General features: G+C 42.3%; 1 protein-coding gene across 5 annotated transcripts; it reads right to left on the minus strand.

Moving 5' to 3' along the window:
• Positions 1-595: 595 nt before the first annotated feature.
• Positions 596-113,510, minus strand: Mb21d2 (Mab-21 domain containing 2). Of its 5 annotated transcripts, none has more exons than XM_070029842.1 (2): positions 113,482-113,510; positions 596-3,509 (listed from the first exon to the last, which is right to left on the minus strand). In XM_070029842.1, the coding sequence occupies exon 2, from the start codon at positions 3,505-3,507 to the stop codon at positions 2,245-2,247; it is 1,263 nt and encodes a 420-aa protein (XP_069885943.1). In that variant the 5' UTR covers positions 3,508-3,509; positions 113,482-113,510; the 3' UTR covers positions 596-2,244. The 5 variants fall into 5 exon arrangements, with proteins under 5 accessions (XP_069885943.1, XP_069885940.1, XP_069885944.1 ...); XM_070029839.1 differs by lacking the exon at positions 113,482-113,510 and adding an exon at positions 108,809-109,070; XM_070029843.1 differs by lacking the exon at positions 113,482-113,510 and adding an exon at positions 108,785-108,803.
• Positions 113,511-144,179: the final 30,669 nt, after the last annotated feature.

Below are 144,179 nucleotides of genomic sequence, written 5' to 3' on the forward strand. Positions count from 1 at the left end.
CCCCAGCTGGAGCAGTTGACATCATAAATCCTTCATTCGTGTTTATGGCCAGGGAAATGATGGTTTGTGTCGACTGGCTTTTTCAGTCAAGAGGGAAGTTGGAGCTGGGGATCTAGTGTGTACTGAAAAGACCAGACATTATCTGGAAGGTAAGCAAGCTCTTGCAGACAAACCAGGAAGAGAGGCACCAGTGATTCATGCCTGTAATCCTAACTATTCAGGAGGTTAAGATCTGAGGATCGTGGTCTGAAGCTACCAAGGAAGGAATCTGTGAGATTCCCAACTCCAGTAAACTATTGAGAGAAAGCCAGAAGTGGCACTGTGGCTCAAGTGGTAGGGCACTAGCCTTGAGCACACAGCAACTTAGGGACAGTGCCCAGGCCCTGGGTTCAAGCCCCAGGAGCAGCAGCAAAAAACAAAACAAACAAACAAACAAAATACCCCACAAAAACAGGAAGAGGAGAAAATGAATCTTGATGGTCACTACATGAGCATCTGTTTGGAAGACCCTGACTGTACTGAGTCAAAATTACTAATAGAACAGAATTTTCAGGCTATAAAGCAATAACCACCACCAAATTCCAAGGCCAGTATGTTTCTTTTTTTATTATTACTATTTTTGTGTTTAACTTAAGATAGTTGAACAATTCCATTCATAAGCATTACATTAATTCCCATGCAAAAACCCAAGACCATATATTCCTAATTCCAATTGGCCAAAATTAAACCTTCAGGTCTGGATGTTAACGATCCAAACCAATCAGCTGTTCCACTTTTCCAGTAGTAGACACCATGGCAGTCCTTTGGGAGATTAGCAAACCCCATTTACCCCCTCAAACACCACAGGGTGCCATGAATCCACAGCACACGGGGAACCAATGCCCCACAGCACCTAAAGCTGGCAAGTCATTTCATTCATGAAGATAGGAAATGTCCATTTCACACCCACAGATACTTCCTGGTTCCTGCTTGATGGTCAAAGCTGATTTTGAACATGGTATCTTCAGTTTGGGGCTAACTATTCTTCCTTGCCAGTTTTCTTCAAAAATCTCTCTTCATAAGAGAGCTTCTCTCTGGTACTCCAAGAGAAATAAATACAGAAACCTCTACTTTATCAAGTATTTTTCTTCCTCGGCTTTAGACAGAGTCAAAGAACAGGTATAAAACTTTAAAAATTTTTTCTCTCAGTAAGACAGGAACCAGGAACTCCAAAGGGGGCAAAAGAACACCCTACAATTAAAGGAGAACTGAACCGAATGCAAAGGGTCATTCTATGAACTGAGAGAAATGAGCTAAATGAAAACCATGGCTGTATGTCAACAGCAGATATTAACTTGTACTGAAAGATACATCGTAACTCAGACAATGGCAAAGTTTCATTAGTGCAAATAACAATTATCATGGTATATCCTTTAATGGGGTTTTTAAATAAGGCTTCAAATAATTACACACACTAAAACTGACATTTGGAAACCTTAATTCTGCTTAGAAAGCTATGAAATGTACCCTCCAAACCCTCCAAAGTTCGCTAACTCAAGGACAATTACATTCAAAGAAGGTTCTGCATTATTACGTCCAAAGTTTACATGACTTGGTGGGGAAAGCACTCTGGCAGAAGAAATAAATCCAGCCAACGTGCCAGATGGTTCCCAGGTTCAGATTCTCCAGTATCCAGTATCCACAGTGATAAAAACTCATTGGGGAAAAAAACAAAGACAAAAAAAAAAAAAAAAAAACCAAAGATAAGAGACTTCGTAAGTGTCAGAAAGAAGTTTGTTTCCCAAGATCCGCTTTAAAAAAAAAAAAATACATGCAAAGTAAGAAACAGAAAAAGCGAGAGGGTTTATGGGCGTGTTCATCTATGGCTCAAGTTCTCCTTAAAAAGTCGAACAAACAAACAACAACAACAACTCAACAAAGAAAAGGCCATGACCACAACTAAGAGAACAGAAGCAACGGAGCCAGAAGGCAGAACGTGAAATAGTAATATACTGTTTCAGAGGCTGCACCATCCTGAAGAACCAGGAAACTTATTTGTCCTTAACAAATCCAATCTGAGCTGGATATGTAACACACACACACACACACACACACACACACTCATACTCACACACACACACACACACAAAACAGGAGGACAGATCCACATGTGCACGCGACAGGAGACGAGAGTTTTTTTAGAACCAGGAGGACAAACAAACAAACAACAGAAAAGTAACAACAACAACCACAACAACAAAACACTCAGAAAAATTTATCATCGATTCTGAAATGAGGCCTTGTGACATCGTCGGGGTTAATAAAGACAGAGATGGATTTCCCCGGATTCTCAGTCACCAGCTGTTGAAGTTTTTTGGCCAGACGGTCATCGGGCTGGTTGGGGTCGCCCCCGTCGGACTGCGGGGAAGGGATGCTGGTGGTGCTGCCCCGCCGCTGCAGCTCCAGCGTCAGTCGGTTGGCCGCCTTGACATGCTCGATGGCAGTGCGCAGGTGCTCGGCCGGATCGGAGCGCACCGAGGACAGTTTGCGAGCGTGGAGCATGACCGTCTCCTCCGACAGGTGCTCCAGCATGTTGCACTGGGGAATGAAATAATTGGGGCACATCTTGTTGACCAGACAGTGCTGCAGATCATCAATGAGGCCCAGCAGAAAGTGGGCCGCGTAGTCTTCCTGAGCCAAGTAGTTGGCGGGAAGTCTGTCACAGGCCCAGAGCATCATGCTCCGCAGGTGGTAGGGGCTGATGGCCTTGGGCCGCGACAAGAGTTTAATGATGATGGCTTTGCAGGCCTGGTAGGCCTGCATGAGGCTGCTGGAGATGCATTTCTTCAACTGCACCTCGCTCCTGGCGAAGGATAGCCGCCACTCGTTGTCCTTTTTGCCCTTGTAAGAGCAGGCAGGCACCAGGTAAAACCCACTAATCACCTCTTCCTCCGTGATCTTCCCATCCCAAAAGTGGTTCTCCATGAGCCAGCTCTGTGCCACTGCCGGCCAGCCTTTGAAAGACACCACCGGGACGATGTCGTACAACATGCGGCTGCTCCCCACGCCCAGGATGATGGAGATGATGGTCCCGTTTTTCTCCACCTTTTCCACCTTTGGCATCCCCCGCTGGGGTTTCTTCTGGATCTCGGCTAGGACGATGCTGATCGAGTCACAGAACCAGTCGGCCACTTTGGTAGGAGAGAAGAAGTAGTTGGTGGCGCCGTTGATGTGGTCCACGATGGTGCAGCAGTCTTTCCATTTGCTGATGGTGCCCTCGTCGAACAGACGCAGGCTCAGCCAGGAGTGGCACAAGGCGGAGTGGCGCATGTCCAGCGTCACAGGTTGGTTACGGTCATGGAGTTTCAGGGCTGGCACCAGCAGGGTAAAGTCCATGTCGTAGTCAGTGCCCCGGGCATATACGTCCAGCTCATCTAAATCCAGGTCCACCACACCTTCCCGCACGCCTCCAGAGAGCAACAGGTACTCGTTAGCCACCGGGAGCTTCTGGTCCAGCTTCTGCACCATTCCTACAGATAAAAAAAGAAGACATGCCATTACAGGAGGCACGGATGCCGGTACCGTCGGCATTCTCCTAGAATGCTACTTTCTTTAGTATGGTCAGCAGCCACACTGCTGCACGAGTCCAGATGGTAAGTGCTACTTTCTTTCTTGCCCACGTGGAAATTATGATCCATTTATATGTATATAAATATAAATACATGTTAATATATAACATATATACACATTTATATATGTATCAGGTCTAGTGCTGCCACACCCACCCAGATGATGCATTCTGCCCTTTTTCCCATGCCCAAGTGGAAATTATGATACACACACACACACACACACACACACACACACACACACACACACACACACATCAGATATCATTCTGCCAACATGCCCAGGTGATAATATTGTGTTCTGTCTTGCAAGTGCTAGATTCTTCCCTTTCCCAAGTAGAAATTACAATCGATGATTTGGGGGGGGGGATATACACCCAGGGCTCCTCTTCTTCCAGTCATTGCCTAATGAACAGCTAAGACTCTAGGAAACGTCACATTTCAAGTCTTCCTTGCCCTCCCACCAAATCTTACTCACATGCCTCCCTCCCTGCAGGCTATTCTCCACCTTTCCCGGTTCACTGACACTGTCACTCAATGGCTCTTTGGTATCTAATCATCTCCCAGTACTAATCTTTGTAACTTTTTTTTAAAACCAGCATTCCCCTCTAAAGTTCTTAAGAATTACTACAAACTAAGATTCCATTATCCATGGCAATTATTTTACAGTCATGTATTTTGCTGTTCAGAGAACAAGATGTTTCAAAGTGGTTTGAATAGGATCTGTTACCCCAAACTCACATTTGGAGATCAATCCTCATCATGACCAATCAATAGGGTTTTATCATCTTGACCATGGTGTTTACAGTTGGGCCTTTGGGAATAAATCCCGGCTCAAGTCATCTGAGTGGAGCCCCACGATTGAATCCTGGAGGTTTTATAAGCAGGAGCAAGCAAACACAGGAGGTATACGTGTGTGATCCCTATCTGGCACCACAAGATTGCCCTGTACCACCGTGGCACTCTGCCAGCAAGCATCACCAGATGCAGCCCTCAACCACACACCTTCAGAAAGAGTCTCTTTTCTTATAACTTACTCAGTCTGTGGTACTGTGCTATTAGCAACAGAAACAAGATCACCATGTATATACTTTTTTTTTGGGGGGGGGGGTCCGGTCATGGGGCTTGAACTCTGGGCCTGGCCACTGTCCTTCAGCTCTTCAGCTCAAGGCTAGCGCTCTACCACTTGAGCCACAGCACCACTTCCAGCTTTTTTCTTTTTGCTTATGTGATGCTGAGGAATCGAACCCAGGGCCTCAGGCATGTAAGGCAAGTGCTCTACCACTGAGCCACCTTTCCAGCCCTCACCATGTATATACTCTTTACTACCATTATTGTTATAGAATAAGTTGCTCCCCTCAAACCTGTATGGTGAAATCCTCACTTCCGAGGGGATGCTGTTAGAAGGTAGTTGCATCATGACGGTGGAGCCTTACAAACAACCTTCACGTCCTCATGGAAGAGACCCCCAGGGATCGTCCTCACTTGCTCTACCATGGAGGACACAGGGAGAGAAGACAGGCATTGGGGAACCAGACCCTAACCAGATGCAAAATCAGCTGGTGCCTTGATCTTGAAATCCCTCCTCTTCAAAACTGTCAGAAATAAACTGCTCTTGTTTGTAAGTCATCTAGTCTGTGAAACCTTGTTACATAGCCAGAATGGACTATGATGATTATATTTCAAATGTTAATACTCAATTATAAAACTGTGTTTGTTTTTTTATTCTTTTTAAAATTTTGGTAGACATATATATATATATATATATATATTGTAAACAGGTGATGTACAGATGGGTTACAGTTATATACGTAAGAAAATGAATACAATTCTGGTCGAACATTGTTAGCCTCTCTCTCGTTTTCTCCTGCTATCCCTCCCTCTCCCTCCGACTCCCCCATCCCCACCCCAACCCCCACACACACGTTGTAAAGTTTATTTCCAATATAGTGTCCTGTGAGTATCACTGTTGCATTGGTTCACCCTTGGAACTTTGTCTTTACCATTCTATTTTTGCAAATTGCATGAAGCATGCAAAGTGTCATATTTAGTACAATTTCCTTCTGTATAGGTAGGCATAGGGCAAATGATCACTTCCTTTTTAAAACACCAAATGAGGTATTCACTTGGGCCACTTTTACACCAACTGTGTGTGTGTGACATGCTACATTGATTCTTCTGCAACAAAGGATTTGTCCCAACTGCTGAGGGTACAGCCCCTAAGCGCTGTCTGACTCCACCAGGCAGCCTCAGCCAAGGCCACAGCTTGTGCTGGAAGTGGGGCTTTGGGCTGCACATCCAGTGCCCCTGCTCCGAATACCATCAAGGATCTCCATTCAAGCCTAGAGCTCCTGGCAGAGAACTTGCACAGGAAACTCAGCTTCTGCTTCTATTTGAATCTGCTTTCCTCTTTTTTCCACAGGTGGAGAACAAAGATGCTTCTTAGTAAATATCACTGACTCTATCTTAGTTTCGCAGGGCAAAACAGATACAATACCTGAGCAATCACAGCTTTCACCATCAGCTAAACACAAGAGATTAATTTTCCTTTTTTTAATCACAGTTTCTAAAGGCCATTCTAAGCAATCCGGGTAGAAAATAATCGTAAACATCAAGGCACAGATCTATCTACTTCTCATATGTCACTGTGATGGCATATTAATCTCATCTTACAATTATAAGAAACACTGACACCAAGGCTACAGACACGAAAGGCTAAGCGTCACTTCTCAGATTTCAGGGGAGGTTGTAAACCTGGTTTCATTATTTCATGGACTCCCACATGTAGGTTCAATTACTTTCAAACAGTTCTACATGAACAATGAAATAACCCATGCTTCATTATTTCAAATATTCTGTCATTCCTGCATTTGTTCCACAAATACACATTAAAATGTGAATTGCCGTGCTGTGAGTAGTCAATAAAATTGGAAACAATTAGAGCACTATTGTTATCTGGGTATCACTTTTTGTCTTCTCTTGGGTAGAAATTAACTCAGAATTCTTTTTCTTTTTCTTTTGTCCTAGGTAAGAGCACACTGGCCCTAAACATACCAAGTAGGGCTTGTGTATATAATACAATGTATATAGTCCATACCTTAGCAATCAGAGGTAATTTTTCTACCCCCCCCCAAAAAAAAAAAATTCACTGAATTTTGCCTTGGATGGGCACAACTTTGGTGATGAAATTGTAAACTCCCTTCTGCCCTCTGCTGGACTAAAGAAGAAAAATATTAAAACTAACATTTTCCATTGATCTATACATTAACCACAATAGAATAATTAATTTATCATAACAGGCTATTTTATCATTGGCAGTAGAACAACACTGTCAATGATGAAATACATTCTGCTGCTTGTGCACCTAGCAACCATGTTAACCCTTTGTTCCAAAGAGCCAAAATGAAAACATAATGTTAGCACCAAGAGTTATATGTAAGTTTAGACACTTCCTATTTCCTTTAAGGTACGGGAAGAATTTCACATCAGGGAAAATATTACTGAGGTTCACTTTGTAAGTTCCTGGAAGCTAGAAACGACGTTTCTAAGACCACACTATGCCAGGAGCTTTTCCCTTCCAACGTCCACATTGCCATCGAACCACCTTGAGTCCACGATCTTAACAGTTTTACAGAGGATTTGGTACTATAACCTCGATCCTTCCCCAGCACTCTCCAAGCCCGAACATCCCCCTTGAAATTCTCCGAGGCTGCACTCAAGAGAAAATGAGGTGACCAGCTATTGCGGCAGATGGGTTGCCAGGCAACAAGGAGCCAGGGCCCGGGAGAGGAGAAGAAGACGACACAGGAGGGGAAATTTCTACTGTACGCTTGGGCTGTAGGGACCAGTTCCAACAAGTGTCATCTCTGCACCGATTCAAGGGAAAGATGATGTGCCTCTGGCCACCTAACCACCACCTTCTCCAAAGCCAGGAGTGGGAGGACGAAGAGACACACCCACTACCCAGCCTGTTAACACAGAAGCACTGAGGGGGTGTAGGAAGAACTTATGCCCCCCCTTACCCCCTGGGGTGCTCTGATTCCTTTCAGGAATGTGCTGCCATATGGTTTTGCTCCTTAAAAATTCGGAAGTGAAACTGTCAGGGTGGAATCCCCTACTTCTTGGTTTCGGTGTATTGTATAGCTTCTATCTAACCTGCGTGTTTCGGTTTTCATGGAGATGCTAGAACCTCACAGTCTACGCCATCCCTTTAGGCTTTCACTGGTTCTCTTTAGAGCATCAAATAGAAAAGAGAGCTGTGTCCTTGACTCCTTTATGTCCCAGTGGACATAAAGTCTCACATTGAAATCCTTTCCCTTCCCTTCTGGAGAACTCTCTGTCTCTCTGTCTCTGTCTGTCTCTGTCTCTGACTCTCTCTCTCTCTCTTTCCTTCCTTCCCCCCCCCTTTTTTTTTGAAAAATAGACTAGTGTTATGGGAACAGGTGTGTGTGTGTGTGTGTGTGTGTGTGTGCGCGCATGCGTGCAAATGTGTGTAAGAGACTTTGTCGATGCTGTGTCCCCCACCCCCCCATGCGGCCATGACAGGCCCCTGTGTGCCCACAGCTTCTCTCCCCCAGCGCTACAGACCCCCTGCTCCACTCCTCATCAAGAAATGCAGGGAGGGAGTGGCGCTGTGGCTCAATCGGTAGAGCATTTGCTTTGAGCTGAAGAGCACAGGGATAGCGCCCAGGCCCAGAGTTCATGCCCCATGATCGACAAAAAAAAAAAAAAAAAAAAAAAGAAAGAAAAAGAAAAAAAAAAAGAAATGTAGGGGGTTTGCACACATCTGACATCCCCGAGTATACATGTGGCTAGAAGTATGAAAGTGTAAGCCAGCGAGAATGTGACTTTCCACGGTCACTCAGTCACGTTAGTTTCCGACGGTGTCTTATAAAAGTAGATCTGAGCTCTCCAGAAGAGCTTACCAGCCCTGTCAGATCTGCAGGCTTCTCTACCAGCATGTTGACAGTGTGTTTGCTATTAATATGTTACATTGTTGATATGCCTCACTAGGCAAAGCACAGTTCAAAACACCTGGTGCACAGCAACTTGAGAGAGGTGAGCATTCCTACATACAGGGGTGGGCAGGGGGCACCGTTCTTCCTTGATTATGGGATCAGGACTTGACATGGGGTAAATGGTAAAGGCAGGGAAGCTGCACTTCTCAGTTCACTCCTGGGACCAACTTTCAGAGCAGAGCTGTGTTCAAATACCTTATTCAAGTATTAGTGTCTCAAGCCAAATTCAAAGACCAGAACATTTCTCTTTCACTCTCTGTTTGATAATAGCCCTCCATGCTGATAAAATGCACAGAAAGAGTTCAAATGACACATCTCACCCCCCCCCCAGCCAATGACTTTTAGCTCACACAATTTTCTTACCTGTCAGTATTCTCTGTCTGATGACTCATCCATCACCTAACCTCACACAACAGATGGATGTTGAATTAATAAATGGACAGAATGGCCTGGAATACATTCCACAGAGGATGAAATTGTCCACTGTCCATTTGGAATAACTATCCATCTCAGACTGTCATTTACACATTTAAGAAATTAAAGAACATTATCTCTGAGCAACAAACTGTATAACCCACTCAGAGGAGACTCAGGGCAGAAGTTAGGTGATTGTGAATTGTGTACCACAACTTCTCTGGGTAATTTCAGTTTTAAAATAGAAATTAAACTGTAAGTAAAATGTAAAAACTTAGCTCTAGAACAGTCTCCAAAGGACCAATTTTTAGTCAAAAACCTTATCAAGGAATGAAGGATAAAAGTAGTACCCAATTGTGGTGTGATCTAAGATTTGAATCTACTATCTGATTTTTAAAAAGAGAGAAAAAGGATTGTAAGTTTTTGTTTTTGTTTTTTTTTAAGGTCTGCATGTAGACACATCCATACAGATTCCTCCATTATGAAGTAATTCCTAGTTATGACCAGGAGAGGGCACCATATTCCACTTATTTACTATGTTTCTATCTGGGCTCCAAAGTCACCACCTCCTAGAATGGGAAAATGGAAGTCACTTCAGGGACTAGGACTTGGTAAGACATACTAAAACTACCACCTGGACCTATTTTTCTCTACATTGTCACCTAGTGATTTCACAATTTGCCTTTTAGTTTCCCCCAGAGGAAAGCCTCCGAATTTTGGAGGCAGAATTCCATCTAGGTTGAGTCAAGGCTGAGCGATGCTTTGTCTGGGCAGGCGATGAGATACGGAAGGAGGCCCACGGCGAACAGAAGGCCCTGTCACTGCACAGCGTTCCAGCTTGTGTTTGAGATTTGGAGAAAAAAAGAATCAAGTTGCAGATGTCAAGATAATGGAGAGCCCTAGAGACACCGAAGAAACAGTCTCTGTAGGCCAGGTCACAGCACTACTCTTAATTCAATCTGGTCTTATTGTGTCTGCAAATAAGTAGATCCATTAAATGATATTTTTTAAAGTCAGAAGCTGGTGGCTTATGCCTATCATCCTAGCTACTCAGAAGGCTGAGCTGTGAGGATTGTGGTTCAAAACCAGCCCGGGCAGGCAAGACCATGAGACTCTTATCTCCAGTGAACCATCAAAAAAAAACCTGGAAATGGAGATGTGACTCAAGTGGTAGAGTGCTTAAGAGCCTTAAGTGAAAAAGACTGCAGACAGCATCCTGAGTTCAAGCCCCAGGACCAGCACCAAAAAAACAAACAACAAAACTGGGCAAGATAGCTCAGACCTGAAATCTAAACTGCTATTCTGGAGACTTAGACTTGGAAAGTCAAGATTCCGGGCTAATTCCAGGGAACAAATTCTCAAGACCTCCAACATCAACCAGTAAGAAGAAGGACACCCTCCTCCCTCCCCCCTTACACACACACACACACACACACACACACACACACACACACACACACACACACACACACACACACACACACACACTCGTGAATCAAAAGCTGGGGATGGTGGGAAGTGTGTGCCTGTCATCCCATTTGGGAACAAAAGCAAGTGCTGCAGGCTGGCCTTGGCCTAATGGAATGCTATCTTCAAACTATGTCATTCACAAAAAAGGATGGAGGTATGGTCAAGGAGTAGAGTACCAGCATGACAAATGCCAAGGTCTTGAGTTCAAAACCTAGTGCCATAAAAAAATAAAACATAAATAAATTTTAGAAGCCTGGATGACTAATAACAAAGGAAGTCCATTTTTAACCTGGCTTCAAGACAAAAAAAAATCATCAGAACAAATATGGCTATGTAGTCTATTACATGATCTCATGGGGGTCCCAGACAATAGCCAGGATCCTTCCCCATGGCTTTCAACGGTGACTCTGCATCCAGTCGCCACAGAACAGAGGGTTTTGTCAGCTACCCAACTAGTGCAGGTCAACGCATGGAGAGAGTCGCCAGGCATTCTGGCCGCAACTAGTTGTCAGTTAGTCGGAAGGAAGGAATGAAGCCTGGGTCATTTGGTTTCACCAAGCTTTCCATCTGTTTCTTGCGACATGCACAGAAAGGGAAAGAAGGGGTTCAGATGGAAGGATTGCTCTATGGGGGCACCCCCAGATAGAGCACTTAGGGGCTTAGCTATGCCTGGACTGCCCAGGTTATTAATACTGTCTCCAATGCCCCTTACCTAGCCAAGGGAAAGCACACATCAGTGCTGGAAAATACTTTGTCTTTAAGTGTGAAGAATTCAATACTGAATAGCTATCAATTGACTCTCCCTGGTGACTGTTAAGGAGCTCTGTTATTAATAAGATATAATATTAATACTAAATTAATTGCATGGAAATAAACTCTATGTCCATATTGTCTTTACTTAAGTAATTGTGTCTATAATAATAATATCCTGATCTAGTTTCTTTTTTTTTGTTTTTGGTCCAGTTGTGGGGCCTGAACTCTGGGCCTGGGCGCTGTCCCTCAGCTCTTCAGCTCAAGGCTAGCACTCTACCACTTGAGCCACAGCGCCACTTCCGGCTTTTTTTTTCTTTTTGCTTATGTGGTGCTGAGGAATTGAACCCAGGGCCTCATGCATGCAAGGCAAGTGCTCTACCACTGAGCCACCTTCCCAGGCCCCAGATCTAGTTTCTAAACAAAGCTGTAGCTTCCTACATGTCTGCTTTGTAAAGTCGATGACTCCTTAACATCTTACAAGACTTCCCAGTGCATAAGGCTGGGATGCTCCATACAAGGAAGTTCGGGTTAGCCTATCACACCTCTGCCCACAAGATAAGGCAGAAGGGCCAAAGTTGTCAAGAACAACAGTAGTCTGGGAGGAGGGAGGGGAAGAAGCCCCCAAAGATTCAGTAAAAGCAGAATCTCATTCTGAGAGCTAACTGTCTACCTGAAAATACCCTTCAGGATTTCCTTCACCGCGCTGAGGCAAGCATTTAGGTATCTATTTATTTGTTTAATGCGTGTGTGTGTGTGTGTGTGTGTGTGTATGTGTGTTTGTGTGTGTGTGTGTGTATGCGCATGCGTGCACATAAACCCTGGGGCTTGAACTCAGGGCCTGAGCATTGTCACTTGGCTTTTTCACTCAAGGCTCATTGTCTACCACTTGAGCCACACATCCTCTTCAGGCTTTTGGGTGGTTAATTGGGGGTAAGCCTCACAGGTTTTCTTGCCAGAGCTGACTATGAACTACGATCCTCAGATCTCAGCCTCCTGAACAGCTAGGATTACAGGAGTACTGTGAGCCACCAGCTCGTCTTCCATTTTTAAGCATGCAAGCAAGTTTACTTGCATACTCTCCAAGCAATTCTATAACCTTGAAGAGTTAACACCCAACCCTCAAACCTGGAAAGACTCAATGTTGGTGGCACGTTCTGGAATCCTGACAGTAAATGGCCTTCAGGAAAGATGCAGAGCCTCTTATTCTTCAAAGCTGGGGGATTCCTTCCCATGCCTGAACATCCCAGGCAGGTGGGTATTTGTTCATTCTTCTTTGAGGGAAAAAAAAATGTAGGTTTTGCTAGGATTTTCCCCACCTGTGTTTGAATCCTCCTCCTTTCATCCTATCACAGACGTCTCCGTTTTATCCCCCATCCTACCTTCAGTGGAGACAAACTGTACCATCAGCCGAGAACCTTGAAAGACAACCAGCCACTTCCGTGGGAGCCCGTATGTGGGTCAGGGGGACTAGCTGTTGAGAAGGCTGGCCGCAGAGCAGTAAGCAAGTGGTGATGGCACAATTACAGCTCAGCTCTTGAAACCAAAGGTCACATTGTTTGAATGGTCTCAATGCAGGTGTACAATTTCCAAAGGTATCAATTGTCCTGGAGTTGAATTCAGGAACAACCGGATAAATACAGACATTCACAATCACATTGTGCTGCTTCCAAAAAATCCAGTTAGATTAGATTTCATAACACAATGGAAAAAGAAAGGGGCCTGCTTGAAAAGGGGAATTGAAGGACACACAGGCCCAAGCGGTGTGTGAGTGGGAAATATACCAATCTGATTTTAAAAACAATGACAAAAATGCCACAGACCCAGGTCTTGTTATGAGGGTAACTTTCTGAGGGAGGGAATATTTTCCCCCAGCCCCAAGTTAATTCAGTTTTGTTTCAGAAAATAATTTTTCAAACTATTGGTATGGTCCTTGTTATTAACGTATGTTAGTCATCGAGGAAGACATTTCACTGTAACATTTCTATTCATGTGCATAATGTTCTTTGATCACATTGTCTCTATTACTCTTTCTGAGGGAAAATTCTTTAATTTCAGGCTAAAGCGAAAGACTGATGGGGGGGGTGGATTCCAATTAAGCCATGTGTGGTTCTCAATATTGCCACTAGATGGCGCACCTTTCCTCCAATTGTTCTTTACAACTGAACCAGCCTTCACTCCTAAAGGGAAGAAAAACAGTGGAAGGATGAATAGAATGTAAATGTTTAAAATCCACATCTGATTTTACTGATAGGCTTTCAAAATGAGTCAGAATACAGTGTGCTTCTCGCTGATGAATCTCAAAAGCCCACATGCTGTTTGACATATTCTTATTGTATTTGTGCTTTGAAATTGGCAGGTACCGTGGGCTTCACAAATAAAGTCTCCTGACAACCTTGTCAGCTTTGTTCAGTCAGAAAACACTTTTAATGAAAAGTTACCACAAAATGCCTGCATTGAGGGAGGGAGAGATGGAGAAGGAAGGAGGGAGACCGATACTAATGTTATGGGCTGTTTTTATTTTCAGTGCTATCTTCCAACTCCCCGATGAATCTAACATCGGAACAAAACATGAAGAAACCCAGATTATCAAACAGACGCTGGCTGTGGTCCAACAGGCTTTTGTTTTGTTTGTACTGGGGATTTGAACTCAGAGCCTCTCACTTCCTAAGCTGGTATAAAACCACTAAGCCATGCTTCCAGTCCTGTTCCTTTGCTGATCATTTTTAGCACAGAGTCTCACTCCTCACCCAGATATGCACCAAGGCCATGATCCGCCTACTACAGACTTCCAGTCATTGCTTGGCTCACACAGGTGATTCCACACCACTGCGTCTTAACTTCCCTTTGGTGGAGTTGGAGTCTTGTAGATGTTACTGCCCAAGCTGGCCTAACACACTCCCAATCTCAGCTTCCCACAGAGGCTGGAATGACAGGTGCTTATCACTGGGCCTAGCTGTGTGTTGAGAAGACAGCTTGAAAACTCATCTGCCTGAGCTGGCCTCAAACAGCGATCCTCCTATTCACAGCCTCCCAAATTGCTAAGAGTATGGGTCTGAGCCATTGGCATCTGACCCCACTGGCTTTTCTGAAGAGCTACAGCTTTCTGGACTTCACCTTCAGAAGGTCAGCTTTGGGAGGAATCTGCATTTCTCATAGGTTTCTCAGGCGATACAGGGACTACTGGTCCGGCACTGTACTTTGAGCAACACTGGCCTAGCAGGACCACCCCAGAACTTACCAGTGGCAACACTTCTAGATGGACTCAACCTATCCGCATACCAGCTCTATTCCTATCATCAGGGCTTGAAATCCTCCAATGGTATCCCCAGCCCGGCCTCAAGGCCTCCATGTTCCAAGCCAACCTTAATTCAGTCCTCTCTGAAGTGTCTCCCTGAGCTCCAGCAGGAGTCGGTCCCCCCTCCTTCCCCGCAAATACACTGGCCCCCTAATGGACTCTGGGCTTTCTTTCCTTCCTCTGTTTTTGTCTGCCAAACCTGCTTTGTTTGAAATCCTGTCAATTCTAACCACCATGAAAGCTTTGGCTCCTAACCCTCCACCGCGGTACACATCGTGTGTTTTCTTTCTTTACAGCGTTCTGATTAACCTGATATTTTAGGAGGTGCACCGTGCAAGTGGGTTACAACTCTCTGAGTTCATTTTCACGGCTCACCCAGCATTATGAGTTTCCCCAGAGGACAGGGACAGAACCTTCATTACCAGCATCCATTTGTTCTTTGGATGTTGGCCACTGTGATGCAGAAACCGTCTGTCCTGTTACAGAATGTGTCGCTGTCACAAGCTTCTATAGGGCTGACAGATAGGAGGATTGAATCAGCATAATTAAAGTAGTGTGGGTTGCCTGTGTCGTGTTCCCAGAACGTTAATATTTTATGCAATTAAAGAGAACAGTAGGTAAACAAAACACACTCTACTACAGCAGATCACAGCAACCCAGGGTGATGCTGGGGTTCTGCTTGGCTCAGATTGACAAGTGGCCTGTCAGTGGAAATGTTTGCCTTTTCTATGACTTCACTACAGTTTGTACTTGTCACACTTCAACAATTTAATCTTTTTCCGACGTCCCATTTTCCTGTTACTGCCAGCCTCTTTCAAAAGGTAAAGTCTAAGCTGGGCATGATGGCTCAGGACTGTAAATACAGCTACTTGGAAGGTAGAGATCACAGTCCAAGGCCTGCCTGAGGAAAAAGCAAAAAAAAATGTGGCATATATATACATACATACACACAATGGAATTCTGTGCCTCCATCAGAAAGAATGACATTGCCCCACTTGTGAGGAAATGGAAAGACTTGGAAAAAATTATATAAAGTGAAGTAAGCCAGGCCCAAGGAAGCATAGGTCCCATGGTTTCCCTTATTTGCAATAACTAGTACTTGTGTAGGAGAAAAGGACAAAGCTATGTACATATGACCATATAAGATGATGTTAAGCAAAATGAACCCCAAGATAGGGACGCAAATATCTTTTTTCTTTCTTGCTATTGTTTCTAACGTATTTGTAATGTACCATGTGATATTTTTTTTTTTTTGTACTGTACGTTCCTCCCCCATGGTATAACCCCTGTTTTTACTGTGTTTGATGTCGGTGCCCTGCATCTTGTATATACACTTCTCTAATTCGGGGAGGGGAAGGAAAAAAACCAAAATGCTTAAATAAGGATACAGGTTGACCCATTGTAACAATGAGATGTACAAAACAAACTTTACAACCTGGGGACGGGTAGTGTGGAGGTGGGGAAGGAAGGGATGGTAGGGGGAAAACAAAGGAGGAGGCAACAATGCTCAATAGGAATTGTACTCATTACCTTGCTCATGTAACGGTAACCCCTCGGTACAACATTTTTACAAATAAAAAACATACCAAAAGAAGACCCTATATGAAATATAAGTAATACAGAGAGGTGCGGAGGTGTGGCTCAAGTGTTAGAGCGACTACCTAGCAAGTGTGAAGCTTGTGTTCAAACCCTAGTACAACAGCAGCTCTCTAGCTCGCTAGTTTAGTCCCAGTATTTCTTTTATTTCTTAGCATAAAACAAATCAAAAGCAAACAAACAAAACTCCTTGTCAGTACAAAGTCTCGGACTAAGGATGTAACATTCTCTTGTGGCTTGGGCCTACCACCTGAGCTATGCCTCCAGCCCAGATTTTTGCTGGTTTTTTGGGGATGAAGTCTTGTAGACTTGTCTACCCAGAATGACTGTAAACAACCATCATGTGGATCTCAGTTCCCTGGGTAGCTAGGATTACAGAAGTACGGGCTGGCTATGTGTCTTTGTTCATGTTCCAGTTCTAAATGCCTGGACTGGTATCCCTCCGAAGCAGGGGTGGAAGGCAGCCTGCTGTTCTTAAGTGATGTGCAGTCCCTCAAAGCAGCCCCCAGACATGTTGATTGTTGGGGCCAAGTGAGGGTGGGACTGAACTCTGCTAAAGTGTCTGACTCTGGCACATAAGCGACTTGGAGTGCTCCTGGAGAGCTGAGTATAGTTCAAAGGGGCCAGAGCCAGAGGCCCTGGGGCTCCTGAAGTGGGAGATGATATCCCACTCTGGGAGGTGGAGAGAAGTAGAGAAAGGATAGAGAAGTGGAAATCGTACATTTGGGGCATCTACTCTGACCTGCTGTACAGCATATTAGATGTGTTTAATATTAACATGCAAACATCTTTCTTTCTATTGTGAAAATACTGTACAGAGGGGTTACAATTACATGGGCAAGGTAATGAGTACATTTCTTATCAAGCATTGTTGCCTCCTCCTTTGTTTCCCTTTACCATCCCTTCCCATCTCCCCACCCCCACCCCAGCCAAAGTTGTAAAGTTCATTTTTGACATAACGACTTGTGCATCTCATTGTTGCAATGGGTCCACCTGTATCCCCATTTAAACAATTTGTTTTTTCCTTTCCCCTCCACAAATTATACCAACATCAAATACAGTGAAAGCAGGGTTATATACCTTGGAAGAGGGACATACAAAGCAACAAAGAAATTATCTTATAAATATGTTAAACAATCACATGAAAGAAAAGACATTTGAATCCTTATCTTGGGGTTCATTTCACCTAACATCAACTTATCTGACCTTTTCTGCTTGACGCAGACATATACTAGTTATTGCAAATAAGGGAAACCATGGGACTTATGTTTCTTTGGGTTTGGCTTACTTAATATAATTTTTTTCCAAGTCTTTCCATTTCCTAACAAATGGGGCAATATCATTCTTTCTGATGGAGGCATAGAATTCCATTGTGTACATATACCACATTTTCTTGATCCATTAATTTACTGAGGGGCATCTGGGTTGGTTCCATATCTTAGCTATGGTAAATAATGTTGCAATAAACAGTCGTGCTGGTAGCTTTAGCGTGGTCTTGTTTGTAAACATTTGGGTAAATGCCCAAAAGTGGGATTGCTGGGTCATAGGGGAGCTCTATGTGGAGTCTTTTGAGGAACCTCCACATTACTTTCCAAAGTGGTTGAACAAGTTTACACTCCCACCAACAATGCAGTAGGGTTCCCTTCTGTCCACATCCCCTCCAGCATCTGTTGTTATTAGAGTTCTTGATTACAGCCATTCTAACTGGGGTGAGGTGGTATCTCAATGTTGTTTTGATTTGCATTTCTTTTATGGCTAGGGAGGTTGAGCATTTCTTCATGTGTCTATTGGCCATCTTTCTTTCCTCTTCAGAGAAGTTTCTCTTCAGTCTTTAGCCCACTTATTTATTGGGCAGTTGTTTCTTTGAGGATTTGTTGTTGGGGGTTTAGGAACGCAAACATCTTTCCTGTTGATCCTTCATGCTCCCAGAGAGTAAAGAGGCTCCAAGGTAAGGGGGTTTGCCTCAGGTAATAAACACAGCCTTGGTTTCCAGTCTAAGCATCCCTGAGTTGGGTCACCCAGGGAGCCTAGTAATGAGGGGGCAGAAGGAGATGGAGAACAGCGAGTGAATTGAAGGGACGCGGAGCCAAAGAGCAGAATCTGCCCCTCTCGGCCACCCCCCCCCTTCCCATTTTAACCACTTTGTCTCTGCGTCACACATGGGGGCTTCCTTTTCATTTCCCATTTGAAGTAAGAGTCCCACCATTTGAAACACAGCATTAAACAAACAAAAAAGAAAAAAAAATCAAGTTTGGAAATCACTGCATCCTATCCAGCTGCCTAGTTTCCAATTCTGCCCAAGGCTGGCCTTCAGCAGAAGAAGAAATAAACCAGTGCTTACGAAAGGCCTACTTTATGCAGAACGCTGCTGGGGAGGAGGAGGGGGTCTCCAATTCCCAACTCTAATCATTCCAAAGCTCTGTGAAAACACTTTACTGTTTGCCAACTTTACCCCTGTGTGTTCAAATGCTTCTACCCATTTGCAGGCATTCCAAAGCAGGTCAGGTGATGGAGAGCCTCTCACGTTCAGATGTAGAAATGAGGGCGCTGACTCTTCAGCCCTGTGGCTGTCATCTGGGGCCAGCAGGACCCGGCCCTGTCCTTCAAGAAGCGTCTCTTCCTCCTCCACAGACCTTTGCTTTCTTGGATGCCAAATGAGCTGGTTGGACCCAATGGTCTTTCACATTCTCTCTTTCAGGAGTCCATAAATTCAAACATAACAACAACAACAACAACAAAAACCTGTTTATGTATATGTGATGCTAAATTTATAAAAATAAATTCTAGCTAAGCACCAGTGGCTCCACACCTGTAATCCTCACTCTTCAGAAGACTGAGCTCTGAGGATCATGGTTCAAAGCCAGCCTGGAAAGGAAAATCCCTGTGAGATTCTTATCTTAACCACCAAAAAAAAAAAAAAAAGGATGGAAATAGAGCTGTGGCTCAAGGGGTAGAGCTCTAGCCTTGAGCACAAAAGCTCAGAGACAATGTCTTGGCCCTGAGTTCAAGCCCCAGTACCAGAATAAATATGGAAGAAGGAAAGGAAGGAAGGAAGGAAAAGGGTGTTTTGTCTTTTTTTTTTTTTTTTAGCAAGCCAGACTTAGTATGTTGTGTATAAAGCTGTGCTTCACACTCTCACACAGAGAAACAACTGCAGACCTTCCGGGGGAGGGGCAGTTGTGGGGCTTGGACTTAGGGCCTGGGCACTGTCCCTGAGTTCTTTTGCTCGAGGCTAGGCTCTACCACTTCGAGTCACAATGCTACTTCCAGTTTTCTGGGCGTTTCTTGGAAATAAGTGTCACAGACTTTCCTGCCCTGGCTGGCTTTGAACCGTGATCCTCAGCTCTCAGCCTCCTGAGTAGCTAGGATTACAGGCGTGAGCCACCGGTGCCCAGCTATAGACCCTTCTGGCATATTATTTCTAAAATTCACGGAAACAGATTGTTTGAAAAACAACAAAAAAGACATTATGAATGTTGATATAACATAAGCAGACGGGGAGCAGAGCAGGTTCTTAATTTCCCCCAAGGAAACAACTCCTGACGAGACAGAAGGCCATCTGAGATCTTCTCAGGGCTTCAGCGTCAAGGGAAAGAGGCCCTGTGTCATGTGCGGAAGTTCCTTTCAAGTGGTTAGAAAGAAAATAACAGGCACTGGATTTACAGCCAGTCTCCGGGCCATGAATGATTTATCACCTTCCTCTTCTGGTATTGATTCCGGCCTCAGACCGACGACACAGGACTGTTGATGAAAGCATGCCCACCTCCGTGACCGCGCAGCTGGATGGACGCGTGAGGCCGGCAGCCTGACCCGGGATCCCGGCTCAGCCCACCCGCCACACAGCAGCTCTGCTGGCTTCCTCTGTGCATATCTGGGGGGGGGGGGGGGGCTACGTCTCAGCTTCACACCTCTTGGCCATCCCCACAAACCCACTTACACAGTAGGTTCTCACCCCACATCCTCCCAACAACAACACACATATACACACTGCCACTGTCGTGACATTGTCAATGTCACTGTCCAAAGGACCCTTTCTGAACTCTGTGTGTGTGTGTGTGTGTGTGTGTGTAGAGTCCTGGGGCTTGAAGTCACTGTTCAAAGTTAATATTCTACCACTAGAAACATAGCTCCACTTCTGTGTGTGTGTGTGTGTGTGTGTGTGTGTGTGTGTGTGTGTGTGTGTGCGCGTGTGTGTGTGTGTGTGTGTGTGTGTAGCAGTCCTGGGGCTTGAAGTCACTGTTCAAAGTTAATACTCTACCACTAGAAACATAGCTCCACTTCTGGTTGTGGGGGGTTTAAGTGGGCTTTCTTTTTGAGGGGGATGATTAACTGGAGATAAGAGTCTCACAGACTTTCCTACCCGGGCTGGCTTCGGTGTCTTAATCCTCAAATCTCAGCCTCCTGAGTAGACAGCATTACAGTCATGAGCCACCAGCACCCGGCTTGAACTCTTAGTGGTATCACCCATGTGTTAATAAGCAGCTACTTGGGGCCAAAAGGCTAATTCTTTACATTCTCAGAATCTTCAGGTCAGCTCCATGAGTGGAGACTCCTGAATTTACACACTCACTGGGGCTTGGGGCTGAGACTTGAAGCCAAGCATGTAATTGAGAACAGAGAGCAAACATCTCGGTGGCAGTAAGTTGTATTGACTTTGTGCCTCCTCCAGTCTTTCCTTGTCTTCACAATTCCACACCCGCCCTGCAAGATGTTTAGATCACCCAAGTGTTCGTGCCTCAAGAGGCCCTGAAATGGTCGGTGCTGGAAAACCCAAGAGCAAGCAACTATCTAGAAGGCCTGCAGACAGACCCTCAGGCTTGAATCTTGCTGTAGTTACCCTCCCATCTACCCTGAAATTCTCCCAACTAAGTTCACTTACATGGTGAAGGTAAAGAAAATGGAAACTGCCTTCTGGAAGTTAACATGCTAAGTACCATTGACGCCCCAAAATGTGTGCTGTTGGAGATGTGACATTCTCCAGCAGCAGCAAATCCCATCTGCCCTCGTGGGAGTTTGAATTGGAGGCTGACAAGAATGACAATGTACCCCCCCCAATGCTGAAATATTGGGGGTGCAGAAGTGCCAGACACAGACATAGAAGCAGCAAGACTCAGCAGGCACCAAGGGAAGGCTTGCCTATGTTCAGCTCTCTCTTCCTCTTCTTTTCTTTTCCCCTTGGACAATTTCTAACTCTGCCAAATCCAGACCAATTAGATAAGTAGTAGAGCTCAGTAGCAAAGTGAGTTCAAATGGTACTGTGAGCCTAGACACTGTCAGGAATGAGTTTGCATGGAAATATGTGATCTGAGTGTAAAAATCAAATTTACTCCCATGGTATTTCTGAGTGTGAGGCCACCAGGAGAAATGATTCACAGAAAGTTACACCACAGCGAATGATGGGTATTCACAAAGGGCTCATTAGCACTGGTCCAAAAGACAAAGACCGTGACTGGAAGGGAGTCGTTTCTTAGAAGAGGCCATGTTACCATGGAGAATCATTTATAATGTCCTGCTCTGAATTATTTGCTTGTCCTGAAAAATAAGATTCCACATCAAAGATAATATGTTCATCTCAGCCCTGCTTGGCACTCAAAAGTTTGCATGGGAACTTGTTAACGAACTCTAATCACCTCGTACCCATCTACAAGGTACCCTAACAGACAAAAAGAACAAAGAATAGACGTGGTCACATGCAATGTAACACCAGGTAAGTACAGTTAGGCGACTGTGAGAAGCCAAAGAGAAGAAGAGGACCAAAAGCCTGAAGGTACCTGGCTGGCACATTCCTGCTGAGCTGGTGGTTTTCCCTGTGGCTGCGGGTGGTCACTGTACGTTTCATGGCTTTAGCTTCTCAGGGTATGGAACTCAAACACTCTTTCCATCATCCACATTCATACATCTCACAGCCTGGTGGGTCCTCAGAACGGATGCTCTGCCCATTTCATGCCCCAGAGGCTCTCTAGGGATTATAGGCCACACATTAGATCATGGTCAACTCTGATACTCACATCAGTCCAGTGATGAGGCCGTAAGATGGGCTGTAACATACAGACCCAAATCGCTTGCCAGTCTGACTAAGACCCAGTTGGTCAGCATTGGCTGATTATACAGATTCTACTAAGCCAATAAGATAAAGTATGGTAGAAATAATATCTAACACATTTACAGGTCAGTAGAGTATCCCAAATAAAATTAAATCTACACTGTTTAAGTATGTCTGACTTTGAATAGAATACGCTGCGTACGGCTTTACTTCATGAGAGCTACCTGACTTCTCCCACATTTAAAGACAAGTTTGCCAGGCACTGGTGGCTTACACCTGTAATCCTAGGTACTCAAGACTGAAATCTGAGACTTGAGGTTCAAAGCAGGCAGGGAAGAAAAGTCCATGAGACTCTTATTGACAATTAACCACCCAAAAGCAGGATATAGAGCTGTGGTTCAAATGGTAGAACACCAGTCTTGAGCAAAAAGCTCATGGACTGCACCTAGGCCCTGAGTTCAATCTCCAGGGCAGAAAGTCATTTACCTACAAAGAAATTATGCCAGTGTGAGAAGCATGGTTGAGACCCTTTCTTTAATAAAACTAGGAAGTAGCTAACTGCTGCTACTTGCAGTTTAACAAAATGCATTTCTCCAAGTCCACTCTTCCTGCTAAGATTCATTAGGCAGGAAAAAAAAGCACCCCAAGACTGGCTTGGACTATAAGCCACATTCATATAAAATAGTCAGGCGTTACCATGCCATTATCATGCTACTCTGGTTTGAATCCAAAGAGAATTCATACTGTTTTTGAACGAAATCGACAGATACAATAAATGTGTCAATCGTGGAACTACAACTTGGCTCCTGTGCAAACAAAACCATATTCCCCCACTCACCACCCACAGCAGGCCATCCTTGGACCACCCAACCACCCAATGGCCTTTCAGGTAAAGACCAAAATCACCGCAGCTCCTGTCTCCTTGGCATGTGTCCAGCCAGAATCTGGACACAGAGAGAGCTCAGCGACCAAACGCACCAAGTCTTGTGCTGGTGACACATCTGAGAAGTCTGGATATAAAGAATAAAGCCATACTACTGAAGGACTTAAACTCCAATCACCTTTATTTAGTTATTTTGTTTATTTCTTTTTAGTGTCAGTCCTGAGATTTGATCTCAGGGCCTAGGCACTTTCCCTGAGCTTTTGTGCTCAAGGCTAGCAGTCTACCACTTGAGCTACAGCTCTACTTCTGACTTTTTTTGGGGGGGTGAGGGGGGATCGGGTAGCTATCTAGAGATACAAATCTCATGGATTTTCTTACCCTGGCTGATGGTGACATGGAAAAGCACAAGTAGGAGAACTGTAGTCCAGGCTGCCCAGAGCATACATCTAGGCCTTATCTCAAAAATAACCAGTACAAGCTGGGTGCCAGTGGCTCACGCCTATAATCCTAGCTACTCAGGAGGCTGAGATCTGAGGATCACGGTTCAAAGCCAGACTGAGCAGGAAAGTCCAAGAAACTTACCTCCAGTAAACCACCAGAAAACCAGAAGTGGCCCTGTAGAGTGCTAGCCTTGAGCTGAACTGCTGAGGGACAGCACTCAGGCCCAGAGTTCAAGCCCCATGACCAACCAAAAAATAAAAAATAAATACAAAAAATAAAAAATAAAAATGGGCTGGAGGTGTGGCTCAAGTGATAGAGCTCCTACCTAGCAAGCATGAGGTATTGAATTCAATCCCTAAAACTGTCCCCTCAAAATGTCACATTTTTCTTCTTACTGTGCCAATACTGGTGCTTAAACTCAAGGCCTGGGCTCTCCCTTAGCTTTTTTGCTCAAGGCTGATGCCCTACTATGTGAGCCACAACAGCTCTACTTGTTGTTTTTGATGGTTAATTGGAGATAAGAGGCTCACAAACTTTCCTATCCGGGCTGGCTTCAAATGGTGATCCTCAGAGTTCAGCCTTCTGAGTAGCTAAGATTGCAGGCATGTTCTGTGCTTAAGCTGTTCTGTGCTTGAGCTCCAAAATTTTGAGTTGGTCTTTGGAGGAAAAGGTACTTTAGGAAATAAAGAGAATTCTGTAGGCAAGTTGGCCATTAAACTGGTCCTTCCCTTCCCTTTCCTCCCTTCCTTCCTTCCTTCCTTCCTTCCCTCCCTTCATCCTCCCCCACTCCCTGCTAGCACCACTGCTTCAGATGAATCCAGAGCAAGCATTCTACACCACTGAGCTACACCTTAGCCCTGTCTGATTTATGAAAAAAGTAACTTCTCTGAGCATGTTATCCTACATATGAATGAAACATATAGAGAGCTTTTAAAAATTTTTCAACTTTAATGATTTGAGTAATACAGCTGATTTCATGAAGCTGTGTCTATTAACTTCAATGGTGACCCATAGCCCGATTTTAAAAGGGAAAAATACCAATTATATATATAATTATTTATAAACTTATATATATATGATTTTCTTTTAAAGTACTTAAATATTACATAATGTTAGCAGTTTGGGTGTCAACATTGTGCCTTCCATTCTCCAAAAATTCCTCCTCCTCCTCTCCATTGTATGTTGTCATGTAAAGAACATCCACGTGTAGAAGCTTCCTGTTAACCATTTTGTTAAACTGTCAGTTGCTCAAAGGGGTCATACCACGGAAACACACTGCTGCATACACATCTTTTAGTTGCTGTGATTATGTATATATGTATACTCCCTGTAGGTGTTTTCTTGTATTTATATTTTAGTCCTAATTTCCACATATGGGAAAAAAAAAAAAAAACATGCACCCTTTGTGTTTCTGAGCCTGACTTGCCTTCACTCAATATGATTTTTTCCAGGTCCATCCATTTCCTATGACATAATATTATTCTTCCTCGTGCCATCCAAACACTTGTCCTTTCCAATCTTTTCTTTCCTATTTTAGGAATCTCTTTAAAGTAGGACATGCTGTTAACAACAGTCTTTGATGGGTATCCACTCTGTCCTGTTTTCCCCTTTAGTACATCCCTGCTACACTCTGCTTACCTATATCCCGAGGACAGTATCAAGGCTGATACTGCTCCTACTCAGGCCTATCACCTACTTTCTTTCTGGCACCTGACAGGGAAACTGGTACATAAGCAAGCCTACAGAAGGAAGAAAGGAATGGTTTAGCAGAGAGAGACCTGGATAGACTTGTGTAGGGAGAAACAATCTATTTCAGGCAAATTCTCATGCCAGACCAAGTTGTTTTCTTTAAAAAAAAAAAAAAAAAGGGCAGACAGAAAGAAAAAAAGACAGCATAAAGCTGGACTTTGATTCCGGGCCCACACCTATTGCCCTAGCTCTTCTAGACGCTGACATCTGAAGATCATGGTTCAAAGCTGGCCTCAACAGTAAAGTCTATGAGACAAATATCTCCAATTACACGCGCGCGCGCGCGCACGCACGCACATACACACACACACACACACACACACGCACACACACACGCACACACACACACACACGCTTGCACATATGCCAAAAGTGAAGCTGCGGCTCAAATGGTAGTGTTGGCCTTGAGTGAAAAAGCTAAGGGACAGTACCTAAGGCACTGAGATCAAAGCCTAGTACTGGTACAAAAACAAAAACAAACAAACAAAAAGAAGAAGCATGGAAGAGACCTCAGAGACCAGCTGGTGGTCCAACCAGCTCATTTTCCAGAAGCCAAGAATCCTGGCACAAGGTCCCCACTAACATAAAAGAATGTCTTGGGAAACATATAAACGATTAGGAAAACCAAATACTCTCTTCCAATAAATGAAGATTCCGGCCTACACAATCTGCAAGTGGAACTGAAGTAATTAAAACTTTCACAGTGTTCATTTTATTTGGCCTTTATTAGGGCTTTCAAGCCCATCCACCTATTACCTAGTAGTATCCTGGCTCAATGACTGAGTCGGCAGATCAAGCAAGAGTCTCCCTCCCTCCCTCCCTTTCTCCCCCTCCTGTGTTGCTCTAGCCTTTCTAGCCTTTCAATGCTCACTTAGCACCTCCAACAGAAGGCAGAGGAAATGAAACTCCAATTTGTCAATGTCAACTGTTGAACCAGCAAATTGCATCCGTCCCGCCCCCACATGGAAATGTTTGGACAATTCTGAATCAACAAGATGTTGGCAGCTGCGTCCCTATGGTTCAGTAATTGCATTGTTTCCTACTGTGCTCTATGGGTTGTGAAATGAATTTATTAAATAACCTAAACAAAGGGAGTGTGGTGTGGAATAGGGACACGCTGAGCTGGTGTTTATGGTCCCCTACTTTGACTGTTAGCCTTAACTCTACTTTTTCTGGTCCTCAGATTCTTAAGTATCCAAGAGGATGAAAAGCCACCCCTGGGCAGTAGGGAAATCTGTAGCACCCAAACAACCCTGCTTTTTCTCCAACACACAGAATTTAACATATGTCATATTCCCTATATATTGGAATCTATCAAGCTGTCTTTCAGCCCAAATTATACTTTTTTTAGGACAATGTCCTTGGGGAAAAAAGGAGAAAGAGGAAGGGAGGGAGGGAAGGAGGAAAGAGGTGGAAGAGGAGGAAGTGGAGGAGGAGGAGAAAAGGGGGGAGGAGAGAAAAGGAGAAGAGGAAGAGAGAAGAAGAAGAAGAAGAAGAAGAAAGAAGAAGAAGAAGAAGAAGAAGAAGAAGAAGAAGAAGAAGAAGAAGAAGAAGAAGAAGAAGAAGAAGAAGAAGAAGAAGAAGAAGAAAAAGAAGAGGAAGAAGAAACTTGATGAGATGAGTAAAATCTGTAAGTCCAACTCAGTATTAATACTTGGATAACAATAGTTAGGAAAGGTATACTGAGTCACAGCACACACATATATACATACATACACACACACACACACACACACACACACACATAAAGGAGTGACATAAACTTGTAGAAATCAATTCTACTATAGGTAAGTATACCAGTTAGAACAAGACTTGAGTGACAGGGGAAGAAGAAATTTTCAAGGGATGATAGAAAGCTTACTTGCTGAATTACTGCAATTACAAAGGGGTGGCAGTAAATAAGTTGAATAAAATCATCCTAAGTATAGTGACCCTAATTTGTTCTAAATCTTAGAAGGCAGAATTCACAATGACAAACCGCCAGCAGGGCTGACTGGAGGAGGGAATTATTCAGAGCAGTTTCTTTTTAACTGGGAGTTTGGCAAACCCAATCTGAGGCCTCCAGTGTTTCATCTTTCCTCGTGTGTGTGTGTGTGTGTGTGTGTGTGTGTGTGTGTGTGTGTGTGTGTGTGTGTGTGTGTGTGTGTGTGTGTGTGTGTGTGTGTGTGTGTGTGTGTGTGTGTGTGTGTGTGTGTGTGTTTTCTCATCATTTTGTCTGTACTGGGATTTGAACTCAGTGCCTTGCACTCGCTAGGCATATACTTTACTATCTGAGCACTATCTTTTCCTTCAGGTCCCCCAACACACATGGCCAGCCTAGAACTATAATCCTCCTACCTATGACCTCTTGTATACTTGACTACAGGTGGGAGCTATGGTACCAGGCTCCACTTTCCTTTCTTAAATATTAAATAAACACAGAGATACATACATGCATAAGTACATAAACCATGGAAGCGCCCTCTCACATGGAGAATAAGCAGAGTTTCATTCCTTCCTAACGTTCCCCAACTAATTATTTTATAAATAGGGCTTGACTGGGAGTCATAATCACTTAGAAAATCTGCGTGCAGCCCTGTGGTTCTGATTCGTGGCACGGTTGCTGGTCAGCCTCCCAGGCCCTGACAATCTGAACGGGGTAATGATCGTTGCTGCTGAAGATGAGGCAGATGGAATTCAGAGCCCATTGGACAGTCTGTTGCTCCTGGGCTGGATGCTCTACTTCCTTAGCTCTCATTTAAAACTCCCAGACACCGTAGAAGGTAGAAATTACAGTCAGTATTTTGCAGACTCAAGTTGGAAATGAAACCAGGTCTGGTTCATTCTAAATCTCATCTGTCCTCTACCACAAGAAGCTGATTTGAGTTTCTAGAACATTTTATTCTTTTATGACCGAATGCCAGTACCCTACCAGGCATGTTTCTGCTTACACTATGGATAATTTTGCTTTTTTTTTTTTTTTAACCTCACCCAACATAAAAGAAGAATGTGCATAGCAGCTCATTATTGGAGCTTTGTGTTTTTGAATCTTCATTTTCAAAGTTCCAGCCAATGGCAAGTAGGGAGCCTGATGGCTGGCATGGTAGTGTGCTTCAAGCCACACACAGTACTACATGGCCAAGTGAGGATGAGAGTCTGAGTCCCACCTGGGCGGTATTATGGACTAAGACAGAGGCAAGGGCAAAGGTCAAGACTCCAGTTCACTTCTGTCCCAAAGCTGGGGTGCTAATTCACAACCGCTCTATCAAGACATTTCTTCATCTAGGGTCTGTTTCCTCACTTGGAAAATGAAGACTAGTGCCTATACTGTGCATTAGTTTTTGCCCTCAAAGATGCTGCTCTACCACTTGAGCCACAGCTCCCCTTGTGGCTATTTGGTGGTTAATTGGAGATAAGAGTCTCACAAACTTTCCTGCCAGGGCTGGCTTTGAACTGTGATCCTCAGATCTCAGCCTTCTGATTAGCTGGGATTGCAGGTGAACTGCTGGCACCTGGCTAGTTGACACATTTTTAAAAGGCATGTTCATTGAGGTAAAACTTATATACAATAAAGTTCATCTCCTTTGAATACTGCAGTGTGAGCAGTGTGATGAGTTTGACAGATATACATATATTATATTTATTTATTTATTTATTTATTTATATTCACCACCATAACTAAGACATAGGAGGTTTTTATTACTCCAAAAGTTTTCTTTTTTTTGGGGGGGGGATCCAGTCGTGGGCCTGAACTCTGGGCCTGGGCACTGTCCCTCAGCTCTTCAGCTCAAGGCTAGCGCTCTACCACCTGAGCCACAGCACCACTCCTGGCTTTTTTTTTTTCTGTTTATGTGGTGCTGAGGAATAGAACCCAGAGCCTCATGCATGCAAGCCAAGCGCTCCTCCACTGAGCCACCTTCCCAGCCCCCAAAAGTTTTCTTATACATCTCTCAGTCAATCACCTTTGCAGGCCCCAGGCAAACTCTGATTTGTCCTTAAATTTTGTTTCCTGCATGATACATATATGTTGCTGGTGTCCTACACATAGCATGATACTTTCAAGATTTGTCCATCTTGCCATTAGGTTCATCAATAGCTTGCTTCTTATTATTGCTCAATCCTCAATCGCATTACAATAGATGGATGGATGGATATAAGAATTCATCCACTCACCAGTTTCTAGTTTGTTGCTAATGTGAATAAAACTGATGCAAAGATTTGTATCTAGGCCTTTGTGTAAATGACAATTCTCATCATTTCTCTCAGGCAGAAATTTAGAAGTGCAATAAGTGTGTATTTCAGTGTGTGATATATGCTAAACATTTTTATAAGGTGTCTATAGTTATTTTCCAAAGAGACTGCACCATTTCGCATCCCCACCAGCCATGTTTGATATCTAACAAATATCTTCAGGTAATGACAGTTTCTTATTGATAAATAAATGCTCCACCAGTGGAAAGTTCTGGAACAGAATACAGCACACGCACTCCATATTGAGAGCCATTTCAGCTTTAGTGCATTCTCGCAAAGCATCAGAATGTAAAAACAAAGGAGTTTACCTGCATTCAGCTACAAAGACCTCATCATGTATCCCCCTTAACACACAGCCCTCTTGCTTTGTTTGCTATTTATAATGTGAATAGAGAGAGACAGAGAGGGAGAAAAACAGAAACACAGAGAGATAAAAGGACAGAGATAGAGAGATAGAGAACAGCAGACAGAAAAGAACAGAAACAGGGAGGGAGGGAGATGAGAGAGAGAGAGAGAGAGAGAGAGAGAGAGAGAAACAGACACCACTCTCTTCTTGTGGAGTTTGAAGTCTCAGGTTTCTCTGAGGGGAGGGGAGGGAACATATAGGACAGAAGTTTTGCCAGGAGCAAAAAGAAAGGCAGGGTGCCAAGGAGGGACAGCAAACTGGCTTCTAGCTGAGCAGCTTGAAGTGTGTCAGCACTTATGCAACTCTTTCAGCTGTAATTTCCATGTCATTTAGGGAAATATTTTCTGATTCTAGAGCATCCGTAAGTGCTGATGCTTCAAAGGTGATGATGTGTCTAAGAAAGAGAGGGGGGAAGTGGCAATGGATGTCCTCTGAGGGGCAACTCGGCTCTGAACAAAGGCGCTGCCTTGTTGCATTTTAAGCACTGTTTGGGTTCCATTGCATCCCCACCTCCAGCATGCTAATTTAGCTCCCCAGCTCCAACATCCAGCTGTTGCTCCCTGAAAGTTGACCTTCCCTGTGAAGAGGATACCAGCTGCAGCAATCCACACACAGCAATCGCTCTGCCTCCCTGCTTCCTTCTCCCTAACCAGTGGCCTCTCTGTCTGACAAATAAAAAGGGAAGGCCAGGTATATTTTGCTGAGGAAAAAGGCGTTTTTGTTACAGGACAGCCCTAGAGATGGCACTGTTGGAGAACTGCTGGCTTTGTTCAATTTTCTTCTCAAAACGCGGTTGGTGCACAAAGAGCAGGGACATGTAGCACCAGGGAGCTGTAAGAATGCAGAATCTCAGTCGAATTTGAGACCTACTGAATCAGACTCTGTGTTTTAATGAGAGATCCCAAGGATTGGTGGATTCATTAAGTTTCAGAAACACTAGAACAGGGCATTAGTCACGAGTTTCCACTCATACATTCAGTTTAAAAATGGGCTTAATTTGCCAGGCACCAGTGGCTCATGCCTGAAATCCTATCTACTCGAAAGGCTAACATCTGAGGATCATGGTTCAAAGCCAGCCCAAGCAGGCAAGTCCATGAGACTCTTATCTCCAATTCACCAGAAAACCAGAGGTGGTGCTGTGGCTCAAGTGGTAGACACTAGCCTTGAACTGAAGAGCTCAGGGACAGAGCCCAGGCTAGAGTTCAAGCCCTATGACTGACGAAAGGAAAAAAAAAGGCTTAAGTGACATTGTCCCCCCAAAAATGTACTAATTATCTAACTTACGCAATGGTAATTCCTCTGCACAACACCTTAATAATAACAATAAAAACATTATTTCTAAAAGAAGAATTGGCTTAAAGTTCTGATACGGTCAAAATGATCAAAACAAAACTATAAGAAACACACTCACTCAGGTACACTCAAAAGTTGACCTTGGATGCAAAAAGTGCAGCAAAAGTGAGACTTTAAAGGAGGTCTTACAAGATTTGCTATTTGCAATGGTGGGAAGGCTCTCCAAGATTACAACCAGCAATTTTGTACCGAAGCATGTGGAAATCCCAAATTCCTCATCTGCTTGAGAAAGATGAGTTCACTTTCTCTTCCGGACATTGCCTGAATTACACTATTTTCTATGGGTAATATGCACCTCTTGAGATCAACTGCATCTTAGAGGTGGTTGTCTCTACCTCTCCTTTGTTCTTTTGTGGCAGGAAGGCTTTCCTGGGCATTCTTCCCCTTTCTATCCAGCCCCTTTCTGACCTGTCTTGTTTGTCCATGCACTTTCCAAGGCATGAATTTTGTCATGTCCCCAAGTTGCTATGCAAGCAAGCTACTGGTAATTTTCCACTCTTGTCTTGAAAATGGACCACCACTGATGCTAGTTGGAACAATGACTGTGCTGGAAAGGCAGAGTGGTGTGAAGGAAGCAGCGGGCCCTCAAGGACCTTCACCTCCTGTCACCTACCTGATGTGCTGTGTAATGCCCTGTCATTTGGGAGTCAGGTAGGTCTGTGGTAAATCAAATATAAGTGATAGTGTGAGACTTCTGAAGCTAGGATATATGGGGTATCACAACTTCTCCCTCCTCTTGGCCCTGTGGATCACCAGAGTTCAACCGGGAGGGGGAAGAAGGTGCTCAGTTACCATGTGGCAACAATTTCAAAGACTTGGCTGACAGTACATGGAGATAAATGGAGCAAATGGAGACCTCCCACCTACAGGACCACAATCCATCAAGGGGATCCGCAGCACTAGCCCAGTTTTTGGATGACTACAGTCCCAGTCAACATCCTTGCTGATACCACAGAAGCGATTCTAAAGCAGAACCACTCAACTAAGCCACTCCGGAGGCCTGTCCCCAAGAAACGGTGTCTAAATCCACTATGTTGAAGAGTAATGGACTACTCAGCAGTTAATAATGAGTACAAAGTCGGAGAGCTGAATCTGGAATTGTGTTCCTCCCAGCTCAGTGTATTTCCCTGGTCAGCTTACCCTTAGTGTGCCAGCTGGCTGGTTTATAGAAGGAGCAAACATGGCTCATCAGATCTTTGACACTTACTGAAGATAAAATGGACCATTATTAGGCTATGACTCACTAAGACAAGACGAAAAAATTCAAACTCACGCACTGGCAATTCTAAAATACATACCAGTACCAGAGATGCAGAACGCTGGGGAAATGCGCATCTTAAAAATCAAGATGTTATTCCTATTATACTCGTTCTGCTCACTCTCCTGGGATGTGGTTAGGACCAATGAAATCACAAGGGAAAGAGCCCCGAAATGATGGTGAAGTTGAAACATTACAGTTTGGGAACGGGAAATGGCCTTAGGACTGTCCAGGCCAGCAAATCCAACAAATCCAACAAATCCAACAGCAAATCCAAATCCTTGTTGGGTGGGGTTCATCTCTTTTAATGCTAAACCTCAAGCATCTATGGTCATTTACATTCAAGATGACTACTCCAAAGACCAGCTGAGACGAAAAACATCAGGGGAAACCTAAATTTGAGCAGAAAACAAAAAAAAAAATCACTGACAACAATTGTTAAATATACACCCAGATCCACCTAGAATCCTTGATCTCTCATCAAGGGGGAGCGCTGGAATCTGTATTTTAACAAGGGCTTCACACAGTTCTTATGAACACACCAGCTTTAAAAACACTAATCTAAGCAACATAATATCCATCCATTTACTGACATTTTTCCTTGCATCAAATCACCATAGAAACCTACACACCTGGATTCCTCAGCTCTATGTTCAAAAGAAAATGCCTTTGAATGTGAGATTTTACTAAAAATCAATGCAAAAAAAAAGTCTTGTCTTACAAAGGAGTTTACTATTAGCAGAAAAACTTATAGAAGTTGCAGAAAATCACACTATTAGATATCGATGGTGTATCAAAATGCCAGGTGTGTTAAATAGATCTCCCAACAGGCTGACCAGTTTCTTTTCCCTCCATCAGTAAACGCTGTTAGGCAGCTTGTTTTTGAGGGGAGGAGGGCTGGGGGAACAGGAATCTCACATCTAAAATTCATGTTCCCAAAACAACAATAACATTAACAACAATCATCTGCTGGGTCAAATAAAACCTATTTACTACTGCATAAATAAAGCTGCTTGTGAGATTGTAGATTTTTATTCTGTGCTATCAATTCTTTTTTCTTAGAAACTTACATTTCTAAGAAACGTAAGGGGGACAAGTTTTTAAAATCAATCATGCGAGTTTGGTGTTTTTGTTGATCTCTTATTACATTTACAGGAAACAACCATAACCCAATTTCTAGTGTAATTCTACTTCAAGATTTGTGCATTCCCTTGTCCCATGCCAGGATCTCAGCCTCCAGTCAAACAGTACATGGATTCCAGTGCAGTCTTGGCAAGGAAACTGTGTCTCATTCAAGCCAAGGAGTTAAGAGAACAAACACAACGTAACCGTAGCATCATTTCCTAAGATCTGACCCAACTACAAAAAAATATTTAAGCTATTAACGTCTCTGTTTGCAAAGAAAAAAAGAAAAGATTCTCCCTTGAGATACACACACGCATACATGTACAGAAAGGGTAGTAGTTCTAGGGTCCAAACTGGATGCTTTGCACTTGCTAGGCAGATGTTCTTTTCCTTGAATCACACCGTCAGCCCTTTGGGTTCTACTTATTTTTGACAGTCTTTACTTTTTGTTACTCTGGCTAGCCTGAACTACAATCCTAAGTAGATGGGATGATAAGTCTGCACCACCACATCCAGCTTTTTCTGCTGCGGTGGAGTTTCATGAACATTTTTGCCCAGACTGACATGAAGCTGTGATCCTCCCAATCTCAGCCTCTTGAGTAGCTAGGATTACAGGCTTGAGCCACTGGCAGGCATCTAGTGGCCTCTTGATTTTTAAACATCTCATTCACCCCCCCCCACACACACACACACTAATGAAGGCACCAGAATCTTGCTGTGGAAAGGGGACTTTCTGACAGGTAGAAAACTGAGCCAGAGCAGGGAGAGAGAGAATTTCTATCCTTCATCCTCCCTGCACAACCAGGATTTTCCCATAATCTACCTTTCAGATCTACTGCGGACCTGATAGAGTCTCAAAAGCACATAACTAATCTGTCACTGCTGTTGAATAATCAATCCTGCTACTCATCACTGCCCCAGCGGGTATTTCCACCCTCTACAAATGTGTTCTCAAGCAGCCTGGATGCCCAAGCTAACTTCACTCATCACCAGCTGGAAAGAGGTCTCTTCCTCCCTGAAGCTCTCTAGCCTTTCCCTCTCCCCCAGAAAAGCCAATCCTTTCCTCACTCGGATCTCCATGGAATTCACAACATGGCATGAGACTGGCTGTCTCACATGTTCTCACGAGGGCTGCTAGAAGTCACTGCTAGAGGTCAACAACCCAGATCATCCAGCAGGCAGTTGCTACTACCCCCAGAGTAAGTACTCCACCCATTTGTCTGAATGACTGAAGTCCTCCCGATTGTCCCATTCAAATTCAAGTACAATACAAATAAGCACCCAAATCCAAGAAAATAAACTGTTCTTTCTTAGTTATGAAATCTAAACTCTGCTATCCCCAACCCACTGCTTTTCCAGTATCCCGCCACTTCACACATCCCAACTCATTCCCTGGGACCAGTCTTCTGTCACTTCCTGCTAACCTTCACACAGTACTTCACGTCTTCCTCCTCCTTTATTTCTTCTAAGACTCAAGCGCTCAGGAAGGCTGGGGCACATGCCTCCTTATCTACGTTTATTACTTCCTAGCTTCGTATTCCTTTGGAGCATTTGGAGAATTTATCCCAACTTGGATGCATTCAATACTGAAATTATTTTATTAAAGCCTATTTTTCTTACTAAGATATGAACTCGCTGACAGAAGAGACCATTATCGTATTCACTGCTAGAGTCCTCTTGCCTGGCACAGAAAACCTATCTTGATTTTTGTTGACTGAATAAATCATTTAGGAAATAGGGAATAGGCCCGTGGTACAAACATTCCATCTCATGAATAGCATAGATATAATAAAAGTGGCAAACTGTTCTTATATATTAAAAGACAGCTCAATTTTTTTTTGCATTCAGATAATTTACTTTACAAATAACACACAGACAATATTAAGAATGCATGTCTAAACTTCAGACTCAAAGGAAAATCTGAGCTGCCTCTTTTCTCTGGTGGTGATTTCATAGTGAGGAAGTGCCAGCCACTGATGTATCATGAACGCCAAACAACTAGGAACTCAAGTGATGCTGGAAAATTTCCTTTCCATTACACATTGAAATGTCCATTGGCCTAACTGTAGGCAATTGCCTTCTGCCATAAGTCTAGATATTTGGGGGGACTTCTTGTATTTGAGTTGCTCATTCATCTTCAAAAAAACCCAAAAACAAAAAACACTTCTTAAAAGCACACAAGTACATATGCAAATTCAATCCTACATAACTCACAGAAAGTGCTAGATCTCATCACTGATTTCCTAGTCCTTCGTGGATTTCAGAGAAATATGGTGACAACTAGATGTGATTTCTTATAACATGTCAACAGTCTGTTAGATCTAAAATTAATTAGCCATCGAGTTCCCGTCCTAATTCTTAATTAAACTAAGGAAATAACTGGATCTTTTCTACTATTGTCTGTACCACATCTGTTTGAATATAACAAAGTCAGCCAACTGACCAGCCTCAATTCTACGATTCATGGTGAGAAACCCAACATCCTTTGGGAGAACAAGAAGAGGAAGACATTGAAAAAATGTCTCCTTTTAGACAAACTGCTTTTGATTATAGGATGTGACTATTTTTAGGATGTTCTTACATTCCCAACCAAGTACCGATCACAGCCTTCCTCCTGAGCGCTTGAAATCAGTGCCATACCACTAACAGACTGAGGAATCTCCACGGTGTTGGAATAAGGCAGGAGTAAAGTCAGAGGACATGATTTATGACCTAATTTGTCTTCAAGTGGATGGAATTGAGTTATAAACCAAGAAGTCCAAAGACAAATATAGCTCGACCCCTCCTTAGCCTTCATCTTCCTCTAACATTAAATAAGGGAAATTACTCCACATCTTCCTCATCATTACTAAATGCATTCTGTGACTCCATGTAACACATCGCTTATTTCTAAATCAGCAGAGAAAGAATTCAGTGTCTTTGAGGTTCACTATGTTTTAATGCTGTCACAGAGACCCAAGGGTGCCTGATAGTCACTCCAAACCATGCTTCACATGGCTAATACCCAAGAGAAATCTGGATGCTTATTATGGGTTTCAAGGTATTCTCCTAAAATTTCAGTTGAAGCTCAACCCCAGTACCTCTAAATAAGATAATTTTGGAAAGAGGATAGTTAAAAGATGTACTAAAGTAAGGCTGTTGCGGTGGGCCCCAATCCAATACGACTAGTGTCCTTGTAACAGAAAATCTGGACACACAGATAGACACTAAGGGTGAGAACACAGGGACAAGAGCATGTAAAACAGAGGAAGAAAGCGGCTAATTGGGATAGGACATGGTGAATCACACCTGTAACTCCTGCTGAAGGAGCCTGAAGTAGGTAGACCAAGGTCCCCTATTGGGGGAGGGAGGGGTGGTAAGGACTGAGGGAAATGACTCAAGTGGCAGAGAAAATAGGAAGGCCAGGTTTCTATCCCCTGTCTTCCCCACTGCCGCCTTCCCCCCCACCCCAAAAAGAGAGCATCTTCAAACTAGGTAGAGGCCTCCGATAAAAGCAACTTTACCAACACCTTGGTTTAAGACTTTTGGCCTATAGAACTATGAGAAAATTCACAAGATTTCATGAAAGCCACTCTGTCTGTGGGGTGCTTTGTGACAGCAGTTCAAACAAATTAATACACTACTAAACAGATGTCTATCTAGATGAGGACTTGGAACAATCATCTTGCCCAGGTGTATGTGTGTGTGTGTGTGTGTGTGTGTGTGTGTGTCTGTGTGTGTGTGTGTGTGTGTGTGTGTGTGTGTGTGTGTGTGTGTAGAAACACTTGACTTTACCATGCAAAACCATTAAAGGCCATAGCCAGTGCAGTCATAATGCTTGAAGAACCCATTCTAAATTTATATTATAGCATTTCATTAAAGAACTGAATCTTTAAAATATGCCTTATTTATACACCAAACTCTGTCTGTACCTACTAACCAGAGAAATAACAGGATATCTTTCCTCAACAAGTTTCTTCCTGAGAGTTCTCTCTAACTACTTATTCACCCCTGAATTCTTTTCCTTCTCAAAGGGGCCCTCTTTAAGTCTGTATACATGGAAAGCTATTTTACCTAATCATGCTCGTTTTTTAAGAATAATACCAGTTATAGGCGTCAACATTGGCATGACAATCTGGTCACACTCAATGCCTGAACCATTGGTTTGTGTGACATGGGCTCCAGGCCAAGCACACCATGAGTTTCAAAGTGCAGAAGTCACCATAGACCTAGCAGGAACCCCCTCCTACCAAGAAAGACAATAAGATTTGCCCCTGGCAAAAACAAGAAACGCAAAACACAAATTCAAGTACCTCATGACAAATTTCAATTACCAGAATTGACTAGGCCAAAGGAAAGTATTCTAAGTTCAGTGGTTCCCAAACAACAACAAATCTTGGATAAGTTCACACTGTGTGAATCTGAATCATCAAGAGATTTTTTTTTTAACCATCTTAGGATGTTCTATTTTATGTACCTTGTGTGAGATTTGCATCAGGTAATTATCTAATGTGGGAAGCATACGAACCTGGTGTACACTTTTCAGAGCTGAAAGAAAATAACTGATATAGCTGATATCTACAAATTATGGCTCATTTCATCGAACCATTAGCACTGACTGACGGAACTATCAGCACCTCCTTGAGGTTCTATTAAGCTATTTGCTATCAGTTATCTATTATTATATTACAAGCTACCCCCAAAACTTAGTTATTTAATAACAATTTATTTACATATTTATTTATTTATGCTTGCTATAACTATACATGGAATTCAGGACCTTTCACACTCATTTGGCCTGCACACTCACAGCTGAAGCTCTGCCATTTGAGATATGCTTTGGTCTGTTTTTTCGCTGGTTATTTTAGGGACAGATCTCTTCTTCCTATGCAGGCTTCAAACATAATCCTCAGATCTCAGCCTTTTGAGTCGACCTATAAACATGACACATGGGTGCCCAGACGAATATTTCTTATCTTTCAATCTCTGTGAATTGGAAATTTAGGAAGCCAGGGTGAGGGGAGCTGGTTTTGCCAGCTCATAACATATAAAACCACCTCATGGGTAATTGTAGATTAAATCACACATAAATATATTCATATATTCACACACACATATATGTATATATATATATATATATACACACACACACACATATACATGCAGAGTAAGAACAATACTCCTTAATAGCTAACTATGGGGGGATTATAAGACATACTTGAGCAGAAAATACTTCAAACAAATGTATCTTGAGCCAATAAGTAAAATTCCAAGAAGCTTTGCTAGAATCAGTTGAAAACTCCCCTGCCGACATAAAAGGCAATTATGAAAGGAGCACAAAAAAGTCAGAGTGTTCGAGTTTTAGGAAGCCACCTACAGTGCCCCCCTTTCGCAGAGCAAAACGGGAGAATGACTGAAATTAGAAACACACCTTCATCCATCACACATTCTCCAAGTTAAATAAAAGGCCAGAAGTTTGTTCAAAATAAAAAAAGAAAATCAAAGCTTCTTTATTCAGTCCCACAGAGCAGGAACTTTGTGCTTGGGAGAGAAGCAAGGACCTCCCCCAGGCCCTTTTCTTCCTGTTTGCCTACAGCCTCTTTCTAAAGCTAAGTCACAGTTTATAAGGGAGTTTCTTGACAAGCAATTCCATGGAGCCCGGAAGTCCAGAACCTTTCTCCAAGAGCTTTGATAAGATGGGCAGTCTTGTGGTGGGAAGTTATTCACAATGAGAGAAGACAAGCCACACCTCCCCTAAAAGCCCCAGAAGTTAAGTAAAGGCCTTTAGTATGGTATGTATATGGGCCTCCTAAACTTCTCTGTGCAAAACTCACCCAAAGCAGAGCCTTTGGACAGGCAACTGATGAATACTTCATGAGGTTATTTAGTTGGTTAGACCAATTTCTTAGAAACCTTTCCTGTCTTGAGATTTTTATATTCTAGGAGCCGATATTATGGCAATCACAGAGTGCCACTAAATTGTTCCTCTTATTTACCACCAAAACTGATGGATCAGAAGCAGGTTATAAAAAGTATTTTACAGGAATCAAAACCTACACACCTCTTGCATCCTGAAAGAACATAGGTTTTAGATCAGAAAGACCTAGAGGTAAATTCACGCTCAGGCACATAGCATCTAAATGGTTGAATCACCTGTCCTTCCAGGCCTTAGGATTTCCCATCCATAAGAAATAAAATAAAATAAGCAGATCAACCAACTACTGTGAAGAAAAACTATCTTCACAAATTGCAATTTCCATGGAATCAGGGAGCCACACAAGTGAGACCAGCCTCTGATTTCCAGCAGCTCCCAGGTGAGCTGGAACACAAAACACATGCATGCAAAGGACAAGGCCGATGTAGTGGCTCTGAGACCCCCCCTTCTACTGGATGGCTTACACCCCTTTGGTCACCTCTCAAGGTATTATCGTGGTACCAAGGTATTATCATGGCCAATAGAACAAGCAGATGATGTTTTTACTTCCAAGATTCATAACAAAAGTCACTGCCTTTCCATCTTAGTCTTGTCTGGCTCTCTTGAGGGAGAGTCAGAACAAAACATAAGAAAACTAGACAGATCGGGAAAGGCACAACTGGACAGAGACAACAATCCTTCTTCTTCCTAAAGATCTTGGAAAACAGTGACAACAGAGACCACGCCCCTGATGACCCTGGAGCAGACTCAGTTGGGGGAACTGGTGCCCCCCCTTCCCCTTGGGGCAAAGCAGACAGATCCTACCAGATGTCAGAACAGATGACACTCACCCAAAAGGAATGGCAAAGTGAGTGCTGAAAGCTACTGCGTTCTAGGCTCCCTTCTCATTCTATTGCCCTAAGTCATCTGTACCCTCTTCTTCCTCCGTGTCCTCTTCCTCCATCTTATTCTTGCCTGGAAAGCCAGTGGACAAGAAGACCTTCTATGCCATAAGGTGACCATCCCAGCTTCAAGTCCTAGTTGGGGGTTTATACCAACTCACCAGGAGCCAAGAGGCCATCTTCATCTTCCCTGGAGCCTTACTCTCACTTTCAAATAAACTTTGCTCCTGATTCATAATTAATAAGTAAGCTTTCCTGCCTCAGAATTCTTTATTTTGGTGGAGAAATGTCACTGCTCACCAGCTGTAAAGTGTGGAGGGGACCAAGAGCGGGGAACTGACATCCCCCAGAGGTTCCCCAGTGAGCACAGATGTGGCTCCAGTCCCAGTCAAGCCAGCAGAAAACTGTAGCCTCAGGAGACAGCTCCACTACAGCCTCACAAACAATCTGAGCCAGAACCACCAATGGAGCCACTTCGCCATCTGTGACTGTGAGATTGGCATGTTTGTTTTACTGTTGCAGAGTAATCATTTGTACAGCTATAGGTAACTGATTCCTTAGCCCTGGCCAAAAGTTGCAAGAGACTTAGAAGAAGTCCATTTTGGATTCTCTGTCAGAGAAGTAGACAGGTGTGGAAAGAAGGATGAGTTTTGTGAGGTGGTGGAAAGGTAACATGACCTGAGAGAGTGCCAGGTGGAGAGGAAGCCAAGCACTAAACAACCTAGGGGCAGTGTGTAAAGGGTTCTGAATCCTCAACAGAGTGTCTGTGTTACCTCAGGTGATAGAGAACAGTGATGGCCCCACAGCATGGGGATGGTAGGGTAGCAACGGACCTGAGATTTCCCCACAGAGAAGAGATGAAACAAAGTGCCTGGATCCACAGGCAAGGTCACATAGGATCCTCTGTAAAGAGGAAAAAAAGCAGCTGAAATGGAGCATGGCTAAAGTAGGATGGGGGAGAGGGGATGAGTGAGAGGAACAGCATGAACATGGCCATCATCCCTCCCACCCACCTCCCACCGCTGACTGCTACAGCTTAAGGTTCTGAAGTTCATTTGGCCATTTAATCTGTGTGCATATTTAGTTACATGCCTGAGGACAAAGCTACCGCCACGGGACACATTCTTTAGTCACAGCACCACCACCATCGTGCACAGAAGGAGCCGTTTCTGTGTCCAATGCACTGCGTTCCAAGATTAATGCCATAAATATTGTGGAGGTTTGAGACACAAAATTATAGTAAATGTGTAAGCTTTGTTTCTCCTTAAATCACCTTGACTGCAAGAACTGAGTCCAAGTTACACTGCTATGCTTAATAAAACAAAGTCAAATAATAACCATCATCATGATAATAATACATAGAGGACACACTATGGAAACAATACAGAGAAAAGGCAGAAAACCATCTGTTTCAACAGTGACGGGTCTAAGAAGGAAACAATATTGGATGCATCAATCTTAAGTCATTCTATATAACAGGGGAAAATGCCTTGACAGTATCAATGGAGATTCCAAAGGCTCTCTGGGGTTCTTTGCAAGTGGATACCCTCTGGTTTCTCAGTGGCTGTAGAATCTGCTGCTCATGTTAAGTGCAATTTGTTTCACTAGAGTGAAAGTTGAGGAAGAAAATTAATAAAACCCTGCCCTTCAGCACACGTTGACCAATGTCTTTGACCAAGAAGACAGGAGATTCGAAAAGAAAAGGCAATATGCCCCCAGGGTCAAAAGAATGCATGTGGCCTTTCCTTCCTGCCTATCTGGTTTAGCTGCATAAGAGGTCATTTAGTCCATGCTCGGTTTACAGTTATGGCAGCAGAGGCTAGAGAAGTTAAATAGCCCAGATCACGCAGTCACAAGATTTGATCAGGACTGGCATCCACATTTACTAAGAGAGTAACAGGATTCAGCCCTAGACAAGGAGAGGCTCAATAAGCCGTATCTGTAGCTTGCTATGACAGCATTATGATCAACCTTCCATTAAGTGAATGCTGTTAAGAAGTAGCCATAGTAACCTGTGCTTCTTCCTCCCCGCATACCCCAACCAGACTGGGAACTTATCATCACAACAGCTCTGTCTTCAGAATATTGTGTTGGAACCCCCGAGAAGCTAAGCATCCTAGCTTCAAACGCAATGGAGGTAGGGACATTTGCTCATGAAAATTGGATGTGATAAACTCAAAGTAAATAAACATATCTTTATTTGGGAAACAGTGAAGTCTGCCAAGGGAAGTATATATAAGATATATATGTCAACAACAAGAAAGTTGGGAACGAAAAGAAAGGCACACCTCTACCATGCCACTCCCATTCGAAAAACTGCAAAAGAAAACTTAATATCAGCCAGGGGCTGGTGGCTCAAGCTTATAATCCTAGCTGCTCAGGGAGCTGAGATCTGAGGATCATGGTTCAAAGCCAGCTTGAGCAGGAAAGTCTCCATGAGATGCTTATCTTCAATTAACTACCAAAGAAAACTGGAAGTGAGAACTGGCTCAAAGTGGTAGAATGCTAGCCTTGAGTGAAAAAACTTAGGGACAGCTCCCAGACTCTGAGTTCAAGCCCCATGACCAAGAAAAGAAAACATCATATTCATGTTCTGGCTTTCACACTTACTGCAGTGGAACCTTCCCTGAGCCTTGAGTTTCACCAAATATGAAATAAAATTTGTGTTATTTTCTTTGCTGACCTGTCCAGAAGACTTCAGTGCCCAGCCCAGCCCTTGGAGTAGTCATGCATGCACCTTCCATATACAGTGAGGAAGAAGCCTCCTAGAATTACTGCCCCATCTGAGTGCTGAACCCAATACTGTCAACAAAGGACAGAGCTTCTGCTCTAGCTCTGTTTCAACTGCAAATAATGAAATAATGCTACTGTAGTCCAGGTTTTGATTTCTGCTCAACTTTGTTCTTTCTAGCTCTGCCTCCCTGGCCAGAAACATACCCCAAAACATCCAAATGGTGCATGGATGACCCACCTATCCCATCTGAAAAGGTCATGGAATACAGTCAGGCCCTCTGGTGTTCCCACCTCTCTGATGGTAAGACTTGGTATACAATGTCTATCGACGTGAGTTTATTTTTACTTTACCTTCAATCTCTTTGGAAAGAATGAGCTTAGGTTTTGCTGCCCTGAATGTTAGTGAGGGCTCAGATGAACTCCATCTGCTCCTCTCATCTCCTGTAAGGAGACTGATGATCACCTGAGTATGGTTTTCCCAGAGAATGAAGGACCCTTCCCCAAGTCCTGTGCCAGGCTTCCAGCAACTCTCTGCTGTAGTATTCATCAACTTCCCCTCTGCCTCCCTTTCAGAGATCCATGTCTTGGGATGCCAATGCTCAAAATGCAAGCCCCACACCTCTGCCCACTTCTGTTTACAAGCACATCGCCTCTGACATTTTTCTCCCCTGGTAGTATCCTTCTCTAGGAGAAACCCCCAGAGGGAAATCAGGAGGAGGCCTGAGACTTGTACAACACAATTCTCTCTTGTATTCTCAGGGGCTCTGGACTCCAGCAGACTTGAAACACCTCAACTCCCTTCCCCTTTCTCCCCCATCATAACCCCTGCCCCGGGGCATGATTCCAGCCTATTCCTTCCCAAGGACATCATTTATTCACAGGCCTTCTCTGCTTCAAATGAGAAACCCAAATAAGCAGAGCTGTTCTTTGAAGTTCAGGGTTAAGTTCACTGCTGAGCCTCCCCTATCTCAGCCAGGCAGTTGGTTGGCAGGCTCCTTCCTTCTTTTGCTCCAAAGGAAAGCCAACAAGATTAAAGCTCTGCCCTTTTCATTACCACTTGGAACGCGTACAACTGGTGCTTCGCAGCCTCTTAAACAAGAGCAGTTCTCCACTGGCTGTAGATTTAGCGAAGTAAATTTGACTCAGCTTTAAAAGACACATGTATTCATTGTCCGCTTCCTTGGGAAAACTCAAAGTTGCAAACTAAGTGCTGAAAAAAAAAGCCTAATGAATAGGAGAAGAAGGATTTCAGGGTGACTAGCTCATATTCTTCAAATGACATAATTTACTGAGTAAGAGATTTCCCCCTACGGTCCTGGGCAATTAAGGGGGGGGGGGCTGGTGAGGGACTGGGAGGGGAGGTAAGAAAGCAACTCCAAACCCTTTCATCAGATACAAGTCACAGGAAGAACAATGGACCTTCCCCTAACTCAGACTACTGCCTGGGCATCCAAAAAGGTTCTCCCTGCAGTAGTCAATGTGTGCTTTGTGGTGGAGCTCATCTTGGCTCCATGCATCACTGTGGCCATTCAGGCTGCTTCCTCTTCACCCCCTGATTTGCAGAGTAGCCCCCTGAGACCTGAGAACCTCCACTACCTCTGATCCTCGGGCATTCTGAGGGCTGGTCCACATCCTCACAAGTTGTTGATTTCTGCCTTCTCTGAAACACAGAGGCTGAAATCCCAAAGATCACTCACTCCAGCCTCTCTTCCTTTTCCTTCCACCCATGGCTTAGAAAGCACATTTATCTTACTCTCCGAACTATGCTCTTAGCCAAATCCTTAAAAATTCTGATTGGATGCTCAATCTTTTAAACAATCTGGTTTTCATGCTAATCACAGAAATTACCCAATTCTATCAGTTATGGATGCTTATGTAACTTATGAAATCATATAAGCCTTTCTCCCACGCACACCTGATATGCATATAACAACAGTCACTTAGCGAAAACACAGAAAAACCAACATTAAATGAGGAATTACTATGTGCCAAGTTTAAAGCCCCATCATATCTAATTATCTAGCTTACTACACTGCCCTGCCCCTCCCTCCATGCCATCCACTTGGCTCAATTAACTCAGGAACAGATACACAAATCTATATCACAGGCTCACTCACTACCTGAGTACAATTCTCAGCTTAGCACTAACTCTTAAGGGAACTGGAAATTTGAGACTACTAGCAAATTTTGTTTACTATTGGAAGCATGCCCAAAATATCCTGAACTAGCTGGGCTTTTACCCAGTTTTATAGGCTCATGCCTATAAACCTAGCTATTGGGAGAACCAATATTCAAAGCCAGCCCAGGTTTTAAAAAAAGGTTCCCATGACCCCATATCAACTAATAAAAGCTGGCTGTAATGATGCACACTTGTCATCCCAGCTACATGGAAAATGTAAATAAGAATCGAGATACAGACAAAAACTTAAGACCTACTGAAAAAATAACTAAAACGAGGAGGAGGAGGAGGAGGAGGAGGAGGAGGAGGAGGAGGAGGAGGAGGAGGAGGAGGAAAAAAGGAAAGAAAAAAGCAACAAAAAAAACACCTAAACCATATAGCTCTATTCAGAACATATGCTGTTGTAATAATGGGCCTCCTAGACTAAACAAAGCCAGGGCCTACCTTTAATTTCTGCTCCTCATGATAACGTTGAATCTGTGAGATCTTCCTAGAACTTCTCACTTTCACTGGGCACATGTGCCATTGGCTCTATGTGTGGTCTAGATTCCTGCAAACACGTTGACTAATGCCAATTCACAAGCTCCCAAGTAGCTTTACCTGAATATTCCCTGGACCCCTTTACTGGGAAACGATCTGCCACTGCATGGAAGCAGAGGCCCTGGAAATAACCCTGGCAAGGGACATTCTGAAACTTTCCATTCTGGGGTTAGGGAGCTGGAAAGGACCAATGTCTTCATTACTCATTAAGATAATCACATAATTATTTGTCAAAATAGTATCAAGGTCACTAGGTTTCACCATTATGCTGAGAAAATATTGAAAATGAAGTTATACACAGGTGAAAACATAAGATTTTTTCTTATTAATTATTCAGGGACTAATAAACACTAGACAGGCCACATGCAATCTTTGGGGAAATGCTAGACAATTATCACCTTGCTTCCTCCTGAAAGACAGGGACAAGTCTCTCCCCCAAGCAGAAACAGTAAAAAGCACATTGCTTTGATGAGGCTAGAAATGGGCTTATGGCTTGGCTCTGTCCGTGGCCAGTAGTTAGGGATCTTGAAAATTGTGTCTCTCAAAGACTAATAATTAGCCAGATGTCAGTGGCTTGGACCTATAATTCTAGCTACTCAAGATGCTGAGGTATGAGGATCAAGATTCAAAACCAGCCCATGGAGACAAATCTGAGACTCAAATCTCCAACTAACCAGAAAAAAATGCCATAAGTAGAGGTGTAGTTCAAGTGGTAAAGCATTTATCCTTGAGCAGCAAAAGCTACGGGACAGAGTTCCACTATACTGGAATTATTTTTTTAAGAAGGGTGCGGGGAGGGGGAGGTACTAATTGTCCTCATGGTAAGGATTAGGATCAACTCACATGAGAAATTAAGATTCAGCATTCAGCATCAGTGAGATGACAGGAGACATCATATATCTAAACGCCTCCCAGATACTTCAACTTCATTCAGAATGCAATGCACCATAATACCCAAAGTCAAAGTTCTTGCAGCATGAACGGGTCCCAACTCAACAGCGCAGAAGAGTCAGTTTTCCCAGACACTCTGCAAGCAGAGTAACTTCTCACCTGGCTGACAATTTACTGAACTAGCTACACCATCCTAAGCTGGTTTTTTTGTACAGCACTTTTCCCCAGGGAGCCACAGGTGGGAAATCATGGTTTCCATACTCTCTGAAAGGATGCACAGGTTACATTCATCTCCCATGAGGCTGAAAGACTAGGCCCACAAGGGCAGGCGAAATTCATCCACGTAAGAAAACTCCAAGAGCAACTCAACTTGAGCGTAACTTTGGAAGACTGTACGTTCTCAAAAATAAAATAGTAGAATCCATCCAAATGTCTGTCTGTCTACAGCCATTAACATTGGTGACAGCTTGTTTTCATTCATCGACCAAAAAGTGCTCTTCCATCTGGTCCCACACCCAGCAATACACACACATTTTAAAGTTATTCAAATATTTCATGTGTGAAAACAGAGAGGTTATTTCATGGAGGCAAATTTGGCAGAAGTCAATTGCTAAATATGCTGCTGAGCTGCTGCTTAACCCACGGAAAGTGACATTTTCCTCTCAGCCTGCCAGTTAAATGCCTCCTCTGCTTTGGAATTCATTCACCCACTTCTACAAACGTTTGCACTGACATTTTGCCAAACAGCTATCTCCGAAATCTCTAATGGGGAGGGGAGAAGGGAGTACAACAATGGGAACATGAATTTCAAACTCTGGGTGCAATCATCAAAAGACTCTGGCACAGAGGAAGCCCCAAATCAAGCCAGCAGTATTTTTATACTGAAATATTATTTATGCATAAGAGGCAGCCCATTCATATGGTAGACAATGTGACTAGTGAATGACCCATTTTTCTATTTCCACTGGAGTAAGTTGGGATGGTGGCGAAGACCCAGTATTTACTGCATTAAAAGTAGGCTTCAAAGGTCTGGCTTCTAACCTGAAGGAAATTTGTTCAAATGCTAGAAGCCAACTTGTAAAAGATATATAACATTATCATCCTACAGCTATATACTATACAGAGATTTCTCTATTTCCCAAATCACACATACAGGTGTGCAAATGATCAAATAGTAATTTCCAAATCTTCCAAGAACATAGGACCCAAGGCCTGATCACATCCAGCCAGCAGCAGTATAAAACCTGGTCTCTGATGATTATGGGAAGCCAAGATTCCACCACAAACAGAATGTGTCTCCTTTCCTTGAAGTTCTGGCTGACCAAAGAGAAAAACAGACAGCCAAGGGGCCCCTGCCAGACTGACAGAGTGACTCTGGAACTCCTCAAGGTCTGGACATAAGCCAAAATGTTCTTTCATTTCTTGCCTAGTTCATCTGTCTACCTAAAGAAGTTCATTAGAGATAATACAGATGCAAAAACATAGTCAGACAAGCAATGCTGCTGAGTGCCAGTGACTCATACCTGGAGTCCTAGCTATTCAGGAGGCTGAGATCCAAGGATTGTAGTTTGAAGCCAGCCCAGGCAGAAAAATCCACGCAACTCTCATCTCCAATTAACCACCAAAAAGAGAGAAGTGGAGCTATGGGCTCAAGTGATAGAGTGCTAGCCTTGAGCACAAAAGCTCAGAGATAGTGCCCAAACCCTAAATTCAAGCTGCAGGACTGGAATACATACACACACTTAGGCGCGCGCGTACACACACACACACACACACACACACACACACACACGTACATGCACGTGCATAATACTAGTCAGAAAGGTCATTTGGTGAACCACAGGATACAAGAGGTTTTTTCTTTGTCACTGTTGTGTTTAATGTACTATGTGATTTTCTTCTTGTTGTTTTTTTGTATGTTCTTCCCCCATATATAACCCCTGTGTCACTGTATTTGATTCCAGTGCCCTGCATCTTGTATATATATTCTTCTAATTGGGGGAGGGGAAAGGAAATAACAAAATGCTGAAACAAGGATACAGGTTGACCCAGTGTAACAATGAAACGTACAAGACATGTTGAAAACGAACTTTACAACTTCGGGGTGGGGAAAGGAGTTAGGGAGGTGAAGAGGGAAGGGATAGTAGGGGGGGAAACAAAGGAGGGCTAGATGAATGGATCAAGAAAATGTACAATGGAATTCTATACCTCCATCAGAAAGAATGGCATCACCCTATTTGTTAGGAACTGGAAAGACTTGGAAAAAAATTATATTAAGTGAAGTAAGCCAGGCCCAAAGAAACATGGGTCCCATGGTTTCCCTTATTTGCAATAACTAGTACATGTGTAGGACAAGCAGAAAAGGTCAAAAGCTATGTGCATATCACCATATAAGATGTGTTAAGCGAAATGAACCCCAAGATAGGGACACAAATCTTTCTTGCTATTGATTCTAACATAGTTATAATGTACCATGTGATTTTTTGTTGTTGCTTTGTATGTTCCTCCCCCACGGTATAACCCATGTTCACTGTATATGATGTCGGTGCCCTACATCTTGTATATACACTTCTCTAATTTGGGGAGGGGAAGGGAAAAAACAAAATGCTTAAATAGGGATACAGGTTGACCCATTGTAACAATGCGATGTACAAGACACTATGTGGAAAACGAACTTTACAACTTTGGCGGAGGGTGGGGGGATAGAAGGAGGAAAACAAAAGAGAAGGCAACAATGCTCAATAGGAAATATACTCATTACCTTGCTCATGTAACTGTAACTCCTCTGTACAGTATTTTTTCAATAAAAATGTACAAAAAAACAAAGGAGGGGGTAACAATGCTCAATAGGAAATGTACTCATTACCTTACTCATGTAACTGTAACCCCTCTATACAGTATCTTTACAATAAAAATATTTTTAAAAAGGAAAGAAAAAAGAAAGGTCATTTCAGAGTACAAGTGCAAATGTGTCCTATCTGGCTGCTTCTTTATTACCATCTCCATGATTCCCATAACTAACTCTTCAATCATCTTCAAAGTGTCTGCTTGAACCACCTTCTTGTGCTGATTTTTCTTAAGTGGAAATGAAATCTCTCATACTTTTCTGCCTGGGTAGACTTCAAACTGATTTCCTGCAGATCTCAGCTTCCTGAGTAGCTAGGATTACAAGTGTGAGCCACCAGTATCTCGCTAATATCTCTTTCTTAATGTACTTAAAATTTCAACCACAGTACACTCCCTTGAACCCAACCTTATATTTCTTTTTCTTTTGTAACACCACTTAAAGGTTTTAAAGCTACAATTTATTATATCTGTTAATCACTGTCTCCAGGGGAATGACTATGTTTCAAGATAACAGATCCTTCTATCCTACTCACTGTACCCCAAGTACCAAAAACAACTCAGCACCTCAACTTCTTGCTGAAGGGCTAACAGAACGGCTAAAAACAGAAATGTGAATGCTCGATAGAAAATGGACTCATTACCTTGCTCATGTAACTGTAACCCCTCTGTACACTATCTTTACAATAATATATATATATATATATATATATGTGTGTGTGTATGTATAAATGTTATATCACAGAACAACTTCCTGGACTCCACCAAACCAGGATGAGGCCTGGAGATACCCAGGAGACACACTCAAGCCATGGGAGGGAACAGCAAATGCTGGCTGGCAGGCTTACACAGATACAAATGGATAGACATATATACAAGGTACCATCCAAAGCATTTCTCCACATGTACCCTTCAACGTGCAGTGAGAGGAGGCAGCCACATTGCTGAATCACTCCATCACGTGCTTTGTGTGCCAGGCTTAAACTTGTGTGGACGACTCTGCAATCCAGAGAAAAGAGCCGTTTGCTCTCAAGTCTCTGCCTGCCCAGCTCCACCCAGGTACCCAAAATGTCTGGAAACCTCTGGCCTCAGGCTCAGCCCTGCCCAGTGCTGACTCAGCCATGTACTGAGGTCCAACCTGGCAGTGGCCTGGGAGCTCCACCCAGCTCCCTGTGGCCTAGATTGCTCTGGCTACTTTAAATCTACTGCGTACTATAATCCAAAGGGTTGGTTCATCCAAAGGATAATTCAAAGTACAACACAAAGTATAGCACCATAGTACCCCAAACCACAGACCTGAACCCACGGCAGTTTAAGACCTTCCTAACTCTCTTCACAGAGCAGTATAAAGTAAGTCTTGTATCCTCTGACTTGTGGGAGATGCAATGTGGTGGATAACTGCAGTGTCTGGAGCTACGAAAACTTGTGTTGCTGATTATTGGCTATGTGAACTATCTTTTATTTATTTTAATTATTACCCTTAAGTTGTTGCATGTAAGCATTGATATAATTCTTCCTTACCTCAGTGTAGGATAATGGTGAATACCGATGAACTTTAGGCAAATCATATGGAGCAATGAACATGGAAAAAAAAAAAAACATTACTCCTTTAAACAAAATCTGGTCTGTCTTCACACAAGGAAAAGTTCTGTTACTCGAATGAAACTTGAGAACATCATGCTAAGTCAAAGAAGCCAGATAGATATGCATGTGTTATATGATTCCATTTATATGGGAATGTAGTGAACAGGCAAATTCATACTTTCAGAAAGCAGACTTGTGAGTGACAAGGACTACTGGCAACTATTATTGAGAAAGGAAGGAAATATGGAAGTGACTACAATAGGAATAGGGTTTATCCTGGGTGCAATGAAAGAAAATATTCTAGAATCAAAGCATAATGATGGATGCACAATGGTGTGACTACACTAAAACCACTAAGTAAGTTAGGCGCCAGTGGCTCACATCTGTAATCCTGGCTAATCAAGAGGTTAACAATCAGGGGATAATAGTTCAAAGCCAGCCCAAGCAGGAAAGTCTATGAACCTCTTATCTCCAATGAATTAAAATACCAGAAGTGGAGCTGTGGCTCAAGTGGTAGAGCACCAGCCATGAGCAAAAAAGCTAAGACATAAAACCTGGGCCTCATTACCAGCACAAAACAACAACAATAATCCCACTAAATTATAAACTAAACAGAAAAAGCTATTATTCCTCTCCTATATTTATTCCAGCTATGATCATCTTGCCCAATAACAACAACAAAAGAGAGAGAGAGAGTAGATGTCAAAAAAAAATTGAAGTAACCAATGACAAATGTGGGGAGCCAAATTTTTTCTAGGAAATATCAACAAAGGCTCAAATAATTGAGCAGCTTCGAGGAATGAGTGGCCAGTGTAGGCAGTTTTATCTCTTGGGCATTTGGAGCAGAACCAGCAAACACTGATTCAGTGTGGTTGAGGGTCAGGAGCAGGTTCTGCCAACAGAGGATTTGATCAACGTGGGACATGGATGAATCGGTTCTAGGAGAGAAAAGCAGGGGAGGGAGAGGCCAACTTCATCCTCTCACTGCAGTTCATAATAGAAGATAGTAATCACCATGCACGACATCCATTTCGAAGCCGAGTACCTATTTATGCAGACCCTTTGCAATCAATGCACTGGCTACAAAAATGAATGGGCTGGAAAGGAGGGATGCAGGGCCAGTGTCATAGGAACAAATGGGCTCTTATTTCAAAGCAAGTTTCTCCGCTGCGTGAAGTGGCAGTCACTAAAGAATTCTTAAGTACCTTCTGGCACTCAGCAGCACTCAGCTGAACTATCCTTGAGATCTGCTCCATATACATGTTCTAGAGGACATTTTTTCCCCATAGAAATATTTAAAGCAGGGTACAGCAGAAGAGGGAAAAATGAGGAAAAGCTCCTCAAAGAAGAAAAGAAACAGTCTCTTCTTTTGAAGGTGGAGAGAAAAAACATGCACACACAAAAACCCATATATTTTCTTTCTCACATTTTCTAGAATCTAAAAGCTATATGTACAAATATTGAGAAGAAATGGGATAGAGGTAAAAGTCAACTCCCATTTGTTAGTACAGAAGACGTAATTAGGAGATAGATAACTTTGAAACGCTATTAAGAAAAATCCTCAAATAATACTTTAGAATTTTCCAGATGAGGTCCCCATCACAGATCTCTACACAGTTTTTCTAATCTGTGTGTGTGTGTGTGTGTGTGTGTGTGTGTGTGTGTGTGTGTGTGTGTGTGTGTGTGTGTTGGTACTGGGACTTGAACTCAGGGCTTGAGCTCTTGCTCAGTTTCTGCACTTATGACTGATGCTTTACCACATGAGACACATCTCCAGCTCTGGCTTTTTGCTGCTTAATTGGAGATGAGAGTCTCATTGATTTGTCTGCCCAGGCTGGCTTCAAACCACAGTCCTCAATCTCAACATCCTGAGTCACGAGATTAGTGGCACAAACCACATGTCCAGCACCCAAGGATTGTCATCATAAAGTCCACTACCCCCACTGTAGCTTTCTCTCTGCACTTCCAAATCACTCCACTCAAAAATGCAGAAATATGGGGTTGGGAAGGTGGCTCAGTGGTAGAGTGCTTGCCTTGCATGCATGAGGCCCTGGGTTCGATTCCTCAGCACCAGATAAGCAGAAAAAAAAGCCGGAAGTGGTGCTGTGGATCAAGTGGCATAGCACTAGCTTTGAGCTAAAAAGAGCTGAAAGACAGCACCCAGGCCCAGAGCTCAGACCCACATCCAAAAAAAAAAAAAAAAAAAATCCACAAATATCCAACGATACTTGTTTTGCACAATACTAACTGCTTCATGTACTTTCTTGGGTTATTTTTTTTTAATCCTCAATTGACCTATTGGGTATGTGTTGTCATCTCCATTTTACAAAATAAGAAAGAGTTGAGTTTATAGATCACAGAGAGAAAACAGCAATGCCATGATGGAGGCCCAGATCTGCTGACTTTACAACCCACTTGCTTTAATATTAACGTTTTCTTGCCCAGTTCTCTTCTACCCTCTCCACTGAAAGGACAGAAAATGAAGCTTCAGAGAAGTGATAGACCTATGCAAGGCCAACTCCTCCAGTTGTGAATCTTTCCATGATTCACAACAAAGCCAGACACTCAACCACCTAGCCACACCCCCAGTAGGATGAAGTAAGTCACCAAGAGTCTGATGGTACTCCGAGGATAGGTGGTTACTAGGTGGGACCTCTTTCCTTTGCCCGAAAACTAATTATAGGGGGTGAGAATATGGTTTAGTGGTAGAGTGCTTGCGTAGCACACATGAAACCCTGAGTTGGAATCTTCAGTACCACCTAAAAGAAATTAAAAGAGAAAAAAAAATATTTTAAAAAAAACCCTAACTATTGATCTAGAGTCCTCACATTTGGGTTTAAAACACAACCCCAATGCTCCTAAACTGTATGTATCCCTTCAACAATCAGCCTCACTTTCCTCAGGGGTTAAATGAGAATCACCAGGCACATCTCACAGGATTGCTCTGAGGAGAAACAAAGAAATCCACGTAGCCTGTACTAAAGCACCAGGATGGCAGAGCCTCCATTATCTTCATCCTGGCTCTACCCTGCACCTGCCACTGCACTTAAGCATTTTCTTGTCTGGATCACAGTTTTCTAACAGTGTTTCTCTTGTCTAAAAATAATTTTCTGTCTATTTGAGAGCTAAGGATAGAAAATGATTGAAAAGAGAAATAATAAGATTGATGACAACCATCATCATAATAAGTCACATACTATATAACAACAAGCATGGGAAACACACTCAACCTTCCAAGCTCACAGATGGACTCTGAAGCCAGACGCTGTTGGTTCATGTTTATAATCCTACATACTCCAGAGGCTGAGATCTGAGGTTCGTGGTTTGAAGCCAGCCTGGGGAGGAAAGTCTGTGTGAGACTTTTATCTCTAATTAACCACTAGAAAACCAGAAATGGAGCTGTGGCTCAAAGTGATAGGACAATAGCCTTGATCAAAATAATAGCTCAGAGACAGTGTCCAGGCCCTGAGTTCAAGCCCCATGACAGACCAAAAAAAGATGGATTCCGAGACAAAAAGTGCAGTGAAAGAGAGACTTTAATGTTTAATGGCAGGATTGCAATACTGGGTTGTCTGACGGGTTACGGGCACTCTGAGATTACAACAAGCAATTTTATAGGCTTCTTGTCCCCAGTACCTCATTGGTCCAAGCATCATAGAATTCACATTCTCCTCCAGATACTGCCTGAGTCACATTAGTTTCTATTGGGTAATTCAAATGCATGCACCTCTTTCAGAAGTGAGCTTTTGACGTCTCTAAACCCCTTTATTCTTTTGTGGCTAGACGGATTTGGAGATATGGACTTACATTCTATACATTGTTTTTACCCATTTTCTCATTTTACTTAGGTCCCTACTTCCTCTCGCTTATGGGTCCCCTGCTAACTTGTCCTGTTTTTCTACCATCTTTCCAATGCATGAATTTTGTGGCTATCCAAGCAAGCTACCGGTAATTTTCTATTCCAGGTCAAATGCCTTATCTTCAAAATGGACCATCCCTTGACTTTATTTCTAACCACAGACAAAGAGGAAGAAGAAGTACTTGCATTTCATTACAGCTGTCACCACTGTATACTTGTCACAATGGGAAAGAGTCTTACGTGGAAAAAGAGAAAGGCAAAAGGAAATGCCAATGACTGGATTAAGAAATCTGATATCCTAAATATCTAATCCAAAAGAACAGGCTTTGCAATATAAATTGAAAGATCTACTCAAGAGAAGCAATTGAAAGCCCAAATTGAACAGGCTCAGCAATTTGTGGAAGAAGAGATTTGGCTTTTTTTTTTTTTAATGGCATAATGTCGGAACAAAGAACAAAGCATTTTTATCTGGCTCCCAAACAATTAAATTCCCTGCCAATTCGACAGGGAAGATAGCCTTTAAAGAACTGCAGTCAAGTAGAGGAACGTTCAAAGCCAGTCAGAATTCATTAGATGGCAGAGGAAAAGCAGCTACAGATTTCTGAACAGTCGTTTCTCACCCAGGCCAGAAGGAGCCTGAGGCTGCCCAGAGCTGCTGGAGACTTCAAGGAAAACTACTATTTAATTAACCCTTCCAGCGTGCACATCTTACCCAGCTTCAGGACTCAGTGGCTCCCTTAGGTATCACTAGTCTACATGTATGTACAGCCCATAGGGAGAACAAAAGCCCTGGTTTCAGGGTAGGAAGCCATGCTATCAATCCTCTTTCGTTGAGAGAGGGAGAAATTTTCTTCCCTCAGAAATCAGCTTCATATCTGTGGGTTGATTAGAATAGGGAAGGCATTAAAAGGTAACTTGATGCTTTGTCCGGGTCCTATGAATGAACTAAACATTCCCCAAGCTTCTATCTTTAATCTGAGCTATTCTTTGCTGCAGTCCCTTTGTACTCACCTTGATAGGAGAGGAAAGCAGAGATTCAGATAATCATCTTGTGTGGCAAGCAAACTGTCCCCAAGCAAGCAATGTCTTCTTCTTATCATCTTAAACAAAACAGCTCCCAAACTCAAAAGCCTACCTTATTCCTGTTCTGCTTTGATAATAAAGTGAAAATAATTCTCTGGAACTCTTCCAGGAACTAAGACTGAACTAATGGTCAACCAGGCCACATACCTGTGACCTGGAACTATTTAACTCTACCTAACCTTTCTCACCCTCTACCCTCAACTCTATTTAACCTGAAGCCAAATACCTGCCCTCAAGATGGCTGAAAGAAGATACCCTGAAACTCTAGCTTTCCATGACGGCCATATAATAAAACTCTTTTCTCTGCCCTTAACAATATTTCTATATTTGACATATGGGGATAAATGGCCTGACCTAATTTGGGACCCCTGGACTTTGGGCTGGGGTCTGAAAACCCAGTTTAACATCATTCTGGGAATTAAGTTCTTCAGTGAGTGGATTTAGCAAAACCACAGGGTACAAAGGGTGTCTGCTTATGTGTTCATGCAGATATTACAAGAGATACCCAGAAAGGAGGAAGATCCTCATGAGCTCCAAACTCCATATCACACCACACTGGAATTTATTCTCATCTCTTTTTTTTTTTTTCTAAGACATAGTCCCACAGTATAAGTGGCACAAAATAGGCCTTTCTAAGTCCCGTCTCAGTCTTAAGGGACGTCTAAAGATCACCATGGACACATAAGCACTGTCAAAATAACAAAGAATAAATATGCCTCTGAAGTGAAGTCAGACTCACTTCCTTCTCCATAGTATTTCTATTGCCTAACTCACAGCCATCGTACTTGATAGATGCTTGATAAATAAGGGAGAGAAGAATGAGCTTTGAATCAACTAGCTCTGCATAGTTTTCAACTTAAGTTATTAAAGGGACAAGAGACATTTCCAGTTCTGTCTTATTACTCCCCACAGTCTAGTAGGAGGATATCTTTCTAGGACACACAATGTGGAAGACATTGTGTCTATTTACAGAGAACAGACCATGAGCACAAACAGCAAGCCATCTGTGAATGGAATCCTCAGCATAGAATCCCAACACATGGTAAGGACTGTGTAACACAGAGTAGAGGAACTTCGCAGCAAGGGGAATCAATGGGAGTCAAGCTCTTCAATTCCGTTATTTGAATGCTGAGAAAGTTGAATGCACCTAAGAGACTGTGTGCATGTGCAGGGCTCACAAAGCAAGTTCCATGGTAAAGCAATGGTGGCCAATCCCAGGATCATCACCACAAAAACCATTATCCCTGAGGGATTGCCATGTATCGTTGAACAATATTGCATAATTCAGAATAACACCTCACTGGGAATGGCAGTAAGTCCAGCCTGGTTAACAAAATTCACTCCCAAGCCATTCCCTCCCATTAGACAGTGTGTCTCCTGGACCTTCTTGTTTAAAATCAAAAGTGCATCCTTGCCCCAAGGTCTGATATTCTTTATATACATTTTCCCTTCTCTCTCCTGAGTAGAAAGGGAAAGGCCAAGAGCAGTGAGCTGTGTCTTTTTTTTTTTTTTTTTTGAATGCTGTGTCCATACCCCCAAGCACAGAGCCCGAGGAACATCAGGACTGAATAAAAAGCTTACTGAAAAGAATGAATTAAAATAGAAACCTGAGAAGACAACTTTTCTTAACTGACCTAGTCCATGAAAAACAAACAAACATAGATAAGGAACAAGATTAGAGTTAAGACACCAAAGGTAGAGCCAACAGAGGTAGAGGGAAAGTATAGAGGTGGAATAAAAGCAGAGACCGGAGGGCTCACTCCTTAATCCTAGCAACTCAGGAGGGGGAGATCTGAGAACTGAGGTTTACAGCTAGTCTCCAAGAGACTGTTATCTATAATTAACCACCATAAAAGCCAGAAGTAGAGGTGTGACTCAAGTAAGTGGTAGAGCACTAACCTTGAGTGGAAAAAGCTAAGCAAGAACTCAAGGCCCTGAGTTCAAGCCCCAGTAGCAGAAGGAAAGGAAGATGAATCCAAAAGGAAAGGGAAAAGGAAGACAAAAGAGAAAGGGGAAAAACAGGGGAAGAGTGTAAAATGCGTGGACAAAATGGGGTATAAATGGGAGTGGAGGGCCATCAATAACCCACCAGAGACCATCTTCATGGCCACCAAACTCACAGACCTATTAGAAAGCAACTCAGCTGGAGGTATGGGTACTTCCTAGACATCAATGAACACAGTACAGCCCTTTAGCCTATTCTTCCCAGAGCCAACGGGTTCTCCGACCTCAAACCCCACACCTACTTTACTGCCCTGTCTAGCCCAGGAAGACCAGGACTGCAGAGTAGTGCTTTCCACCTTCAATTCCAAGTCATGCTAATACCATCTAGGGGTCTCGAGTTCTCTCTCTACCAAATAAGAATTAGGAAGCAGGAGAAGTAGGAGCAGAAATGTTTATTTAAAAATAAGAGGAAGATACCAGGGAAGATACCAGCCTCTATCTACTGGCAGGTTGATATAAGCCCCCAACCCAAACTCCCAAATGGGAGGACCATCTTGTGCCATAGGAAGTTTTATCCACCTGTGAGTAAGGGGGGGGGGGGAGTGAAAGAAGGAGGGAGGGCAGGGGAAGGGGCAGGGATTTTTTGGTGCGAGAGAGAGAGAAGTGGGGCCACGAAATCTTAGCCTTATGTAGGTTGTGGGGGCTCTTCTAACACTTTGGGTGAGTCTCAGGTTGCTCTGGCTTCTGGCTGGGTCACTATCCCTCTCATAGGAAGGGAAGAGATGCCTTTTCTTTGTGCAGGTCTTCTGGAAGAGGAGGAGTGTAATCTCCATGGTCTGTCTCTAACCCCCAGGGCCCCCTGGAAGAGCAGGAAGAGGAGGAGATATCATTTCCACAGGATCACTCTCCAGCACTGTCTACCTCATTTTTTCCCTTTCGCCTTTCTCTCAATGCCACAAAATTCCAGGTAGAAACTCATCCTCATGAGGAACAATTTCTTTCTTCTTTTAGTATTTTTTTTTAGTGTTGCAAAGAGTAATCTGGAAAACACATTTCCAAAAGGAGAGAAGTTATTTACGTGCATAAAAAAATAAAGGCAGTTGAATATTGATTGTGGCAATTTAGGAAAGGCTGCCACAAGGCACCTGTCCAACTGAAGGAAAAGAGAAGCCACATTGCACTAAATGGTGATAGCGTGGCCACAGCATACAAACTGTCTTGACTCGGCTCAGACAGCACCTGTGGTGCTCAGTCACCCAGCAGAAATGAAAGACAACTGGGTTCTGGAAGGAAGCAAAGTATGGGACAGCGTCTCCACCCATGTCCCTGTCTCAGAGGTAAGAAGACATGCTGCCCTGAGATCAACATACCCTGGAAATAAACCCAAACACACAACACAGGAACTCAGCTGATATTGGTATGAGAAATACTTTATATATCATTTACTTATAGGCCTTCCTTTACTCTGTTAACAAAAGCAGACTGGTAAGTAAATAAATAAATAACACAAACTAATGATTTCTAAAGTGCAAGGTGATTTAAAGAAAAGAACATTAGCCTAGAAAACAAAAGGATGATCATTTTTTCTTGGTTCCTGGACTGGGTGGGTACAGAACAGCCCTGGGCAAATCCTTTGACTTCTTTGAGCCTCTGCTTTCCTTCCTAATGCATCTTAGCTAACCTTAAATGGGTATCATTATTTCAACTGTAACAACTGATATTAACCTCATTTTGCAAAGTGGTTTTTCCAAAGAGAGAACAAGAGGTAAAGAATGCAAATCCGTCTGATTGCCACAGCTTGTTTTATGTTATTTTTTAATTGGATCTCAGAGAGAGCCATCAATCCAATGACTAGCATGCTTAAATTAGCCCCAACAGACACACACACACACACACACACACACACACACACACACACACACACACACACACACACACACACACACACAGATTGGTATCTTAGGAAATTACAACAAAATACTTTGGAGTAACAACAAAATAACAAAAATTGATTGCTTATTGCCCAAAGGCTATAAAGTCCAAAGTCAAGGTCCTAGCTTTAACAGTAGGGCCCAATTGCTGGGTTCTCACATGATGGAAGAATGAACAAACTTCCCAGGACCACTCTCATAAAGACCTAAGTCCTATTTAAAAGAATGGAGCCCTCAGCCATGCTAGTGGTTCACACCTGTCAGCCTAGTACTCAGGAGGCTGAGATCTGAGGACTGCAATTCAAAGCCAGCCAGAAGCCAGCCTGGGCAGGAACGTTCATGAGTCTCTTATCTCCAATCAACCATCAAAATGCCAGATGTGGAATTGTGGCTGGAGTGGTAGAATGCTAGCCTTGAGCAAAAGGTTCAGAGAGAGTGTCCAGACACTGAGTTCAAGCCCAGGACCCTCACTAAACCAAACAAATCAACCCAACAGACAGATAGATAGATAGATAGATAGATAGATAGATAGATAGATAGATAGATAGATAGATAGATAGATAGGATAGATAGATAGGATAGATAGATAGGATAGATAGATAGATAGATAAATGGAGCCTTCATAATCTAATGTCTACTAAAAAAGGCCCTTCTCTTAACACTCATAGTCCTGTGTATGGGGGACCAGAGGCTACAGAGAGAAATGAGGGATAAAGCTGAGAGGTGCCAACAGCTACCAGAATCAAGGAAGAGGAATTCTTGTCTAAATCCATCATGAAGAGAGAGCCTAAGCCTACCAGATCCTTGATTTCAGACTTCTAGATTCCATCACCATGAGAGCATACTTTAGTTTCAAACCCTCCAAATTAGTGGGCATTTCTTACAGCTGCCCTAGAAAATGAATGTACAGATTTTAAGACATTCAGTGTCTTCAGAACTAACAAATGTTCTCCAAGTGGGAACTGGGATGGGATACTAACATTAATTTTTCAACGTTAGAATATAGTTAGGTAGGTGGTTTTTCTTGGGGGGGGGGCGAGGGAGAGTGTAACTCATTCACATGCTTACTTACTAAATCCTACATGTTTTAAATCATTCTGCTAACCTCTAAAGAGACATGATTCCTGTCCCCCAAAAGCTTATGATCTGCCATATCTCAGTTCACTGTTTGAGGCTGCACACTGATTCCTACATTTAAGACTTAACCTAGTATTAGGAATGGAGCCTTGTGGGAGTGGGAGGTGACTGGGTCATGAATGGGAAAAGCAGTCTCAGCATCCTGTGCCTTCTGCCGGCCAGAGAACAGTAAAAACATCTGATCTGAGAAGGAAGTGGTCCTCATTAGACACCATGTCTGTGAATGGACATCTTGGCCCTCTGAGACTTCCAGCCTACAGAAAGGTGAGAAATAAATCTTTGTTGCTGATAAATGATGCAATCTATGGTATTTCATTAAAGCACCTATAGGGTGCTATCCACACACACCAAAAAACAAAAACAAAAGATGTAACTTGGCATGTCTCTACATGGATATAGCTAATTAACAAGGGGCATTTAAAACAGAGGGAAGAAATAAAAGAAGGACGCTCAGGGATAGGAGGCATCACGGAAAAGGTATTGCAAAAGTTGAATCTGTTAGGTCTTAGAAAGGAACATCTCTAGTTGAACAAGTGAAGGAAATATTTACTAGTCATATCAAACCCTTTTCATGAATTGGCCTAATTCTTCCAAGTATAGATAGGGGTAGGGCATAAAGATGGGAGAGATCACAAAACCTACACAAACCAGGAAACTCGTATGAGTGTTTGGATAACCCTAATTTCAACTTTTATTCAATGGCTCCCCCTCCTCCCCAGAGTACTATGCTATCTCCATGGTTTCAATTTAAACTGATGAGATTGTCCTATTCCTCCGTCTGTCCTGGTTATCTACCCACCTGTCAGTGTCAGTGCAGGGAGCACCTCTTCAAATACTGGTAAGAAACTAGACAGAAGATACGTCAGATGGTTTCCCATACTCCCCACCAGATATTTCATCCGTTCATTTTGCCTGATTCTGGCATATGGAGAAGGAAAGAGAGAGGCAGAAATGAAAGCAGCAGCTGCTTTTCTGCAGTGGAGGGGAAAGAGGATGTCAGTGTGTCTCTCGACAGCTGTGCACTTTCCTAGATATACTTACATAACCTCTGCCTCCCGCCCTGCCCAGAGTGTTCTCATGAGTCCTGGATTTCATTCCCACAGCAACCATGGGAGCTGATAAACATCAATGAAGCTGGAAGAAGGCCCAGGAGTTATGGGAAAATGCAAGCTAGATACTGATCCAGATTCACACTTCAGTCTCCAGGACCCAGGGCGCTGTTCCCTCTCCATAGCTCTGCTGGATTTTCTTTCGCAGCATATAAAAGGGGTATCTAGGATCATATACCAGGAAAATGGTTTTGAGGAAGTGAAAAAATAAATCGGGATATACAAAAGAGATTCTATTGGGAAGAGAAAAAGAGCTAATCATGTGTTCCCTTGTCTAATAAATTAAAATGTTATTTATTTATTTATTTATTTATTTATTTATTTATTTATTTATTGGCAGAATTGGGGCTCTAGTCCCTAGGTTTTTCACTCAAAGCCATAGCTCTACTTCCAGCTTTCTTTTCTGGTTAAATGAAGATCAGAGTCTTGTGGACTTTTCTGACTGAGCTGGCTTCTTTGAACCTCTATCCTCACATCTCACTTTCCTGAGTGGCTAGGATTATACATGTAAGCTACCAGTGCCCAGCTCTTCCCTTCATTTAAAATAGCAGGTACTTCATGCAAGTGACCATGAGAACTATGTCTCTGAGTGCAGGATGTGGGAGTTTTAAATTAAGGAAAAGAGTATAATCCTAGCTATTCAGGAGGATGAGATCTGAGGGCTGTGGTTTGAAACCAGCACAGACAGGAAAATCTGCGAAATTTTTATCTCCAATGAACCACCAAAAATGCCCGAAATAGAACTATGACTAAAGTGGTAGAATACTATCCTTGAGCACAAGAGCTCAGGGACAGCATCCAGGCCCTGAGTTCAAACACCAGGACCTCCCACCACACACACACACACACACACACGCACACACACACACACACACACACATACACACACACACACACACACACACACACACACACACACACCTGCAAAGTTCAAATGTACACCAAAATTACAAAGTATGCACACACACAAAAAAAGACATTCTTTCTGAAAAAACTGAGAACACAGTGATGTTTTCCAAGTCTTATTAACTGGTTGGGATTTAAAGGAAGAGAATTATGTCAGGTCTGGTAGAAGATGCCTATAATTCCAGCCCTCAGAGGTAGGGCTGAGTCAGATCGGGCTACATAGTGAGGTTATGAGGGGGAAAAAAAAGGAGTATCAATTAGACTGCATCTTCTGGCTAGGAGAGTTCTCTTTCTCTGATTCAGGGAAGAATTGACACCAAGAATAAAAGAATATCCATCTCCCACCTCAACCTGCTACTCAACTAAGGTCACACACATACACACATCTAGGTGTACACTCATACACTCATACACAAACACACTTATACCTATACACACTCAACCTAGAATGTGTTTTAGACATTTTCTTCCACTTCACCTCCAGTGCTAGAGCCACACTGTATCTCATTATGAATGTGCAGACACACTCATGCACACATACACATTCAGTCTCACACTCTCATGTACACGTGCATGCACACATACACATTCATAAGGTCTCACATACACACATACACATGTTCACATGTGTATACACAAGTGCATGCACAGCCAAACATACAAACACATACATATTCATACATACATATAACTATAACCACATTCACACAAACCACAACACACATGCACATTCCCATATATGTTCACATACACATATGCACACACAAATGCACATTAACATGCACACTCACGTATATACATATATACTCATACACACAAACATACACACATATACACATGCATATACACTCATATACAATATATATGCATACATAAATACGCTCATTCAATACATATACATCATACATACACAATGCACTAGTATATACTCATTCCCACTCATATACACTCATATGCATGCACCCATATGCATCCATGTGCATGTACTCATATGCTTGTGTGCACCTGGATATGCATGTACATATTTGCATATGTGCACATGTATATACGCATGTACACAAGCATATGCATATATATATATATATATATATATATACATACCACACATACATTTCACTCTGAACTATAATTTATTCCTCTCCAGGCATGCTAGGTCATCAATGAATTCTAAATTAACTTATGTCCATAAGGCCAGTGTTTGCTTTTGAGACACGATCACATGAACATGAGCATAGAAAAATAATCTGTCTTCCCATCAGGTATTAGCTAACTCAGGAGAGAGACAAGCTCTCATCTTGGAAGAAGAGAGTTAATTGGTTTTCTGTACAACCACGTTCTCTGCTCACCTCTCTCCTCCTGCCACAAGCACTTAGAAACAGACATCGAGTCTATATGAAGGAGGTTGCAAATTTCCCTTCCTCCCAGAGGGGAAGGAAGGGAGGGGATGGAGAATGCTGTTTCCTTCTCCCTCCCTCCTCTGACTTGCGTGCAGGCTTGCACACCAGATGGTGCACAGCCACAGGTTGCAGGAAGATAACAAACCAGAAATCCTGCAACACTGACTGGCTTTCAAATACAAATGTGTTGACAGCCTGTTAATGACTGGGAGCAAAGCTGGTTAAGAGGAGGAAGAAGCAGTTTAAACAACAAGCAGCAGGTACCCGGCTCCTTCTGCAGAGTACCAATGCAACAAGCCAGGGCTGCCATACTACACGACCAAATCAGTTCTCCTTCTCTGCTCTGAGCTAAGGAAGGGATCCCCGTGGAGTCACACAGCCCGAGGCTGGTGCACAGCAGCTCCCTCAAAACTGGCATGCAGGGGACAAAGCATGGCTCAGTGCTACAGAGCAAGAGGGATCGGATCGGTAGGGGGAGTGGGGGAGGTGGAGGTAGCTACTGTGGCAGACAAAGCACAGGGTTAGTCCTGATTACTAGTCCATGTGCTTGTCAGCAGGAAAGAGGGTCCAATCAGGACTCTGGTCAGGGCCTTCTATGTGCCATCTGTGAATAGAAGCCTTGATGATCAGGTGACCTTGGCAGAGTAAAGCCAGCTGCACATTGTTTGACACCTTCCCATCAAGAGGGAAGGGCTAAATTCTAGGACCCAAAATGACAGCAGGCTTTGTGACTGTTGGTCAACAGAAGTGAACTGCCAGGTTGTAGGTTCCAGTTTTAATAAATTGGCATATTTTCTATTTTATTTCTTGGAGCAATCTCTCTGGGAGCTCTGATGATATATGCAAAGAATCTGACTCAGGCCAAGGTTGTCATGACCTAAGAAATGCCATGTTCATACAGAACAGTAGGAAGGAGGAAGTAGAGAAGGAAGATGGATGGAAATGAAGAACAGAGATGTCTAGACAGTTCCCATACGAGGGCTAGAATCACAGGACAATTACAGGGTGTCGATAGATGCCTTGTTTGAATTCCTGACTCAAAGAATCACCAGATACACTATTTTAAGCCACCAGGTTCTAAGCTAGTTTTTTAATACAGTGATTAGTAAATAGGACTTGCATGAGTCTTTTGCTAAGTACTGGACTGTTGGAGTGTGTGTGTGTGTGTGTGTGTGTGTGTGTGTGTGAGAGAGAGAGAGAGAGAGAGAGAGAGAGAGAGAGAGAGAGAGAGAGAGAGAGAGAGAAACAGACAGACAGACAGACAGACAGACAGACAGACAGACTGGGATTTCAACATTTCAACTCAGGGCCTCATTTTTGCTAGGTAGGTGCTCTACCACTAAGCCACACCTCTAACTCCATTTGGATCTTAATTGTCCCCAATGTGTTGTTTTGCCCCCAGATAATAGCACTATTGAGAAGTGCTGAAAACTTTGGGTGAGGCTTAAAGGAAGAAAGATATGTTATTGTGGGGAGAGGGAGGTTGGAGGTTATCCTTGAAGGAGGTAAGGCGATCCCAGCCACTCACTCCTTTTTCCTCTCTGCTTCCCAGCTTCCAGGAGCCGAGACCTCTTCCATGTATTTCTGCCATGATGCTCTCTCAGGCTCTCCACAACCCCCAAAGTAATAAGGCCATGCAACAATGGACTGGGCCTTCTGAACCTCCCAGCTCAAATAAACAGCCTTGGAAAGGAAAGGTTTGTGTCAGTGTCTTCTGGCTCCAACAACTCTGATTCTGTGCTCTTTAGGCATTCCTGTGGTCCTTCCACGTCTTATCCCATCCCACAATACCAAGTTCAGAACTCAGAAGTCAGTGGGCTAGAAAAATGCTTACGTAGGACCCTCACTGTCTCTCCTAGAATCCACCTTCCCTTTGGATGTGAATCAGAGAAGAGGCAGCTGAAGCAGGAGGGAGAACTTCTTTGAAAATGGAGTCTTATACAATGGGGACTGGGGTCAAGAAAAGAAGGAAATGAGGATGAATGACAACACTGGACTCTGATCCAGCCAACTCTACCAGTGACTTTTCAGTGATACCTCAACACACTGATACTTCCTTAAGTAAATCTGTATTGAATTTTCTGGAACTTTGCTGCTAGTAAACCTAACTGGCAGTTAATTTAAAAAAAAAAAAAGGTGTCACTAGTCCTTGATTTTTTTTTTCCATTCCAAAGGCTTCACTTTCTTTCTAATCTACTGAATGAAAACAATGGTCTGTATCATGTCCAGGGAAAGAAGGATAACAAAATCTCTAAGAGTCCATAAACATAATGCACAACTCTTCCAATGCTATCCAGTGCCACTTCCAATTGTGAGAAGCTACAGGGAACTCTGCCGGTCAGCACTGATGGCTATTTAAGCAAACTACTGTCTAACACACAATGTGAAATGATATAGCCAATGAAATGGTAAGTCTGGGGACTATGGTACTAACTGAAACTCCATCCATGCATTGAGTGATTGGGTAAACTATAGTCTAGTTAATAAACTAAGTATGATCTATTGGGTAATGAATTAAGAAAAGGAAGTGTCGGGCATTGGTGGCTCAAGCCTGTAATCCTAGCTACTAGAAGGTTGAGATCTAAGGGTTCAAAGCTAGCTCAGGCAGAAAAGGTCTTGAGACTCTTATCTCTAATTAACCACCTAAAAACTAGAAGTGGTGCTGCAGCTCAAGTGGCAGAACGCTAGCCTTGAGCAAAACACTCAGGGACAGTGCCCATCCCCTGAGTTCAAGCCCCACAACCAATAAATAAAAAAGGGAGGAATCATGTCAACAGACAGAGCAGTGAAGGACATGAACACAGTCCAGAACCTGAATCTAAGGTTGGCCCTAATTGAGAGCTGATGCTCTCACTATTCTGTCTCTCTAATCTCTACCACAGAGTCCAAGCACAAACTATCCAGAGTCCTGTACATGACTTACTCTGCCCAGGCTCTAGTCACATTTGGGTTCCCTGTCTGTGCTAAAATACAGCAAAGGGCTGGCTAATATCAATAATCCTAGCTGAGTAGCAGAAGGCTGAGATCTCAAGATTGCAATCCAAAGCCAACCCAGGCAGAAAATACATAGAACCGGTATTGCCAATTAATTATCAAAAAGCTGGAAGCAGAGTTGTGGTTCAAGCCACAAACAGCTCAGGAATAGTGCTCAGGCTTTGGGTTCAAGCCCCAAGACCAGCACCAAAAAAAAAAAAAAAAAAAAGAGCAAAAGGGCTAGGAGCATAGGGAGTATAGCTCTGTAGTTGAGTGTTTGCCTGGCATTTACACATGCACGCATACACACACACACACACACACACACACACACACAAAGACTAAACCAAAAAAATATCTGGGTGCAGAGCTCAAGGGGTAGATCACCTCAACTATTTACTGTTATCTGAATGGCCCACCATTCAGAGAATTTGTTAGTGTTTAATAGATGCAAAAATGTGTGAATGGCTGGGTGCCAGTGGCTCACACCTGTAATCCTAGCTGAGATCTGAGGATCACGGTTCAAAGCCAGCTTGGCAGCAAAGTCCATGAGACCCTTATCCTCAATAAATGGCCAGAAAACCAGAGGTGGTACTGTGGCTCAAGTGGTAGAATACTCGCTTTCAGCTGAAGAGCTGAGGGACAGCACCCAGGCCCAGAGTTCAAGCCCTGTGACCAACCAAAAAAAAAGAAAAAAAAATGTGTGAGTGTTTATTTTATTTGCAAAACTAACCCAGCATCAGCAGCAGAGAGAACCCAAAGCAAACAAATGTTTGACCACACAAGAGTTCCAGGTAAGACTGGCCAGTAAACAAGGCTTGCTTCACTCTGCACTCAGCCTTCTCCTGGTGCACCCACAGCCCTCCTTACAAACTGCCCATCTAATCTCTTCCGGCTCTGAAAGACCCCTTCCTCCTCCTCCTCATCGGATGGCAGTGGATTCCTCCCAACCAGCAGTGCCTGCACTTTGAACACCAAGCTTTAATTCTCAAAAGGAAACCAGAATAGTCTCTCAGTTTTATCACAAGAGAATCATAATATTCTCTCAACTTATTAACTAAGTGTTTGCAGAAGTCAGAAAAACGAATTTCCCAAGAAATGTCAGGAAGAAATTACTCTGTGAGAACACTGGCAAAGAAAAAGAATGATGTGTTGCTATCCGCCAACACCAAAAATTCTTCTAGAGATGATGAGGAAAAGGAACCTGACACAAACAAATAGGCACATTCATACAAACACTACAGTTGTTTATACAGCATCCAGTCAGACAAAACTCAAAGCCAATGAAAGTCCCAGAGTGCTTAGCATGAAGAAGGAAGTAGGAAGACACACAAGGAAGGTCCTGCAGTACTAGAAGTTTCTCTATGGTGTTACCCAGGTGTATACTATATAAAAACTCATGACACTGCTTATGTATAGCTCAGGAGTTGTACTTCAATAGAAGAAGAAAAAAAATACCAGTATAGATGGCTGGATGAATGAATTAATCAGAGCCAGAGCTTACTGGTGGTCCATTCCACTGGGTGAGAGTCCAAGCCTACCATTGGAACACAATAAGACTTGAAGCTAATGAACTAATGAAGTTTCACACTGGCTTATGTTTAAAACTAAACAACATGGATTGGAAGTGTGACTCAAGTGGTAGAGTATGAGCCAATGAGTGACATGTCAGATACTGAGTTCAAGTCCCAGTCTCAGACAAAGACAAAAACAAACAACAAAACATGCATCCAGAAACATCAAAATTGGCCCCAATGACTATCCTATTAACTCCCAGTTTCTCAACTTGAGCCCTCTAACTCAACCACTTGCTTTATTACACTACCTTGTAAAGTACTCTATCTAATGCTTTCTATCTAAACATTTTTAAAAAATAAGGGCTGGGAGTGTGATTCAAGTGGTAGAGTACCTGCCGTGCAAGGTTCAAGTTATACTAGTACCATCAATAATAGTAATAGTAATAATAATGTATATCACTTAAAAAAATAACTCTGCAGCCAGTTCTGGTGGCTATATACGTCTGCAATCTCGGTTACTTGGGGGACTGAGAATGGTTAAGACTGAGATACAAGACCAGCCTGGGTAGTGAAGTTCATGAGAGCCCTTTCTCAACCCATAGCTGGAAGGCGTGGCACACTCCTGTCCAATTCATTCACTTGGACGGCTAAGATGAAAAGGACTGTGGTTTAAGGAAGACCAGATAGGAAAGTCCATGAGATTCAGAGGGCAGCTAGACATGGTAGTGTGTGCCTATGATTCCAGGAAGTCTAATGCGGGTAGATCATGCCTCAAGAGTGCACTGGGGCAGGAAGTAAGAACCTACTCCAAAAACAAGCAGTAAGAAACAGATTTGAAGGTGTGGTTAGGCAATATCACACCAGGGAGTCAAGTGGATGGCCCTGAGTTCAAATCCCAGAACTACTCCCAACTAAAAAAACAAACTTACATCACACCTCTGAGCCTACATTTTTCTTGCTCCTTGCCCTAAAGGCTGACTTTTATGGGCAGCATCTTCTAAGTAGAGTCCAGCCAGGAAGGAGCCCAGAAAAATAAATAACTAAAAAATAAGAGGAAGAGAACATAAGCTTGGGGCATTTATTTCCTCCTCTTTAGGGTTAGCTAGGGTAGCTGTTTTTCTCAACTAACCACTCTAAGGGTCCATCTCCACCATCTCTACCAATTGATATGAGTTTCAGAAACCTATCCCAGCCTGGGCTCTGTTATGCCTAGCAGTGCTTGACAGCTACCACAGTAGGATTTCTGGCTTCCTCAGGCTTTCCTTGTACCCTGACCATCCCTTTCCAAACAGCTCCCAGGCAAAATCCTCCTCCATTGATGCTCATTTGAATAAACCACCTATTTCCTACAGAGACCCTTACAGATACCCCAAGAAAGTAGTTACCTCCCACTGACAAGATGGAAAGAACATGGGTCAACATGTTTATTACCTTCATTGCAACAGATTCTTTTCTATTACACTTGCTACCTCTTTAATGCATTACTCAAAAAGCCCTTCTTCCCCTACTCTGTAAATACCAGCTCCACAAGCACTGGCACTACCATAAACCTAAATGTTCTGCAGAACATGCAGAACACCAGATGTTGGATGGAAGATGTAGGGTGCCCATGGCTCACACCTGTAATCCTGAGTAGCTTACTCAGGAAAATGAGATCTCAGGATCGAGGTCAACTCAAACAGAAAAGTGAAACTCTGATTTCCAACTAACTACCCAAAAAGCCAGAAGTAGAGCTATAGTGAAAGTGGTAGAGCATCAGCCTTGAGTTCAAAAGAGCTAATGGATAATGCCCAGGCCCTGAGTCCTAACTCCTAGTAGCACTCCCCAGAGGGGGAGGGTGGGAGGTGTTAGATGGACAGATGCATGGATGGGATGGATGCATAGATACAGGACTGGATAAATGACTTGACGGACAGATGAACAATATGGCAAAAAAAAAATCTGATGAAAGAAAAACATTAAGAAAATGTAAATTAAGATTACCATATGGCTGTGTAGAGGAAGGAACTATAAGAACAAAAAGCTTGAGTTGTTATTGTTGTTACGGAAAGGCTGTGGGTGGATTTTTAAATTTAAAAATTTCATTAACTTTTCTGTTTATATAGCAATAGTACTTAAAAAAGAAAATATTTTTGTATCACTGAAATATGAAATGAAAATAGCAATGGAACCAATGTGCATTTATTTACTTTATAGATATATACAAATGGAATACTGAAGTCAACTTTTTCAAGAGACAGCCAAATGATGGAGCATTAAAACTGACTTTCCCTCTGCAGAGAGCTATTAAAGAGTCACCATAGCCAAGTGATAGCAGGCAGATGTTCCCAATATCTCGTTTGGGATCAAATGAGATACGATGGGGCATTGTCCCCACCCTGCCAACAATAAGGGATTGTGTAGCCCCAGAATGGGGCAGTACAGCTCCATTGAGTTATTCCTACACATTGCTCAGAGATTGCTCATCAACAGGAATGGTGACTCAGGAGAGATGCTGGTGATCTAGTCCTAGTCTCAGCTCACCAGGAAGTAGCCATATGACCCCGAGGAAGTGCTCCATCTGTCCATGCTCTTCTTTCTTCATGTACAAAATTACAGGTCCCTTGCCAAGCCCTTTCGTGATGATATTCTGTGCGCATTGCCTCTGGTGGCATGACACCTTATGGCAGAGGTACAATGTCACCATCATTCCTTGGCTGTTTTCCCCAAGCACTGCCAACTCAACAGGACCAATGCCAGAACTCTCTCCTCCTCAGCCCTGCCTGTTCCTCTTTGTTCTGAGAATGATTCCACGACACACACTAGAACTCAAGGCAGAAACCTGACCATTTCCTGGGATTTCTGCCTCTCACATCAAAATATCAACTCCGTCCACAGTTGCCTTCCAATTATCTCTTGGATCTCGTCTATACTCTCCATCATTGCTGCTGTTGCCCCAGTGCAGATTCCTGTAATCTCTCTCCTGGATTGTTACAACATATCCCTAACTGGTTGGTATACTCTAATTGTTCCCACCATGGTGGTCACAGAGGTCTCCCCGAAGAGAATGCCACTCGTTTGCCCTCAGGACAAGGTGCCAGGTGCTAAGGTTGGTGCAGAGGCTCTTGATTGTGAAACCATTCCTTTCTTGCTCTGGCTGCTTCCTCCATTGGTCTGTCAGGCTCTAGCTTTCTTAAGGATCCCAAATAGGGATAGATGCTCTTACTAAGTGCTCTCATAACACATAATACTTATCACTCAAAATTCTAGTACTCTTTCCTAAATGATATTTGAGGGCAGGAGGTTGCTCTTCACTTAATTCTAAGATGCAGCTTAATGACCACAGAGAGTGATTAATATAGGTTTATGGATGAGCACATTAAGAAAAGGAGTAAGAGGAAAGAAGGATGAAAAGCAATATCCTAAATGCTTTGAAGAACCTATACTGGGCCAAATCTACGTAGTAAACAAGAGGCCCTGAATTCAAAATTCAAATGTCAGTAACACACATGCGTGTGCATACTCTCTCTCTCTCTCTTTCTCTCTCTCTCTCTCTCTCTCTCTCTCTCTCTCTCTCTCTCTCTCTCTCTCTCTCTCTCTCTGTCTCTCTCTGTCTCTCTTTCCTAAATTACAACAAAAGTTGCATTAGGTAGGTCTCTAGGGATACCATAAAGGCTTTTGATTAAATATATTTTCTTAGAATTCTTAGAAGATGAAATAAATTTCCACAGATCATCACACCTATTATTTTGCCTTCAACATGACCATCTTCAAATAACTCCAGAGTGTTCTAAAAGCATCTTTAAATGAACATCCATAATTACCTAGGTAAGACTGAAAACAAAAACACTAACCAGAGATGGTGAAGCATACATGTAATTCCAGTTAATTGAAAAGTAGAAATTGGGAAGACAAGTTTAAAGCAAGCTCAGGCAAAAAAAAAAAAAAAAGTAGCAAGCAAATAATAACAAGAGTAGTGATTTCATTACTATAATTCCAACTACTCCAGAAGAAGCTCTCAACAAAAAACATAAGCAAAAAGAAAAAAAGCCGGAAGTGGCGCTGTGGCTCAAGTGGTAGAGCACTAGCCTTGAGCTGAAGAGCTGAGGGACAGTGCCCAGGCCCAGAGTTCAGGCCCCACGACCAGACCCAAAAAAAAAAAAAAAAAAAAAAAAACATAGACCTTATCTGAAAAACTAGCTAATGTAAAATAGGGCTGGGGATTAGACTCAAGTTATACAATGCCTGCCTAGCCAGCTCATGGCCTTGAGTTCAAACTCCAATACCTTAAAAAAAAAAAATTCTGACTATCTGAATAAACTTTCAAAGTAATGCAATCTGATGGCAGTTACTCAGAAAGACCACTTTGACTAGTCACCAAATGGGTCACAGGAATGCCTTCCTAACATCTGCCACATTCTCTTGCCATTTCCATTCATGCTGAGCACTGCCCATCTCAAAGACTTCCTTTCCTTGGGCATCTACTTGAATGACACCACTGTCCTCCCAGAGATTCTTTCCCCCATGTTCTGCATTGCTCATCTATAACATGTACACTGTAAGGTGTCATTACACACTGTGTCCACTGATACCATTTCTATATAGTTACTCAAATGTTTGCCAAAAAAACCTGTCTTACCCTCCTATACAACAGCTGAGCCTGTTACATCCCAGCTGCTCAGATTAAGAGATGAAAATCTGCTAAATGCATAAGCACGCATTCCAGGTTGCTGAGTGTATTCTGCACATTTTTCTCTCTCAAACATATCATGTCTAAATTCCAATGGGATTTTTGTTATCCCAACTTGAAATGGCCAAAGACACAAGTTATTTAGGAACTCTGGAATCTCAAATAAATCACTGCCTTGTGCTGTGATTTAGATAGGAAATGTCCCTCAGAGCCTCCGATATTAAAGGACTGGCCTTGGATCTTGTCACTATTGGGAGGTGGTGGAACTTTTAAGAGGAAGGGCCTAGTAGAAAGAAGATGGGCTTTGAGGGTGTGCCCTTCAAGGGAATATTAGATCCCTGACCTCATCTTACTCTGCTTCCTGGCCACCATAAGTTAAACAGGCCGGATGCTAACTCCTGCTAATACCACCTACTCACACCATGAGGCCTAAAGCCACAAGGCTTTAGACTGAAACCTCCAAAACGGTAAGTCACAATGAACCTTTCTTCCTCATAAACTGGTTGTTGTGTTTTGTCACAATAACAGAAAACTGAAGCTCCCTTTCACACTAAGAACAAACCAAGACAGACACACAAGCGAGGGAGGAAGAGTGTGCCAAAATGTCCTCAAGCAGTGCCTGTCTTCATCCCTCCTCCCAACCTCCAAAATGAACTCCGGGAACTAAATGACTTCAGAAGACTTTCTGATCCTTCAGTGTATTATCTTCTTCCCCCAGGCTAATTCAGTGGCAGGACTGCATTTAAAAAGTGGACACAGATGAACGCCTTTTTTAGACCTTTTCCCCCTATGGAGAAAACTGGCAAGAAATAAAAAGCTTAACAATTTCTTTGCTATCAAGTCTTTGCCTATTACCTTCTAAAGAATTCTATAGAATGAAGACCCATTCAGCTGCAGCTCCTGGTCTAGCCTGCCTTTTAGGAAAAACTAGCTTTCTTTTATAGCTTTAGAACATATCCTTGAAGAAGAGAAGGAGGGAGGCCTAGCAGACATTTCTGTGAAGGTCTCAGGTTCACTCTTTAGACACATGCTACTGGCTTCATGGTAAGCCTTATGTGCTAGAGAGCAGAACTTGTGTCAGTATAAGTAGTGAAAGCTGCTTCCTGCCCCCCAAATGACAGAACAAGGGGCTACAGGAGCAACAGCTAAACCCTGTAAGGCCTCCCTTAAGTATGCAGGGCTGCCTCAGGTTCAGGCTGAAAGTTAAAGCTACAGCTGGGTGCTTAGGCTCACACCTTTAATCCTAGCTACTGAGGAAGCTGAGATCTGAGGGTCACAGTTCCAAGTCAGAGACTTATCTCCATTAACCAGCAAAAGCCAGAAATGGAGGCGGGAGGTGTGGGTCTAGTAGAGCATCAGCAAAAAAGGCTTTGACTTCAAAACCCAGTACCAACACACACACACACACACACACACACACACACACACACACACACACACACACACACACACACACACACACACACACACACACACACACACACACACACACACACACACACAGAAGCCCAAGTAAATTAAGTTAGAAGGAGAAGATCAGGTTTCTGTGTGTCTCCAGGGTTCTTAATAAATACATAGGGAGTGCTCTGAGGGGTACCCAAGCATGTATGTCTCTCTTGATGACAGATGCCACCAATACTACAGCTGGCTGAGCACAGGTAACCTTGAAGTAAAGGTCTCCAGGGAGACTTTGAGATGATGGTAGAGATAGAGTCCAGTAATTCTCTCAACACAGGACAGTGAGGCATTTGAGCAAGCACAGTGACTAAAACAAAGACATTCACTGCCTCCTTCACACACCCTTCTCCACGCCCCTGCCTAGTCCAGGGGCAAGGGTACCATTTCTGCTAGGAAATTAAAAAAGTGATTGGTCAGGCTGTGCCAAGAGATCCTCAGAGCAAATGTCAGTCATCACACGGTAAGGGACAGAGAAGAGCCAAGAAGAATCTTAGAAATGAAAAAAATAAAAATGCTACATCAACTCTTCAGCAGGAGCTTTTCATGTTCTAGGGAAATTTCTCCCAAAGCAGATAAATCTTTAATTGATTAATGTCATCAACAATTCAAATGGGTTTCCGTTGTAAAGAATACCCATGGCAAGAAAGCCTTTTAAACTTTCCCTTGAAACCACAAAGCAGTCATCTTTGGCATCTGGCCTATGGCCAAATTCTTCAAATGCCAAACTTCTGACAAGGGTAGCAGAGGAAAGGAAGATCTCAGGAGAGAAGAGGAATGGACTGGGAGCCCCTCAGAACCCAGATTCTACAGGCATCTGGGCTTCTGCAGCAAGGGGATGCAGTAGGATCTTGTACCTACTATTGCTACTGAAATTCTGCACAACTATTCTCTGCCTCAGACTCAGGCCTAAGGTAGATGTTGCTAGGGTTGGGGTTGAAGATGTTTATTAGGGAGATCTACCCCAGTAAGGGAAGGAAGAGAAAAAGATCAGAGGCACACCAGAAAGCACACCAACAAAGACTAGGAGGGGTGACCCTTTCTGCTCAATCGTGTCACCTGGTGGCTCCAGATGTGTAAACCCCAGGGAGGGCCTGAGCTGGGCAAGTAGCTCTCTACAGCCAATCATTATGGCCCCAATAACCATCAAGAGTCTGCACTACATGCCACTACCCCCAAGCCATCTCCCTAAGAGAGCATTTTTTGCACTCATTCACATACTGTCTTCATACTCACTACTGAATTCAAAATGATTAATAAAAGTTTAGCTGGGCACTGGTGGCTCACACCTATATAATCCTAGCTACTCGGGCAGCTGAGATCTGAAGATCCAGGTTTGAAATAGCTAATCAACAAAATTAACCGATAAATGGCTGTGTTCACTCATAGGCTAAGTCGATGGACATTAAAGATATCAAACATATTACACAACACTTGGAAATAAAGCAAAAGACAGTCAGTGTATCCTTTCAACATTACACTAGAGTATTATCTAGGAAGCTATCCAAAGAAGACTGGTTTCTCTAAATGGCCCTGTTTTTTTCTTTCTACTAGGTACTGATTAGAGCTCAGACTTTTTGCAGATACGAAGTCAAGTTGGAGATTTTTCTTCCTACTAGACATATATAATTTCTTTGGATGGTAGAAACAGTACCACATTTTATTTCTTTTACTGCCCTATAGGACATGAGCCAGCTTTGTATCTAAGCTATGTGTTTAATGTGTCTCCAGGGCCTGTCATTACACAGATCCCCAAACACTCTAGGGATCAGTTTCATCTTGCTAATGGTTTTCTTGCTAATGAATTAAACCTTTGACCTGTGTCCACTTTACACTGACATAAGAGTGGTGTTGATAACTGTACAAAACTGTATACTGACAAGAAAAAAAATACATGAATGGAAGATCTAATTTGTAGCCTAGCATGAGAGTATAAAAAGTATATAAATATTTATGTTGTACATTAGAAAAGACAGTGTGGGAAATAGATATAAAAAGCTACTGATGTACAGGGAATTAAAGAGATGCCTTCCAGTACAGTTTCATAGCTAGTTTTGGTGTTCACTATCTGGAACTTAAACCCTTGATCACTCCTTGAAAGGAAGTGATTTCTTCAAAGGTACTCAGAAACCCTAGGCAGAAGTAGTTGCTCCACTATGGTTTCATGGGGTCAGAAGATTGAAAATTCCAGTCTGGACAGTGCCTTTGTGAAATGCCACGAGTCACTTCTGTCTGAATGGCACTTTTTAGCTCCAAAGTTCTATCATTATTAGCCAGGTGATAGTGGCTCATGTCTGTAATCCTAGCTACTCTGGAGAATGAGATCAGAAGATCTCAGTTCAAAGCCAGCCTAGGCAGGAAAGTCCACAGACTCTGATCTCCAATTAGCCACTAAAAAGTCAGAAGTGGAGCTATGTCTCTGGTGGCAGATTGCCAGCCTTGAACAAAAATCTAAGGGACAGCAACCCAACAGGCCCTGGGTTCAAACCCCAGTACCAACACCAAAAAAAAAAAATGGTTTTATAAATGATGGGTCTGCTGCCTGATGGAAACAATTAGATCTGGATGAAATGTCACAATTCTTTCAGGCTTGCTCAGTTTCCAAGACAATCTGGACATCTGAGACGCTGTCATGACAAGAGCATTAGCCTGAAGCCAAAACCACTTACTCACAAGGATGTAGGTTCACATGCTAGTACAAAGTCCCTGGATGGGAGGTTTTAGACAGAAATTTCCCTTGCCAGCCTTTCAGAGTGCATTGACCTTGAAGAGCTGTTATTAATAACAGGCATGGTAGTACACTCCTGCAGTCACAGTTACTCTATAATCCTACTCAGGAGGAAGATCTCTGGCATCCAGGAGATTGAAGCTAGCCTGCTTTTGACCCCATTTCAAAAACAAAAACAGAGTCTGCCTTTCTTCAATTATATTGTTTGTACTCAAAGCCAACCATTCTAAGTTTCCCAAAATGCATAGCAAATCTTTCTTTGATTTTGTCCTAACCCCTCCCTCTTTTACTTTTTGATCCTGAGGCTTGAACTCTGGTCCTGGGCACTGTCTGAGTTTTTGTATTCAAGACTATCCTTCTACCATTTGAGCCACAGCTCCACTTCCAGCTGGGGGTGGGGGAAGAGGTGATCTGGGGAGGAGTTAGTTGGATATAAAAGTCTCATGAACTTTCATGCCAGGGCTGGCTTTGAACCATGATCCTCAGATCTCAGCCTCCTGATTAATTAAGGTTACAGGCGTGAGCCACCTTCATCCTACCTCACTCCCTTTTAACTAACTATACACAATTGTCACAGGTAAAGCAAACTGTAACTGTTGGAGGCTGAGGTAAGTATAGATACATGGGTTTTTTTTTTTTGTTCATTCTGATCAAAGTCAAACAATAACTGGGAATAATTATGAGGTTCAATGAAGCCTCTTTTTCTTTCTTTTTCTCCCTTTTTCTCTCTCTGTATGTGCGTAAGTAGCACACCCCACCACCAGCTCCAACCACCACAGCACCTTCCACATTCCAAGAACCCAGCAGGTAAGGGATGACAAACCCTTGACCCTCTCAGAGGTAAGGATAGATGACCACTACTATTCCAAGAGGTAAAACCTAATATAAAAAGATTTAATGCTATGCAAAAGCCAGTAGACAACTCTTGTGCTTCAGATCCTTAAAAGGTAATACGTTTCTGGAAGATTAGAGAGAGTTGAGATAAGAGCAATAAATACAATTGAGAGGACAAAGATTCATTCTGTGAGGAAAATAAAATCAGAGGAGACAGAGTTAAGTTAGACTAAAGGCATTCCTCGGGTTGTCTTCAGGTACAACATAAGGATATGGTTTTAAGCTGGATTCCATTACTAACCATAAATCATCCGCACCAAGAGATCTTTGTGTACATGTGTGTTTGTGTGTGTGTGTGTGTGTGTGTGTGTGTGTGTGTGTGTGTGTGTGTGTGTGTGCATGCACATACTGGCACTAGGAATTGACCTCATGGCCCGGGCTATCCCTTAAGCTTTTTTTGGGAAGGGCTGGTCCTGTGCCACCTGAGCCACAGTTCCACTTCTGGTCTTTTGTTGGTTAACTGAAGATCGGGGTTTCTCAGACTTTCTTGCCCAGGTTGGTTTTGAGCTATAATCCACAGATCTTAACCTCCTTAGTAGCTAGGACTAGAGGCACGTGAGCTAACGGGCACCCAGCTCAAAGAAATCTTTTTTTTTTTTTTTTTGGTCAGTCATGGGGCTTGAACTCTGGGCTTGGGCAATGTCCCTCAGCTCTTCAGCTCAAGGCTAGCACTCTACCACTTGAGCCACAATGCCACTTCTCGTTTTCTGAGTGGTTCATTGGAGATAAGAGTCCCATAGACTCTCCTGCGTGGGCTGGCTTTGAACTGCTATCCTCAGATCTCAGTTTCCTGAGTAGTTAGGATTATAGGCGTGAACCACCGGTGTCCAGCTACCAAGAAATCTTAAGGCCAAATAATGCATTATTTGAAAACTATCATTTTTGTCTCCATAGCTTAATCCTCAATACTTCTGTTCTTCACCTCAGCCCATGCACTTTGTTTTAAAAGCCCAACTCTTCCCCATTGCCTGAAAGAGCATCCAATGATTGGTTTTAGTTCTACACTCATGAATAAATATAAGACAAGTGACCTTTATCACATCCTCTAGGCAAGGATTATTGTAATGAGAACACTGATGGGAAGCCTGGGCAGACTCAGCAGGAGGACTGAGCATAAGGAAGGCCTTCATAAAGGGAAAGGTAATTAAGTCTGCAAAAGTCCTCCGAGGGAGCTCCAAGACTCCCCTGCCTACTGATCATTCAAACACCACCGTCCACCTCACAAGTAGTGCTGTAGAGAGGAGAGAACAAGGGATGACAAGGCAGTGCATAGCTCTGAGGGGAAGATGCTTTAAAGGCCATAAGGCCACTGCTAGCTGGGACAATGCAGCTGCAAATCTTCCTTGAAGGTGCAGAGCTATAAATTCTAATACAAACAAACGGTACGGGTATGCCATGGAACCTCTGTGCTCTACCTGAGTCTCAGTGCTAGGTGAGCCATGGTACTTGCAAGGATTAGGAGACTAACTCAAGGTTTGGACAATCCTACCCATTTCACAAGTGCCTCCTATCTTCTGCAAGAAACCCACTAGCTATATGAGTTTTCAAAACTTTTAATGTGTAAATTTGGGGGATGAGACAGGGCATTAAAAAAAAAAACACCTCCTCATTCATTATGTATACTGGACTCTGTTGGCATACTTTACTCAAAGCTAGCACTTTACCACTTGAGCTCCACCCTCCACTTCCAGATTTTGCTGGTTAACTGGATGTTCTAGCCCAGGCTGGTTTTAAACCTCAATCCTCAGATCTCAACCTCCTGAAATTACAGGCATAAGCTACCAGTATCCAGCTTATACTTACTAACATTTTTCAGTACTTGAATTTATAAAAAAAGAAAAAGAGAGAGACAAAGGATGTATATAGCTCAGTGGCAGAGTGTATGCTTTAACATAGACAAGACTGAAACAAATTCATCAGCTATATATATAATATATAATATATATAATGGCATTTCCAAACATACCTAACAGAAATAATAGCACAATTTCTGCATCAGCCAGCTTTAGCACATCTAGACATAACTATATTTCCTTCAAGTTTCTGAATAATAAAAGTCTATACATATCCTTATTCTATTCCCCTCCCCTGTCATCAAACAGGAGATGACACATCCTGAAAGGTACGGCTGTCATTCCCAACCACATTTCCATACTTTTACTACATATTCATATTCAATTTCTACTATTCTTGGTGTTGTGTGGTACAGATCATTATGTGATATGCGTTTCTACACTTTGCACTTTTGAGATGGACATGGATGAGGAATGTAACAATAACTAATTCTAGTTGCTGTCGGGTATTCCCATTTAATTTCACTTTCACATAAACTGGGTGCATAAAAGAGTGAATATCTGCTCCAATTTAAACAATAACTAACTCAGACTTAGTTCTCATTTAACAATTCAGGCTCTTCCTCCTGCAAAACTCTAATTTCTAGAATTAGAAAAAGACTGGCAATTACGAGGCCTTCACACAAAAGCCTCTCAGGCTGCAAATGAGTGAAAGCTGTGGCTCTCTTCCTCTTCACTGCATAAACAGGGCCACCCATTCTCAGGAACAAGAAGCTGGGTTCAAGGCCTTACCTTCTTAAACTAAACTCTACTCAGGGAAATCTGAACACTAACCAGACATGGTGGTAAATAAATTATAGTTAATTTGTTTTCCAATGGTGCTGTGGTCATGTTATGAAGAAAAAGGATCAGCTTCCGAGAGACCGAAGGCATATGTTTTTTCTCATACATGGGAGCTTTAATTGAAATTATAAATAAATCATATAGCTGTATATTTATTGAAACCATATTCATATATACAAAAACATATTGTCTGAAACATGTATGCAGGGAAGGATTGCAATGGAGCAATTTATGAGCACAATGCATCTTGATCAGTGTTACCCCTTCTCTCCTAACCACACCCAGAGTTTTTGTTGTTGCTGTTTGGCTTCTAAGTCAAATTAAAAGCCAAAGCCAGTACCTGTAACTCACATCTATAATACTAGATACTCAAGAGGCTGAAACTTGGAGGATTATGGTTCAAAACCAGTCTGGGCAGAAAAATCTGCAACATTCTATCTCCCATTAACAAGCAAAACATAGCCAGACTGGAGATATACCATAATGGCAGGGCACTAACTATGAGCAAGAAAGCCTGGAGAGAGTTCAAAATCTTAAATTCAAGCGCTAGAACCACAGCTTGATCAATCAATAGAGATAGATGGATAGATAGATAGATAGATAGATAGATAGATAGATAGATAGATAGATAGATAGATAGATAGATAGATAGATAGATAGACAGATAGATAGATAGATAGATAGATAGATAGATAGATAGATAGATAGATAGATAGATAGATAGATATAAGATAGATGGAGGAAGGAAGGAAGGAAGGAAGGAAGGAAGGAAGGAAGGAAGGAAGGAAGGAAGGAAGAAAGGAAGAAAGGGAGGGAGGGAGGGAGGGAGGGAGGGAGAGAGGGAGGGAGGGAGGGAAGGAAGAAGGGAGGGAGGGAAGGAAGAAGGGAGGGAGGGAGGAAAGGAGGGAGGAGAAAGTTGTGCTGTAAAAAGTGGTAAAGAGCTAGCCTTGAGCACAAAGAGGCTCAGAGACAATACTCAGGCCCTGAGTACAAGCCTCTCCCCACCTCACACGCCTCCAAAAAAGACAAGAAAGAAAAGTAGTGTGTTTTTTAAGCCTGATACTTCTGAGATCTGTTGTGCCTACTCTAGTACTAGAATGGACTGGCTTCTCAAACTTGATGTATACTGATTTACCTTAGGATCTTGTTCAAAAGGCAAAGACCTAAAATTCTGCATTTCTGACAATCTCCCAGGTAAAGCTTGCTAGTCCAAGGGTCACTGGGAGCCAGGGTAAGCTTGTTGATCCAAGGCAATAAGGCCCTAAAGGCAGCAAGTACATATTTACAAGGGGGCAAACCAGAAAAGCTTTATTTATATTACTTATCTGGATATTATCAGGGCACCCAGGCTGCTGCTGCGTTGTGGAGAACGGTCTTTTATCCCTTTACCCCATCCCCAAACATCACTTAATGGAAACTGGCTAAATAGAGAGCATGAGAGAAACAGAACAATCCTAGCAATCGGGTTTGTTTCTTTTGGAACAACCTTGTATATTTACACTCATTAAATAACAATGAAAAATTACTGTCTTGACAGATTCTGCTTCCAAACCTGCTCAGCAATGACTAAATCAAGGAAAAATGTCCAGAAGTCAAAGTTCAGAGATCTAAGCATGACTTGAGAATCATTAACAAATTATAAGACAGTTAAAAGAGTAAAGTATCTTGGCAACAAGTTCTGGTTTGAACCTAAATAGCCCCTAAAGGCTTTTTACCAACTGATAAGGCTCTCTCTAAGGAAGTGATTTGATCATGAGGGCTCTGACTTCATCAATGGACTTACTCTTGGCACTATTAGGAAGGGTTGAAACTTAGGAGGTGGTGCCTAGTTAGAGAGATATGCCTTTTGTATGGCCCTTTTTGGTGTCTCTGCAGCCTGCCTGCCACAATGTGAATAGTTTTCTTCTTCCTTGTCCTTCTGTCATAATGGCTCTGCCTTGCCTCTATGCACTGAAACCTCACTAGAGATTCCAGGTAATAAAGAAATAACAGTGGGTGAAAAATGTGGCTTAGTGGTAGAGTGCTTACCTAGCATACATGAAGCCCTGGGTTCAATTCTTCAGTACCACATACACAGAAAAAGCCAGAAGTGGTGCTGTGGCTCAAGTGGTAGAGTGCTAACCTTGAGCAACCAGGAACTACAGACCTAAGCTATCCAAAGTCCAGGAGAGAAGTTCAAACCCCACCCCTCCACGTTGACACAGGTGTGACAGGGAGTTAACTGCACAGAGAAATGGGGGACAAACCAACTCAAGGCCCTGCCTTCAGCAAGCACAGAGTATGAAAGTCACCAGGTAGAAAAGTTAAAGATATTTATTGTTTACTAAGTAAACAAAACCATAGATAGTTTCTTTTTAATATTTGTTTCTGTCTCTCTCCCTCCCTCTGTCCCTCCCTCTCTCCCTCTGTCATACACACAAGGAATCCTGACAAAAGGTTGAGAGAGGTCTCTATTAAAATGGTTTTGGGCTTGGGCCTTGCAAAACAAGAACTTCTCTGAGAAAACATGAGCTAAGGCACTGAAGCATGAGAGTCAGCACCAGTGAGTAGGTTGGAATGGCTGGAATGCAAAGATGCAGACCACTGGAGCTCCTAGGAGAAAAGCTGTCAGTGCAATTGCTTATTCTGGGAGCTTGGCTGGCTGAGAATCTCAAACTCTTAAGCTTTACTTAACAGGTAGTGTGCCTGTAAAAAAAAGAAAAAAAAATCGCAGTGTGACAAGCCCCAGAGGTACAGTCTTGCAGGAAATTTAAGACACCTGCCCTGACCCTGGAATTTATTAGGGGATGATACAGAAACATGTCCTGACACAGCTTCCAGAGGAGTGTGCCAAGGGGTACATCAAGCACAAGCCAACACTGTCACAAATATCTGTGGAGGAATGCAGGAAGCAAAAAACAATGCATTCACAGTACAAAGACGTGAAAAATGTTTTGCTGGTTATGTGCAAACCATGAAATATGACAGTAAAATATTATGATTAAAAGCTTCTATCTACACTTAGAAAAACTCTTATTCCTACAACCCAGTCCAAAGACTTCCAACAGAAAGCATTAAGATCCTGAATGTTCCCATCCAGAAAATCAACAATTTTCTGAAATAAAGTAATGAACATACTGTTCAATGAATAAGACACTACCACCTCCTGGGGGGACAAATGCAAGGGTAGAATTTAGAAATGTCTTCTCCAAGAAGAACAGACTTCCACATATAAGAAAAGACTAATGTGGTTTTCTATGACTAGTCCCTTTGATTTATATACACAGAAACAAGAATCAAGAGCAATCTTTATTTTGACAACCGTCTATGTTTCTGGAACATTCCCTTGTTGGAATAAATAATTGAAGCCTGGTCTTGCCTGCCTCATAGGACAGCCCTGAGGGTCAAACAGCACAGAAAAGTCATTTTTTAATAGTACAGTGATGTGGAAACACGCATATTCCCACCATAGCATGGATAGTACCATTTTCACAGATCACAGACACCAGGCAAAATCCCAACAGGAAAAAAGGAATAGGAAGATGTGTTTGGTATTTTCAGCTCTTCACACAAGAAATACAGGATACCAGAGAAACAAATATATTTGCCCTTTAAAGAAAGCTAACATTTATAAGGCATCAGGCTCAATGTTTTTAATGTCTGATGGGACCCGGTGCATGACAATTTTCTGGGTATGAAAAAAAAAAACCTCTGACACAATCTGTTCTCTTAAAGATTACAGAAAAATATACATAAACATTTACCTATAAGCTTAACAGTTGCCAAACTATGCCTCTACCTAACTACATGGGTACAAACTCATAAATTCTGGAAGCCAGGAAGCCAAGCAATTCACTCTTGAAAAAAAAAACACTCTAAAAAAAAGGAATTTATATATATATATATATATATATATGTACACACACACACACACACACACACACACACACACACACACACACACACACTGTGAGATTAAGGCTTGACGTCATAAAGGCCATCCTCGCGTTCATGTTGTAGAAGGTAGTCACAGATACAAGTGCCTCTCAGGAAGTCCTAAATATAAAGTCCAGGCAGAGCAGTGGGGACAGAAGGAAAGGGAAATGGCTTTAACTATTAATAATAAAAATGCAAAGACTGTCTTGAGAGAGGGGGAAAATGATGATAACATCTTGTATTCCTGTCTAAAGTTGTTGTATCTTTAGGGGTCATCTTTGTCATTTCTCAACATCCCAGCACACAGAAAGAGGGATTCCACTCAGAAGACTGAACCAAAGATTTTTTTTTAGAATACAAATCATTTTCTGGCTTGTATAAAGTTCCACTGGAAGCATCCTGTTCAAATTAATTGGGTGAGTCACTGTAGCTCAAATAGATAGGCAAGGTCTTATACTCTGAAAGTCTTAAACTCAGTGTGTTAGCTCACTCCCCAGAAGAGGCTATTCAGTCTTGGATAAGACAAATATTCATCTCCATGTTCCCACCCTCTCCTCTCCACACATGCCCGTGCCAGGAGGCCTGAAGGCAGCATCAGCTCTACTTACAGTAGTTGACTAGAGTCTGCCACTCCACTCCCATCTCTGGGATCCTATGTCTTGTTTCTAACAATGACGGTTGCTACTTTTTAAAGTACCTACTATGTGTCAGCCATTAAGCCAGGATATTTTGTGTTTGGGGGTTTTTTTTGGTGTCAATATTAGTGGGTTTGAACTCTAGACCTGGGCCTTGTGAGGGCTGGTGCTCTATCACTTGAGCCACACCTCCAACTTCCAGCTTTTTGCTGGTGGGTTGGAAAAAAAAATCTTACATACATTCCTGCCCCAGCTGGCTTGTAACTGTGATCCTCAGATCTCAGCCTCCTGAGGAGCCAAGATTACAGCCACAAGCCAGCATGACTAAGGATGTTTTATGCTTGATGAAAGCCTTACAAAACATCCAGTGAAGTGTCTCATGTTAGAGATGTTAAGACTAAGGCAACAGATAGAAAAAGCAGAGCAGGGATTCAAAGCAATTCCAAAGCTCCTATTTTTTGTCTTCCTTCATCTTTACAGCGTTGAGACTGAATCGCTAAGAGCCCTTCTAGATTTAACACTGTATGTCTCCAATAGTTGTAATCTCCAGATTGCAGCATTCCATGTATCGGCCCTCATCCTGCTCTACCTAACCATGTGCCTCTGGTTTGCTGGACCTGGAAAGTACAGAAGTCAGAAACAGGAAGGAACGCACAATCTGGGCAGCTCTAACCTTGCATGAAGAAGCCAGATCTTTGCCTTTCTCCATCTACAAATTTGCAACAGCCCCTGTGACCTGACGGCACCCTTGCCAACCCGTAATTCCCTTTAGCCAAGAAAATTCACCACCCCCAAGCAAAGGTTCAGGAGAAAGTTTTAGAAAACAGTCCATTAATAAAACTGCAGACTGGAGCCTGGGCTGTATTTCAATGCATATGGTGAGACCTTGGGTTTAATACCTAGCACTACTAAACTCAAAACCAAAAACAACCTGGACAACTGTCTGCTTGGTGTTTTGCATACATTAACTCAATAAAGGCTTTAAAAAAAACACTCCATATTTATTTACTCATTCGTAAGTAAAACATAAATTTAAAACATCTGTTCTATTTCAGTTTTGGTACAGGATGCTGGGTGAAACATTAGTTATATATAGATATAGATATATAGATATAATATGTTATATAGAAAAGGCTCAGCAGAGTTAAGTGTTATGATAAGTCAGGCAAAAAGCAGCACAGAGAACAAAGGTTCAAAACACCCACCAAAAGCTTGCAACAATGCCAGTGACACACACCTCCAGTAGCATCACTGTTCTCCAACCATCTCTAGTAACTTACTGGCTCAATACCCAACAACACACTGTTTTTCTATATATTTTAGGGGGAAATGCTATTTTACAAGTCATCTCTGCGGTGAACCAATGTGTGTGTGTGTTAGAGGAGAGCTGCTGAGCACCTTGGGAAACTTGCTTGGGCAGGGGTAATGTGACACCAGCAGAGTGCCTGGCGCCTGGTATACAATCAAGAACTATTAGTTCTTTTGTCATTGGTATTATTGTGGGTAAGGCTCAAGTGGGTGTGCCAGACTGACTGTGTAACTTATATCCAAGGATTCCACCAACCAAAATCAAAAATCTTTGAAAACTATTACGTCTGTATTGCTCATGTACCGATTTTCTTGTCACTATTCCCTGAACAATACAGTGTGTAACTATTTATATCCGCATTAGCTACTCTAAGTAACCTGGAGATGACAAAGTAAACAAGCAGTGCTAGTTTATGAGGCAATTTGCCCTGGTCACAAAGATGCTTATCTGTGAATCCTATCTTTCCTGGAGCCCAAGGTGATTGTAAAGTGACTGCAGCAGAGAATAATAGCTCAGAACAAAAGGCACAGATACAAAGTGGGGACACCTTTCAGTTAATTCACAGGGTCCAGCAAAAGCATCTTTCAGGCCACTTCTTACAAAAGCATTTGGTATACCATAACCCAAATATTAAGTGTGTTCTACAAAACACACCCATGAAGACATACCAAGAAGCAACAGTGCCTCACTTCCACACTAGGAGCTGTGCTCGTGTCAGCTAGCCTGCGGCTCATATTTGCAAGGCCCATCTGCTCACAGTGCGTTCACCCCCAACACTTTCACTGGTCCTCTCTGCCACCATGGCCGTGACTTCAACTTGTTCTATTCCCCTTCCACAGGCAAGGATTTCTTAACTCCTAACCAAAGCTCATCCGTACAGTGCACCTGGCTGCCTTTATTTACTCATAAATTCTAGAGAGGAAGAATGCTGGGAGGCATCTTAATTTGGTAGTCCACTCAATTCTTTTCAATTCTCAGTGACTGCTTGTTAAGAGGGTCAGTCGGCAGACTCCAGGCTTAATATTACACCAATCCAAAAGCAGAACATGGCTCTCTAATTAATGTTTCTAATAGAGTTACACAATGGGCAGCGAATTATGCATGGGGGGGGCAGGTTGTATTAGACACCTCTGACCCTTTGAAATTGTATTACTTAGAACCTTGGCAAATAAGCAGCAAGTATTTAAAGAAGATTAAGATGAATTCCTCATTTGGGGTCCGACTTAATTTGCATGACAATATTTGGCTATCAAATGTAAATGACTGAGGGCCCTCCAGCTACCTCCCACCCCACAGTTATACTCTCTGCTCAGCACAACCAGTACTGTTATAGCAACAGCAGCAGGACACTCCCTGTGCATCCTTTTCCCTCCAGTGATCTAAGCACCCAGGAAGCTCAGAATCTCCTGAGAGCCACAGAAGAGGAGCTGGCCTTCCGCATGGGTCATGTGACTCATGACGTATCCCAAAGGAGAACAGAAACAGCTCTGCAGAAATTCCCTTCACAAGTAAGTCACTACCCTCAAGGCACCACTACCTCTATCTCTATACCTAACCTGAACTTCACCAGTGTGCCAATGTAACAAATAGCTGCTTTTCACTAAAAGAAAGGCCACTCTACTTATGTAGTCCTAAAATCCTGCACCGGGAAGAGAGGCTAAGAGAGGAGGAAACAGGATGTGCAGTGCAGTAGAAGACACAGTGATTTTATGAAAAAGGCTGCATTTCCTGGAACATTTGGGAAGCATCCTGAACAATTCCCAGCAGGGTGGAGACAATTTCTCAGGGTGCATCCTAGGCTATCCTAGGCCAAAGCACTTTCCCCAGAGTTTGATTTCCAAGGCTTGATTTCCTCCATTGTAGCGCGGCCTCTTCTCTCCAGATTAGATTTTGAATATGACATGGTCTCCCCAGCTTCCTGCTAGGTGGCTGGTTCCTCCCGAAAACAGACACACAGCTATTTTGGCTTTGAAGGGTCTATCTCTCCTTACAATTAAAAAGTAAATGTGCCCAGGCGCACTGGTGGCTTACACCTATAATCCTAGCTACACAGGAGGCTGAGATCTGAGGATCATGGTTCAAAGCCAGCCCAGGCAAGAAAGTCTATGAGACTCTTTATTTCCAATAAATTACTCAGAAAATGCCAGAAGTGGCACTGTGGCTTACGTGGCAGAATGCTATTCTTGAACACAAAGAGGCTCAGAGACAGTGCCCAGGTCCTGAGTTCAAGCCCTAAGATAAGCAAAAAAAAAGTAATGGTGTAGGAGGCAACTTTAAAAATGCTTTTGCTAGGTCCTGTGAATTGATTAAAAGTCCCCCAGCTTATACCTGTGCCCTTTGTTCTGAGTTATTCTTTCCAGCAGTCTCTTTGTGATCATCTGGGGCTCTAAGATAGACTGGATTCACAGGTATCAATCCTGTGGGGAAGATAAACTGCTCAGAAAGAGACAATGTCTCATCATCTTAAAGCAAACAGATAAAAACTCAAGAGACCACCTTGTCTGGTTCTATTCAAGTAAAAAAGTAGTAGGTAACTTGTTAGGAATTCCTCCAGAGACAGCCTGAGCTAAAGGCCAACCAGGCCATACCTGGGACTTGCGGTTGTTTTACTTTGCATACTTTGCATACTATGCATACTTTTCTCACTTCCCACAATCCTCTCTAATTAACATGAAGCAATGTCTGTACCTCTAAAAATGTAATGCAGTCCTGTCTTCTTCCCAGGGCTGCCACCACCTTCACCGTGCCTTTTTATTTGGCATATGGGAACATTTAGCCAGACCTAATTGGGACTGATTCCTCAATTTCGGACCTGGAACTTAAAACTCTAGTTTTGATGGCAGTAACAAAGCCAAGAACATTTTAAAGCTGCTGAAATTTTGCAGATTTTTTGTTTATGCCACATAACATATAGTTCTGAAAACTCAATAAGGTACACCCCTAACCCTTCTCCATGCTGAGAAGCCCTGCTCCTTTACCTACAACTTAACCCACCTGAATGCCAGGAATTGGCATTCTAACTAAGGGAACCCCCCCCCATCTCTCTCTCTCTCTCTCACACACACACACACACACACACACACACATCATTGAGCAGCTATCTACTCCTTGAAGCAAAGTCTCCCTTGGACCTTTTCTCACCTAATCACACATACAAAGGTTAAGAGAAAGACACTCAATGATATAAAATCTTCTCTTTAACATCTCTCAAGCATCTTCCAAAGCATTTCTCTCTCAGATTTCTCTTGCTGTGCAATTCTTCAATACTTGGCTCACCAACCCTCTTCCACATATCCAGCCTAGCCAAAGACCAGGAAACAGGGTCTGGGAGTGGAGACCTACTTTGCACTGTGCATGGCCCTCACTTCTCTTCAGATCAAGGGACCTGGAAGTACAGACATCTCTTACTCCCTTGGTGGCCACATTCATTTCATCAGCTGGTGCTCAACCTTAGAGTTAATACAACCCTGAACTTCAATGTGTGCTTCTGAGTGGGGGCTCCAAGCCCCCTACACCCAAACACTCACCCAGGCATAGCTCTCCTAAATTATCCCCACCTCTTCTTTGCTAGGGAAAAACTACAACAGAAGTGTTACATGTAAAATGTCAGCCTAATTTCAGTTTCTCTAATCCAATCAGCAAGAAGTCTTCAATACACCCAGCTAATCACAGTAAAGTGGGGGACGCTGTTCTCCCCCACACAGATCTCTGGGGCTGGGATTGGAAAGGCTAGAATAAACATCCTGCTTGTCCCATCCCATACTTTTTTGAAAGGTCCAGGAAACTATTAAAGGCAAAAGAAGTTCCTTTAAGTTTCCTGAAAAATCAAGCTTTTGTTTATTTACAAACCTCAAAGAAAAAAGTCCATCGTATCTCCTCAAAAATAAATTGAGACAAATGTTTTCCTAAAGAGTTGGGAGTCCTAATCCAGACAACTTTATTTGACTTCTCTACCATCAGGCCGACACACTAATCCCAGTTTGGGGAAGGGAAAAGTCAGACTGGGGGCTTAAACATGGACAGGAAGAGCAGTTTCATGCACTGTGTGTGTGTGTGTGTGTGTGTGTGTGTGTGTGTGTGTGTGTGTGTGTGTGTGTGTGTGTGTGTGTGTGTGTGTGTGTGTGTGTGCGTGCGCGCGCGCGCGCGCGTGTGCTTGTACTAGGGCTTGAATTCAGAGCAAGGCATTTTTGCTCAAGGCTGGTACTCTACCACTTAAACCACACCATTTCTGGCTTTTGGCACTTAATTAGAGACCAGAGCTAGCTTTAAACCATGATCCTCAAATCTCAGCCTCCTGAGTAGCTAGGATTATAGGCATAAATCACCAGTGCCCAGATTCATGCTGCTTATTTAAAATGAAGACATACACTAAGATAATCCTTAAAACTCTTCTATGCAGTTGGCATTTCCTTCCCAACCTTAAAAAAAAAAAAAAAAAGAATGCGGGCTATGAAAACAAAAACATGTTCTTTTATTCCTGGTTTGTTTTTTTTTTTTTGGTTTCTTTTTGCTAAAAAACACTACTACTTTACCTTTTGCACAAGGTCCCATAAGAGACTCAGGTCTACCTTACCTAAAGTTCACCCCTACACCACCAAGCTTCTTTCCCTCTCCTTTCCTCTTCTGTGGCATTGATGCCTACCCTCTCCCTTCTAAACCCACAAGGTACAGCAATGGTTTTGTTCACTCCAAACAATAAGATGTAACACACAACCACCGAATTTGCCTGCAGGAACATGGATGCATGTGCGTATCTCGGCAGCACTACCCCAGCTGCAGGTGCATGTTGCAGAAGCTCTAGGGAAAGAGGAGGATCTTGAAGAAAGGGGTGGAGGTACCTCCAGGAAGGATGGTGTGGTAAGGGAAATAGTGAGGAAAACAAACAAACAAACAATAGGTCCCCGCTGGAATTTCAAAAATAAACCAGTAAGGTGTAACAATGAATGATACATTGCTCCGAGAGAGAAAGAAAAGAGACACAAGGTAAGAAAAGACAGGGAATTGATGATAATTCCATTAGCGTAAACCATTTCTCCTCAGTAAATAAGACAACTCTGAGATCCAGAAGGTACTGATTATAAGGAGTGACCATGATCTGAGGTTGCATAGCTCACCAGGTCACCAACCTGGTCAGTAACCACTGGAAGACAAGGGTGCAGGTTTCCTCTCGCTAGGCGCAGGACTCTTTCTGAGACTGACAGGGGACCTCATCAACTTGTGGGCTGATCACCAATGTGGGGCTTGTTCTACCAGTCACTGGCCATACCATACCTGGGATACAGAAGGAGTATGGCCCTTCTAAAGGAAGCAGCCCCTGTTCAGCACCTGGTGACTAGGGCCATACAGGAAATATGGCCTCATCCTAATTTTTCAAAACAGGTGGTAATCTGATTTTATGAAAAACCTTCAAGCTTTTGAATGCTTGCTTAAAAATATTAAAAATGCTAATCTAATGAAACACTAACATGGGAGAAACTGAGTCGACAGGCAAGCAGCCCAAAAACCAACATAAAATCTAGTACCTGAGGGAACACAGAGGCATTGGGTTATTGAGAAACTAAAAAAAATCTATAGGTCCACCAAGCGTGCACATACACACACACACACACACACACACACACACACACACACACACACACACACACACACACACACACATATGCACTGCTGTTTTCCAAATATATGTAAATACTATAAAGATAAAATTCAAAGTAACTTAACATGGCTAACTAAATTTATAGCAGTTTCAATAACTATTCATTTTCTCCCTTAGCGAACTGATAGCAAAAACATAACCATTATTTTGATCTCTCATCATTTATTTTGTAGGTCTGGGAATTTAACCCAGAACTGGATCTCATTAGGCAAATGTTCTACCACTGAGCTATGTTCTCAGCCCTGTAAGCTCTCATAAGTTTTAGGTGGGGGAAAAAAAAAGAAAGCAAAAGAAGATTCTCACATATAAAAAGAAAGTTGGGAATGACCAAATTAGATCATTTCTAATGTCCTCACTTGACATGCTACAGAGGTAGGAAAATAGGGAAGGAACAGAAATTCCCCTAAACACTTTTAAAAAACACACTCAAAGGCAGGTACAGAAATGGAGGGACAGAAGTAAACAAATGCAGCAATGGTACTCACTGAACACTATGTTGAAAATGAGCTATATCACTTGTGGGTGGAGATGGGAGGGAAAAATCAGGATTGAAGGAGTGACAATGTCCAAAAAGAAATGTACTCTTTACTTGACTTATGTAAGCATAACCCCTCTGTACATCACCTTTATAATAATAATTTAAGAATTTTTAAAAAGAATACACAACATTCAGTACATATAATTCACAGTCAGTACTTCATCATCTATGGTGACCAACCACCAAGTTCAAGAGGAAAAATAAAATGTCCAACAAAACCAGTAGTAGTTATTGAACTTACCCTACCACAAATATTTATTGAATCGTATTTCAGACAAGTGAAAAAAATACCAAAAAGCACAAATATATAAAAGACATCATTGAGACACTCTGTCAGTGGCAAATACCACACATGAAATCACAAACAATTGCAAATACAAACTAAATAGTGCAACCAAAAAACCTATGAAGCTTGATGTCAGTTGAGGAGAATTAGGTTTAGCGCTAGCTTCGAAAGCCTTCTTTAAGAAGTAATGATCACGCTGGTAATACTAGCTACACAGGAGGATGAAATCTGAGGATCACAGTTCAAAGCCAGCCCAAGCAGGAAAGTTTGTGAGACTCTTATCTCTAGTTAACCACCAAAAAGCCACCAGTAGAGCGATGGCTCAAGTGGTAGAGCCTTGAGCAAAAAAAACTCAGGAACAACGCCTAGATCCTGAGTTCAAGCCCGAGGACTGGTACAAAGAAGGGACAGAAGTGGTCAGAACTGAATGGCCATGTGGCTGAACTAAGAATGCAGCCATATGAGGCTGGAGAAGAGTAGGAGACTTGGTGAGGACAGAGGAGACAGAGCTCAGAATATTGATGTTTCCACCTTAACACACAACGCAATGTCAATACCTCAGCAATCCCTATCTCGCTACAGATGCACAAAAAATAATAATAATAATTCTGTCCAAGTCAGCCATGACGGCAATTCCTGCACTTAAGAGGCTGATGCAGGAAAGGGGTCATTCCCACGGCCAGCTGAGGCTACATGGAGAGACTGTCTCAGATAAACCTAACACTCAAAATGAAACAAATTGGTCCCATGTGTCCAAGATGAGCTTAACACCCAAGAACCCATCCTTCATTGACTTTTATCGCCGGAAAAAGATCAAATAGTAGTTTAGAATCAAGTTTCTCTGAAGATTTCAATTCTAGCTTTCTTCTTCGTGAGCATCAAGATCTTAAGAGCTACTGTAGCCAAGACTGGTTTTGCAGCATATAATAATGTGTTCAGGATTTAGGCAAGTCCATATACCAACATTTGCCAGTACAATGTGGAGACACTGGATAGTATTAAATACATTAGCGAATCATTAGTCACTTTTCAAAAAAAGAGTCACAATACTCCAGTATCAGATCCCTTAGCTCACACAAAACTCAATTCAACTTGTGTGTGTTGTGTGCATGCACATGGGCACACATGCACACACCAACAGTGAGACATTTTTCTCAAGGCTGGAGCTCTACCATGTGAACCACAGTTCTACTTCCAGCACTTTGCTGGTTAATTGGAGATAAGAGTCTCACTGACTTTTCTGCCTGGTCTGGCTTTGAACTTTGATCCTCAAATTTCAGCATCCTGAGTAGCTTCGATCACAAGCATGAATCATCAGCACCCAGCCTCAATTTATACATTTTGATTGCAAAATGAATTCCTTTAAAACTACATTGACATCTGCCTTTCACTGGAAAAGTAATCAGCTTCCCACTATCCCACAATGATAGACTATATTAACTCTGTCCTAATTAAATGTTCTAAATCTGGACTGAACCCCACCAAGGTGAAGAGAAAGAGAAAGCAGGAAAGACCTACTTCCTCATCAAAACTACCCTCATTTACTTAATATCAACGGTACAGTTGACTTCAGCAGGGCTTAAATCAATCAGTCAGTGGGGATCCACTTTCCTACTTTCAAAGGGAGAAGTCTGGTATAGAATGAGAATCATACAAAGGACTATTTGATACACAAAAACCCCAAGCATCAAAAGAATGTTGGCCATGAGGGCTGCCAAGGAAAGCCAAATGACAGAAGGAAATACTCTATACCCAGAGCCAGAAACATATGAGCAACTGACTTCCAGGAGAGCAAAACCTCTCCCTTCTCCTTTACTCTGCTACTACCCCTCACTGTCACTCCCCTAGGGGTTTGGTGCCAACTATATTGTCCACCATCAACCACACACCACCTGAGATTGTTTTCTGAAGAAGCAAGGAAGGAATGAAGGAACCAGACTACCTCAATAGTGAGGGAAAGAAAGGTAAACAGTTAGGGAGCTAGGGATAAAAAAAAATGACAGACAAAACATATGGCAAATAACATGCATCCCATCATGGTATTTCTTGTTCCCATAGTGCCTTGGGTTCATGTTCATATACTTCTTCCCATAACGACCTGGGTGTCTGCTCAACCAATGAAAAAAGCCTGAGCTGCAAATGTACAATCAATCAGGACAAAGCCCAGGGGAAGAGATGTACTGTACTACCATAACATCATTCCATTGAACTCTACGGAACCCTCTTTGAATGGAGAATCTCCCTTCTTTCCTTTCCCAGCTTTCCTTTCACTTTGAAATAAACTTTGCTGGGTCTACTTTACACACTTTCCTACCTAGACAAGCATCAGTAAGAATCTAATCTCTAGGATTAGCTTGAACAAGTGATTTTAGGACTTTATTGTCTTTATGACAGACACAGGGTAATAGAGAGGATTGTGATCAGAAAGCAACACAATGCCTGACAAACACTGGGAGTTTCTCAATCTCACCATTATTATCACTGCTGTCTAAACTTGGGCAAATTCCTGTCCACTATGAGCATGAAGTTTCCTCATCAGTAACAATACGGTTAGCAAATCTGTCTCTAGAACATGACCACTGGCTTAACTCCTTCCTAATTCTTTCAATCTTATTACAACTTGAAATCCTCCAAAGCTTTAAGTGCCAAGAATAACAACAGGGAATGAATACTGACAGTTCTAGAGAGATAGACCAGCCCAGGGAGCTTCAACACCTCCAAACACAATCACCACGGTGTATCGTGTGTGTGTGTGGGGGGGGGGGCAGGGAGCTTCAACACCTCCAAACACAATCACCACGGTGTATCGTGTGTGTGTGTGTGTGTGTGTGTGTGTGTGTGTGTGTGTGTGTGTGGCAGGGAGCTTCAACACCTCCAAACAATCACCATGGTGTATCGGGTGTGTGTGTGTGTGTGTGTGTGTGTGTGTGTGTGTGTGTGTGTGTGTGTGTGTGTGTGTGTGTGTGTGTGTGTGTGTGTGTGTGTGTGTGTGTGTGTGTGTGTGTGTGGCCAGACCACTTTTCTTGCTCCAAATACTGATTGCTCAGAGATCAAAATAGCATATCTATTATGATGCTTAAAGCTGCAAGAACAGCACAGGTGTACAAAAAGGACACACTGGCTGGGAAGGTGGCTCAGTGGTAGAGCACTTGCCTTGCATGCCTGAGGCCCTGGGTTCGATTCCCCAGAACCACATAGCAAAAAGAAAAAAAGCCGAAGTGGCGCTGTGGTTCAAGTGGTAGAGCGCTAGCCTTGAGCTGAAGAGCTGAGGGACAGCGCCCAGGCCCAGAGTTCAGGCCCCATGACCTGACCCAAAAAAATAAATAAAAATAAAAAATAAATAAAACCTAAGGATTGTGACATAATCAAACAGCCTAAAAAAAAAAAAAACAAAAAAGGACACACTTCAGGAGAAAAAAAAAAAGAAGAAGAAAGAAAGAAACCGGAGAGGAAGAGACAAGGAACAATCAAAGGTGCACAAAAAATACACTCTGCCCATGAGGTTATCTTTTTAGCATCCTTCCTCTAACAGCAATTAAGAGAACTTCAAACTACAAGGCAGCTTTGTAGCAGGAAAGATGTTACCTACCTTAAAGCACAGCCCTCTCACAAAGACCTTCCTTCCCCTTCAAAGCCAGCCAGAGCCTTCCCTGGGGTGTGAATGCTATGAAGTCAATCTGCTCTGGTGGAAACACCTTCTTCACAAGCACCTGTGGCCCGAAATTTACTTAACTCCACTCTGCCCAAAAGTGACAGGGGCCTTGTAAGATTGAGTCACCTCTCCTTTCTAGGCCTAGGTGTCCATGTCTGCAAAATGGACAAGAAAGGAGGTCGGGCCACCAATTTTGAAGTTTCTTAGGAATATTAAAATTGTAGGATTCCATCTGTGATTTGCATTTTCAACAGGAAAATGGCTTTTCATTATTTTAGAGGAGTGGTTATTGGGGTTTGAACTCAAGACCTCCTGCTTGCTAAACAGGTACTCTGTTACTTGAGCATTTCTCAGCCCTTCTTGCCTGCATCATTTTGGGGGCAGGGTCTCACATTCCCTCCTAGCCAGCCTGGACTGTGAGCCTCCTATCTGCATTTCCTGAGTAGCTGGGATGACTGGCTTACTTGACAATTCCCAGCTATTGGATGAGATGGAGTTTCAGGCAGGCTCAAATCTTCTCATCTCTGACTCTCAACTAACTGGGATTACAGTTGTGAGCCACTATTCCTAGCCCTAAGCACTTACTACATAATCACTTGCTATTTCCTACTTGAAGTTAAGGTTTCTTAGGTTCAAATCCCCATGCTGCCAGTAGCTCTGTGACTTCCAGCAAATTTTTAACCTCTGTGTTTCTTTTTTCTCAACCACATAATAAGGACAGCATTATCTTCCTTACAGTGTTGTTAGGACTGATTTAAGTTAATAAAGGGAAGGTATAAAATAATTCTTGAGCATATGAAGTATTTTAGTATGGTAAGCATTAGTTTGAATGTTACACAGATAGTTTTTCTTTTGCAAAAGAAAAATTTACTTGGAAGATAGCGTGCTAGGACAAATGGGTACACTGAGATACAGATACACACACACACACACACACACACACATACACACACACACACACACAACCTGGGATCTAGTTATGGTAAACTGACTGGATGCTGGATGCCCTTAGATGAACCTCTGTCCATCTCCAAGCTTGTGTCCAGACCAGACAGCACAAGGATTTCCCTACAGTATTCATATCAGAGATGATAAACTGACAATCACAGGTGATGTCTGAACTAAAGTTTCAAACTCCACGATGTCTCTATAAGATGTTTATAAGGCTGGAAATGTCTCATTAAAATCTAAAGTATTTCTAATTCTACCATCCTGGTTTGCAAAATATGGTCCTTGAAGCAGCAGCAGTTGAATCGCCTGAACACTTGGTAGAAATGCAAATTCCCAGGCTCCCTCTTAGACCTACAGAATCAAAAAAAACCTCTGGGATGGAGTCCAGCAAACTCTGGTTAACAGGCCAGGGACTGAAACATACTGGAGTTTGAGGATCATCACAGTGATCAAACAACTGGCAGGTGCTAAGGACCAGTGGCCACCTCGTGAGTCATCCCTGTGTCACCTGTTCACCACTGAGGACTGCTGCAATTCACTGAGCCCCCCACAGCATCACAGCCCTCATCAATGCAGTCCTCACATGGCCTTAGGCATGCTAGCTCATCTAGGTGGGCCACCAGTTCTCACAACAGAGATATGAGCCCCTCGGGCACCATATGCCACAGGCTCATGCTCCAAATCAGACTCAGAGCCTGTGGAAAAACAGGCTGTGCACACCAAGGGCACAGTTGAAAGAACAAACTGTTGAGCTGCTTTTATTAATCACAACACAATTCACACAAGCAGCTGCTATTAAGAACAGCTGCAGCAGCTAAAAGCGTGATCTTGAAGCAGCATAGAGAAGTGCTTATAAGTTGAATACAGAGACAGGTACAGGCACGTGGAGACCTATGGGCTAATGGCTTGCTACTGCCTCCCCCAGCTCAGTGCCTAGCTCTGGTCCTCATCCTAATCCCTACAATAGGGTCAAGGAAGTTTAAAGAATTCATATAATACGAAGAATTGGGAGTACATGTTAAAGGACCTGTCTCTGATCCCACCTCAACCATTTGTGACCTTGAGTACAGACTTCTCTATTACCAATTCCTCTTGTGCCAAAAACGGATACAACAATAATATTTACCTCCCAGGACTGCTGTGGGATTTCTGTCAGATAGCAATATGTATATGAAGATATTGGTACACTATAGAGGACTGGATCAAAACAAAGGCTTAGCCAGGTGATAGCAGCTCACATGCTATTAAGGAGGCTGAGATCTGAGGTTCAAAGTTCAAAGCTAGCCCAGGCAGAAAAGTTGTGACTCTCCCCTCCAATTAACCACCAAAAACCAAGATGTAGAGCTGTGGTTTAAGTGAAAGAGCACCAGCCTTAAGCAAAGAAGCTAAGGAATAGATCTCAGGGTCTGAGTTCAAGCTCTAATACCCCCTCCCCCAACACATACACACCAGAAAGGGGAAAAAAAAAAGCCTAAAATAAAAAGCTTCACAAAGAAAAGCTCTAAAGAATGATACAAAGCCAAGTGCCAGTGGCTCACATCTATAATCCTAGCTACTCAGGAGGCTGAGATCTGAGGATCACGGTTGGAAGCCAGCTCCGGCAGGAAAGTCCCTTAGATTCTTATCTCCAATTAATCACAGAAAAAGGTGGAAGTGGAGCTAAGGCTCAAGTGGTACAATGATAGCCTTGGGCAAAAGGAGCCCAGGGATAGCACCCAGGCCCAGAGTTCAAACCCCAGGACTGGCAAAAAAAGAAAAAAAAGAATGACACAAGTCATTCACACTTAGTGAGTACCTATTCTCTACATGACCCCACTCTGTGCAGCAAATATAAATAAGTCAGGGATTCTTTAACCCACTATAGCATTTAAAAATAACAAAAAATAAAAATAAAAAAGGACTAAAGGTCATCAAAAGGAACCAAGTCTTAGAGAATTCAGAGGGAAGATAAAATGTTTTTCCCCCTTGGAGAAACAAACACAGGAAGGCCTCTTGAGTGAAATGGACTTTGAGCTGAAACACAAAGCACAGGCCAGGGGGCCAAGGCCATCAGTAGAAACTGAAGATAGCGACGTGCTTCTGGGACATTGATCCTTCTGACCAGCTAGTCTATTCTAGGCACCCCTGCAAAGAATAATCTACCTAAAATGAAAAAGGTAACATTACACAGAACTTCATGGATTAAATCAGTATTCAAATAACAATGTGTTTTTAAAGTAGATTTGTGATAAGTTATCATAGGTGATTCTTCTTCTGATTTGAACTCAGGACCTTGAGCTTAATAAATGGATGGCACATTACTACTCAAACCATGTTCCCATCCCTTTTTTGCCTTGTTTGTTGTTTAGAGAGGGTCTTAGTTTTTGTCCAGGTGCTGACCTCCGATGGTGAACTTCCTAGCCAGAATCTCCTAGGTAGCTTCTTGATTGCGATGGGTTCTTGCTGATTTATTGCCTAGGGTCGCCTCAAATCACAATCCTCCCCAGTCTCTGTCTCCCAAATAGTTGGAATTGTACAGGTCTAAACTACCATGTTCCAATCAAGATTCTTTATTAACACTGACAATAAAATCTAGCAGGTCAAATGATATTTTGCAAAATCTGCAACAACTATAATACAAAATGAAAACACCTATGATTTTTACTGGAAACAAAAATATAAGAACCATTAACACTATGGCTTGTTACCTACATTTATACTGGAAGGAAATGCTTTAGAAGCTGGGTAAAGTAAAAATGCCCTTTTGCCTTACTCAAATTCATAAATTCCAATTTTTTTTATTTTTGAATGGTTTTATTATCTTTAGGTGGTTGTACAAAACAGTTGCCATTTACAGAAGCAGTTTATGAATGTAGTGCTTCTTGAGCACTACATTTTTTTTTTTGTTTGCCAGTCATGGGGCCTGAACTCTGGGCCTGGGTGCTGTCCCTCAGCTCTTCAGCTCAAGGCTAGCACTCTACCACTTGAGCCACAGTGCCACTTCTGGCTTTTTCTGCTTATGCAGTGCTGAGGAATCGAACCCAGGGACTCATGTATGCAAGGCAAGCACTCTACCACTGAGCCACCTTCCCAGCCCTGTCACCCCTTTTTTTAATACCATTTTTTTATTGTCAAGGTGATGTACAGAGGGGTCACAGTTACATAAGGTAATAAGAACGTTTCTTGTCAAATTTGTGACCCCTTCCCTCATTTTTCTCCTACTCTCCCTTCCCCCGCAATAAATTCCAATGTTAGCTTCATGAAAACTGGGATAGGAAACTTCGAGAACAACCTGAGCCAATGGAGAATGGGAGAAACACACCCTGCAAAGAAGATGACAGTGAAAGTCAGGCAAAACCCTCAAAGTCACCCATGTAAGGGCCCCAAGTCACTCCGAATATGAACTCATATAATATGGTCGAAATTGCAGAATGGGACTCGCTTTTGGAATAAAAGGAAATGAGTACAAAAACAGGTAAGAATTCCATCAGTCTACAGGTTCCAAGTTAGAGCTCTATTTTTTAAGTGTGACAGACCACAGCACCTTGATCAATTTATAAAAGGAGTCCGTCAGCCATAGGACCCATGTATGACACAACAGTAGACACCTGTGTGTGTGTGTGTGTGTAAGCAGGTGTATGATTATAGCATCCAAATATGAAGTGATTAGAAAGGAGGGGGGATTTTACTTTTGCCTGGTATTTTCAGTCACTGCATTGAGATTAGGAGACTTATTCAGGTTTATACACATACTACAGAATACAAAACAGACCTAATAGCAGATTTCAGAAAGGTCCTATATACACACACACACACACACACACACACACACACACACTCAGCCTAAACAAAATAGTTCAGATTCAGAATTGAATGTACTCAAACACACGATGTAAGTATAAATATCAACACCAATTTCTATATTTTTATGGATTCAAACATACTATTATTTTTTAAGTAGTTGTGAGGCTTAGTCTTTTCAGTGACTTGTCCAAGCCACACGGCAAGTAACTAGACAAAACTAGAATCTGTGCCTTCATGCTCCTGAGCAGAGAATACTGTTCTTGTTGAAAGTGAGGGCTTTTCATCAGCCCAACCTTGTTAGATTTCAGCTATGATATCTCGTTGCTGGTAAACTTAAGCAAATTCTCAAATGTTTCCAATACGATTGTTCATTATTCTTAACCTCCAAAGGTTATGGGTAATGGTTATATGATACAATGAAGTTAAACCCTATCACATCTTCTGAAGGAGTAGAGACAACTATCTCAATCATACTCCTGTCCTGGTCTCTGTCTCAGGTGAACTCCAGGAGCCTCAGGCATGTCTGCTCATTAGACACAGTAGCCCGGTTCAGTCTCAAAGGTCAGCTAGCTCACATGCGTTCTGTTTGGAAGCAGCTCTACTGGATGCACAGTGAACGCACAGCAGCAGGCCTCATCCAGGCTGGCTAAAGTGCTGAACAGCCAGTTTGGGGATCTCTAGTGATTCTGAATCAATAGATCTGAAATGGGATCAGAGATTCTGAATTGTTCTAAGCTCTGGGGAGAATCAAAGAGCCGAACATTCAGTCACAAGTTCTCAGTTTGAGAAGAGGAAATCTAACCTGTCTGAATACGAAAGGGGTTTAATCACAATTATCCAGGACAGTGGTACCACAAAGAATCTTGAGAAGACCCAACTAGTACCAAGTACCAGTCTCCTGGCTCTTCTGTTAAGGACAAAGGGCCAGCATCCACTCAGAACCAGGGAGGAAGAATTATTAGTGCAAAAATAAATGTTTAAGGGACACCCTACACTTTGCAGATATAAAAATTATATTTTCAGAGCAGAAACAAACTTCAGACATTATTTTAGAATTTATACAGATACAATGAGTTAAAACTCTATGGACCCCAACAAGCAATTGGAAGTCTAGAAAGCAAAAATTCACCATAAATATCACTGAGTGACTTCATTAAGAAAAACACAGCATGCAAACATGAGAACTTCAAGGCTTCAAAATGGCTTACAGGGCACCTATGGCTTTTGCCGTACTACTACTCCTAACTACTCAGAAGGCTGAGATCTAAGGATCGAGGTCCAAAATCTGAGACTCTAAACTATCAAAAAGCGAGACTAGAGGTGTGGCTCAGGCAGTATAAACCAGCACTGAGAGAAAAAGCTAAGGGAAAGCACCCTACGCCTGAGTCAAATCCCAGTATGGGTGCATGCACACACACAGAGACACAGACACAGACACAGACACACACACACACACTTACACCTTCACACAAAAATGTTCTAATCTAGAGATATAGAAAATGCCTATAAATAGGGTTAAGCCAGGAGCACCCTGAAACACCATAGAAGCTTAGAATTTCGAAGTGGCCAGATGCTGTTTATTAATTAACCTAGTAAAAGACATTAGCCAACAAATCATTCTTTTGGTGACTAAAGAAGCCTGTAAATGTGTCCAAAGATCCATGGGAACTTCTCAAAGTGCCTGCTCACTGTTTAATCCATACTGCTTGTGAAACGCTACTACATTCAACAAGTTACCTGTTGAGTAAGTACAGGAGGAAAAAGAGACAGAAGAAGGGCAGAGACAGGCCAAGAAAATCTACCTCTGCTCTCAGGCTAGTTAGGAGTGGTAAAGTTCCCAGAGAGTAGGGTGTCTCAAGTGAGATGAGACTAAGAGAAACTGATAGTGGTTGGCATACTGAAAGGTAGGTGGACTTTTTAAGTCATAAATGCTTGGGTCTGCATGAGTCTAAACTCCTGCGCTCTGTATGATCTAGGTATAAATACTTGACCTCTAATGAAGCTTGCTTGCTTCTTTAGAAGGATACATAGTTGGCTTATCCACAATCTTAAAGTTGTCAGAAGATTACATGAGCTAATGGATTTGTGCCAAGCAGCTATCATACAATCTCATATACTATAAGCTTAACAACAAATGGCACTGCATGTAGGACTTAATCATGGCTTCTATGGCCACAGCCAAAATCCTTAGAGACGGCTACTAATTGTATTCCACAGTTCTTGCAGATGTTAGGCTACAGAAAAAAAATTCCAGCTGAAGTTCACTAGGTTTTCTAATAAAGCACATGTCCCTACATAAATAATAAAAGCATGTATGCTTTCCTTTTGGGTTAGCAAAGTAATTTCACTTCCAGGTATAATCTTGAAATGAATTATTGTTATCCATATTTAATAGATTAAAAAATAAAACTACACAGTCAACACAAGGTAGTCTGTGACTAAAACTACAGATTTCAACACTGTATTACAATGATCATGAGTTTCTCAATCAAAATATTCAAATAGGTGATCTTATTATGGAATAAAACACATAAACTGATCTTTTGTCCAGAAATCCCTTCAGATGCCACTTTCATTATAATACTAGCCAAAATCAGAAAACAAATCTTGAAAGAAAGAAGGACAACGAGCAGGAGGGGGAGGTGGAGGAAGAAAGAAGCAGCAGCAGCAACAGCAGCAACAGCAGCACCTTCTCTGGATTTTACTTATGAATTCTAAATAGTCTCATGTAGAAGAGGAACATGTCTTAGTAGAGTATGGCGTATTTCAGTTTTAGTAATACCGCTGGTATTTATCAGCTTTTTGACCTGATTTCTTCACCCCATTAGTTTTCAGCATCCTCATCTGTATAAAGGGAAAGCAATAAAAATCTAGTAAGACTAATTTCACATAGACCAATCAAAGTCTTCCAAGTGACAGTGGCTCACACTTGGAATCCTAGCTACTCAGGAGGCTGAGATCTGAGGATCACTGTTCAAAGCCAGTCTGAGCAAGAAAGTCTGTGAGATTCTTATCTCCAATTAACCAGAAAAGGCTGACATTGGAGCTATAGCTCAAATGGTAGAATGCTAGCTAGCCTTGAGCCAAAGAAGCTTTGGGACAGTGCCAAGGTCCTGAATTCAAGGTCCATGACCAGAATAAAAAGAGAATGAGTCTCTCACCTACATAAGGTGGTCAAAAAATGATGGCTACTCCAACATGCAGTAGTAGTTCATTTGGTCTATACATTAGGTGACCGCTTGTCTTTTTAATGCTCTCTCCAACTCCTGCTGACCTCTCTCTTTCACATTATGTTCAATGGCAGCACAACTAGTCTCCATCCAACCTCACCAGGGAATGAAGACAACAAAAGAGCGGGCAGAGACATTATGCAAATACCAAATAATATTAAAACATTAATGAACTCTGGCAATTTCCCTGAATTTTGATAGATGATGTTTATTATGCACTGCCGGCTTCTCACACAATCTGGGCTCTCCAATATTAACTAGATAATAAAAGCAATCATTCTCCCAAAAGACCAAGGTGTAAAAATAAGGAGTCATTCTAGATGATCCCAGCCAACACTTGCTTCCAAAGGAACCAAAGTCTATGTACAAACAAGAGAGCATGGAGCCAGATCACAGAGACCCCACTGACCCCTATCTGACTGAGATCCACCACCCAGCTGTGCAGAATCCTGCTTTGACAGGGTGTCTTGGTCACTGTCAACTGTCTATCATTGCTTTGCTCTTCTTTGTAACACTGCCTCAAACTGGACAAAATGAAGAGATCTGAGAAAATGAAGGGCTAACAATCTTTGACAGAGAGTGGCTTCTTTAGACACCATCTCTCAACTGCCTGAAACAGCAACATAAAAGAGTCCTGTACTAAATGCCTTGGCCATTTTGTCCTTTGTGATGGGGATAATGTTTCTAAGCTACTGACAATCCTCAGGTGCACTCAGAGGCAGAACAAAGCCAAGAGAGCTATACTCTCTCAACTCCTAGAAATGGGAGTCTGAAGCCTCCCAAGTGACACCTTAACAAGCTGAGGGTCATTAAGGTACCTCATTTGCATATTCATGAACTACTCAAGACCTTGGCAAGTGGTACAAAGTATATACACACACACACACACACACACACACACACACACACACACACACACACACACACACACACACAGACTTTGTTTCTTAAGCCAAACATAAATCTGCTTTAGAGAAAGTAAATCTACACAGGAACCACTACTGTCCACAAGCCGTCCCTTGTCTAGAGCAGACCAGCACCTCATTAAAAGAAAGCAAGGGGACTGGAAAATGAATGCAGCATCACACACAGACAAGCTCATTTTGCCATCTGCCTTCTAGTGTCCAGAGGGGCAAAGGACTTAAATGACACTCCTGAATTTCCTCTTCGGCAGGTGAGCATGCACAATTCCCAGGAGGAAGAGAGACTTCACTTGCAAGGTCAGCTGAATAAAAAAGAAGGGAAGGAACTGTAACTTACCTGTCAACACAATGTCACTCTTAACATTAAACACATGCATAAATTAAGCACCCTAGAAGAACTCTCCCTTTTATAGTGGGATAAAAGACTTGCAAATTCAGTGTGTCAGAGATAGGGTGAGTGTAGAAGTTCCTAATGGACCAGGAATTTTTCCTGCCCCATTTCCGATCCTTGACTAAAACTGCCAAGTTGTGATCCACTCACCACTTCTCCTGAAGGGCCTAGGACAAGAGATGAAAATCTACGGGGGGGGGGGGGGGTGGTTATTGTCCTGTAAATAACACAATGGCAGACTTCTGTTATTTAAGCCAAAGAGAAAGCCCATGATTAAGCAACTTAACTGCCTTGAGCTTTCCCGACGTACCGCCTCCTTCCTCACAATCGCTGGCTAGTTTTCAGACATAGAAGCTTCCTAGGTATTTTAAGCTTCCCCCTGAAAACTCACTCCACCAGGTTATGGATTAAAAAATAAATAGTACACATCTAAGTAGCCCAAAGCCAAATATCTCCATTATATATGTATATATATATATATATATATATATATATATATATATGCTTACCACTCCATACACCATCTAGAAAACACTTGGGGGGGGGGGGGAGTGTATAGCAAAGATTAAAACCTGTCCTGAGTTTTAACAGGTTCCCTCCTATTCACCAAAATCCTTAACACCACCGGTGGACCACATTCAATGTGTATTAACTCCTCTCTGGGGCTGAGGGGCTGAAGCAAACCTAGAGAGACTTAAAGGGTCGAGGGGGAGGAGATCCCAGAAGAGAACCAGCCACAGACAGCCTTCTGCTGCTGCAGTCCAAGTACATGGAAGTGGGGGGGGGGGAGTAAAAAGCAAAGGTTCTGTCTTCCTTCCTCTTGTGGCCCCGAACAGCTTTCTGCCCATCACATTTTCCACTCCCTGGAAAACTGGCCGAGGCTAAGGTTTCGCCGAGCATCCCCAGACCCAGGACTTGCCACGATCCCAAACCCGGGAAGCCGAAAGCCTCAGCCTGACCACCCTCCCCTTCCCCCCCCCAACCCCCTCTCCATCCAGGCAGCGGACGCGCTCGTTCTTACAACTCCGTGGCCCGCATCCCAACCGCAGGACCAAGAGAGGGATCTGCCCCCCCACACCCCCACCCTCGGTGTCAGCGATCGCCCGGGACCAGGAGGTGAGGGGTGTGGGAAGGTGGGGGTCAGGTGGGCACCGTTTCTAATCCAGGGGCTGCCCACGGCGGGCACGGAACCCACGGACAATAACAAAGCGCCAGAGGGGCCGGCACTCCGGGGAGGGGGGCGTCCGTTCAGCCCCGCGCCGGGTCCCGGAGCGGCCGGGGATTTTTAGGAACTCGGACCTCGGCGACCCCGGCCGGAGGAGCCCCGGAAGCGCTTCCAAGGGAAGTCGATTTGGGTTCCCCCCCCAAAAAAACAATCAAAGTTGCAGGAACTCCCGGCGCCCCGAGGACTGGGGCGGCGGGTGACGCCTCCGAGCGCCCCACGACAAGTTCGGCCGGCGGGGGCCCCGGCGAGCCCGCGCCGCGCCGCGGGAAGCCGAGCGGCAACTTGTCGCTCTCGGCGGGGTGCTCAAGCTGGGGGCGGTCGGAGAAGGAAGGAACCCCCCCATCCATCCCCCGGGCTTCATCCCTACCCCACCCCACCTCACCTCTCCCCCCACGCCCTCGGACCCCAGCGCAGGTCTGAACCTCGGGAGCTCCCCACGCCCGCGGGTCTCATCACCTGGCCCGCGCGGCGTCCCGGGGGCTCCCCGCAACTGTCAAGACGTCCTCCCTCCTCCCATCCGCCCCAACCCCCCCCCCACCTGCCAGCCGGGCTCGGAGGTGGGAGTGAGTGCGGGGGGGAGGGGGGGGTCACAAAAGAGCGAGCGAACGGGGAAGGGGAGCCCGGCGCAAAGTGCAGGGCAGAGCCGGGCAGGCAGTCCGGCTGGCCGCGGAGGAAGGAGGGACGGGGCGCTGGCCAAGAAGCCACCAAGGAGGGCGATGGGCGCCGGGAGGAGGAGGAGGAGGAGGAGGAGGGAGGGAGGGAGGGAGGTCGGCGCGGCCCCCCGGCTCCCCAGCACCCCGGCCGGGCTCACGCACGCCGGCAGCACCTTCCCTTCTTTTTTTACCTTTTTAATTTAAATCCTCCTTACCCAGCATGGAAAAGATGAAATCCTTGGCTGTGTGGATCTCCAGCGCTCTCTGGTCGTCGTATTCCCGCTGATCGTGCCGGGTGAATTCTTGGATGAGTTTGTTCAATTCCTCCACCCGAGCTCCCGACCTGAAATCCAGCTCCGGGAACGCAGGCTTGTTGTTACAGCCCAGGGAGGCTGCCTTGCTGGCGGTGGGAGCCGCCATCTTCATGCGAAACGCGCCGAGCAGCAGCTCCGCGGCGGCGGCGGCGGCGGCGGCGGCGGCGGCACCCACCCCCGCCCCCACCCCGCCCCCCGGGCCTCCTCCCCCCCACCCCTCCCCGCCGGCTCCCGCGGCTCGGCCCGGCCCGTGGGCGGGCGCCTGGCGTCGAGGCGGACGCGCGAGCCCGGCTCCACGCGCGTGCGCGCGCGCTCCGGGCGGCTCGCGGCTGCCTTCGCCCGGCGCCCGACTGCGGCGACGGTGCGCGTGTGTGCGCGTGTGTGTGTGTGGCCCCGACACCCGCTCCTCCCGGCCCCCCGCACCCCACCCCGAGGCTGCGGGGCCCCGCGGTCCTGCCCGCCAGCCTTCGCGGGGCAGCGGCGACCACGATCGCGCGGGAGCCCGCACGGAGCCTTCCTCCCCGGGGGGGCCAGGAAAGTGAAGTGGAAACAATGTGAAATACACCAGCTCTGAAATCAACAAGCTGCCGGCGCCCGGGTTACCCAGCTAGCGCCCAGCGTCCCCACTTAAAGGGACAGCGCACCCGGTGGAAAGGCAGGGGGTTTTATATATACATACATACATATATATACATAATCCATGGCAGCGGGCGGGCTGAAGCGCCAGGTGCACATACTCCATCCCCACCTCTACCCCCACCCCCTGCCTTGGGTGGGGGGGGGTGGGGGGGGGAGGGCAGGGCTTCCAAGCGCATCCAAGGAGAAAAGGAGTCTTCCAGGCGGTGTCTCCAGCGAGGGCCTCTGGAAGGGCACGTTTTCACCCCCATCCCCACAACTCTAACGTCTTCGGGATGCTGAAGAGAAGGAGTAAAGCAACATTTGCTCTTTTAGGCATAGATTTGCCAAGAAGGATAGAATCAAGCATATCGGAAAGGGATGGCCATCTAATGCTTCCTATATACCCTCCCCTTAGCTGATGAAGTACCCCTACTTTTGCCCCTAGGTAATGAATTTCCTGGATAATGACTGACAAGAAGAGTTCACTGACAAGAATGAGCTCCTGTGGTCCACCCTATGCTGACACACTTGACAGGGAAACTGAAGCCGTGGAGGGGGGCAGAGGAAAGAATTGGCGTCCCCCCCCCCCCCGTTCCAATATGGTCGAATTCCCTCATTCTGTGAAAAGAATTTGAGCAGTCACTATTTGCCAGAGTGCATGCCAGCTTCCCAGTAAAATGACACCAGCCAAAGGATGTGGCTCCTAAAATGGAATGAGACTTTTCCTGGCAAGGCAGGTTCAACTGCAGCCCTGCCTGGTCCTCTAAACCTGGTCCTCTAAATTTCAAAGGTGGGTTAAGTGTTTGTGTAACTTGAACACTACATCCCCCTTTCTCCAAAATGCTTCTCTTCTCTCTCCCATAACCCATGATTTGAATTCATGGCCTTTTAATTGTCTTACTTGGGTTCTCATAGCCAAATGCACATGCTGTTTTGTTAGACCTGGAAGGATGTCTAGGTTCTTGGAAAAGAATATTCATAACAGGTATCTCACAGGTGGTTTTAAGAATTACATGAGAGGAGCTGGGAAGGTGGTTCAGTGGTAGAGCGCTTGCCTTGCATGCATGAGGCCCTGTATTCGATTCCTCAGCACCACATAAGCAAAAAGAAAAAAGCCCGAAGTGGGGCTGTGGCTCAAGTGGTAGAGCGCTAGCCTTGAGCTGAATAGCTGAGAGACAGCACCCAGGCCCAGAGTTCAGGCCCCACGACCGGACCCCCCCCAAAAAAAGACATGAGAGAAAAGCTATCAAGCAAATAGTATAAGGAATGGCATGCTCAGTCCTTCCCAAGGGGTTAACTATATTAACTTCCATTGTTATGAACTTAATTCTTTGGCCACTGAGTTGTGATCCCACCAACATGCAGATCTAGTCACAGCCACCATCACCCCTTGTAATTTCTCTTTATCATCCTCTCAACTTGATACCAAAGCCAACCTGTCTTTTTTCTCAGTTTCTCTAAGCCAACAGCTTGCAGTCTCCACCCAGAAAAATTTCATGTGACACTGGTAAATTTGAACTTTAAGCTGCCGATTTTTTGTATGTGTATGACAGTACTGGAGCTTAAACTCAGGGCTTTTTCTGCTCAAGGCTGGTGCTCCACCTTCAGCTTTTTACTGGTTAGTTGGAGATAAAAGTGTCCTGGACTTTTCTGCCCAGAAAGGCTTTGAACTATGATCCCCAGTATCAGCCTCCTGAGTAGCTAGGAATATTTGTGCCAGCAGCAGGCACCTAGCTCCCACTGGGTCACTGTTAATGCAAGTCTCAAGGTTCTAGAGAATGAGATCTACATCTTCTCCTAGGATTTGAACTCAGGTCCTAGTGCTCACTACACAGGTGCTCTACCACTTGAGCCACACACAGATGCCCTTTTTTTGTTTTTGTAATGTTTCAAATAAGGTGTCATATTTTTGCTCAGATCCTCCTAACTCTAGATTTCCATCTACCTGGGATGACAGGCACATGCCACTATTCCAATTTATTGAGATGAGGTCTCATTAACATTTTGATCTTTGAAAGGCAAAACCCCTGATCTCTGCTACAAGGGTGAGTCAGGAGCCTAATTTAGGTTCCCTTCTTACACCTAACTTGGTAGATTACGTCTATAATCCCAGCTACATGGGAAGTAGAGATCAGAAGAATCACAGTTTGAGGCCAGCCCAGGTACAAAGAATGATAAGACCCTATTTGAAAAAACAAAACAAGAGTATAGCTCTCAAGCAGTAGAGTGCAGAGTGCTTGCCTAGATGACAAGGTTCTGAGTTCAAAACCCCAGAAGAGGAAGGGGAAAATGCTTTCTCACCCACTTACTATGAAAATGCTTAGACAGATGGATATTAGTGGACTGAAGAGACTGTGGCTTTTGTAGCCTTGCTGCAATGCTGTAGCTTCACATAAGATGGTGTTAGCATTAGCCTGAGCCACAGGAGTGGATAGAACTCCAGCACCTATTGGTCAGCTCCCATGGATGAGTGTGTCAGGGGTGTCTCAGTGACATCAATCTCATAACCAGGCAGGCATCATAGGCAAAGCAGCTGAGCCAGTTACCCCATGAATCAGGATGGTTTTCTAGTCTACCTCCAATCTATGAAGTTCAAATAGAATAATACCTTAAGTTGGACTGGGGCTGTGCTCAGACATGGATATATAGCATTCACCTAACATAGTGAGGCTTTGGGTTCTATCCCAAGCACCACACACACACACACACACACACACACACACACACACACACACACACACACACACAAAGAAAGAAAGAAAGAAAAAAATCAGAACATTTTTTCATTTTCCAAAATCATGGATGAAACAGCTCTCCTCTCTCTCTTACATTTCTGTGACTTAGCCCTGGATCCCTGCCCTCCCCCCCTCCCCATGGTTTTTAATGGCTGAGTCAGTGAATGGTCTCTCTTGTTTCTCTTTGTCTGTTCTATGCCAGCCGGATCAGAATTCTGTGAATCACTGACCCTCAATGAGACTATTTATTTAGAGAATACAGCTGAACAGTAAACACCTTTTGCAGGCTCTTAGAGAACCATGATAAAATGGTGTAACTACTCCCTGTTAAATTGAAGAAACAAGAAAAGAAAATCCAGAATCGTATTCCCTGATCAATCTTTCAATCTTGTGTGTGTGTGTGTGTGTGTGTGTGTGTGTGAATGCATGCACACACGCACTAGAACTTGAACTCAGGACCTGGGCACTGTCCCTTAACTTTTTTTTTTTTCTTTGTCCATCCTGGGGCCTGAACTTGGCCTGGGCTCTGTCCCTGAGCTCTTCAGCTCAAGGCTAGTGCTCTACCACTTGAGCTTAGGTGGCACTTATGGCTTTTTCTGCTTTTGTGGGCCTTGTGCATGCAAGGCAATCACTCTACCACTGAGCCACCTTCCCAGCCCTGCGTTAACTTTTTCAATCAAGGCTTGTACTCTCCCATTTGAGTCAACAGTTCCACTTCTGGCATTTTACTGGTTAATTAGAGATAAGAATCTCACATACTTTCCTACCTGGCTGGCTTTGAACTGCAATCCTCAGATCTTAGCTTTTTGAGTAGCTAGGATTACAGGTATGCATGCACCTGCCATCTTTTATAAGACTTTTTAACCTCTGGACTCTAAAAGACTATGAACTTCTATCATCATTGTAAATACTATATTTATAGATACCTGGCCAATCTTATGACTTTAGTTAGTACATTTGAATAAATGAATAGGTAAAGAATGCCATTTCACAAAGTCCAAAAAGTAAACCTTTAGCTGAGTTTTACTACAATTCCACATCTCAATAAAAGTTATCTAGAGTTTTCCAACATCACTTCAGAGTTGTTATAAATGTAGATGTTTCTACTTGTGTAATTAAATGCTTCTATTTGCATACCTCCCACACACAAATATTCTATTGTATATGAAAATACAACAATTATTAGATGTTTAAGAGTGTTTGAACCTTTCAATAACTTACTCTTTCTGCAGCAAAACTGACCAGAGGAACTCCTCTACCACCCAAGAGGAAGTTGAACCTGTTCATTTCATCTCCACTACTAGATTTTATGATCATCATTGTAATGTGAAAAAAGTCTCCATCTTGCTTCTCTGGTGCTGTTTGTTTATAAATACAGCTCTGAAATTCCATAGCAAACTCTCTGCCATGAATAACTGGGCTGTGCAGAGCATGAATTAAAAATAGCAAGCTCCACATCCACGTGATGGACTAACAGACTATAATTTTAAACAAAGTTCTCTGGCCTGACAAAGATGTAAATAGCAACCCAGGCTATAAAATCTGGCCTTTTTGGACAGCTGGATTTTCAATGAAAGTCTAAGTAATTCAAGAAGCTTGGGTTTCAAATGATTTGAAAATGTAGACTGGAAAAAGTCAGACATGCCCTTGGCTTGATTTGGTTTTGGTTTTTGTTTGCCCCTAGTTCCACAAATGAGCTGCTTGTCTTTTGGGGACTGGTTTTGCTTAACATGATGATCTACGCTTCCATCACGTTTCCAGCAAAACACCAAAAACAGCAACAACAGCAAAAACAATTTAAATCTATGATACGAGTATGACATATTGTCTTTATCTGTATTGGCACCTAGGCTGATGCCATAATTTGGCTATTTCATATAATAGCTATGTTAACCTGAGTGCATAGTTATCACTCTAGTAATCTGACAGATTCTTTTGGGTATATCTTCAGAAATGGTATAGCTGGAGCATATAGGATTTTTATCCTTAACTTTTATGAAGAAATTCCATACATTTTTTTCATTATAGCTGGGCTAATTTACATATCCACCTTCAGTATATAAGAGATTACTCCCATCCTCATGCTCACCAGCATTTGTTATTTGTTTTCCTAATGAGTACCACTCTGACTGGGGAATGAGGAAGACCTTCTTATAGTTTGGATTTTCCTGAGGGATAATATGATCAGTGTACATTTGTACATGTATAGAAAATATCATAATGACACCTTTTACTGTATAATGTAATAAATGCCTATTTGACAGAGAAACAAACATCACAGAGTTAGAACGTGGGTGATAGGAGAATTTGGGAAGATAAATTCCATCTACCATCTTCATTTTGTTTTCCTTTTGTTTTTAATAGTTGTGCAAAAGAGGTTCAAGTTAACATATCAGTTTATGAGTACAGTGTTTCTTAAACAATGATATCACTTTATTTTACAGATAGTAGACTGGAGCACAGAAAGAGAAAGGTTCCTAAACGGTCAATAGAGCTGACACTGTTTCTACTTTGATACTAACTTCAAATTTAGCCAGTCTTTATTATGTTCCATATTGACAGAAGGAACATGGAACATGTCATGAAGTAACACAAGAATTATGATTTAAAATAAGAAAGGAAGCCTGACACAGGTGGCTCACACCTATAATCCTAGCTACTTAGGAGATTGAGATCTAAGGTTCTCAGTTCAAGCCAGCTCCAGCAGGAAAGTCTGTAAGACTCTCATCTCCAATAAACTACCAAAAATTCAAAAGTGGTGCTCTGGCTTAAGTAGTAGAGCACTAGCCTTGAGCAAAAGAAGCTCAGGGACAGTGTCCAGTCCCTGAGTTCAGACCCCAGGACCAACATAAAAACAAATAAATAAGAAAGGAAGAGTGGCCCTTTAAGGAAAATGCAGTTACTACATTTCAAATGTTAGTCTCCATCCAAAATGTATCCAAACCAGAATTTCTGGCATTTGTATGATTGGTTCCTTTTTTCTGGTAATAGGTGGATCATTAGGATTACCTCTAAATCTCTCTCTCATTCTCTCTCTCTTTCTTTGTGTGTCTGTGTGTCTTTGTCTGTCTGTCTCTCCATCTTTCTGTCTTTCTCTGTCTCTGTCTGCTTCTGGCACTACTGCTTGAATTCAGAGCCTTGTACTCTCCCTTAAACATTTTCACTCAAGAACGATGCCCTACCACTTGAACCACAGCTCTGCTTATGGCTTTTTGGCAGTTAATTGCAGATAAGAATTTCATGGTCATTCCTGCCAGTAGAACTGTAATCCTCAGAGTAGCTGGGATTAAGTCATCTGAGCCTGGCTTAATCTCTTGATTTTACAAACAGAATCCTCAGATACCCATGACCCTGCTTAGGGCAAGTTGGGCAGTTTTGCCTGTGATGAAACAAGGTCTTTTCTCCTATCTGCTTTTAACAAGGTGGGCTTCCAATAAATTCCACTAACACCAACACAAGTCCGTGGTCTGAAGACCTTGCTCCATCCTGTCCTCTAACCTTATAGCCTTATTACCCTAAGGGCCTGGAGAGACTAGCTGTGAAGAAAACCACAGCTATAATGGGGGAGGGAAGGAAGGAGGTGGAATGGGAGCTATACATGTAAAAAGAACCCTAGTAATAGAGATAACAATATCTGATAACACTTATTAACATTCCTTACAATGATAAAGCATTTTCCAGCTCAACAAAGCACTGCTGAAGGAAAATTCATTAATCAGTTCCTCACAACCTCCATCTAAAGTAGGTCACTCCAGACTATTAAATACAATTCCCATTTTAGAGATAAGAAACCAAGGCCTAAAGGGATGGTGATTTTTGTGAGGTCACCAGGCAATAATTGTCATCCTTTAGCTAGTTCCTGCAAATTACTTTTCCTGGCCCTTCCTCCATGTTCAGACTTCCAAGTTCAGTCACTATAAGCTCCTTTTACACTTACTGCCTTTGGACTTTTATCCCTATTTTCTGTTACTTCCCTGGAGCTGCGTGATCTATTACCTGCCACCCTCATAGGGGTGTGTTTCACTTCATGTGAGCGGTAACTGTCTTGATCACGAATGTGATCACTAGTTTCTATCTCAGGATCTGGATCAATATATAATATAAGAAAAAGTAAATGAAGGAACAAGGTGGAAGACTCAGGCCTCCCAATACAACTCTTCTGATTTATGATCTAAGTTCTTTCCATCAAAACTCATGGGCTCATCTAGCAAAGACCCAGCATCAAGGAAAACATCAAGAATTTCTGGTAGTTGAGTTTGAGAAAACATGACCTAGCATTTTGCACATACTACCTGATTTTAAAACTTGATTCCAACACCATCACTGCAAACAAGGCTTTTTGCTCCTCTTTTCCCTACCTTAAAGTCTAAGCATAGGTCATTGGTTTAATCAACATGACAAATAACTTTTTAAAAATACCAAGGTTCAAATCTCCCTTTTCCCAGAAGAACTCATTTAGTCAGGTGCTGGTAGCTCACATTGGTAATTCTAGATGCTCAGAAGGCTAAGATTTGAGGATCATAAAGCCAGTCCCAGTACTGGCATGTGCATGCACTTGCATACATGCACACGCGTGCGCACACACACACACACACACACACACACACACACACACACACACACACACACATGCAGAGGAAAGAAGAACAAAACTCCATTTAACTTTACTTCTACCATAAAGGAAGAAAAGGCAAAGTGATTGTCTACAAGCTGTTAGATGTGATCTCTGCATATGTGATCAGGAGATGAGTGCCTTTGCTCTACCCTCTGCTGGTGGAAACTGAAGGCTTTACAACCAACTAGTTCCTTGTCACTGCTCCATCTTCTTCTAACTTGTGAACTTACTAAGACCCAGCCCATATCCACCATGCTGTATTTATATCTTATTTTGCCTTAGATACTGAAGTGTGTCCAGCACAGAGCATAGCACCTTGTCATGGGGAAAGTGGCTTGTTTAGATATAATCAATTAATTTTTTTTTTTTTTTTTTTGCTGTTGGTCATGGGGCTTGAACTCTGGGCCTGGCGCTGTCCCTCAGCTCTTCAGCTCAAGGCTAGCACTCTACCACTTGAGCCACAGAGCCACTTCCGGCTTTTTCTGCTTATGTGGTGTTGAGGAATCAAACCCAGGGCCTCATGCCTGCAAGGCAAGCACTTAATTCATTAAAGGGAAATTAATTTAGACCTTTTTTTTTTTTTGCGTAGATCAGAATCAGGACAAATGGGAAGTAGGTACAAAAATAGAGGCTCTAGAAATGAACTACACTGAAGCCTTTTCTAACAATAAAAGCTGCTCTACAGTGAATATGCTGCCTTATGAATTAGTAAACTGCCCATCGCAGGAGGAGCTCAGAGTTGTGCTATGCATTCATCAAGGTCACGCTTGAGGAGGTTGTTGGTTAGGAAGGAGAAGTTCCAACTCTATTATCCATCTTCAGCTCACAGACTAACTGAAAACTAGTCTTCTATAAGGATCAACCCCAGGACACAGCTTGTTCTGCACCAAATACACAATATTTTACATCTATTTTTGGTAAGACCCAAGACTACCCATTCTATTTTTCTTTTTTGAGGGGAGGGGAATCTATCTATCTATCTATCTATCTATCTATCTATCTATCTATCTATCTATCTATCTATCTATCTATGTGTGTGTGTGTGTATGTGTGTGTGTGTGTGTGTGTGTGTGTGTGTATATATATACATATAGTGGTCTGGCTTTCTTAATACCTAATTCTTTCCTTCTGCTTTGTAAAAAGAAGTTCTAGCCAGGTGCTGGTGACTGAAGCCTGTAATTCTCTCTATTCAAGAGGCTGAAATCTGAGGATCACAGTTCAAAGGTAGCCCAGGCAGAAAAGTCCATGAAACTCTTACCTCCAATTAACCAGGAAAAAATCAGAAGTAGAATGATGGCTCAAATCAGCCTTTGAGTGAAAAACAAACAAACTAACTAACTAAGGGACAGTGTCCAAGTCATGAGTTCAAGACCTAGTACTGGCATTAAGAATTTTTAAAAGGAAAAGGAAGAACAATAAGAAGGAAAAGGAAGAAGAGAAGGAGAAGGAAGAGGAGGAAGAGGAGGAAGAGGAGGAAGAGGAGGGGGAGGAGGAGGAAAAGGAGGAAAAAGAAGAAGATGGAGAAAAGGAAAAGGAGGATGAGGAATAAGAAGAGGAGGAGGAGGTGAAGGAGGAGAGAAATATCAGATACATATCCCACCCTGCAAGTCTGGATTCAAAGCTCGCTCTCAGGAAAGAGATAAGAAGGGTTTGTTTTTTCAAGAAAGGTTTGTTTTTTCCCACATTAATTTACTCATTGGCTTTATGACAGAAGCTGTTTTATCGAGAAGATGTATAGTACTGACACAGGAATCATAGTGATATCTATTTTGTTTCCCAGACCTTGTCAAAAAGGAGTTACCAACCCCTGCACTGTATCAAGTTTATTGAAAATCTTGACTTGCTCCTATGTCCACCAAGGCCCAGTACAGTATATGAATAGGGCTGTTTCCTCTCATTTAAGATCTGGTGTGGTGAATTCTAGTCCCAAACTTATTTTAAATTCTAAGTTGCAAAACCTGGCAAGAGGAATTTGAGAAAATGCTGACTTTCTTTTATACCCTGAAAATATTATCACACCGCCATAAATACACTGTATGGACCATGCCTTCTAATCAAAGACCTTTATTAGTATTACTCCTTTCCAAACAGAACCAACCAAACAAGCCACTGTCAAATCTCCTGCACATTATATTTATCAGTATTTCTAATGTAGTTTAATAGTGGAAAGAAAGGGGGAATCTCAAAGAAGAAAAGAGGAAATATAGAAAAGAAGTTACGATTCTAAATCTAATCCTCATTATCTTAAGAGCATGTTGCATTTTGTTAAAATGTATTTTAAATGTTTTGAAGGATGGTATAGCCTGGGATGTACAATGTGAATAAATAAATTGAAACAAAAGCAGATCTGGAAGTCAGGAGACTTCCATTCTATTCTTGCCTTGACCATTAGTTGGTTCTATGATGAGAAGGAAATCAGTCTTCTCTCCTCTGAATCTCCTTTTCCTCCTGGGTAAATTGAGCAGAACAAGTTGACATCTGTCCAACACTGTACCTTTAAGATGAAAAGACAAATAAGCAATCTTGGGCCCTCCAAATTCTTAAAACATTTTGTTGTTTTCCCCTAGTCCATCCTTGCATAGCTTGCTATTAAAGAATTAGGCTTTTTTAGGAGTGTGTGTGTGTGTGTGTGTGTGTGTGTGTGTGTGTGTGTGTGTGTGTGTGTGTGTGTGTGTGTGTGTGTGTGTGTGTGTGTGTGTGTGTGTGTGTGTGTGTGTGTGGTCAACTCAGGGCCTCAGCACTGTTCCTTAGCTTTTCTACTCTACCACTTGAGGTACATCTCTGCTTCCAGCTTTTTGGTGGATATGGACTTTCCTAGCCTGACTTACTTAGAACTGTAATTCTCAGATCTCAACCTCCTGAGTAGCTAGGATTACTCCAAGTACCTAGGCTTTTTACTCTGACTTAGCCTGAAATCAAAGAGAAGAGAATCTATAAGTGCTTTGAGACCTCCTTCTTGGCACATCTTATGTAATTGCTTCTCTTATTCTGCTGGTTGGAAATGAAGAGTCAGCTGTCAAAATTCACTCAGCCGTTTAGCCCTGGGGCTTGGATATATGGTTTCTTGGCCATAGAGCCTCATTGGGGAAGGGGGGGTGTGTGCCCAGGAGGTATGGTAGCCTTCAGAAACCTTTCTTCCCACAGGAAGAAGGCAAAAATACATTGGCAACATACTTCAGAATTAATCATAAAAAATGTTCTGGCCCTAAAATTAGGAATACATATTTGATATCCTAATACCTACAAGCTGGATGCATGTTAATACTAGGCAAACTAGCCAGGCTTGTAAAACACGGGGGCACAAGGAATTGTGATTTCATAAAAGAAACTATTTAAGTAGATTTGATTTCTTTATAACCAAGCCATGGAGGAAGTCTGGTTCTAGAAATCAGAGCTGCAGGTAAGAAATTTTGAGAAGAAAAACTTCATAAACCTTAGGTAGTAATTGATGAAAGCCTGAGCAACAAAGAAATAATCAGCATGCAATAAGTAATGTTCAATATACAATAACCAAAGTAAGTGCTAAAGTTATATGTATCAAACAAGAAAGGAAGGATCCCTAAATCCTATAGTACCCACTTTAATTTTACAGAGGAAGATGATGTAGAAAGAGTAATGTGATGTTAAAAGAGCAGAGTGCTGGCTGTGTGTTTTTTAATTTTTGTTATTCTTTGCTTTGCTTTTTGCCATACCCATCCACAAGTGAGCCAGAGACTGAGTTTTCAGCAGCTTATATGCGACACACTTGCAAATAACCGAATTTGCCAGAAGTTTAACAAATAACCAGAAAATATAGTATTTTTGTGGTTGTTTTGTTTTCTTTGTGACAGTATTAAGGCTTGAACTCAGGACCTCAGCTCTCATTTGGCTTTTTCACTGATAGCTGGTGTGTTATACCACATGATCTGCAGCTCTATTTCTGGCTTTTTGCTGATTAATTGGAGGTAAGAGTCTTAAGGATGTATCTGCTTATGGTGGCCCCAAACCACAATCTTCAGATCTCAGCCTCCTGAATACCTAGGACTATAGGTGTGAGCCACAGGTGCTTAGCACCATACAGTCATCTTTTTATTCTTTAATTACTTCACTAAGTGTGTATTGAACCTCTATTTTATGTCAGGCTCTGTTCTGGGTGTGGAGGATACAGCAGTGGACAAAGCAGAAACATTTGCCTTCCTTACATGTCAAGACATTTACATTTAAGTTAGAAACTGAACATACTATAGTCAAGTCAACTCTCCATCTCGATCAGGGTTCACAAGAGAAAGATTACCACTAACATATCACCTGTGTATAGAGACTTATTTCAAAGAGTTGGTCCATGTAATTGTAAGGACTGACAGGGCCAAAGCCCAGCAGAGGCAGGTCTGAGACCTCCAGGGCAGATGGGCAGGCTGGATACTTCAGCAGAAGTTAGTTGCAGAATTTCTTCTGCAAACCTTGGGTTTTGTTAATAAGACATTTCAGCTATTGAATAAGTCCCAACAACATTATCTCGAACAATCTCTTCTACTTACAGTCAACTAGTGGTAGATGGCAATTACATATACCAAATATTTTCATAGCAACACTTGGATTCAGGTTTTTATGGTTAATTAAGTTCCTGAATGTTAAAGCCTAGTTAAGTTGAAGCATAGAAGTACCATCGCATCATCTACTCAAACATTTACTAAGTACTTATCACATTCTAAGCTCTGAGACAAATGAAGCAAAGTCCCTGTCCTCTAAAGAAAGGACCTAAACTGGGCACTGGTGGCTAATGCTTATAATCCTAGCTACTCAAGAGATTTGAAGATGGAGGTTTGAAATCAGGCTAAGCAAAAAAACATAGTCTATAAGACTCTTATTTTGGGGCTGGGGGCTTAGCCCAGCAGAAGGGTGCCTGGGTTCGGTCCTCAGCCCTGGAAAAAAAAAAAGACTCTTATTTTCAATTAACCAACAAAAAGCTGAAAGTGAAGCTGTGGCTCCAGTGGTAGAGTGCCACCCTTGAGTGAAAAAGCTCAGGGATAGTATCCAGGCCCCATGTTCAAGGCCTAGTATCAGTACAAAAAATGAAAAAAGAAAAAGAGACTTAAGTTATTCACATAAACACATACTTAAAAATATGATGCTACGAAGTATTATAAAAAAAACCATCTGCTATCTTTGTAGATTTGGAAGAAAAATATTACTGCCAGGAGCAGAAAGAAGGAAAAGCTGAAAATACAACAGGTAGTTGACTTGGTCCTTGGAGAATGGGTAAAGTAAAAACAAGGGAATCAAGAGGCAGGTATTCCTAGTGGTAGGAATGGCATGAGCAAACTTGTAGCATCAAATAAGTGTGTGATACGTGCAGGAACAGTCACTGATTTCACTTTGGCTGGATGTAACAGTATTCACAAAATCTCTTATTTTGCCAGTGATCACTCTGCTCTTATCCAAGCATTCCTCCCAAAGACATTAGCACATTTGCGGATGAAACAGAGAGATGAAGAGATTCTTCCAGAGTCACACAGAAAACCTTCAGGATGTCATATTCACAAACTGCCAATTCAAAACTAGCTTGAATTGGTTCTTCAAGCTGAGTTTTGTCACATCTGAAAAAGGAGCATGCTTATATCTATTGTTTCATGTTAACTCTCTTTGAAGAAGTCATATTACCTTTCCATAAATGCAAGAAATTTATTAGCATTTAACTTTCAACAAACATACAGCCATCGATTTTCCAAGCAAGATGCTCAGTAATTTATCTATCACAACATTAAAACTGTATTTCTTTTATCACTCAGGAAGGATGTGTGTGTGTGTGTGTGTGTGTGTGTGTGTGTGTGTGTGTGTGTGTGTGTGTGTATGTGTGATGATTCAGTTGCTGTGCTCAGGGGAGTAGTATATACAGATAAAATATATATAGGAGCCACAAGTTCAGAAAAAAGTAAAACTCATATAAGATTCCTGTTCTTTTCTTTACAGTTTTGTGTGTTATATATTCATTTTCTTCACTTCCTCTGAACCATCTCCTCTCCATGCACCAAATCCCACCCTCCTTTCAGGACAAGTTCTTCTGGCTTCCAAATCACTGTTAAGTAGACATAGCTCCTGCCTTGCTTATTCCAGGCCCAGCCTCTCCCCAAGCCTGCATTTAGCTCAATCATTCTTTTTCTACAGAGGAATTCATGTTTTTAACTAATGAACTCGTCAGACATGGGTTTGTTTTCAAGACTGGCATCCTTATGGCACTCAGAATAATGTGCCTAGCTTTGAGTCTAATGCAACGTTCAAGCCTGCATTTAGCTCAATCATTCTTTTTCTACAGAGGAATTCATGTTTTTAACTAATGAACTCGTCAGACATGGGTTTGTTTTCAAGACTGGCATCCTTATGGCACTCAGAATAATGTGCCTAGCTTTGAGTCTAATGCAACGTTTTTTTTTAAAATTAAGGTAATTATAGGAATTAGAGGATTTCAGGCACTTTCCAGAGCAGCTTTTATCCTGGTTTGTGTCACTCTAAATTGAGTAGAAGTAAATTGTACCTCTTCCACTCTCAGCCACTTCTGCTTCCCTCTTTATGTAGGGAAGGCTGAGGTCCTGAAACAGGAAGTGATGTCATCAAGTGCCTGGTTTCCTAGCCCCATAAAGTGCATTACTTTAATTAAACCTATCAAAGAGGTTAATAAAAAGGAGACTAGGGAGAAATGAGGTTATTGATCAAAGGCATTATATAAATGGATATCACCCTGGAGTGGATGCTAACAGAAATGTGTACCCTCAAGGCCCATCAGAGCTCAGCTTCCACAGTGGAAGACTGTTTGTCTTGTCTTGTCATTCTTCAATTACTTTCCAAAGATGAAAAAAGGAGGCTAGAGGCTTGCAATCAGATTACGTTACATTTGCATACTCCTTTACAATTATTTTGTACTGTCTCATTTTGATTCCAATTCCCAGAACAATCCTGGCAAACCATAGATTTACAATCTATTGGATTACGTTTTGGAGAGCAGTGTTCAAGCCTCCACAGCACATGTGTAATAGTTGGACAGGAGTGGGGTCAGGAGATTACCTGTGTGTGCTCTGAGGGGCGGGTGTGGAGGGAGGAAACCAGTGCTTTAGTGAAGATAAATGGTGTTTACACACTCTGACTAATGGCCTTCATAAGAAACTGTTCCATTCCAGAGTAGATGCTGATCTATTCTCATAAGAGAATAGATCTCTTTCACTCTTTCTCTCTCTTTCTTTCCTTCTTTCTCTCTCTTTTGCTTTCTCTCTCTCTTGTTCTTTCCTTCCTTTCTTTCTTCCTTTTTCCTTCCTTTCTTCCCTCTTTCCTTCCTTCCCTCCCTCCCTCCCTTCCCTCCCTCCCTCCCTCCCTTCTTTCCTTCCTTCCCTTCTTTCCTTTCCTTTCCTTCTTTTCCTTCCTTCCTTCCCTACCTCCCTCCCTCCCTCCCTTCCTTCCTTCCTTCCTTCCTTCCTTCCTTCCTTCCTTCCTTCCTTCCTTCCTTCCTTCCTTTCTCCCTTCCTCCCTCCCTCCCTCCTCCTTCCCTCCCTTTCTCTCTCCCTTTCTTTCTTTCTCTCTCCCTTTCTCTCTCCCTTTCTCTCTCCCTTTCTCTCTCCCTTTCTCTCTCCCTTTCTCTCTCCCTTTCTCTCTCTCTTTCTCTCTCTCTTTCTCTCTCTCTCTTCTCTCTCTCTTTCTCTCTCTCTTTCTCTCTCTCTTTCTCTCTCTCTTTCTCTCTCTCTTTCTCTCTCTCTCTCTTTCTTTCTTTCTTTCTTTCTTTCTTTTTTTCTTCCTTTCTTTCTTCCTTTCTTTCTTCGTGTACGTGCATGTGCCACTACTGGGGCTTGACCTCAGGGCTCGCTCTCTCCCTTAGCCTTTTCCATCATGGCTGGCACTCTACCACTCACGCCATGTTTCCAATTCTGGCTTTTTACTAGTTCATTAGAGGTAAGACTGGTGAATTGGTCTACCCAAGGTGACATTAAACCATGGTCCTCAGATCTCAGCCTCCTGAGTATCTAGGATTACAAGCATGAGCCACTAGTTCCTGGCAATGTGATCTATTGTTACCAAAAAAAGTCTGGTTTTTGTCTCATTCTATCCTTAGAACAAGGTCACATCTTCTTTTTGATAGAGTAGAGACTTCTCTGAGAAATGTAGCTATCTTCAAAGAGGGCCGACATAGTATCTTAGAAAAGTATGCAAGGTAAGCAGGAAAGAAAGTATCACTGATTGGGATTGGAGCTTGAAGACTGTATAGAGTCAAAGTCACTTTCAGAGGGGCTAGAGTCCATGGAGGCCAGTACAGGCACGGTGCGGGCATGGGAGAGGAAGCATCTTATCTCCCAAGACTTGGTCCCCACAAAGCATGGTAAGAAAGGCTACAGATGCAACCTAGTCAATAAAGAAGAATGTGCTGTTGTGTGGGGTGAGGAAAAGGCAAGAAGGACTTTAACAACAGGAACTTTCAAAAGTCTTGGGATGTAGCACCTCCCCTGGAATTCTACAGCTGTGGTTGGCATCCTGGAGAGACCTTCCTTTGAGTTCACCAGGCAGATTTCCTCCCAGAAAATCCTTAGGATACCATCTTAAGGATTCAACTCATGGGGACTCCATAAGGGCTAACTGCCAGTCCATTCACTTTGGTGCTTAATAACATAACTTGTCTGTGTGATCTAACAGAGATCTGAAGTCCAGTTCTTAGACCTGTGGTAATTCCAGTTTCACTTGACTAGTTCCCCACTTCCTCAGTAATTTTGTCCCTAACTCCCAGGATGCTTGTGTAACCTTTAAAATTTCTATCTCAGGAAATTGTCACATCATCCCATTTTCAGAGTAGGAAACTGAGGTTTGAATTGATCATGTGACGTGTCCAAGGCCACAGAGTTTTAAGGAGCAAACCCTGGACTTCCATCTGCAGCTCTTTGAATCTAGGCTTCACTTACTGACCACCACACGGTGTGTGCTGCTTTCTTGGTGGTCTCTCAGAATCAGTGATAAATGATAACATGAGGCATGAGGCTGGGTGGGAGGTAATAGGAGGCCCTTGTTAGATGCCTGCCTCCTTAGGTCTGTTATTCGCCAGTTGTGTGACTTGTCTATCCCCTGGCTTTTTTGAATATTAACTTTCCTTCTCTGAAAAATAAATGTTATTCTTTCCTGTTAGCTACTGAGCTTTTATGGATAATATGTTAATAAAAACTATAAAAACACTGCAAATATATAAGAAACCATAATTCATTACATTTTTAACATCCTAATATTGCTCAGGAGTTGATGTGCATGCAGTTAGAGAGAAGAATCCATAGAAACACAGGAATCATGTATTTTTTGTTATTTTCATGCCAGTCCTAGGCTTGAAATCAGAACTGGGCCTGGGCATGGTCCCTTAGCTTCTTCATTTATGACAGGTGCTCTACCACTTGAACCACAGCTTCACTTCTCACTTTTTGGTGTTAGTTGAAGCTAAAAGTCTCACAGACTTTCCTGCTTGGGCTGACTTCAAACCTTGATCCTCAGATCTCAGCCTTTTCAGTAGGTTAGGATTACAGGAGTGAGCCACTAGCATCTGGCCTCATCTATTCCTTTAACAAATCCTGTATATTAGTTTGTGTCAGGCATCATGAAAAATGCCTTCGGCAGCTTCTGCATAGCTGATCTGTAAAGACCTTGGTTTCTTTTTCACATCTCAAAGAGATTACCACTTAGGTCAGTTACTGAGAACTCTCTTTGAATTGCTACCTGAGCTATAGCTGTGTTGAGAATGAAAGATAGTAAAAAAGTGACCTTATTGCTGGCCTCCAAAAAGTCTTTGGTCAATTCAGCACCTTTTGCAAGCTGTAAATTCACTCCTCAAATTGTCTAGTTAGGTTTTTTTCTCTCTCTCTCAGAAAAGAAAAAAATGTAGTCTGCTCAAAATTAAAAGTCTGCTTCACAAAGAAATATCACTGCAGAAGTGCAGTTCAACAAGTATTTGCTGAATGTTTTATGGATTCTGAACCACACTAAGAATTGAACTGTTGCATAGAGGCAGGGTACAGATGGTAATGTTGAATACTATTGTCTGTAGACTTTGTCTCTATCCTCAAAGCAGTAATAATTTCCAGAGGAACTATGCTAACGTAGGTGGAATTTTAGAAGTTGAGACAGATGAAGAAAAAAATGGACTAATACCAGATGTCAATACACAAAAATAGATGTTTGGGCATTCCTGAGAGTGAAACAGAAAACTATAATCTGGTTTGGTGGACAGTTAATGAGCCCCTGAAAGACTTTAGAGCAGAAACAGTTAACATGATGAAATATGAAAACTTCCAGCCAAAGGTTATAGTTAGGAGCCTTTTAATTTTGAAGAGCTTATTATCAGTAACAATTCTAATCAAATTGAGCACAAGTCACAGCAAAATTTCTAAGAGGAGAAATGTACTGGCTCATGTTTTCTAAGAGGAGAAATGTACTGGCTCATGTAACTAGAAAGTTCAAGTACCAGACTTTTGTCATGGTTATTCAGGTGTGAAATAATGTCATCAACTCTCTGATTAGATTCATTTTTAGGCTATATTCATGCAGTAGTAGCAAGATGTCTGCCAGTACCTCTAGGTTTAACAGGGTTCTGGAGAATATGGGCCCACCAGAAGAACACATGAACGAGTACCACAGGAAACGATGATCCCAGTTCACTTACTGTGGTCCAAGTCCTGTGCAAACACTGAGGTTAAGGAGGGGACCCCAGCCCCCTTCACCTTCTATATGACCTGAGTTAAGAGATATACCACAAGGGTGGAGTGATTTTTCAATGGAAGAGACACTGGTAATCCTTCCCCATCAGCCTAGAATACGAACTAAGCTTGATGTGAACAGATTTTCAATTTAAGTAGGACATTTTTCTCTTCTTTAACCTGTAGTTAGTTCTTTTAAAAATTGCTTTTAATAAACTGATGCCAATGGTTCACACTTGTCATCCTGGCTACTCAGGAGGTTGAGATCTGAGGACTGTGGTCTAAAGTCAACTGAGGCAAAAAAAAAAAAAACCTCTATGAGAATCTTATCTCCAATTAAACACCAAAAAGCTGCAACTGGATCTGTGGTTCAAGTGACAAAGCACCAGCTTTGAGCAGAAAAGCAAAGGGAGAGTGCCCAGGCCCTGCATTCAAACTTTAGTACCAGCACAAAAAGAAAGGTGCTTTTATAACATTCATTTTATAGACATTAATGCAAGTCATGACTTCTTTTTTGAGTACCATTCACAAAAGTATATTATTTTTCTATAGGAAAGCCAGTTACTGTCTGAAAAGTAAGTCATGAATCCTTTTGTCCATAACTAAAATAAGAAAGCAGGGTTAATCTTATAGTCCACACTCTAATTTCTATTGCATCCTATTGTAAGTATACATGACCTTCAAAGCATTGAAACCAAACATCCACTTCTCCTTCCTGCCAGGCTTACATCCAACATCTTCTCTAAAAAGCATGTATTCATTCCATGTGCTGGAAACCTATCAAGGCATCTCACCTCCTTCCTCTGAGGATTCTTTAAGATTTGCAAGGACGGAGCCTGCATCCCTTCTTCTTCACTGGGGTCCTGAAGCCCACAACCAGCCATAGTCTGCAACTGGGTATATCCACCAGGCTTCACTTTTAAGTTTGCCAACAAGCTCAAAGATTTCTGGTCATACACTCAAATGTCATTCTGGCTCACCCATCATTTTTCTTTTGCTATTAGTAATTACTGTTGATTGCCAAGGTGTAGACAGATCTTTGCACCTGCTTCATGAAACAGCTGTTTATCTTCAGGAAATTTCCTATAGTCAAGTGAATTATGCCACCTTAAAAATGTAAATATACTTTGTTTATATAATTGTTGTTTCTTCTCATTAGCATATTCAATACTTCCCTTGCTTTTATATTTATTGGATGATAGGGATAAGTAAACCGCACACACTAGTTCAAAACCTAGCACACAGTAAAACAACTATTTGGTGGAATTTGAAAGAATATTCAATTTTGTGATTTCTCTACAAGAGACAAGAGCCAGCTGACATTCTCTGTTGCTGATGTATTTTGATATTGTCATTAGTTTTGCACACATTTGGAGGTTGTTGAGCTGTAGAATTTTAGGGTGGGTGCCAGAGCTGAAAGGGTTATGTCCTCCAACTGATTGTCAGCATTGCATACATGAGAAACCTAAGACCAAGAGACATGGACCTGATCACATGGCTGAAAAGTGAATGAAGATGTGAAGGAATAGAAGTTAATAATATGTCTTCTAAGTACTGTTCACTAACAGATTGTGCCACTGGAGCTCCAGAATTTAATAAGACGTAAGAGTTGTCCAGATTTCTTCTAGTCTGCCCAGTCAAAAACTTTTATTTTAATAGACATACAACAGTTTACACATTTATGAGTTTATGTGACATTTCAATGCATGTTTGTCATATTTAACCATCATATTGGGATAGCTAGTATATCTATCACCTTAAAGACCAGCCAACGTGTGTGTGGATGTGGAGATGATGTGGATTCCTATGTTTCTTCACCTTCTTAGTTTGTGGATGATGAGGAAAAACAGAGAAGCTGAGCAGATCAAGAGCTACAAAAGACAAAAGGGGGAAGGAACATCTTGTGTTGGGTGAAGAATTAAAGGGCTCTAGAGTTGCTGATGCTGTCCAGAGAACTCAAAACAGAAAACTAATCACATTACTCTGTGCTCAGGATCAGTTCCTAATCAAGGGGGAGAGGTAGCCATTTCTGAGGTGGAGCCAATTTACTCTCAGCATCACCGAAGAGTTCAAGAATTATATTCATTAAGATGTACTATGCGGAGCTCTGCTTCTCAGACTTTTATTGGAGATAACCCTGATGTCAAGGGAAAGGGAAACCTTATACCTGGGACTGAGATCAAAGGATCCTTCCTTACCTCTGAAAAACTTTCTGATACTTTTATAATATATTAAGCTAAACTACTGTGCAAATCTGAAAAAAATGTGCAAACATTTTGATAGGTTAAAAGTTGGTTGAACATTATTAGCAACTGTATATAGTTAAGTCAGTTATTAGAACTTGAACTCTTATGAACATACATGTTTACTTTATGATAAAGATCAGATTTTAGATTCCTTATCTTCAAGTAAAAAGTATAGGTCAGGATGATTCTTGGTGCCTGGCTGTGGCCATAAGTAAAATATGGGGTGAGGAGAAAAGTCACAAAGCTTTCAGAGATGCCAGCCCAGGTGGTTTAAGAACAGCCAGGAAGGGATACATTCCATTTTAAATCAAACTGATCATGAGGGGTTTTTAGTTTGGCAGGAGACAGAAGAATTAAAACAGTAACATCTAACCAGACATTTTTTTTCTAATGACAACAGCATTTTAGATTTGGAAGGAGCATTAAAAATTTTTTTTTCTTGAACAGGAAGGCAGGATCTACAATTGCCCAAGCTGACCTTGAATCTTTTCCATTCCCCTTGCCTCTCTCATCAGAGTGCCAGGATTATAGACATATACCACCATCTTAGCCATCTTTCTAGTTTTGTCACTTCCATAGTCCTGAGGAATCCTGCCTTGTGCCACTCATTCCTAAGAAAAGTTCAGAAGTACTCCGTATGAAGTTCTCAGAAATGAAAGCAGTTTTCTCTTATAGTTTCCCTGTGTGTGGAGTGGGGGAGTAGAGGGGGGGGCCTGTGGGATATATGTAAAGGTAGAAGATGAAAGGGTCCCCTAGGTGGATATTAGATAATGTTTTATTGAAATAGTCACTTTGGAAGATGCTGGAAACTTTCCACCTCTCCCATATAATTCTGTCTGTGAATGTCTGGTCCTTATTTTAATTGGGGGGAAAAATCCTCTTTTTAATCTAGAGCCCTGCCAGTATGCTCAAAGAACAAATATAGTAGCAGTCACATTTATTTGGAAGAAGAAAGACAGTAGGTTAAGTTTTTTGTTGTTGTCATTATTGTTATTTTTACTAAAATCTTGTAAGAAAAGGACTACAGATAAGAAACCTTTTCATCTACTCCAAAGTCACATCCGTGTGGATTCCAATACTTACTGCATCTTCAAATGCATTTTTCTTGATTTCTGAGTGAAAGCAGGTGATTTTCCTTTACTACATCTCAATTACTATCAGGACTTTAGAAAGAACACTCATTTGATTTTTTAAGCATAATTAGCAAACTGGAAAGCTAGACAAAAGTAATTTTGTACCTTAGTGAAAAGAGTCAGTCAGCAGATAATTCACTCTTATGGCTTTTTACTAGCCAACTCCCCCGTGGGGCAATTCAGAGGTTAAAGCCATACTCTTCTGCATTCTCAGCATCCGTTACAATTGCCTACAATTCATTCTGGAAGTGAAAAACCCATGGCACCTCTTCCCGAGCTAACCCTTGCAACCCAAGTAGACAGCATTTGCTAAGTGACTCATGTGTTATTCACTTCAGACATATTATTTAATTCTTCCCAACAGCCCCAAGTCCTATTTGAACAAGAAAGGAACTGCTTTTGAGAAGTTACTCGATTCCTCTCAAATCATAGAGCTTTTGAATGACAGAGTTGTTTTAGTCTGAGGAACGCTTGTCTCCATCACCTCTTTTCTGCTTCTTTATGATTATTATGATTATTACTACTATTATTTTATCTTTAAGTAGTTGTACCAAGAAGTTACAATTTAACATGTCAGTCTGCATCTTGGGAAGTTAGCCCTTCCATCGTCTCTCTTGGCCCTACCCGTCCTCTCAAGATTCATTTTCACATATACACATTGAGTAATATGACTGCATTGTCCCTCTCCTCCCTTCTCCTCTCTACTGCCCTCTCTTTGACCTGACCACCTCCAACCTCAAGTATCAGTTTCCTGGTATTCATTTTGTTGGACTCTTAGTTGTTCAAAGGAACTATATCATTGGAATTCAGTTAATACTCTGTGCACATGTACATATGACCTTGAATATTTTTGCCTATGTATTTATAAATTAGAGCTAACTTCCACACATGACAGAAAACATGTGCCTTTTGTTTCTGTGCGCCTGTCTTACTTCACTTAATTTTTTTATGGGACCATCCATTTCTTGTTTGTTTGTTTTTTTTTCTTTGCAAGTCCTGGGGCTTGAACTCAGGTACTGTTCCTGAGCTTCTTTTGCTCAAGGCTAATGCTCTACCACTTGAGCCACAATGCCTCTTCTGGTGTTTTCTCTGTATGTGGAACTGAGGAATGGAAGCCAGGGTTTCATGCATGCTAAGACACATTCCCAGCCCCAGGTCCATCCATTTCTTTATAATGATATACTATCATTCTTCCTGATAGATGAATAAAATTATATTATACATATATGTATACACATATATAGATATATATGCATATATACATAGATAGAAAGATAGAAAGATAGATAGATAGATAGATAGATAGATAGATAGATAGATAGATAGATAGATAGATAGATAGATAGATGGCTATGGTGAATAATGCATCAATCAACATGTCTGTGCATGAATCTTTACTGTATCCTGACTTGTAATCTTTTGAATAACTGCTGGTAGTTTTATGTTTAGTTTTTTGAGGCATTTGTCTGTGTTTTGCTTTGTTTTGTTTTGTTTGTCTTACAACATCCCCTGCTTTTAGCTTACCCACAGGATAAAGAATCCCAACCATCATTATGTCTCCCCGGATTAAAAGCATTTAATAGTACATGCAAATACTTGATCTGCCAGGGGGCAAAATGTGACCTCATTGCTATAATGGTTTTCATAATCTTTTTAATTCCATAAAATCTTACTCAGAGCCTATTTAGAAAATAAAAATACATTTTGTTAACACATTTATATGGTAAATCCAAGTGTCTAACATTTACTTATTATAAAGAACTGAGCTATTTTTTCCAGTTATAAACTTTTTAATACGTTTTTTATTGTAAAAATACTGTAAAGAGGGGTTACAGTTACACGAGCAAGGTAATGAGTACGTTTTCTATCAAGCATTGTTACCTCCTCCTTTGTTTTTCCCCTGTTATCCCTTCCCTCCCACCTCCTCAACTACACTCCCTGCTACCCCATCTGCCTTAATTGTAAAGTTCAATTTTCAACATAGTGTCTTGTGTATCCCTATTTAAGCATTTTGGTTTTTCCCTTCCCCTCCCTAAATTAGAGAAGTGTATATACAAGATGCAGGGCACCAACATCAAATACAGTGAAAACAGGGGTTATACGTGGGGGAGGAAGACACAAAGAAACAAAAAAATCACATGGTACCTTATAAATACGTTAGAATCAATAGCAAGAAAGGAAAACCCACTTGTGTCCCTATCTTGGGGATGATTTAACTTCACATCATTTTATATGGTCTTATGTACATAGCTTTTGACCTTTTCTGCTTGTCCCAGACATATACTAGTTATTGCAAATAAGGGAAACCATGGAACCTATATTTCTCTGGGCCTTTCTTACTTCACTTAATATAATTTTTTCAAGTCTTCCCATTTCCTAACAAATGGAGCGATGTCATTCTTTCTGATGGAGGCATAGAATTCCATTGTGTATATATACCACATTTTCTTGATCCATTTATCTACTGAGGAGCATCTGAGTTGGTTCCATACCTTAGCTATGGTAAATAATGGTGCAATAAACATAGTTGTGCTGGTAGCTGTAGTGTGGCCTTTTTTGTGATCATTTGGGTAAAATGCCCCAAAGTGGGATTGCTGGGTCATAGGGGAGTTCTATGCGGAGTCTTTTGAGGAACCTCCATACTGCTTTCCAAAGTGGTTGAACAAGTTTACATTCCCACCAACAATGCAGTAAGGTTCCCTTCTATCCACATCCCCTCCAGCATCTGTTGTTCTTATAGTTCTTGATTATAGCCATTCTAACTGGGGTGAGGTGGTATCTCAATGTTGTTTTGATTTGCATTTCTTTTATGGCTAGAGAGGTTGAACATTTCTTCATATGTCTATTGGCCATTCTTATTTCCTCTTCAGAGAAGTTTCTCTGTAAGTCTTTAGCCCACTTACTTATTGGCACTTGTTTCTTTGAGGATTTGTTGTTGAGAGATTTAATTTTATGAGTTCCAAGTATATTTTAGATATGAGACCCTTATCCATTGTATGGTTAGTGAAGATCTTCTCCCAATCCATGGGCTTTCTATTGATCTTGCTAGCTATGTCCTTTGCCATGCAGAAGCTCTGCAGCTTCATGCAATCCCATTTGTCCAACCTTTCTTTGATTTGTTGTGTTTCTGGTTCTCTATTAAGAAAATTTTGGCCTGTGCCAAGGAGACCTAGGGTTTCTCCTATTCCATCCTGTAATGTTTTCAGAGTGTCTGCTTTGATCCATTTGGAGTTGATTCTGGTGCAAGGTGATATATAAGGATCTAGCTTCAGTTTTCTACAGGTGATTAACCAATTTTGCCAGCACCATTTACTGAAGAGGCTTCTTAATTCTGTTCTATTTTTTTAGCTCCTTACTGAAGATTAGGTGGCTATAGGTCTGTGGGTTCATTTCTGGTTTTCAATCCTATTCCATTGGTCCTCAGGTCTGTTCTTGTGCCAGTACCAAACTGTTTTGATTACTATGGCTTTGTAGTAGAGTTTGAAATTTGGTATTCATATTCCTCCAGCACTACTCTTTCTGTTAAGGATTGTTTTAGATATTCAGGGCCTTTTATTATTCCATATGAATTTTTGGATTACTTCTTCTATTTCATTGAAGTATGAGGTTGGAATATTGATAGGTATCACATTGAATTTGTAGATAGCCTTGGGAAATGTTGCCATTTTCACGATGTTGATCCTTCTGATCAAGGAGCATGGGAGGTTTTTCCACTTCCTAAATTCTGCTTTGATTTCCTTTGTCAGGTTTTTAAAGTTTCGTCATAGAAGTCCTTCACTTCTTTGGTTAAGTTAATTCCTAGTTATTTTATTTTTTGTGAGGCTATTACAAAAGGAGTTGCTTTCCTGATTTCAGCTGCGCTCTTCTTATTGTTGGCACACAGAAAAGCCATTGATTTTTGAGGGTTAATTTTATACCCTGCTAATTTGCCAAAGTTTCAAATCAGCTTGAGTAATTTGGGAGTGGAGTCCGTGGGATTCTTTAAATACAAGATCATGTCATCTGCAAATAGGGAGAGTTTTACTTCATCTTTCCCTGTTTGGATCTTTTTTATGTTTGCATCTTGTCTTATTGCTGTAGCTAGGCATTCTAATACTAAATTGAAGACAAGTGGTGAGAGGGACATCTTTTTCTCATTGCTGAGTTTAGAGGAAATGCCTTTATGTTTTCACCATTAAGTATTATGCTGGCTGTAGGTTTGTATTGAGGAATGTTCCATGATTCCTAGTTTTGGCAGAGCTTTCCTCATGAAGGGGTGTTGGATCTTGTCAAATGCTTTTTCTGCATCCATTGAGATAACCATGTGGTTCTTACCCTTGTTCTTGTTGATGTGATGAATTATATATATATATTTTTTTTTTTTGGGTCCGGTCATGGGGCCTAAACTCTGGGTCTGGGTGCTGTCCCTCAGCTCTTCAGCTCAAGGCTAGCGCTCTACCACTTGAGCCATAGCGCCACTTCCGGCTTTTTTCTTTTTGTTTATGTGGTGCTGAGGAATCAAACCCAGGGCCTCGAGCATGCAAGGCAAGTGCTCTACCACTAAGCCACCTTCCCAGCCCTGAATTATATTTTTAATTTGCATATATTGAACCGAATTTGCATCCCTGAAATGAATCCTGTTTGAACATGGTATATGATTGTTTGAAGAGTTGTTGAAGTCGATTGGCCAAGATTTTGTTGAGCAGTTTTGAATTGATGGTCATCAAAGGCATGGGTCTATAGTTTTTTTTTCTTTGATGAGTCCCTGCCTGCTTTTGGGATGAGGGTTGCAATGGCTACATAGAAAGAGTTCCGTAGTGAACTTTCTCTTTCAGTTTCATTGAAGAGTTGGAGGAGTATTGGTGTGAATTCTGCTTTGAACGCCTTGTAGAATTCAGCTGTACATCCATCTGGTCCTGGGCTTTTCTTAGATGGGAGGTCTCTTATTGCTGTTTCTATTTCATTGCTTGATATGGGTCTGTTAAGTTGGTTTAACTCATCTTGTTTTAGTTTTGGCATGCTGATATTTGCTAGGCAATCATCCATTTCTTCTAGGTTCTCAAACTTATTAGCATAAATGTTTGAGAAGTATTACCTTATAATGTTCTGAATCTTGGTTGTTTCTGTGGTGATGTTTCCATTCTCATCTCTGAGTTTATTTGGATGTGTTCTCTTCTTTTTTTGATAAGATTTGCTAAGGGTCTGTCAATTTTGTTAATTTTTTTGAAAAACCAACTCTTTGTTTTGTTGATTCTTTCCATGTTTATTTTGGATTCTAATTCATTTAATTCTGATTTAATTTAAATTATTTCTTCCTGTCTACTGGATTGGGGTTTAGCTTCCTGCTCTTTTTCAAGGAGGTTCGGATATCTCATTAAATTGTTGGTTTCAGATCTCTCCAATTTGTTGATGTAGGACTCAGAGCTATAAACTTGCTTCTGAGTACTGCCTTTGCTATGTCCCAGAGGAGCTGGTAACTTGTGTGTTTATTTTTGTCGAATATCATGAACATTTTTTCCTTTCTAATCTCTTCCATGACCCACTGGTGGTTCAACAGTGTGTTGTTCAGCCTCCTGTGTTACAGGACTTTCTTTGGTGGTTTTGGTGTTGAATTCTAATTTTATTCCCTTGTGGTCTAAGAGAATGCAGGATATAACGTCAATGTTTCTGAATTTGGGCAAGTTTCCTTTGTGAGCTAAAATGTGGTCTATTTTGGAAAATGTTCCATGTGCTGCTGGGAAGAATGTGTATTCTGATGTTGCTGGGTGAAATATTTGGTAGATGTCTGTTAAATCTAGTTGATCTATGCAGTTGTTTAGATCTGCAGTATCTCTGTTGAGTTTTTTTGCCGGGTTGATCTATCTAGTGGGGTTAGTGGTGTGTGAAAGTTCCCAACAATTAATGTCTTTGGATCTATGTGAGATTTGAGGGAAAGTAGTGTTTCTTGGATAAATTTGGGTGTTCCATTGTTTGGTGAATAGATATTTAGAATTGTAATATCCTCCTGAAGAAGAGATCCCTAATTAATATGTAGCAACCTTCTTTATCTCTTCTCACTAATTTTAATTTGAAGTCTATTTTATCTGATATTAGGATTGCAACTCCTGCCTGTTTATGGTGGTCATTTGCTTGGTAGATTTTGTTCCAGCCTTTAACATTGAAAATGTGTTTGTTCTTATGGGCAAGGTGTGACTCCTGAAGGCAGCAGATAGAAGGATCTTGCTTTTTAATCCAACTAGACTGTCTATGTCGCTTAATTGGAGAGTTAAATCCGTTAATGTTGAGAGATAGGATTGAGAGATATTTGGGAGTTCTTGCCATTTAATCCACCTTCTTGGGGGCTGTACCTACTGGGTTCTTCCTATGGTTCTTGGATTCACAGTTTAGGTGAGGTTTCTTGGCCTTTATTGTGGTCTTGTTGGTTTTCTATGTGTAGGACATCTTTAGGTTTCTTTTGTAGGGCTGGTTTGGTGGAGATATATTGTTTCAGTTTTTCTTTGCTATGGAAGGTTTTTATTTGACCTTTCATTATGAAGGAGAGTTTAGCTGGGTACAGTATTCTTGGTTGGTAGTTGTTTGTCTTTAGGGCATGGCATACATCATTCCAGGCTCTTCTTGCTTTAATTGTCTCTGCTGAGAAATCTGAGGTTATTCTAATTGGTTTCCCTTTATAGGTGATTGAGCTTTTCTCCTTGACAGTTTTAAGGATTCTTTCCTTGGTCTGAATTTATCCTGTGTAAATTACAATGTGACAGTGGGATGTCCTGTTCTGTTCTGGTCTATTTGGTGTTCTAAAAGCTTCTTGCATCTAAATAGGCATATCTATTTACATGTTTGGGAAATTCTCTGCTAGGATCCTGTTAAATAAATTTCCTAGACCATTAACTCCTGTCTCTAGGTGCTCCTCTACACCCATTATCCTCAGATTAGGCCTTCTGATAGTGTCTTGAATAGATCTATCATAGTGTTGAATAGATCTATCATATTTCTTGGATTTGTCTTGGATAGTTGTATGTTCTTTCTTTATAATGTCTAGGCTGTTTTCAATCCCAGAGATTCGATCTTCTGCATGGTCTAATCTATTGTCAAGACTTTCTACTTTGTTTTTTATTTCCTTTCTTTCTAATTGGTCAGCTTTGATGGCTTTAAATTCTTTGTTGGAGCTTGGTTTTAAGTCTTGTATGGACTTCTTTACTTCCTTAATTTGGTGTTCAGCGTTTATTCTCAAATCCCTAAGTTGATTGGTTGTGGTTTCATTGGACTCCCATTCCTTCTGATGGGTTCCATTCAGCATTCCCTTTGTGGTCTCCCTGGATTCCTTCACCTGTCTTTTTATGGATTCCATGAATACCTCTATGGATCTTTGTTTATTCCCATTCTGCTCATGCAATTCCTGCATTACTCTTTGATTAGCTTCTTCATGCTCACACAATTCCTGTATTATTCTTTGACAGTTCTCAACAGCTCATTCAATTCCTGTATTAATCTTTGATTAGGTTCCTCATGTTCACAAGATACCTGTATTAATTTCTGGTTAGGCTCATCATGCTCATTAAATTCCTGTATTAATCTTTGGTTAGCCTTGTCTCACTCTGCATCATGCTCAACTGACTCCTTTGCAGGTTTCCAATCTTTTCATTCACCATGTTTACCAGTAGTGTTTGTAGAGCTTTTGGGAACTCTCCTCTGGATTATTCATTAACTGTTTTGTCACTTGATTATCATGAGTGGGAGTTGAGATACCTGGACTTGACATTTTTCTTGTGTTTCTCCAGCTTGTTCTGCCAATTTGGTATGAAAGTTACACCAATTTCCAGCTAGAACACTATTTTAAAGCAAACATCAATCAGAGACCTGTAGTTGCACAGTCAAAATGGTTGCAGATACAATCTATTTCAACAGATACCATCTATTCAACATCAAACGACTATGGATTATTGGGCTAAGAACACCAAAGAGGGATTCAGCAGACAGAAATTAATAGGCTTAGGGAGAATTGTGGGGAAAAATAGGATGAGAGGGATGTGGAGAGGTAAAAGGGAAGAGTGAATTTAACCAAGTCCTAATCTTAGAGAGGAAATGGATAGAACAGAATGAAAGGAGATAAAGAAACAAGAAAAATGAAAAAAACAAAAACTTAAATTTAAAAAATGAAATTTAAAAAATGAAATTAAAATTATGTAAGTATAAAGAAATAATACTGATAGAAGAAAAGGATAGGAGGAGAAGAGGAGGTGAAAAGGAAAAATGAAAAAATAAAAAATAAAAAATTTAAAAATGGAATACTTAAAGATTATATAGGTATAAAGAAATAATACTATTATTAAAGAAGTTAAGCCTAAGAGGTTGTAAATTGAGTAATCCACGACTCATATATATATCAGGGGATGAGAAAAACAGCAATTAAGTCATGCTAAAAAAAAAAAAAGAAGGACCAAAAGGTTAAAAGAGATTAGAACACACACACACACACACACACACACACACACACACACACACACACACACACACACACACCTAAAATAAAAATTATAAAATAAAAAAATAGAAAACAATTTTTTTAAATTTTAAAAAATTAGGTAGAAAAACGAGTTATTTGATTTTTTTTTTTTTTTTTTTTTTTTTTTTTTTTTGCGGGAAAGGGGGGCGGATCTTGTGTCCATAACCAGTCTCTTGGTGGAGTCTCTGGTTTGCTTGTGATGTTTGGTTTTCCTGTGGCTTGATTGGTTTCTTAAGTTTGTTTGAGCAAGCAGAAAAAAACTCTGCCTTACCCAGGACTTTGTGATTCTCCTCCCAGGCTAGTTCAGGGGGAGGACGATCTGCTTTGAGTATCACAAAAGAGGGAGATGGCTGTTTCCTCTAGCTTGGAGTTGTTGTGATGAAGCTAGGCCTAACAACCATCAGTAGCTTTTCCCTGAAGGACTAACTCCTGAGACACTCACAGAGCCCAGCCTGGAGCCATTCTCAGGATTTATGTTTACTGAGTTTCAATTGTTTGTCTTTTACCCTTCCTGCCATCTAGGCTGAAGTGGGGAGGATCAGCCTCTGGATTTGTTTACTCAGTGAAGAAAGTCACTCCTCTGGGGGTGGAGTCATTTCTGCCTGGGAAGGGCAACTTTCCCCTGGGTGGAGCTGAGCCCAGCAGATCAGGTCAGGTCAGGTTCCTGTGACCTGGTTAATGGCTACTATTGTTTTCTTCCAAGACCTGAGTTGGAGTTAGCTGCTCAGGCCAGGCCTTTGTCAGTATCAAAGACGAAGTTCTTCTCTGGTGGTGGGGGAGGGGCTACCTTCCCACCGCTGCTCCATGAGAAGGAGTGAGGATGTTTTGGGTGTACTCACACTAGCCTCTTGGTTTCTGGTCCATCCCTGGTCTGCGATCAGCAGGATGAAGTGGTGGTGAGTAGAATCCGCTCACACACCATGTCTGGTGCCTTTGTCTCGGGCTCTCTGTTGATATGGTGGCCAAGCAGCAGCCACTGCAGACACTGAAAAGTGCTTAGATCTGTCTCCTTGACGAAGCTGTCTGCATTTTTCCTCTCTGGCCAAACTCCCTGTACTATGATGGCACACTTGGTGTGATTCTCTAGCCTAGGACTGTTCACTGGAACACCAAAACTACTTTCTATGCGAGAGCTTGTTTAGCCTCCAGCTTCTCCTCCGCCATCTTCCTCCAGACTCCAGTCATAAACTTTTGAACTTAGAGAAAAATAACATTCAGTAAGCCTGGCCCAAGTGGCTCATGCCTATAATCTTCTACTTCAGAGACTGAGACCTGGAGGATTTGGATGGGAACAAGCCTGGGCAGAAAAATCTGCAAGACTCCATCTCTAGTTAATCAGCATAAATCCAGGCTAGAGGTATGGCTCAAGTGGTAAAGCACTGGCATTGAGCAAGAAAGTCAAGTAAGATTGAATTCAAGCCCTAGTACCACAAAAAATAACATTTGCTATTTTTATTAGCTTTATTAGTAATGAAATAGAAAGCATTTGCACATCCCTTGAAGCACCATCTGAAAATAATTACTTTAGAGTTTTTTCCTCCTTCTTTTCCTCCCTTCCTCTTTCTTTATCTCTCTCCTTCCCTTTTCTTCTACTTTTCCTTCTTTATTTCAGAATAAGTGCCAAATGCTTCCTGAGAACCAGGGATTCGAGAATATAAAAGGGAACTTTGCTTATAAGAGATCATGTTTCAAACCAAAGAGAAATGACATGATCATAATTTCAGTAATAAAGAAGTGAGAGTGACAATTATAGCTGGCTCTGGAGTGGGAATTTTGGAGCCTTGGGGGAAGAGAAGGCTTTTCACAGGTGATAAGGATAGGCATGCAGGGTTAGAGAGAGTGATGGAAGGACAACACAGAGAAGGAAAGAGTAGGAGAGGGATTAAAGGACTATTTGAGGGGCATATGGAGGGGAGCAGAGAGTTTAGGATAGGAAAGGTGAGTTGGGGGTCACACAAGAATATCTATGGATATCTCTCTAAGGAAATGTGGCTCTGGTAATGAGGCTGTCAGAACATTTTGGAGCAGGGGAATGAAGTTCTTTTTGTGATGAGCCTGAAGGAAAACTCCATATATCATGGATTAAACTGGGAGAGCCTCTTGTAAGAGTACCATGAGCATGAGAATCAGGACTCCAATGAAAAGAGGCATTCTTGGGAGACTCCTCCTCCTCTCCTTCCTTTGTTCCCTTCTTCCTTCTTTTCCTTCTTCCTCATCCTCTTCTCTTACCTCCTCCTCCTTTCTCCTTTTCCTTCCTCCATCTCCTCCTCCTCTTCCTTCTCATCTCTCCCCTCCTTCTGTCTTGTTATATTTTATTTTCTTGTGTGACCTGGTGTTTAAACTCAGGGCCTCACCAGGTAAATACACTGTGGCTAAGCCTTGCCTCCTCTGTGTGTGTGTTTTTTTTTTAATGCTATTACTAGGGTTTGAACTCAGGGCCTCGGCACTGTCCCTTCACTTTTTACTCAAGGCTGACACTCTACCACTTGAGCCACAGCATGATATTTAGCTTTTTATTGGTTAACTTGAGAAAAGAGTCTCATAGTCTTTTCTGCCCAGGATGGTTTCAAACCACATCCTCAGATCTCAGGCTTTTGAGTAGCTAATATTGCAGGAATGAGCTACCAGCACCTGCCTTTGCTGGTTATTTTTGAGAGAGTATCTTGATTCTTGCCTGGGAGCATTTGAACTATGATGCAAATATTTTAGACTTCCTGTTGTTGGGATGACAGACACAGGCTACTTTGTTCAGCTTCCCTCTGTTGAGATGGAAAGATTCTTCTTCTTCTTGTTTTTTTTTTTTTTTTGGGTCTGGTTGTGGGGCCTGAACTCTGGCTCTGGGCGCTGTCCCTCAGCTCTTCAGCTCAAGGCTAGCACTCTACCACTTGAGCCACAGTGCCACTTCCAGCTTTTTTCTTTTTTGCTTATGTGGTGCTGAGGAATCGAACCCAGGGCCTCATGCATACAAGGCAAGCACTCTACCACAGAGCCACCTTCTCAGCCCTGGAAAGATTCTTTTTAATCAGGGCAGGACATAAGGTTTGAATGACTGAATGAGAAAAAACGTATACAGAGATACCACCACATGGAGTTGTGTGCCTCTACCTGAGACTTGTGAATGTGACTTAGGGTTCCTGCAGAGACAATCAAGTTAAAGTCATCCTAATCCAGTAACTGGTACCCTTATTGGTACCCAGAGAAAGTTCTGGATTTGTGGACAGCCTACCCTACCCCACCCCCACCCCTCACTCACAAACACAGTAGACTTGAATCATATCTTTGCAAGCTAAGAAAACCTGAAAGAAGTCAGAAAGAACAGAATGGTCCTTTGCAGAACTTCCAGAGACAACATGCCCTTTTGCACATCTTGATTTTTGGACTTCTGGCCTCAAGAACTGTGGGACTAACATAGATTGTCTTGAGCCATCAATTCTGTGGCAATTTGTTTCATCAGTGCTAAGTAAGGAACATTGTACCGTGCAACCTTAGAAAGATGGGAGGACAGTCATCAAACAGGGGCAAAAAGAGATTCAACTAGTCAGTCAGTATACTAGAGAGAAAGGAGCACCTTTATATGACAAAGCCTCCAGCTGGCCTTTGTGGGGAGCATGGATGCAGATAAGTCATTGCTACTAATTCATGACTTTTACATACTAATTAGTGGAGGCTATAAACAATCAACTGGGAGCAGATGAGGAAACCGAAACTCAATGATGTGAAATGAATTGCTAACGTTCACAAAAACTATACTGTGGCAGAACTGGAGTTGAAATTGTCTCTCTTGCCTCCCAGCTCAGTTCTGAACACAAATTCCCACAAGAAATAAAAATGGAATGGAAGGAGAGGCTTAGGGAAAGGAGATTTGTGTTCTCTTAGGATTTGTCCCTATTTTTGAAAAGTCTCTCTAAATGGCAACACGATAATCTGCCTGTAGATTCCTAGTTTCCCAGTCCACTAACTCTGCCCTAGTGTTTGAGAGTACTGCCCTATTTCTTTTAAATCTCCAAGGAATGACAACAATGACATCATTGCTTTGTCTGCTTTTTAATCTTATCTGCTATAAGATTGAGACTTAGAATAAGTAGGTCACTGCAAGTTCAAAACAAATGTGTCAAATGTTGGTGGCAAAACCAGAAGTGCCAGTCAATTGAGTACCAGCCTTGCCCTGGGCAGTGGTTCTCATCAAACAAAAGTACTGCATGCTGGCTTCAAGGGAGGAAATACATGTAGGTCATTTAATTCCATCTCTTCTTCTTTTAGGAGAGACTAAAATTGGAGCCATCTAGAAAGAGAACTTGGTTGCCTAGAAATTTCTTAAAAGTTTCCACTCAAGGAGTACTGTGGCTCAAGTGGTAGAGTGCTAGCCTTGAATAAAAGAACTCAGAGACAGTGCCAAGGCCCCAAGTTCAAGTCCTACGACCAACACAAAGAAAAAAAAGTTCCTGCTCAAGTAGGACTCAGGTGGCTGTTCATGCCTGTAATCCTAGCTACTCAGGAGGGTAAAATTTGAGGAATGTGATTTGAAGACAGTCTTGGCAGTAAAGTTGGTGAGATTATTATCTTCAATTAACTACCCCAAAATGCTGAAAGTGGATCCAGGGCTAGAGTGATAGAGCACTAGCCTTGAGCAAAAATGCTCAAGGAGACAGTGCCCAGACCCAGACTTAAACCTCAGGACTGGCACACATGCAAACACATACACAAAAGCTTCTTGCTCAACTGCTTAAAATCCCAGCACTTGGGAGGTTGAGATAGGAGGAT

Source organism: Dipodomys merriami, unplaced genomic scaffold (assembly GCF_024711535.1).
Source record: "Dipodomys merriami isolate MVZ:Mamm:240054 unplaced genomic scaffold, mDipMer1.0.p SCAF_2, whole genome shotgun sequence".
In the NCBI taxonomy this organism is placed as follows: domain Eukaryota; kingdom Metazoa; phylum Chordata; class Mammalia; order Rodentia; family Heteromyidae; genus Dipodomys; species Dipodomys merriami.

Coding starts and splice junctions, on each gene's coding strand:
- Mb21d2 (XM_070029839.1), bottom strand. CDS start 109,019: ATGAAGATGGCGGCTCCCACCGCCAGCAAGGCAGCCTCCCTGGGCTGT. Junction 3,510..108,808: donor TTTCATCTTTTCCATGCTGG/GTAAGGAGGATT, acceptor TTTTATCTGTAG/GAATGGTGCAGAAGCTGGAC.